The sequence below is a fragment of the Xenopus laevis genome, chromosome 2L (genome assembly GCF_017654675.1).
Source record: "Xenopus laevis strain J_2021 chromosome 2L, Xenopus_laevis_v10.1, whole genome shotgun sequence".
In the NCBI taxonomy this organism is placed as follows: Eukaryota; Metazoa; Chordata; class Amphibia; order Anura; family Pipidae; genus Xenopus; species Xenopus laevis.
The window spans coordinates 60974557-61118735 of record NC_054373.1 but is presented as its reverse complement, the minus strand read 5'-3'; the positions used below and the strand labels follow the sequence as shown (position 1 = coordinate 61118735).

General features: G+C 40.5%; 4 protein-coding genes, 1 long non-coding RNA gene and 1 other non-coding gene across 12 annotated transcripts; 3 read left to right on the top strand and 3 right to left on the bottom strand.

The window, feature by feature from the left end:
* Positions 1-3622: 3622 nt before the first annotated feature.
* Positions 3623-40543, top strand: LOC108707477 (AT-rich interactive domain-containing protein 1A). The gene is made up of 20 exons (XM_018245481.2): positions 3623-5884; positions 18604-18804; positions 25426-25830; positions 25953-26066; positions 26391-26631; positions 26749-26838; positions 26920-27087; positions 31198-31483; positions 31649-31788; positions 32013-32122; positions 32671-32880; positions 32967-33171; positions 33842-33974; positions 34456-34610; positions 34724-34859; positions 34995-35111; positions 35204-35294; positions 35779-36673; positions 36862-36992; positions 37564-40543. Exons 1-20 carry the CDS (start codon positions 5219-5221, stop codon positions 39226-39228), a joined length of 6159 nt encoding a protein of 2052 aa, XP_018100970.2. The 5' UTR covers positions 3623-5218; the 3' UTR covers positions 39229-40543.
* A 13963-nt stretch (positions 40544-54506) lies between these two features.
* pigv.S lies at positions 54507-60619 on the top strand. The gene is made up of 3 exons (XR_005965353.1): positions 54507-54568; positions 58195-58305; positions 59090-60619. It is a non-coding gene; the product is annotated as a phosphatidylinositol glycan anchor biosynthesis class V S homeolog (transcript).
* Positions 60620-63779: 3160 nt separating this feature from the next.
* Positions 63780-75759, bottom strand: gpatch3.L (G-patch domain containing 3 L homeolog). Of its 2 annotated transcripts, none has more exon segments than NM_001093138.1 (6): positions 63780-64208; positions 64292-64419; positions 67328-67506; positions 68922-69096; positions 72538-72944; positions 75355-75759. In NM_001093138.1, coding segments are annotated over 6 exon segments (1359 nt in total). In that variant the 5' UTR covers positions 75665-75759; the 3' UTR covers positions 63780-64048.
* Positions 75760-76084: 325 nt separating this feature from the next.
* Positions 76085-95030, top strand: nudc.L (nudC nuclear distribution protein L homeolog). The gene is made up of 9 exons (NM_001091492.1): positions 76085-76171; positions 78544-78621; positions 79544-79738; positions 86564-86620; positions 86733-86861; positions 90391-90585; positions 90670-90753; positions 93614-93732; positions 94831-95030. The coding sequence occupies exons 1-9, from the start codon at positions 76091-76093 to the stop codon at positions 94880-94882; spliced, it is 990 nt and encodes a 329-aa protein (NP_001084961.1). The 5' UTR covers positions 76085-76090; the 3' UTR covers positions 94883-95030.
* On the bottom strand, positions 94892-106982 carry kdf1.L (keratinocyte differentiation factor 1 L homeolog). Of its 5 annotated transcripts, XM_018244683.2 has the most exons (5): positions 101320-101509; positions 99819-100766; positions 98212-98286; positions 97437-97495; positions 95572-95706 (listed from the first exon to the last, which is right to left on the bottom strand). In XM_018244683.2, the coding sequence occupies exons 2-4, from the start codon at positions 100747-100749 to the stop codon at positions 97458-97460; spliced, it is 1044 nt and encodes a 347-aa protein (XP_018100172.1). In that variant the 5' UTR covers positions 100750-100766; positions 101320-101509; the 3' UTR covers positions 95572-95706; positions 97437-97457. The 5 variants fall into 5 exon arrangements, with proteins under 5 accessions (NP_001108297.1, XP_041436716.1, XP_018100170.1 ...); NM_001114825.1 differs by lacking the exon at positions 97437-97495 and having other exon boundaries at positions 94892-95706; positions 101320-101360; XM_041580782.1 differs by lacking the exons at positions 97437-97495; positions 101320-101509 and adding an exon at positions 106947-106982 and having other exon boundaries at positions 94943-95706.
* A 3-nt stretch (positions 106983-106985) lies between these two features.
* LOC121399940 lies at positions 106986-111965 on the bottom strand. 2 transcript variants are annotated; one of them, XR_005965355.1, is made up of 4 exons: positions 110106-111965; positions 108576-108650; positions 108302-108378; positions 106986-107180 (listed from the first exon to the last, which is right to left on the bottom strand). It is a non-coding gene; the product is annotated as an uncharacterized LOC121399940 (long non-coding RNA). The 2 variants fall into 2 exon arrangements; XR_005965354.1 differs by lacking the exon at positions 110106-111965 and having other exon boundaries at positions 108576-109519.
* Positions 111966-144179: the final 32214 nt, after the last annotated feature.

The following is a 144179-nucleotide window of genomic DNA, read 5'->3' as shown; positions in this document are numbered from 1 at the left end:
AACTGTTCAGTGGACTCCTGGCAATCATATTTAGGGTGTTTTACATTGGTACGTAATGATGTGTGGGAGATATGATGCTGTAGATTGGAAGCTTTGAGGCCTTTTTTTTAAAAAATCTGCAATTTCTATAAAAATCTATGGGGCAAATTCACTAAGCAACGAAAATGCGCTAGCAACGACTTCGCCACACTTCGCTAGGGCGCCGCTAATTCACTAAAATATGAAGTTGCACTCGGTGAGGCGAAAGGTAGCGAAGTTGCGCTAGTGTTAATTCTTCAAGCAAAGCGAAGTTACGCTAGCGATGCCTAATTTGCATACGGTGCCAAGTTAAAGTACAATGGACGTGTATGCTGCAGCAAATACATTACACTACACAAGCCTGGGAAAGCTTCATAAAATAAAATAGAGTTGTTATTTTGCTCTATACATGTGCCCACTGTATAGTTTAGGTGCCATATGTTAGGAAATGTAGGGGGGGAAGGAGGGTACCCCCAAAAAAATTTACGATCTTTTTCACGATGGGTGACGATCCCATCACCCTTAAAAAAGGAAAAGACGCCAGCGTTTTTTGGAGCAATCCCTATCTACTCTATTGCACTTTGCCTAGTCTGAGGTGGCGAAGGCAAGTCTGGCGCAAGAGGTAACATTCAGTAAAATGCACAAGTTAGTGAATTAGCGCAGTTACGTCCCTTCGCCATAGCGCAACTTCGTCTGGCATAAGGGTGCGAACTAGCACTAAAGTAGGTCCACTTCGCTATCGAATTTACGCCAGCGCCAGTTAGTAAATTGGCAAAGTAACAAAATTATGTCACGCTGGCGAATTTGCGCTAGCGTTAGCCGTTTGGCGCTTTAGTGAATTTGCCCCTATAACTTTATGAAAAAATTGCAACTTGGTAGTTTAGAGTACATAAATATACTTACCCATTTTTGATTCTCCATAATCAATTCTTTCTAATTATGGGTAGTTTTCTATGGTAAACCTGTTGATGGACTGTTTGGCCTTGAAATCAGAAGTATGTCGTTTTGTGGAGTGGTGCTTTGGAAATTATGTAGTGTCCTGCTTGGAGATATTGATCTATACAAGAGAGAATTCTCTATAAAACTATATATAAATTTGGTATTGGCATGTTCAGGAGACATAGAACTTTCCAAATCTGCTGTGTTCTTGTACATAAAATACATGATGTTTCTGATATATGTGATTGTGCTTTGTGAAACATGATTTACTAACATGATTAAACACTTACGGGGGAATGTAATTAGTTGCAAAGAGCAAAACAATTTGCATCAATAAGACTAAAAATCCACATCTCGCAATGCAATATTGTTCCTTAAAGTGGACCTGTCACCCAGAAACAAAAATCTGTATAATAAAAGTCCTTTTCAAATTAAACATGAAATCCAATTTCTATTTTTTATTAAAGCATTCATTGCTGTTGTAAGCTCATTTAAAAATCTCAGCTGTCAATCAAATATTGTCTGCCACTCCTCTATGCTAGTGGCATAGAGGCAGGGCAGACAATTACTTTCACTTTCCATTCAGCACTTCCTAGATGTCACTGCTCTCCACACATTCCCCTGTTCTCTTTACCATTTAATTGTGTAGCCAGGGCATGGGGTTGGACATCAGCATACCTCCCAACATTTTGGAAGTAAAAAAAGGGACAAAATTTTTTTTCCCGTGCCTAGTGCAGCAATTTCTTGACCACACCCCTTTCTGTGGCCACACCCCCTAATTACCATGTTTGTTTTACAAAATTTGGCAGGTTATGAAAGTTTGAAATTATTTCTCCTTATCTAAACTGTGTTTTTGTGTCTCAAAATTGTTACAAAGTATCTTATTTGCACCCGTTAGCTGTTCTGGGCTCTCTGCTAAAAGCCAATTAAGTGAGAAACTTTGTTTCTTTTTCTGGCTATTTAGTGCAGAGAAAAGAGGGACTTTCCAGTACAAATGAGGGACTGCGGGTTGAGCTGTCAAAAGAGGGACTGTCCCTCCGAAAAAGGGACAGTTGGGAGGTATGCATCAGGTCCCCAATTCTGGTGCACAAACAAGATTCTGAGATGATACAAGGCTTGTCTTAATAAAAGTGTCCACAAAATGGCTGCTGCCTGCTTGCTATAATTTTGAAATCCCAGACTGAAGGAAGCAAGATTCAAATAAATTATATAGTGTAATTAAAGTTGATTTTGCTTGACTAATGTGATAAAATAGGATTTTGAATATTTTTTTGGGTGACGGGTCCCCTTTAAACTGTTATTACATTGCGAATTTTAATTGCGCTCTCTTAAGAAGTGCTTGAAGGTGTCGTAATCTTTTAGAGCAAACATAACGACCAGGGCCGGAACTAGGGGTAGGCAAAGTAGGCACGTGCCTAGGGCGCCCAGGCACGTACCGCCTCTGTCACCTACCCCGTGTCCGGTCCCGTCTCTGCCCGACTATCTGTGGTATTTTTTCAGTGCATGCGCACGTGAACGGCAATTCGCACATGCGCACGCGGTCGCCAATTCGCGCATGCGCACACTAAGCCGGCGCCGCGACTGGCCGGCTTGCCTAGGGCGCCTGGCCAGCGCAGCCCGGCTCTGATAACGACTTTTTCATTACGAAGTTTTATTACATTGACGCAAACTATAAAATTCGCAGTCGAGCGTGGTCGCTAAAGTTTCTGGGTTTGCAAAAGCTATATTAAATTTGCGCAAAGCAAAATTTGTTCGTGCAAAAGCATAACTTTTCGCATTGCAAATAGTTTTTCCGTTACCGACTTTTATTACATTCCCCCTTTAGAAGCCTGTCTTTTTTTTACAGAAGTGGAATTACACTAAAATTCTAGCATATTTTGAAATCTCAGGTTGTCCTGAGAAAAAATAAACAATATATTGTTCTCCTGTGTAAACTAAAAGACACCCCCAGGAAAGGCCCTTAGGGTCAGGCCACACGGGCAGATCTGCCTTCCGCCGGCTAAAATGTAAATCGCCTGGGGGCAGGCAGACGGAGCACTTCATTTTCCGAAGTCGCCTGAAGTTTCCTTGTGAGGCAATTACTGGCGTCTTCAAAAAACGAAGCATTCCGTGTGCCTGCCCACAGGCAATTTTTTTTTAGCCGGCGGAAGGCGGATTGGGGAGATTAGTCGCCGCGATTAATCTCCCCAAATCTGCCATTGTAGCCAGACCCTTAAAGTGAAAGAGTACAAAATGTCTAAAAACTGCTTGGCAGTAGATGTTCTTATTTAGGACAAAACGGCTGGCAGGGAGAGGGTTAATCTGTAGGCGGCGCTATGTCCACTGATTATGTTACATGTACTTAGTGAGACACATTCTGCTGGGTATATGTAAACACACACAAAGTGCACGTGTATGGAGACACAATGGGTAAATATTTAATAGGGACACGATATGAATAAATTGACATTCACTAAGGTACGTGATGTGACTATTTCACATAAGGTTACAGCAGAACAATTGTCTATTTGCAACGCGCAAGACTGTGAAGCTTGTACATAACTTCCCCAATCCACGTTCTGGTTACCTCCCTCCTTTGTCTCCAGCCCCATACCACCACCCCCACCATTTTACTTGGCCCATCATCCATTGCGCGCGTCCCCTCCCTCCCCTTTCAAACCGCAAAGAATTATGGGCTGCCATGGTCACAACAGGATCCTGAGTGTGGAGCTTGGATCCGGACTGAGGCTAGAAAACAAGCTGATAATGAGCCCCCTCCCCCATTCCAGCGCTCCAGACTATCCTTTTGTGCCGCTTGTATGAGCATACGTGCTGGGAGGGAGGGGGAAACCAGAGCACTGATGCCGCGGGACATGTACACAGATAAATGTGACAGAAATATATATATAGCCCGCAATTGTACAGATACAAATGACTTTGAGCGGTGTATAGTAAAAACATATAGTAACATACAAATATAGGCGATTAATACGTTTTGTTTGTAGAATGACATTTTGTACGTCCTAATTGTAATTAAATTCTAATGGCAGGAATGTTAGAATTCAAAACTCCATGTACAGCCTATCGCAAACTGACTAAGTATAAAATTAGAACAGTAAATCGCTGTAACATGCAAAGTGCGGCACCAACTCATGTTTACATGTATGCTTAGTGTGTGACTAAATACATATGGGCGCACACTCGACACACGTGACCAGCACGTTGCTTCGCAGCACAATGAGCTCAGTACCGGACGCACACACACCACATGACGTAGAATAGCTGCGGAGACGCCTTTCGGCATCACGTGATGCTTAGTGTTCAGCTTCCCGCGCACCGCCCTGGGTCTTACTGCCTGACCTCTCCTTGCGCTCAAGCCTATGGAAGACAAATGAAGAGCTCCGGGTCTTTTTCCCAGATCCAGGTCTTATTGTCCTGACTGTCATCTCGTTCTTTGTAAGCCTATGAAAGATAAAGGGACCAGTCTCTGAGATCCTGGTCTGGCCCTTGGTTTTATATTCGTTTACTTTCCCATAGTCCGGGCTTTACTGTACCCATGGAACTGGTGTTCCAGTCCATAATTCACTTCTGGTTTTACTAGCTCGCCCTACCCATATGCGTGATTTCCAGCTCCTGATTTTACTTTCTTCGGTGGTTCAGCTCTGTGAGAAAAAAAAAATCCAATCTCCTGGTCTTGCAACCTACCTCTCCCTGTTTGAATGATTTAACTCCGGGCTTTGCTCCCCTTGTCCTTATGCCTAGGATCTATTTCCGATCTAGTATATGCTTTGATCCAGTCCCGGGATTTTGATGCTACTAAATGTGAGTGAGCCACCCAGCTCCGGGTTGTACTCCAGTGCCCTAGCTTTATTTCCCCTTGTGCCCGGTCAATGTGATCCAGTTCCTGTCTGTATTCCAGTTCTGGGTTTTGCCGCTTGGATCACGGTGTGAGTGATCCAGTACCCAGGCTTTACCTCCCGGTCCATGTGATTCGACCCAGTCCACGATTTTTTTCTGTGCCTGAGCCGAGTGCAGGAAGCAGCTAGTCCGGTTCCTAACGTGTGCTCCAGTGCCCGTGTCTTGCGGCCTGTACCACCCCAGTCCTGGACTCCAGCTCCGCGCTTTGCGGCCTGTCCCTCCTCCTCCTCCTCTCTCGGTAAAATGGCCTCTCCTCCTACTTTCTACCGCCTCGTGTCCGACTAAGCGGATCCCCCCTGCCCGAACCAAACCCGGTACCCCGGAGGGGAGGCCTCCTTTATCCCCGTCCTTTTTTCTCTCCTCCATGGCTGCTCAGGTGGCCCCGGCCTCCGGCCCTAGTTTGGGGACCCCGCCCGCTGCCGGCCCCGACCTAAAAAAGAGTCCCGGGGATCCCCCTCCTCCCCCTAACGAGACACAGCAAGAGGCTCCGGTTACGGCTTCAAACGAAACAGACTCAACGGAGGCGGCGAACGGGACACGAGCAGTGCCGGCCTCTTCACATCAGGAGCCTGGGGATCCGCCTGCGGCCTCCTCCGCCTCATCGCACCCGCCCGGCGGGTTTGGCTTCTCTCCGTACCCGAGAGGGGTATTTCAGCCCGGCCCTGGCTTGGACTATACTCCTCCAACAGATTCCTATAACTCGTACCCGGCCTATCCTAACCGGGCCTACCCGCCGGGCTACCCCCCGCCTCGTCCGCCCGTCTCCACAGGCAAGCCCCCGGCTCCGGCCTACGCGCCCCCTCCACCGCGATTCGGACCACCGCAACCAGCAGCTGCAACCCCTACACTCAACCAGCTGCTGACAGCGCCCAGCCCCGGGCGGGGATACCCGGCCTACCCGGGGGGAGAATACCCGGATCAACACAAAGGAGCCGAAGGTTACACCACCGGCTGGGCCGCGGGTCAGAGGGGAGTGCATGCCCCTGGCAGTCCGGGGAGCAGCGGTCAAGGTCTGCCCAGAACACCGCAGGTAACATTCTGACGAGGGTATAAGCACATTGGGATATTGGCAGGGGTGGTAGGAATAGAACACAAGTGGGAAAGTAGGGCAGCGAGAACAGAACTGGAAGAAAGGGGCGGGAGGGTTAATTATGGACCCGAAATCGGTATCCATCATGCGGCTGTCCAACTCTTGGGAAACTGCAACTCCCATTTTACCTGGCGACGGTCTGGCAGTTGAACAGCAGTAGGAGGGCCGCATAATGAATATTGTCACGTTTCCAAAAAAAAGTTTTAATCTTATATTTTTATTGTAAGGCGACTGAATAGCAGTAACAACGTTAGATATATTTGGGGTGCAGCGGTGGGCGTTCGGGGGGTGACCGATTGTGCGGAGGCAAATGTGCCGTGGCTGCAAAATCTCCACATTGTTTTGCTGACGCGGTGGCCCATCTCTGCTCATGCTGCTGGTGTGCCATTGTGTGAGCACGTTGTACCTCCTCTGATAAATACAGCAACGCACTTCCTTAGAAATACTGCTGCTGGGGTGAGAGCTTTGTTACAGGCTAGCCAGTATCTTTGTGCAAAGGCTTTGGGCTGAGGGAGCTGATGACTGACACTTAATGTTCCTAGAATTAGATTTGGCCATTGTATGTTAGGAAAGTGTTAACATACCTAAATATGTTGAGGAATTGCCATTATATTCTTGGAGGAGTTGGGAGAAGTAGGTCTTGGGTGCAGGGTGTACATTAATCAGATTTTTAGCAACTGTATGTCTGTCTCTGTTGTGCCCTTTTGGAGAAAAAAACCTCTCCATATATTTTCTTCCATGATGTTTTTGTACCTTGTCAAAGAGGTTTTGGTTAACCTCACACACAAAGCATCACCTTTTATGTCAAGCTTTTGCATACCCTTAGATTAAAAAACAAAACAAAACACATTTTATTTTAAAAGTAGGTCTTCACAAACAGAATTATTCGATATCAGTGTTTAGTACTTGCCAGTATCCAGTGTTATAGCTAAAGCCCCTGCTTGTAATTGCCCTTTGATTCTCATACTTTTTTTAAGTGTTTACTTAATTGCTAAAGTTGTTCCAAAAATGAAGTGTTCAAGACACCTTTCTACAAATGTCTATTTTAACCTTCATATAATTGTGAAATTGGCAGTGATTTTTTTTCCATTCCAAGATATATGTATTGTGCGCATGTATTTGTGAATAAATATATATATATGCTATATCGATATAGTCTAAACTATAGCAGTCACCTGTTTTGTCTGTTCTTTTAATTCATAAATGGTACATTTTTTTTCCAATCTGGTATTTCAATTTGCATTTAGTATTAGGACAAATACCAGATCTTCCACAAAATTTTTGACCAAGTATACCAGTTGATGGATTTTGTTCAACCCTAGTTTGTTTGTACAATGCTACTAGCTGACATATACAGGAACAGCAGACTTGATGTTTTCACCTGTTTATCAGTATTATACAAATTGCTTTTACCCTTTCATACTATGTATGTAAATTGCCCACAAGGGCTAAAAAAACAAAAAAAACAAATGCATGTAATGTGCAATTGTTTGTTCTCACTTTCAAAGGCAGACCTAAAGCTAGGACTTCAGTCCACCAGACTCATAAACACCAATAAGTTGTAACATTTCTATGGCAAGCTTTTTTTTTTTTTTTCTTGTATAGAATTAACTTTTGATGGTAAAACTTGAATGTGGAAGCCTGGTTGTTTTTTCTTGGAGTATATGAAATTCAAGATTGATGAGTCAAGATTGCATTATTGTCCATGAGCACATGGACAGGTGTCCAAATGCCTTTGTTGTACATTTGCCCTTATTCTGCATCCAGGAACTGAGTGAAGAACTGACTGCCAGCTCAGTAAAAGAAAAGCATTTTTTAACTTTTCTGCATGACTTCGGTAAACAAAGCGTTCAGAGTGCCATCTCGACTGCAATTTAGATTCTAGCCAGGGATTAGTCGCCCTGAAGAAGAGGTGATTTATTACCGTGCGACTAAATCTCCCCAAATCTGAGCGTGTCTCTGCTCTTAAGGTGGCCATAGACACACAGATCCGATCGTACGAATCGAGGATTCGTACGATTTTCGGATCGTGTGTGGAGAGTACCGACATCTTTCGTCCGGCGGAGACCGGTCGTTTGGTCGGTCAGGTTTGATTTGACCCGACCGATCCCGCCGGAACCCACGGCACATCGTAATCGGATCGTTCGGCCATACGGCTGAACAATCAGATTACCCCCGATATAGCCATGCCTGTTAATGGCATATCTGGGAAAGATCCGCTCGTTTGGCAACATCGCCAAACGAGTGGGATCTTTGCATCTATGGCCACCTTTAGTGGTAGATTTTATTAAAGTAAGACATTGGAGCTCACCAAAGAGACTTGTCTACCTCCTATTCATTCTTATGGGATTTTTAGAAGTGTATTTATCAATAGGTGAAATATAGTTCACCGTTTGATAAATGCTCTTCTACAAATTCCATATCCATGAATAAAAAAAGGGTGAGTTTTTACGTTTTAACAGAAAAGTCCCTTGTTTAAATAGGTGCTCTGTAATAGCATGTCCAGTATTATCCAGGATATCTGTCATAGTGACCATAACAGAGAACAGACTAGAAATGTAGAAGCCACAATTGCATGAAATTCTGTAAAGCAGAAGTTCGTAAAAACAGAGAACTAGGAATTTCCAAATAATGTAAGGAGCATTAAAACGTTTTTAAAGTCTATTAGTTGTAAAATATTGAGTGGCATATGACTGTTAGTGTTTGTATTGTGTATTCTATCCCACAAAACCAGTCTTTGGCTAATCCAAAACAGAAAATACCTAAAATTAGCATTAATGCAGTGTGTTGTTTAATGGCCACCTGAGGTAGCCAACCTCACTTTTCACCAGGGGGTTGCTTCTTGAACTCCCTGTTGTCTAACACTGTACAAAGTTGCTTCTTGTAATACAGGTATGCGGTTCGTTATCCAGAAAGCTCCAGAATTGGTTGTCTCCGATAGACTCCATTATAATCAAATAATGATTTCTCTTTTCTCTAATAATAAAACAGTACATTGTACTTGATCCAAACTGAGATATAATGAATCCTTATTTGAAGCAAAATTAGCTTATTGGGTTTATTTAATGTTTACCTGATTTTCTAGTAGACTTAAGGTATGAAGATCCAAATTACGGAAAGATCCTTTATCTGTAAAAATTTCCAGGACCCGAGCATTCTGGATAATAGATCCCATACCTGTACCAATGTTTTTTTCAGTTCATGATAGTGGTCTAGGATAAAGTTCTGAAATAACCGGGTCAACCCTTCTGTAATTGCCCGAATAGTAGATTAGCTGCTGTGTCTGAAGGCAAGTTCCTCTACTAGAAATTGGAACTATAGTTGTATGTTATGTATTGCAAATTATCTAATTTTTATACTGATAGATTATATTGCCTTGTTAATTGTGAACCCATAAATCTGAAATCCTGTATGGTGGAACTAGTTAGAAATTTAATGAATGACGTTCAGGCAACTGCTAAAACCATAACATGAGGATAAATGCATATCTTTATTCCAATTGACTTATAAGGATTTAAGTTCAAAGCTGAAACTTGTATTAAACTGTCCACAAACTAGCAGGTTTGCCATTCTAGTCATCTTCCAGATAAGAGAAGTGCAATGTAGTTTCACATGTTGCACAAATTGACTGATAACCTGCCATCATGGCTTTTAGCAGTATCCCAAATGTTTATCTGTTTTGGTAGTATGCAGCTCATTTCTCTGATAATAGTTTATACATTATCATCAGCTGAATTTACCAATATATCTCCTTGATGTTTTCTTCATTCCAGTTGTTTCTAGCCACTTGAGCCGATGTTAGACCATTTTGGTTAAAATAAGGTGACCTTATTTGCCAGTGTGGCCTGTTAACATACATTCTTTAGAAAATATGGAGAATATTTTTTGATTCATCATTATATGTGGTTCTAAGTTTTTTTTTTTTTTTTTGTTTTTGTTTTTTTTTTTTAATGATTTACTACTTACTTATCCATTGAAGATTGGGACTGGCACATAGAAAAGAGACTTAGGGGGGCCCATTTACTAACAATCTAATTTGCATTTTTTTTTCAGTTTCATATTTTTTAGCGCCTCATTCAGCATAATTTTCCATTCATACTTTAATTTTATTTATTTTTTTAATTTTGATTTTTAAATGTCATGACATTCGTGATTTTAGTTTGTGAGTTTAGTTTCAGGAACCTTTAAAATCTGACAATTAGGTCCTCACGCATAGTGCGGTAGAGCAGTATTTAATTTCAGTAAAAAGTGATGGTCCAGATATGGATTTTATTATCTGGAATCTTGGGACTTGTGGTTAGATCCCATGCATGTAGTTAGGATAATAGGTTGACAAAATTGGGTTGGTGTTACTGGAGAACATGCTTCATCAGGATATATGTAATTATGAGTTTCAACATATTCTGCTGCATTTTGCAGTTGTTAAAACTTATTTGTCCTATCCTATTCAGAATGCAACAGTTCTGACTTTTCAAGCTCATGGATTGCCTTATGCAGGGACGTAGAGACTGATTTACTTTTGAGTCTGTTGGAGAGGTAAATCCATCTATGCATGTTCAATTTGGTCTGTTGTTAAGTTTGAATGATTGATTCCTATAAGGCTGTGCACACAAGTCCACCCCTCCCCATGCACAATTCAGGTACATGTCTGCCCTGGTTGACATTTAGGTTAATGAAATTGTCACTTTTATTTTCCTTTCTACGTGTACACGTGAGAAAAAAAATCCGGACGGTTTGCCAATGATTAAAATGAGTAGATGCTGCCCTAAAGTGTTTTTTTTTTTTTATTCTGTACTTTTCCTCATTAGACTCTCATTAAATTAAGTTTAGCAGTGGAGGGACATATAGCTTTGCTGTTTTCTTTCTTGCTATCTAAAATATGGTACTGATCAGTAACATAAGTATACAGACCCGATGCTTGAGGATGTTAAACAATGGCAGATTTTTTACCAGTTTATTGTGGGCAAGAGCTGGGCCCCCAGTGGTTATTGGCTAAGAAGAAAGTTGGTCCTAAAGCACTACATATGTCACCATACTTCTGAGTTGTGGCCCATATACATCATTATATAGCTTTAATTTGCCACTGGATTTTACACCACTTTTCTGGCATTGATTTTTTACCACATTTTACACATTTTGTGTTTTTTGTAACGAAACAGTGAATAGTTGAGGATCAGCTGTATCTTGGTCTGCGTTTGAATACAGGCTGTGGAACAGCCATGTTTAGCACTGTATCCTGCACATGCCGAGTCTTTCCTACAGATTTTCTCATGGCGTGATAGGGGTCATGCGACAAGGTAACCATTGTTTTCATGGACACTTGGGGGGCTAGTCATGTGCGCCGCCTGCGGGCAGATTTGGCCATTTCCACACAAGATTTCCCAGTCAAGGGCAGGTTTGAGTGGCCTTAATCTGCCTGCTTCTACCTCCTGCAGCCTCTAGACATACCAGTCCTGCCCCTTTCAGGAAATCAGAGGTGTGACGGACATAGTTCTATAGAGGGGCTGCATCACTACTGGGGGGGGGGGGCTGTGTAAACTACAGGGGACATCAATGGTGATGCTACTCATTGCAACCAATCACATCTTTGCTTTTGTTTTCTAACTAGTCTGGTTGCTATGGGCAACATCAACGGTGAAACTTTTTCCCCTCTGTTTTACACAGCATGAAAAATAGTCACCCTGATGTCCTTGCTAACCCACTACTAGAGCATAATTTAGAAAACAGGAGTGTGTGTTTTATGATGTGATTGGGTCAAGTGGGTGCTATTACATATGGTTGTGCACATTCATCTGCTAACTTTAATGAACAGTTTGTGTGTGCTATGCAGGTGTGCTGAGGGTAAATGATGTTTCAGGGTGACAATTTGGCATTTAATTGTTAATTCCTATTCAGGCCTATGCCTGTATTACTACCAGACATAAGCAGGTTGTTTAATATAGGGTGCAAAGTTTGCGGTTTTTAGCAACCAATTAGTAGGTAGTATTTCCTAGTCACTTGTGTTAAATCAAGCTTCTTATTGGTTGCTATGGGTTACTGCTTCTGGGCAAACTTTGTGCATTTTATTGTGTGTGGAGTAGCTTGTTTGCTCAAGATGTACCTAGTCTGGAATAGTTTATTCTTTGTTATATGATTATCTAAGTCTTCCCTTTGGACAAATGTAAGAGTACTGTTTTGTCTATGAATTGCTTTAGATCTGTGTCAGTGACCTTCTTTAGCAAAGGCACTTTAGGTTTCTTGTGAGATGGTACATAGGGGACCGTCTTGGGGCTTGTATAATGAAAACTTATAGCAATGGTGTTTGAATCATTCCATGTAGGGAAAGTATTCTACTAATGCTATTAACTGTTTAAAATACATGTTGTGAGAGAGTGTGATGGGTAAAGAGGGTTTACATTTTACACAATTATCAATCAGACTGACCCCCCCCCCCCCATCCTTTTAAAAGCTGGAAAGAGTCAGAAGAAAAAACTAAATAATTAAAAAAAACAATTGAAAGGTTGCTTAGAATTGGCCATTCTATAACATAGTAAAAGTTAACTTAAAAGGCAAACCACCCCTTTAATACTTTTTAAAGTAGTGTTCTCTGTTTTATTCTTCTTTTGCTTGTTGAAGATAGAATGCTGTTTGACTTGGCACTGCATTGCAGGCCTCTGCAGTTGTACGTCCACTAACCCTAAACACGTGCCTGTTTGCACTTTCTGCCTTTATGGGCTCACCTTGAACTAAAGCACTTCTACATATTTATCCATGCTTTTATAAAATTTTGGTCAGTAAGTATTTGTATCTGAATGACACATACAACAACAGATATTGATAAGGATTATATCATATGATACATACAGCTGGAAGAAGCCAACATTTGTTTACATTTTCTTGAAACCCTAGTAGGAAACCATGTACTCTATTGGCTGGTATTTATTTTCCGGTTATTTATATAGTGTTGATACATTTCTGCAGCACTTTACAAGATTATTCGTCATTCACATTGGTCCCTGCTCAAGAGAGCTTACAATTAAAAGAAGGAAAGGCTAAATTAAGTAAGCTTTATCAGAAAGGTTTATTTAAATACACCAATAAACCCTCAAAGTAATGCTGCTCTTAGTCAAAAGAAACACTGCATTTCTGTCCTTCTATTGTGTATACATGGGCTTCTGTATCAGACTTCCAAACCTCCAGGGCTTGGGCTTGAGCATGCCCAGCTTGCCACCTCTCTATTTTCCCCTCCATGCTGTAATCTGAGCTCAGTGCTATGAGCAAGTAGGGAGATACTTGGGCAGGAAGTAGTCACACCAAGCTAATATGGAAGCTGCTATCCTAAAACAGAGAAAGCTTGTAGAGCTGTTAACTCCAGTACGGTAAATCATTCTGCAGAGTAAAGATATATTGTGGCTAATCAATTATAATTTTATTATACTGCTTCGGTATCTTTCAGTCTCCTTTAAATCACATTCACACGCGAATATCCTGCTTGTATGATTTTTGGAGTGTGGAGGAAACCTGTGCATACATGCGGAGAACATTAAAACTTGTTGTAGGTAGTACCCTCAGGACCCCCGCACTGTTAGAGTTGCAACCCACTTCCCATATTCAAAGACTATTTGTAACATTCATACATATTTTATATTTGAGCAATATTTACTTATTTACATGTGCTTTATTATAATATACTTGGTTAATGCATTCTGGATAACATGTCCCATACCTGTATAATAAAATATGCAGCTTTAGGGGGGGGGTAAACCTTGATTGCCCATGTGGAGGGGGAAACGTGCTTGCCAAATATCAAAATTGCCTCACGGCCAGCATTTGGTCACTTCTCCATGCTAGGGGATTTAATTTGACATAGTTGATACAAATTTCTGTTGAATGTAACCAATCCCTTAATGGCTCCTTTGCTTTCTTCTGCTGATAACATTAGACATTTTATATATAGATAGATAGATAGAACACGTCAACGATTTTCTCAGTAAATATATACTGTATCTAATGGGGCTATTGGCAGGAAATTTACACCACATGTCGGTAACAACCCAAGTAATCCACACACACATAAAATCAAAATAAAGTCCATGTGTGATAAAGTGGAATGACACACAAAATAAGTATTGAACACACTTACTGAAATGTATTTAATTCTTGAGTAAATTAGGACAGGAGTAAAAATAGTGGAGCAGATGAAAGAAGCTGAAAAGCTGTGAATTGTTAATTCAATAAGATTGGATGAAAGCAGTGAAAAATGGAGATATGAAAAAAACTGATGTATTGCCTAAATATTTTTGTTTTATTTTAAGTTAACTTGGAGTGAAGCATTAAAAACTTTTTGTATAGAAAATGTTGAACAAAACTGGTCTATATTGTTACTGCACCTTTACACCAGTGAGTATCGTGTATAAAAGCACTCTGCCTTTTAACTGTGTATTCGGGTCTTTGGTAGCATCATTTCTCTGACATTTTAACCTGTTGTTACTGTTAAGACATCCCCCAAACTCAATCTAATTGGTGGCCATTGTCCATAGACTTGTGCTTCCCTTTTCGCAGTGCTATGTTTTATTACAAGAGAGACCATAGAAACCTGATTTTATGTATCTCGATTTTGCTTTCCTGTAATTGATGCCTTTGTTTTTACCATCCCATAAAGGTAAGTGGTGGGTGTTTTGCTTTTTTGTTTTTTATCCCTCAGGTTTCCCAGAATTTGCTGTATTTTGCCGCCATTCCCTGAGAAATGTAAAATGTGGCTCTACTATACAATGTGCGTACAGGTGAATCTGTGTGTGCCAACTCCCCCCATCTCCATCTGAAGGGTGTTGGTCCTGGCACTTCAAGTTATGCCATTGATAAATACCCTTTAAAAAAAAATGTTCTGGTAGTACCAGGTGTCATTCACCAGGCACTTCAGTTTGACTGCTATTTAGTCATTCTTCCCCAAGTAATGTATAGGTCGCTGTGAATTTTCTCTATTTTTCTATATGTTCATGCTATGATGAAACTGTGCTAGTAGTAAAGTGTAATACTGGCATTGATGTGCATTTGGATACAGATCTCCTCCTCTGTCCTTAGTATTGTTTTTCACACTCCAGTATTCTGGGATTATACTCCACCCCCTCTCCAGTTTTGCAGTCATGCAAATTAGCCATGTGGCCAATTCCCAAGGCCAGAGTCCGCTGCCCCTCCTGTTTTATCTGCCGTGACTGTGAGGGTGGGTTGATTAGGTGTGGCAAACTCAGGAGGGAAAATCTAGGCTGTTACAGTTTGCCTCCTCTTCCCCCCCCCCATAATGTCCCCAGAGCACAGATCTTGTCATTCATTGCCTGCCAGCACTCCACACCAGACAGCCGGCTTTTGGCTGCACTTCAGATGGGTGTACAGCTGGGACCTGTTACACTTCGGCTGCTTGCCTTTCCAGATATAAATAGCTCTTACCAACAGCCTTCATGAGCCTAATCCCAGAGGTAACAAGCAGGTTAATTACTGTGGGAACAGGTTATGTCTGATTATTCCTAACACCTTGACCTTAACCTTCTACCTTGCGAAGAAACGCTACACTTCTCGTGTTTGCCTTTCAGCAAAATATCTGCTTATGTATATTTTTATTTATATGGCACTGTTACCGCAGAACAAGAAACAAACAACGGGGACCATTCATCCAAAAAATTATTCCAAATCCTATTTTATCATGTTCGTCAAGCAAAAAGAACTTTAATAACACTTTAAAAATTATATGAATCTTGTTTCCTTCTGTCTGGGAACTCCATTATAGCAAGCAGGCAGGAGCCATTTTGTGGACATTTTTATTAAGGCAAGCTTTGCATCATCTCAGAATCTTGTTTGTGCACCAGAATGGGGACCTGATGTCCATCTCCATGCACTGGTTACACAATTAAATGGTTAAGAGATGCACTGAATGGAAAGTGAAAGTAATTGCTTGCCCCGCCTCTATGCCTTAGGCATAGAGGAGGGGCAGGCAGTATTTGATTGACAGCTGAGATTTTTAAAGGAGTTTACAACAGCTATGAATGCTATGAATTTGGATTTCTTGCTTAAAGGGATACTGTCGTGGAAAAACATGTTTTTTACAAAATGTATCAGTTAATAGTGCTACTACAGCAGAATCCTGCATTGAAATACGTTTTTCAAAACAAGAAATGGATTTTTTTTATATCTAATTTTAAAATTTGCTATGGGGCTAGACATTTTGACATTTCCCAGCTGCCCTGAGGTCATGTGACTTGTGCTGTGATAAACTTCAGTCACACTTTACTGCTGCACTGCAAGTTGGAGTGATGTCATTACCCCTCCCTCCTACAAGCTGCTGTAATGTAAATAGAGCCTTGTCTGCTGAGCCTGTCAATTGAACAATAGGCAGGTATCAAGATAAGTTCTCACTGACACCATTTCAGAAGGACTGAAATAATATAGATAGTTTATTATATTTGTTTACACAAAAATGGCAGAAACACAGGAGTACACTCCCAGGACTGATGACAGGGAATAGAAAAAAAGGATAAAATAAGGAGGACATACTTGAAAATCAGAGGAAGTCTAGGAAGGGTTAAAATAGCTCAGGAGAAAGGAGGCAGTAAGTAGTTAATGAAAAAAGTAGTATTGCAGGAAAGGAGCAAGGTGTGTGTGAGGTGGATAGCAGAGGGAACTCGCAGCTCCTTTACCTCATCTAGTAACCAGTAAAACTAACTAGGAAGGCAGCAAGGAGAGAAAGTTCCCCCCTCCAAAGGAAAGCAGAGATCAAACTTACAGAACGGCAGGAGCTTTGATAGTGTCTGTGGGAGGAGGGGCTGCTAGTGCAGCTGTAGAGCAGGCAGAACGTAGGAAAGTGAAAGTTATTGGTTCCCTGCAAACCATGTGACCTCTCTCCTCCAAACATCACAGGCATGGGCAGAGAGGGGAGGGGGAGTGTATAGCTAGATTCTCATGTCGTAGCGCGACCTGGCTTTTCATTACAGAGTGGCTGCCTCCAAGCACACAGGTAATGCTGTGCCTGATGTTAGAGCAGCACAGGATGAATGTGTAATGAGCAGAAATGGAAGCCCCCATGACAAAATACAAACTAAAATAACTTATGCATGGATTTGTGGATTAACATTTTATTTGCCAGACAGTGTTTATGCATGTGTGTTTTTTTATAAAAATGCAAAAAAAAATTTTTTTTTAAAATGACGACAGATTCCCTTTAATTTAAAAAGGACTTTTTTATTATGCAGATTTGTATCTCTGGGTGACAGGTGAACTTCAATAGAACAAACTGATCATTACAATAAATACAAAATACAGTTGCATTAAAGATTGAGTTAAGTGCTAGAGGCGAGTAAGAGAGAGTAAACTTGGCCTAAAATAGGATATGTATATAAGTGCTGTATAATATACATATTACAATATTGTATGTGTGCTGTAGGGTACAGTGTCTGTCCATTGTGTGCCATTTGTAGAGGAGCTCTATGTGTGAGTGTTGTCACCTCAACCTGTCCACTATAATGTATACCATGAATGTCACTAAGGCTTTTGAGAGATGCTAAAGGTGGCCATAGATGTAACCATCTATCTGAAAAAGATAAGTTGGTTTCAATACACAAACCCCTATATGTAATAAAAGGCACTAAGTTTGCCCAGGAGCTGTAACCCATAGCAACCAATAAGATATTTGCTTTTAAACAGGTGACCAGTAAATACTACCTGCTGATTGGTTGCTATGGGTTACTGCCCCTGGGCAAACTTAGCGCCTTTTATTGCATATCCCCAAAAGTGTACAGTTGAATCTTCAGATATACAGGTAGAAACAATAGAATTATAACTGTATTTGACGATTCAGCACGAACAATGCCCGATGTTAGTTATCAAAAATTTCCGGCCAGCCTGATCGACGTGCCCAACGATATCCACGTCTTCTGCCGATATCTGACATCGAAATTTTTTTTGTACATTACCGGTGCGTCTATGGCCATCTTAAATTTGGGCTCTTTTAACAAACCCTTGCTAGCTGTTGATCATACTCCCCATCGCAGTATATGTGATGGGGATAAATTCAGAGCACATTTTTGTAAGCAAGTAATCTAAAAACACAGGTTAACTCCACTTGTTGCTGAGGTTCTAAATGTTCTAAATTCAGCAGTAATCTGCTTTGTTGGTTAAAGCGAACGGTATTTCACATTTAAGTGACCTAATGCAGTTCTCATCTGATGGGATTGGGAATGTCTGATATTTGGTTAATTGTTTTGTTCCTCCCCAAATACATAGGTAGGTAGAGAGCCAGTGTGGTCAGGCGTTTCCAAATAAGCAGTTAATGTCAACCCATGTGCAGCCACTTTAACTTAAAAAGGGCAATGCTATTTTACCGTAACTAGCTTTGAGGTTGTCTGCCTTTCCTTGGGGTTTTTGCAGAGGAGCAAAAACTGGAGAATATGCCCAGACTTTGCATTAGGAAAGCCCCATTAATTAACAACAAGATTTGCTAGTTTTTCTGTCAAGGCAGTATAGCCACTACCATTTGTTTTTTCTACAATGAGGAAATTAATTCAGATTATGCCTTATACTGCACTCTGAGGGAAGCAGTATGATACTTTTCCTGTAAAGTGTTTGCCATTTATAGAACATTTAAACTATTTTTGGATATTAAGATTAATTCTACCATTTTTCTATACCCACAGCCTGCTACCCCCATGGATCAGATGGGAAAAATGCGACCCCAGCCATATGGGTCCACTAATCCATACAGCCAGCAGCAGGGAGCTCAACAGGCACACTCTGGGTACTCAGTGCAGCCTTACTCTTCCCAGAGTCCACAGAGATATCCTATATCCATGCAAGGAAGACCACAAGGTGGCATGAGCATGCAGTATGGGCAACAGGTACAGTGAAGTCTTATTAGAGACCGTTAAAAGGGATACTGTCATGGGAAAACATATTTTCCCCCAAAAACACATCAGTTAATAGTGCTGCTCCAGTAGGATTCTGCACTGGAATCCATTTTTCAAAAGAGCAAATTGGTTTTTATAATTAATTTTGAAATCTGACATGGGTCTAGAAATATTGTCAGTTTCACAGGAGCCCCCAGTCATGTGACTTCTGCTCTAATAAACTTCAGTCACTCTTTATTTCTGTACCGTAAGTTGGAGTAATATCACCCCCCCCCCCATAACCAAATAGCAGCTCCCTAACACAAGATAACGGCTTCCTGGTAGATCTAAGAACAGCACTGCGCTGACTCTTTCTGAAAGCACGTACCAGGCAAAATGACCTGAGACGCCGGCCTGTGAAATTTATAAATGAAAACTAAACCATAAAAATCATGACCGCATCACATTAAGTTAAAGGTGACCTACCATTTCAAGGCTTACTTTTAGTTTGAGCTACACCGTGATATTTTAAGACAATTTGAAGTTCGTCTTCATCTTTGTAGTAGGAGTTATTTACATTTTAATTCAGCAGCTCTCCAGTTTGGATTTTCAGCAGCTGTCTGGTTTCTATGGGTCAGTTACCCTAGTAACCAGACAGAGGCTTGGATAAGATACTGGAAAAGTAAATTGTGCTCTCAAATAGCTATCGTTTTTTGACGGCCAAGGCCAGTGACCCTCATCTGAAAGCTCAGCAGAGGAAGAAAAATTTGAAAAATGAAAAGTTGCTAAAAAGTCCACATACAGAAAAATCATGATTTTTATGGTATAATACTAAATCACACTTGTGTACATTGCATGGGATTAATTCTACCATTTAAAATGGTTTTCTTGAACCAATACGTGGGTTGTTGGTTTTTTTTTTTTTTTTTTTTTTTTTTAATATCAGCCGGGGCTTCAATGGAACTGCTTACAGACAAGCTATTGTTTCTCCTACTCAATGTTACTGAAGGAATTGCAGTAAACTTGTATTTTTATACTCTACCAGGGAGCTGTTATCTGGTTACCCTCCCATTGTTCTGTTGGTGTGCTGCTGGGGGGGAAGCTATGGGGTTATATCACGCAACTTGCAGTGCAGCAGTAAAGAGTGACGGAAGTTTATCAACACGAGTCACATGACTGAGAGCGCCTGGAAAACGTACATGTCTAGCCCCATGTTAGATTTAAAAATTTAAATGTTAAAAAATTAAAAAAAAAAAGATTTAAAAATTTAATGTTAAAAAATCTCTCTCTCTTAATAAAAACTGGTTTCTGCTCAGGATTCTGCTGGAGGGGCACTTAAATGATAGATACTGTCATGGGAAAAATGTTTTTTTTTCTTCTTGAAACACATCAGTTAACAGTGCTGCTCCAACAGAATTCTGCACTGAAATCAGTTTCTCAAAAGATCAAACAGATTTTTTAATTTTTAATCTGACATGGTGCTAGACATATTGTCAGTTTCCCAGCTGCCCAGACATGTGACTTGTGCTCTGATAAACTTCAGTCACTCTTTACTGCTGTACTGCAAGTTGGAGAGCTATTTCCAAACCCTTTAAAGAGATACTGTCGTGGAAAACCCCTTTGTATTGTTTTTTGAAAAGGCATCCTTTTACCCAAGATTTAATTATGAAATTTGGTTTGGGGCTAGACATATTGTCTGTTTCCCAGGTGCCCTCGGGTCATGTGACTTGTGCTCTATCAGCAGAACAATGGGGCTCATTTCTAAACACTGGACATTTTTGCACCTGGGCAGTTACCCATAGCAACCAGCCAGTGAATGGCTTTTTACAGACAGCTGGCTGTTGAACAATGAAAGCAAACATTTGATTGGTTGCCATAGGTTACTGTTCGGGTGCAAATTTGCCCAGTGTTTATAAATGAACCACAATGAGTGGCTAACCAGATAGCAGCTACCCGACACCTCTGCTGAAGAATTTGTTTGCATTGCTTAAAGTCCCTAGCCCCACCTAGTGGTAGACGTGAGAATAGCACCAACGTAGGAAAACCCTTACTTGGGTGCTAGGTACAGGGCTAGGGAGCACTTTTAGCAATGTAAACACAAACTAGGGTCATGGTTTAGAGGAGAACTAAACCCCCTTTAGCCAAAAGTCCTCACTGGTCCCCCTCCCTGCCTCCCTCTGCACAGTCTTATCTCTGAATTGTATCCCCTCTAGAAATACTGACTGTATATGCAGAGTCAGCGGAGCTCACTGGTGCCATCCTCCGGCACTTCTGTTACTTACGGCACATGCACAGTTTTGTCGTTGCTCCGACTGCGCATGTGCCAATATGGCACTCACATTATGAAGAATGCAGAAGATAGTGTCTGTGAGCTCCACTGCGCCAACTCTGCATGTGTGGTCAGTATTTCTAGAGGGGGCACAATTCAGAGTGAAGACTGTGCAGGGAGGGGGGCCAGTGTGGACTTCTGGCTAAAGGGGAGTTTAGTTCTCCTTTAATACGATGGGAAGGAGAGAAACAATAGCTGTCTCAAGGCAGTTCCATCCTGAAGTGCTGGTTCCTTCTCAAAGCTCAGGATCAGGCAGAAAGCATTGACATGGCTGCCTCCACACCAGTATTACAGGTAAAAAAAAAAAAATTCTATTCGTCTGCTTGGGGGTCACTGGAAAAGTGGGGTATAGCTGGTACCACTAGAAGGCAGAACACCATCAAAAAAGAGAGAATTGGCTCCTCTGCTGGCTATACCCACCCCCCAGTGGGCCCAGCTCAGTTTTTGTGTCCTTAGGAGGTTAGGGCGTTTTACAGCTACTTCAATTTCAGATATATTTTCTGACAGACCGGGATACGCAGTCACCTACACCAAGTAGTGTGCCTGAGTTGTTATCCTCTATGGTATTTCGGGTGCTTCTAGCAATGACTACTCTGCCTCACCGTACTCTCTTCCTCACAGAGAGAAAGTTGGCTGAACAGAAGACAGGTGAGATGGGAGCCTCCTTCCCCCTATGGCTGGGGACTTGGTGTTTTTTTTCCCCTCATGCAGAGTCCCACTCTTGTGATAGGAAACCTGGACTGAGCTGTTTGTGTGTCATGCTGAGTTCCGGGGCATGCCAGGTTTTTCTTTTGGATGTGCGTCCAGCTCACGTCAAACCTCGCTAGAGTTGGAATGATTTCTCCGGAAGATCCTGAGAACGCATCCTTGTGCAGTGCACCTCACACCGCACAGCTGCCCATACTTCTATCATCAGGGCACAAGGCAACAGTGCACCTGTTGGCTACTTCATTTTGGTCTGTTTTTTGGGTACAGGCCAGTGCACAGTTCATTTAGGTAAACTATCCCCATTATTTTGGGGTAGCCTTACCAACCCCTCACCATGTCTGAGGGACCTAGTGATGGCCTTTTTTTTCCAAATGTAAACCAATTGATCAAAATTCTGAGCCCCCAGGACTCCATTCTACCCAGATGGACCAAGCCACCCAGGTAGAACCAGCCGGCCCCAATAAAGAAAAACAATTAACAGAACTACCAATTTTTTCAAGGGATACATCCTCAGCAGATCAGCAGTCCATTTTGGAATGGGCAGCCCATGTAGCCCCTTGATACCAAAACTAGCCCTCTCCCTAGACTTGTTTCTGTCAAGGCTAGAGAACCCGAAGGCAAAAGCCCCTAAAAGTAGGGAACTCTCACAACTCCTCTATGTCCTCCAGAATCAGAAGATGACCTTTTCCTTTCAGAGGGTGAAATATCTCATGACGCAGACAAACAAGACGAAGATTCTCCTAAATTTTCTTCAGAGGCAGTGGATTCACTGATTTACTCAGTGCTAGAAACCCTTCACTGGCAGGAACCAGAGGTTAACCCTCACGCTTCCAACGCGCTCTTCAAATGCAATGGCAGATCCTCTCCGGTCTTCCCCCTACCATTCCCAACTTGATCAGATAATTCAACAAGAATGGGACAATCCTGAGGCAGTTCCAAACCAACCGTAGGTTTCTAAAGCTTTACCCTTTTGCCACACAACTCCATAATAAATGGGCTTCTCCACCTTCAGTGGATGCCCCAGTATCTCGACTGGCCAAGAACACAACCCTGACGCCTCTCCATTCTCGCATCATCAGGCACCTCCCTAGCCCAATTCTGGCCACGGGCCTGGGTTAGTAGGGCTACCTAATCCTGGTCCGACTCGCTGCTCCAGTAAAATGGCTTCAGGGGCCCCACACCATGAACTATCTCACAATGGGTTTCCCAAATCAAGGAAGTAAATGAAAGCAAGTCTGTGATGCTTCCCTGGACGCTTTTCAAGTACTTGCAGTCGCTGCCCACATTTCTCTCTGGATGAAGTTGTGGTCTGCAGATTTTTCTTCGAAAAAATCATTGACTTCCCTCCTTCCAGGGCAAGCTTCGTTTTGAGCCCAACCCAGACAAAATGATTAGCCAAGCCACTGGGAGCAAAAGTACCTCCCACAACCGGAAGCAAGATTGTCCTTTCGTAGGGGAAAGTTCTTTGCACCCCTCAACACAAAATTGGCAGAACATTCCCCTCTGCATCAGACATCCTCGAACAGAGGTGCGTTGGGAGCAAACCAAGGCCTGGCAGAACTGTTAGCCTGCCTCAAGATCCACAGACAAACCCACCTCTGCATGACTGCGGACCACATGACAATAGGGTGAAGGCTTCACCACTTCGCGGATGCCTGGATCACGCTTACTCAAGGGTACGAGGTGGTAACACTAGGTTATCACCTAGAATTTTCCTCTACTTCCTCCTTGCCGCTTTCTTATGTCCAGGTTGCCTCAAGAACTATACACACAGAAGGCCTTCAAAGATGTAATATCCAACCTTCTCAGGACAGAGGTAATCCTACCCGTTCCACCAGCAGAATGCTTCAAGGGCTACTACTCCATCATTTACGTAGTTCCCAAAAAAGACAGCTCTGTCCGACTGATCCTTAAAGGAACTCAACAAGTTCATTCAACCACGAAAATTCAATATGGAGTCTCTAAGATCCAGTGGCGTAACTATGGGGGGAGTAGGGGGTGCGATCATTACCACATGAGTACAGGCCAATTTCTGGCTTCTATCGACATAAAAGTCGCATATTTACATGAACCAATTTTCTCATCCTCATCAGAAGTACTTAAGCTTTCCCTTCTCAAATCCGTTCACAGCACTCCCATTCAGTCTGACATTAGCCCCACGGGTCTTCATCAAATTTATGGCAGTAGCTACAGTTGTGATCCGCAATGCAGAGTTCTCGATAACCCTGTACCTAGACAACCTGTTAATCAAAACAATTAATCACCGTGACCATCTCGAAACATCAATTTGAAAAAGTCTCCCCCCCCCCCCAGTCAATCGATGGTGTTTCTGGGAATGCAGTTCAACACACTAACTCAATAGATCTCTCTCACAGGAGAAGATTCTGCACCTACAGTCGCTGGTCCACTCTAGTGAGACGGAATCACATAGTCAAATTCTGTATAAAGGTGCTGGGCGTTATGGTCTCACATAGAAGCAATCCCCTTCGCCTAACACCACCTCAGGGAACTCCAGTGGGACATATAGGAGTTCCTTCAGGAGGGCCTTGTCATGGGTCTGTCCCTCGGTTCACTCGAGTCACAGATCTCAGCGACCCGTCCAAAACGGCTCGCACTCATTCCAGACGTCAAGACCCCTATACAAGGGCTGGCCCCCCATTCCAAGCTCCATTGCCCACATGGGATCTCTCACTAGTTCTGAGAGCACTACAACGTCCCCCCTTTGAACCCATGACCTCAGTCTCCCACAGGTGGATTACTTGGAAGACCGTATTCCTATTGCCAATTGCATCAACAAGGACTCCGCCACTCAGACTCAAGGCTCACTCCACCAGGAGCACATCCAGGGCGCTCCGAAACCAAACTATGCAAGGCCGCCACGTGGACTTCAATCCACTCTATCAAATCCTACCTATTTTACACTTTTGCAGCGTCCAACACGTGCTTTGGCAGAAAGGTACTTCAAGCTACAGTGTTTTATTCCAAATAGGGCCTCTTTTCCCACCCTACTGTAAATCCGGGGACCGCTTCGGTACGTCCCAACTATTCCTGTGTCCCCAAGCAGACAAATGAAGAAAAGGAGATTTTGTGTACTCCCCGTTAAATCTTTGTCTCCAGTTGCTTGGGGAACACATGACTTCCCTCCCTGGACGGAGGCCCTCATGCTCTCATCAGACATGGTCTGGCTAGGACCGACCGTTCTCTTATCTGGAAGTTTTTTCCTGTTTGAAAGGTATATTTTTATAGTTACGGTTTCTCCTGTTCCTCTTTGGTACTAACTGAGCTGGGCTCCACCCACTGGGGGGTTTAGCCAGCAGAGGAGCCAATACTCCTTTCTTTTTTGATTATGTCCTGCCTCCTAGTGGTACCAGCTATACCCCACTGTTCCTGTGTCCCCCCAAAGAGATTTAACAGTTAGTACACAGAATCTCCTTTTGTTGGTTCAAGAATAACATTTTAAATGGTAGAGTAAATTATTTGCAGTGTAAAACAGTGTAATTTAGAAATGGAAAGTAGACCATGACGAAATCCTTTTAAAGAGATAAATGCTATTATTCTTGTTAAGCTATCATTTCCTGCTCCTGTTTTCCCCACAGATGTCTCCATATACTCAGCAAGCTCCTGGGTCCTACTCTCAACAGAGCCAGTCTCCTTACTACAACCAGCAGAGCCTCCACCCTCCACAGCAACAACAAACAACTCCCCCACAAACCCAGTATTCTCAGCAGCAATCAGGTCCTCAGTCGTATTCGCAGCAACAAGCTCCATCGTCTCAGCCTCCCCCTACTCAATCGGGTCAGCCCACATTTACACAACAGCAGTCCCCGTCCCCTTCACCATACACACAGCAGCAGGGTGCCCCCACCAGCTCACAGAGCCAGTCACCATATTCCCAACAAACTGCCCAGTACACCTCTACACAGCAGCAGGTTTCATCGTATCCCTCAACAGGAGCACAACAATCGGGAACATACTCTCAACAGCGGTTTCCTCCACCACAGGTAAAAGAAGATTAGCTCTAGAACAGCATTATCATTTCTTGTGGTTGAGCACTGCCTTCCACTTCTTGTATTTGTGCTCCAGACATTTCTATTACTTGAAGTGCATTTAATGTTTCTCTCAGGAGCTCTCTCAGGATTCCTTCACATCACAAGCATCATCCACACCTTCTCTGGGCTCCAGCAAAGGCCAGGATGACTTGAGTATGGGAATGCAGCCACGGCCTTCTAGTCTACCTGTAAGTCCTTCTGTGAATTTCATTCCTGTTGCAAATTTACAATGAACTTATATTTACAATATTTTAATTTACATATGAAACCAAATATATTCTCAAACTTCAGAGCTGCTGAACTAATAATTTAAAAATCAACTTCAGAATGGTCCTAGGAAGGAAATGTTGCTTTAGACATTGCCCAGTGCACAATGTTTCCAACTTTCCACCAGTTATACTTGTATCTGTAATTAGGATTGAGCTTGACTAAGGACTTAAATTCATGGTTTGGGATCTGTTTACTAAATGCAAGTCCGAAAAGAGAAACATTGGTTTGTATTTTTTTTTAAGGATCTTTCTGGTTCCATTGATGATCTCCCAATGGGTGCAGAAGGCGCACTGAGTCCAGGAGTCAGCACATCTGGAATCTCCAGCAGCCAAGGCGAACAGAGCAATCCTGCCCAGTCTCCTTTCTCACCTCACACTTCCCCACACCTCCCTGGCATTAGGGGTCCATCCCCTTCTCCTGTAGGTTCCCCAGCAAGTGTGGCACCATCTCGCTCTGGACCCCTCTCTCCAACTGCTGTTCCCGGTGAGTTGAAGAATGTCCAAGATTAAGCAGGGGGTCACAATATAAATAGTCCGGTTATAAATTTTGTTATGGAGTTGTACATATAACTTTACTATTAAATTTATTTTGTCTCTTCAGGAACTCAGATGCCTCCGCGGCCCCCTAGTGGGCAGTCAGATGGCCTGATCCACCCTACAATGAACCAGGCTAGCCTTGGGCAGGAGCGAGGTTTGTGAAGGTCTATGAAAGAAACAAAGGACTGAACTGAGTTAACGCTGCATTTATAACCATTTTGTTGTCCTGCAACAGGATACATGCAGAGGAATGCACAGATACCTCAATACGGATCCCCTCAGCCTGGTCCAGCACTTTCCCCCCGCCAGTCAACTGCGGCACAAATGCATTCTGGGTTGGGGCCCTATCAACAAAATTCCATGGGTAGCTACGGTCCTCAGGGAGGACAGTATGGACCTCAAGGTTAGTATTTTGCGGCTCAGTAGCTCCTACTAGTATATGTAGAGTTGGCTAGTGTATATGTTTTTTGAACTTTAAAGGAGAACTAAAGCCTAACTAAAGAAATAGGGCATAACTGTACCCCACAGCATCTTGATTCCTGCCTGAAATGCAGAACTTCAGTTAGGACATTCTTTCACTTGTTCTGCGAGTGCACAATACAGCAGTTCTGGAATGAGGTTATACAACACATGGCAGCAGAACTTAACCTGTCTGATGCATACTCCCCCCCTGATCTGCCTTCTGGGTGTCACAAAGGACTCCACCATGGACTCGTACACAAGACTGATATCTGAGATGTATTATGGCAAAAAAAGAAAAAAGCTTATCAATGATTATCTTCCTAAACAGAAACTAACATGTAGCCAGAGCCTGCCCTACAAAGTTTGATGTAGTGTGGGGTACCTGGGTAGCAGCACAAAGATAGCAATGTGTAATACAGGTACTCAAACATAGATGAGTAAGCCACTCAACCCCACCTCTTATGGCCCTTGAGAATTTCTCTTTTCTTTACTCCTTCTTTCTTCCCTAAGTTTGTATAACTTGTAATTGTTGTGTTTATTATGAAAACTCAAAAATAAAATCTGATAATTTACAACGACCCCTAAGCTTAACTTCTCAACAGCTGCTTAGAGCCGACTGAGTATGTGAGTTTCTCAGACACTGTGACAAGTTTGAAGTCCTGGATCATTGCTGCCATTGAGAAGCTGAAACTTGAGGCTGCTCTAAAAAGTTTGGTATATAAAATGTCATTTTTAGCTATATCCATGTTTAGTTCTCCTTTAAGGTCTTCCACAAAAATCAATTTACCAGTAATTCTTTGCCAGTCTGTTTTATTATATGGTCTCCACTTGTGCAGTCATCCATGTTTTGTTTTTTTCTCTCCCCACATTTTTTTCCTATTTCTCACAGACTTAAAATGTCAACTGCTTTCTGGTGACTAGGTATTCCAAGCAGCAGTTTCATAGTCAAAATGAAAATTAGTAGAGCACCTAAAAGAGAAGCGCCAAAAAAATTATTGATCCAATAACCTGTTGCATTTTCAGTATCCTACTGGAAAAATGTAGCATAGGAATCATAATCTAAATGCGTTACTAACTTCCGGTTTTGGTCATGGCCATGATATCATTGATATAAAGGGGAAGGGTATAGCCTAGAATTTAGGATGCACCAACTAGGCAAATAAATGCAAAATACGCATCTTATTATCTGATTGTTGCTGTCATTAGTGAGGCTTTGGAATGGATGTCTGGGTAACCAGTGTAGCAAATATAGTTGTCACATTGTTCTGTAAGTATATGCACTAAAGCTGTTTTATGCCATTTTACAGACACTGTGAGCACTTGAATTAAAATTTGCTATATGAACTTTGTTTTGTACCTTTCTTAGTCATTATTTTTCATGTGAACTAATTATATTTGTAATGAAGTACGTTTACTTACAGCACAGTAGTATATTATATTGTAAATGATGTGTGGTATTAAATGTTTTTGCATATTCTTTAGCCATCTATTTAAACAGTTTTATTTTCACACTGAACTCAAATTCTGGGTATTTGATTGTTGCCTTCACTGGGTGTGCCCATGTATAATAGTTTTATTTTTAGTTCATCAAATGAAGCAATTGCTTGAGCCAGTTTTGTTGGGAGTTGTGAAAAGGTAACAACCAATAGCAACTGAGGTACTTTAGAGCAGCATACAATGTTACATAGTTACATAGTTACATAGTTAAATTGGGTTGAAAAAAGACAAAGTCCATCAAGTTCAACCCCTCCAAATGAAAACCCAGCATCCCTACACACACCCCTCCCTACTTTTAATTAAAATTCTATATACCCATACCTATATTAACTATATGTTGCCAATGAAGCAGCCACAAAACACCAAGAACACACACTGTGTGTTAAAATGTAACCTTTATTGGAAATAGATTAAAAATACGCTGCCCTATAACAAAGATTCACTACAAACAGCCCTTGTCCATAGTGCTGGACCATGTCCATAAAAATACACTTAATCAAAAACACAGAGTGGACTGTGGTGTGGTTACATTTCACTTTCCAAACAACCAATCTTTAACTACTACAATAGATAGAAATTTCATAAGTGTTGATCATTTAACCCTCCATTCAATGTGCTCCGTAGTGCTCATATGACTATGAAGATTTTCATTCATCCAGGTCATGGTAACTACACAGAATCTACACCTCTGTGAATTTCTTCAGATGTCACCTCTTTGAAGAGTTACAATGTGCCATTGTGATTGGATTAGTGGAAGAGTTTATATGCCGAGAACTTCCCACACCAGTCAGTTGAACTGAAGAAGCTGCTCGGATGAGTAGTGAAACGTCTTCATTGATTACTCAGCAAGTCCAGTTGTTTTTAGATTTACCTATACTAGATATCCGTAGTGCACATGCTCAGTGTGGTCTGGGCTGCTAAGCTTAAGGATAATCATGAATTATCAAATCGGCACTAGTCAAATAATATCTTCCATAGAAGCTGATACAGCAAGACTGATAGATAATCAGAATATGCAGACTGCACTGGATCCTCTGTTGTGATGTAATGTAATGTGGATTTTATAGTGAGAAATACAAACTTTCTCCAACTCTCCGGAACCAGTGGCTGCAGCAAACAAAATCCTCCAGATAGAATCCCAGTATATCTGTTTAATTCTGGCTGCACGATCTTTGTCCCTGCAGCTGGAGTTGGAAACATTAAAAAGGATGTAAAGGCCAAAATAAAATCCCATTTTTACTTTAAAGGGGTGGCTCACCTTTAAGGTAGTTTTTGGTATGTAATAGAATGACCAATTTTAAGTAACTTTTTAATTGGTCTTTATCTATTTTTTATAGTTATTTGCCTTTTTCTTCTGACTCTTTGCAGCTTTCAAATGGGCGTCGCTGACCCCATCTAAAAAAACAAATGCTCTGTAAGACTACAAATGTATTGTTATTGCTACTTTTTATTCCTCCTCTTTCTATTCAGGCCTCCCCTATTCATATTCCAGCCTCTTATTCAAATCAGTGCATGGTTGCTAGGGTAATTTCGTACCTAACTGCTAGAATGCTTACTATGCAAATTGGAAGAGCTGCTGAATATAAAGCTAAATAGCTCAAAAACCTTAAAAAATAATAAATGAAAACCGATTACAAATTGTCTCAGAATATCACTCTCCACATCATACTAAAAGTTAATTTAAAGGTGAACAACCCCTTTAAAGGAAAACTATACCCCCCAAACAATGTAGGTCTCTATAAAAAGATATTGCATAAAACAGCTCATATGTAAAATCCTGCTTCATGTAAATAAGCCATATACTTTTCTAGTAGTATGTGCCATTGGGTAATCATAAATAGAAAATTGCCATTTTAAAAAATAAGGGCCGCCCCCTGGGATCGTAGGATTCACTGTACTCACAAACATACCAACAAACCATACATGTTAGGTCACATGAGCCAATTAACAGACAGAGTTCTATCTTTTGCTTCCACACTTCTTCCTGTTACAGTTAGTTGTAGTAGTTGTAGAGTCAGGTGATCTCTGAGACAGCACACAGACCATCACGAAATGGTGGCTCAAGGCAAGAGATGTAAAAGGGCAATATTTACTTAAATATATATTCCAGTTTGGCAAGATTCTTTAATATGCCACTAAATATGATATGAACTATCTGTTGCTTAAATGTTCATTTTGGGAGTGTAGTTTTCCTTTAACTGAAAAAAAACCTATCCCCAATATACTTCAATTAAAAAATCTGTACAGTTTTATTGGAAACCTGACTGTAACATAGTAAGTTAGGTTGAAAAAAGCCACACATCCATCAAGTTTTTAACTTTTTTTTTACCTGCCTAACTGCTGGTTATGTATGGATGGATGCCAGACTGTATATAGTGAAATCCTGCCTTCATTTACTTGCTCTGACTGCTGCAGATATGAATAGGTTTCTTTTTTTTTATTATTATTATTATTATTAAAGAAAGTAAAAATGTGATTTTCTATTTTTGCCTTGAGATCCCATTTAAGGACTTTTCTTTCAAAATTATTAAAACATCTTGTGTATTCTGTGTAGGTGGTTATCCACGGCAGCCTAACTATAATACTATACCCAACGCTGGATACTCTGCAGGAGGAATGGCCCCACTTGTTGCAGGTGGGCAGATGCACGGGCAGGGAGGAATGCCTCAGTACGCAGGGCGCATAGGTCACTCTGGCATGGGCAGCCGTCCATATGGGCCTAACATGGGCAGTATGCCGCCACAGGTGGGCTCTGGGATGTGCCCACCTCCTGCAGGCATGAACCGCAAAGCACAAGAAGCTGCTGGTATGCATGCCACCCCCAACTCCTTACAGAGCAGGTGAGCAAGGCAGGGCTGTTTCTTGGCCAAGTTTTACTTTTTGGTATTTTTGCTATAAAAAAATGATTTGTGATAAAATAAATGGTTATGTTTGTGGGGTTTTTTTTGATTTTCCAGAGCTATACTTATGCAGAAATTTGCTAAATTGTTACTCTTTTCCCATAGGTCTCCAGGATACCCAAACATGAACCAGGGTGGAATGATGGGATCTGGCACACCTTATGGTCAAGGCATGAATAGCATGGCTGCTATAATGAACACACAGGGAAATCCCTACATGAGTGGCAACATGGTTAACAACTCAGGTATGGGGAAGTTATAGAAAGGTTGATATGACATTTGATTGGATAGTAGGTATGCATGTGCTCCTTTTGTGGTCATGTTCCTCTTGACAGCACTTCTATACTTTCAGAAATATGGAAACAATTCTTTATTGCAAAAAAAGAATGCGATTCAGTGTTGGTTGGACAAAACTGATCTGATGTTAATATATTTAACCTTATATATTTAACCGGTTCATCTGCTTCAGGCATGGCTGGCAGTCCAGATCTAATGGGGCTTCCTGATGTCAAGTTGACACCAACCCCAAAAATGAACAACAAGGCAGATGGGACACCAAAATCAGAGACCAAATCTAAGGTACAAAGAGATTTATAGATTTAACGTTTCTATTTTAACATGAGACGTGTGGGGGCCGCTGTAACAAAGAAAATTTGACTTTCCAGTTCATGTTCAACATGTAAAATATAAAGTATTCCCTCTACAGCTTTCAGTAAAAGACTAAAACTTGCAAAATCAAATTGTATTGCAATGCCTTATTTACTTGTGTGAACCTTTCCACACCCTCCAGTGAAACATTACCAAATGGTTATGTTTTAGTAGAAAGCTTGCATTGTCTGAGCTTATGGTTCTAACAATAGCCATGTTTTATTTAAATCTGAAAAATCCCCAATTTTCCAAGTGTAATATACTTGTTTGCACCCTGCAACTAGAATGAATATTAATTTTACTGCTATTTATCTAACATGGCTGTGGCAACTGAATAATTTTGGTAGCTCATCCCCTCTTGATTATTTTTTGCATACAGATTTTATTTTCCCTGTCATTTGCAAAAGTGAATATGTACTTATTTGAACTTTTCGTATTTTGGGGGGTATGTCTTTAAGCATTTGTTTATTGCAATGCAGAAGTCCAGCTCCTCCACGACTACAAATGAAAAGATTACAAAGCTGTATGAGCTGGGAGCAGAGCCTGACAGGAAGATGTGGGTAGATCGTTACCTGTCCTTCACAGAAGAGAAGGCCATGGGCATGACCAACCTACCAGCAGTGGGCAGAAAGCCTCTTGATTTGTACCGCCTCTATGTGTCTGTCAAGGATATCGGAGGGCTCACCCAGGTAAGTTTGTTGCCTGTTTGTGTGAGATGCTTCTGTCTTGACCCAACTTTACTGTTTTCATTTATATATTGGATAATACCCTCCAGGTAAACAAAAACAAGAAGTGGCGAGAGCTGTCAACAAACCTGAATGTGGGCACTTCAAGCAGTGCTGCAAGCTCACTGAAAAAGCAGTACATACAGTGTCTGTATGCCTTTGAGTGCAAAATTGAGAGAGGAGAAGATCCACCACCAGATATCTTTGCCTCTGCTGAATCCAAGAAACAAGCCAAGATCCAGCCCCCGTCACCGGGTAGGCATGCAATGGTTTATTGTTGCATATCTTTACTTTGTACAAAGCTCACAAATACCATGATAAGAGCAGGTATTAAAGTGAGACTGGCTGTATAATATGTAATGGTATGGTAACTGTATGCTTTTAGGAACTGAAAACACTTCCAGCTCAATTTTTTTTTTTAATGCAAAATTAAGCATTCCCATACATGTGAGTTCCCTCCTGGTGTAGGTGGTATAGTGTTGAAAGAGGAGTTTTCTTGACAAAATACTATTGCTATGGAAGATATATTTGCATGACATGCAATATGTGCATATGCCTCTCACACATTGAGTGCTACTGCATCTTACACTTTATTCAAATGTTTTATTTAGCATTTTTCTGATGGTAAAGGTGCCATCACCAATAGATTAACAAAAATTAATCTACCTTAGACATTTTTGGTTGATTTGCATTTTGCTTCTCCTTTGTTAATTCTGTTCTGTTTGTACAAAGTAATAGTGACAAAGGTGGCCAACACAAAATAAAAAAAAACTGGATTTTTTTTGTCAGGTGTATGCTTTTCAGCGAAATTTGATGCCTTCCATAATACTATATAAATTCCTTGTCCGCTTTATGGATAAAATGTGTAGGTTGTGGTAATCTAAGCCTGTCAAACTGATTTATATTTATTTTTTAAATTCTGCAGCTGGCTCTGGCTCTATGCAGGGGCCACAGACCCCTCAGTCTACAAGCAGTTCAATGGCTGAAGGAGGAGACCTTAAACCCCCAACGCCAGCATCAACTCCACATAGCCATATGCCACCTATGCCTGGTATGAGGTAGGTAACTGTGACAGCTGCCACTGATCTTTTTGAGAAGAGCTTGAAACAACCAATATCCTCTTTCTCCCAGTCTCTCATGAAAGAATGCCTGTTGCTGGTTAGAGAGGTTGGCACTTCTTCTATTTGTTTGGCAACGCAATATACCAAGCACGTGAAGGCAATTATATCGGGATGAGACTCGTGCACATTTATTAGGTCAAATGTAACATTTCAGGGCCATTCCCCGAAACATTACATTTGATGAAATAAACGTTCAGGGGTCTCGTCCCGCTTTAATTGACTTCGTGTTCTTTGTATATTGTGTTGCCTTTTTGAGAAAAGATCATGTTTTGAATTAGAAAGCCAGGGGTTTTTCCCTATTCTGTCTATACATTTTTTTTTTAACTTTACACAATCTGCTTTACTATTGCCACCTACGAATTTTCTTCGCTCTTTTCTTTTTGCCCATTTATGTGAATGTCTGTCTTGCTTTCTGCAGAAATAACTCTGTGGGTCTTCAGGAGACATATGATGGTTCAGATCCATCCTACCAGAAAAGAAATTCCATGACCCCAAATCCTGGGTACCAGGCAGACATGATGGGCAGAATGCCTTATGAGACAGGCAAGGATCCTTATGGGAACATGAGAAAAGGTTGGTGTGGTAAAGTAATTCTGTCAGCGTTCTTGTTTGGGTCCTGTTGTGTTTTCTTTCACTGTTATTTATTGATGCAGTTGGTATAAGTGTGATGTCCCTTCTCTCTTAAGGAGCAGATCCTTTCATGCCCTCAGGACAAGGTCCAAGTGGGACAATGGGGGATCCTTATAGTCGTGGTACAGGTCCTGCTATGCCCAACCTTGGACAACGTCAGCACTACCCTTACGGTGGTTATGACAGAGTGAGGTGAGTTCCAACATTTTGTAAAGCAATATAATTGTAGTAATGTTATATAATATAATGAAGAGGTTTTTACAGTCCCTTTTTGTAAAAAAAAAGAAAAAACAAAACATTTTGTATTTCATCGATGTTAAATTTCAGGGGTGAGCCTGGTCTAGGTCCAGAAGGAGGAATGGGAAGTGGAGGGAATCCGCAAAATATGATGCCTTCCAATGCAGACAGTGGCATGTACTCTCCTGGACGCTATCCACAGCAGAGGTAAGATGGTAAAGCGAAATGCTCTTAGTGGTGGGATATGCTCTCTGGCAATGGAGATTGTTTTTGAGTTAACTGAAATATGTTCTTTCCAGGCATGACTCCTATGGGAACCAGTATCCCACACAGGGCACAGCTGCAGGCAGCCCCTATCCTAGCCAACAGAATCCTCTGTACCAGCAACAGGTGAGTAATGACCACAATCTCTGGATAGGTATACTATGACTCTTCCATCTTACAGTCTATGAATATATACATTTTATTGCTAGCATGAAAGTGACTAAAATGAATGTCACCTTGATAGTGTGGACCTTATTTTAATTATCTTATGTCTGCTAAATGAGAAACTGCTTATAAGGTAACTTATTTGTTCTATTATTTGTGTGGTTTAACCTATACTATTGTTGTTCCCTTCCATTGCCTCACTGCATAAGCATTTTATGTCTTTCCTCTGCTCATAATCTGCATTCTTCTGTTTGCTTATTTTACTTTGTATTTCGCATCTTTGCAATAATCACAGGAGCTCAGTCATGTTTCATACTATAGCACTAAAGGAGTTTTAATTTTTGTTTCTGCTTTTCCTTCCATTTTGCATCCATGTCTCCCTTTTTCTCCTTTTTTTTTGCAACAAAGTGTTCGTTAATTGTTTGCACTTCATTAACTTCCATAGAACTACAAAAGGCCCATGGATGGTAGTTATGGACCACCTTCAAAGCGTCATGAAGGTGAAATGTATGGTGGCCCATTCAGTGGAGGGCAAGCTGGGCAGAACCAACAGCAACCCCAGCCTCCACCTCCGCAACAGCAGCCCCCAGCGTCTGGAGTACCACCACCCCCTGGACAGCCTCCTGCAGCCACAAACACTCAGCAGCCACAGGACCCTTATGGGCAGTATGGAGGCAGCTATGCCCAGGGATCTGAACGTCGCCCAGTTGCCAGTGGGCAGAACCAATTTCCTTTCCAATTTGGGCGTGAAAGAGTGTCTGCTGCGCCTGGGAGTAACTCCCAATCACCTCTACCATCAAGTGTAATGAGCAACTCAGGGGAGGGGAACCAACAAGGAGCCATGTGGCAAGGCAGAAATGATATGAGCTATAACTACCAAGGCAGGCCTGGACCCCCTCCAGCTAACACACAGGGGCAAGGCTACCATTCTGTCCCCCCACGTGGGGAAGACCTGCTGCACTCAGATCAGAGGCTCAGTCATGAAGGTCAGTGGCAACCTCATGTTAACAGGCAGCAGCCACCTTATGTGCCTGCTCCTGGACCCCCTATGACACGAGCGCCCCCACAGTCTGGGTATCAAGCCTCTCCCAGCATGCCCAACCATTTGCCTCAGGTTCCTAGTCCAGCAACTCCTCGGCCCTTGGAAGCCCATACTTCACCCAGTAAGTCTCCATTCTTAAAGATGCAGAAGGCTGGACCACCTGTGCCTGCCTCTCACATTGTGCCCGCACCGACTCAGCCACCACTTATCCGCAGGGACATTACTTTTCCTCCAGGGTCCGTAGAAGCCACACAGCCTATTCTCAAGCCAAGACGAAGGCTTACAGCCAAGGATATAGGTAAAAATAATCTTTTTGATCTATGACCCTTTTTGATAGTATGAACTTTAACACAAGGTGTAAAAGTTCCTTAGGACAATGTAAGTTAAACATTATGCTAGAACACAGATGCTCTACATATGGCACTTATTGTATGTGTATTGTAAAATTGGCATTCAACTACTTCACAATTTACTCCTTGGTTTTAGGGACTCCTGAAGCTTGGCGTGTGATGATGTCATTAAAGTCTGGTCTCCTGGCTGAAAGCACCTGGGCTCTGGACACCATTAACATTCTGCTTTATGATGACAACAGCATCATGACTTTCAACCTCAGTCAAGTAAGAATACCTCTGCATGAAACTTGCTATTTTGCCTTGGGCCGTGGTCCTGTTTTTTTTTTTGGGGGGGGGGGGGACGACGCTTAGATTGGATGAATGGCCCAGTAACAAACAACAACTTAGTTTTTGACATATATTCATGCATAATGGACCCTAACATGGCTGTAACCCTATAGCAAGCCAGTAAGCAACAGCTATAATTATGTTTATTGCATTTCACCAGTGACTACTTTTTTTATGCTAGGAAACGTGTCCTTGTTCCTACATAACCCCCTGTTCTGCATTTCTAAAAATGTTGCATGCTAGGGCACAGGCTATGTATACCTTTAATGCTTAACTTAAACTAGCTATTTAGACTAATTACATGACTTTTGTGTAGTAAAGAACAATATAAACACAATGGGGAATTAAAAGCAGTCCTTGCCTGGATTTCTTCCCTGGAAAAGATGGATTTAATAGGTTACTCTTTTTTTTTTTTTTCTGTTGTGCTGGATATTTTTTAACCTTGCTTTTTGTCAATTCACACTTAATGTTTACAACTTTCTCCCCCCCCCTCTCTCTTCCTAAATAGCTCCCTGGATTATTAGAGCTGTTAGTGGAATATTTCAGACGGTGCCTGATTGAAATCTTTGGGATCCTCAGAGAGTATGAAGTTGGAGAACATGCTCAAAAAACATTGCTTCAACCTTTCCCATCTGATTCTTCAAGCCTTCTCTCAGATGATACTGAATTAGGTGATGGGGATGATCGGAAGTCTGTGACAGATAGTGACCCCCAAAGTGAGGATGAAGAGGGCCGAGAGGAGAGAAAGGCTTATAATACTCCATTTTCTGGTACTGAGGATGCTCAACAACAAAGCAGCAAGTTTGACAGGCTCCCTATAAAAGTGGTTCCAAAGGAAGATCCCTTTGTGTTAGACTGCTCTCATCAGTTGGGCCGCTTACAAGAATTTGAAAGTGGCCTATTTCACTGGCGAATTGGAGGGGGGGACACCACTGAACACATCCAGACACATTTTGAAAAACGTCCTGAACCCCCTTCACGCAGGCGGTCCCCAGTTAAACGCCGCTCCCGGGAGCAAACGATTCTAGCAGCAGAGGACACAACTCCTACCATTGATGATGTTCTGTGTGCCCAGCCAAGCTCATTATCACAGAAGATTGGTGAAACCACTGGAGAAGATTGTGAATTTTCATTAGGTCGGAGCCCTCCACCAAGAAACAGGCATGGTATAAAAATATTAGAGGATGAGCCTCACAGCAAAGATGAAACCCCATTGTGCACACTGGAGGACTGGCAGGATGCTCTGTCCAGGCGTTGTGTGTGCATATCTAATATCTTGCGTAGCTTGTCTTTTGTGCCAGGCAATGACTTGGAAATGTCCAAACACCCTGGGCTGTTGTTGCTACTGGGAAAATTGGTGCTACTCCACCATAAGCATCCAGAACGCAAGCAAGCACCACTCACTTATGAGAAAGAGGAAGAGAGGGATCAGGGAGTAAGCTGTAACAAGGCAGAGTGGTGGTGGGACTGCCTAGAGATGTTGCGTGAGAATACCTTGGTTACACTTGCAAACATCTCAGGGCAGCTGGATCTTTCTCCCTATCCCGAAAGCATATGTCTGCCTATTCTGGATGGCCTCCTACACTGGGCGGTGTGTCCTTCAGCTGAGGCACAGGACCCCTTTGTAACACTGGGCCCCAATGCGGTGCTGTCCCCCCAGAGACTGGTGCTCGAAGCCCTTAGCAAGTTAAGTATCCAGGACAGCAACGTGGACCTCATACTGGCCACACCACCCTTCAGTCGATTGGAAAAGTTGTACGGGACCTTGATACGGTTCTTAAGTGACAGAAAAAACCATGTGTGCAGGGAAATGGCAGTTGTGCTTTTAGCCAATCTGGCTCAAGGTGACACTTTAGCAGCAAGGGCTATTGCCCTCCAGAAAGGCAGTATTGGAAACCTTCTGGGCTTTTTAGAGGACAGTCTGGCTGCCACCCAGTTTCAGCAGAGTCAGGCTGCCCACCTGCATGGTTCCTCTGCATCATTTGAGCCTACCAGCACAGACATGATGCGGCGGGCATCACGTGCCCTGCTGGCATTTGCAAAAGTTGAGGAGAACCACCCAGAATTCACCCTGTATGAGTCTCGCTTGCTGGACATCTCTGTCTCTCCACTCATGAACTGCTCTGTGTCACAGGTAATCTGTGATGTTCTCTTCTTGATTGGCCAGTCATGACGGCTGCAGGGAGACACCTTCCCAGAATACTTTGTCTCCCACCACCGTAGAACGGAATCCTGTTGACACCACCCCTTCTCTTCTCCCCACCTTTTTATTTATGCAAAAAACTACGTCTCAATCCACTGTCTGCCCCAGAGAGGAGAATTGGCCACCATTGTGGACCTTTCCCCGCCCTCCTTCCTCCTCTCTGTGTTTTGGTGTTAACCAAAGCTACTGTATTTCAGTGAATTATTATTATTATTATATATATATATAATTTTTTTTTTTTTTACTGGGGGTGGAAAGGGGCTCCACTGTACTTAACTTCTCCCCCTCCTCTTTACTGCCCTTTCTCCTAAGCCTTCAGCCAAGGGGTTGGCTCATCTTTTTAAGGAGACACAGACTTCTGAACCATCAAATAGGGAGAATGCACCCCCCCCCATACCCAAGTCACCATAAAATAATTTGCAGGATTTCCTTCCTCACTTGCAATCTTTAGACTAGAAATTGTGTGCCCTTAATCTTTAAAGAGAAGAAAACTGAAAAAAAAAACCTTAAGACTTTACCTTTTTAACTGTGCTGAGAAACCCTGCAGAATCCGACCGGAGCTGGAAAAACCCCACAACCTCAGAGACATGATGTAGGTTTTTAAACAGAGAGCGACATGGATCGCTTTTAGTTTTCCGGAGGAGACAGACACAGAAAAGTCGCTTTCCCCCAAAGTTTCATGTGAAGCAACACCCTTACCTCTTAAACTTAGATTGTAATAATCGGAGATCGCCTCTTATAACTGGTTTTAACCTTTAGCTTGTAGGTTGCAAGCTGCGATGTCTGTATATATATGATGATGTACATTAAAGGCACACCTCTTGTATCCAACCTCAACCCACTTCCTTCCCAAACACAAGCTCTTTCCCCATTCATCTGTAGAATATGGGGGATACGGTTCAGCCTATTAAAAACTCCCTTTCTCCAGGTATATGGAGGGAGGGACCTGTATGGACTGTTTGCCTACAGAGAACACTCTCCACTTCCTCACCTTTGTATATCCAGCAATCCTATCAACTTTTAGAAGGTTTTTTTCCCCATTACCGATCAAGGTGTGAGTTTTTTTTCGTTCTTGTTTTTTGTTTTGTTTCAGTTCCCCAGACAAATTGAGAATTTTTTTCCAGCGATTTCTGCATATTTGTAGCTCCAAAAAATGTAAATTTCAGCCTATTCCTTTTTTTGTTTTATTTTTATTTTTGCTTAATGAATATATCATTTATTCAGTATGAAATCTTTATACTCTATGTTCCCGTGTTAAGAATAAATGTACATTAAATCTTGTTAACAGAGTTGTGAGGAGCATTATTTAAATTGTATCATTGCAACACCAAAACATCTCCAGGGACTTACCGGAAATTGAGGTGTATAACAAAATATGTTCTAAGGATCTGTCCATTTGGTTTGAGCATGAATCACACTGTTCTGCTGCAGTTCGGAGTTGGAGTGGATGCCTTTAAATATAGGAGTCCTTCTAATGTATTATACTTGCATTATTTTTTTCTCATGATGTTTCTGCTTTGGCCATTTGACAATCCCTCTGCTTTTGGGGGGGGGGGTGAGTAATAGATAATGGTTTTCAGCAAGGAGACAACGGTGTAGTTGTGCTAGACCCAATAAAGAACCACCTAGGTGTGGTACTATCGTAAGGCCTAATCTCCTCAGTCTTTGATCATTTTTATTCTTTAAATGGTCAAATCTCTAAAATGGATTTCACCTTTATATGAAAAGACTACACTACTATTTATACAGAAATAAGTATCTTTGTGCATAAATTTGGGCAACTTAACAGAGATATTACATCAATATTTAGTTGAGCCTCCTTTTGCAAATGTAACACCCTCTAGACGACACCTATAGCCTTTGATGAGTGTCTGGATTCTGGATGGTGGTATTTTTGACCATTCGTTCATACAAATCTCTCCAGTTCAGTTAAATTTGATGGCTGCCAACCATGGACAGCCTGCTTCAAATCATCCCATACATTTTCGATGATATTCAAGTTGGGGGACTGTGACGGCCATTCCAGAATATTGTACTTCTCCCTCTGCATAAATGCCTTTGTAGATTTCCAAGTGTGTTTAGGGTCATTGTCTTGTTGGAATATCCAACCCCTGTATAATTTTAACTTTGTGACTGATGCTTGAACAATATCCTGAAGAATTTGTTGATATTGGGTTGAATTCATTCGACCCTCGACTTTAACAAGGGCCCCAGTCACTGAACTAGCCACAGAACCCCACAGCATGATGGATTCTCCACCAAATTTGACAGATCAGTCCAAAATGACTGTGGCTTGTCTAAATGAGCTTCTGCATACAATAAGCAACTCTGTTTGTGTTGTGAGTGCAGAAAGGGCTTCTTTCACCCTGCCATACAGATGTTTTGTGCAAAAATGCCCTGAATTGTAGAACGATATACAGATACACCATCTGCAGCAAGATGTTCTTGCAGGTCTATGGAGGTGATCTTTGGGTTGTCTGTAACCATTTTCACAATCCTCCGCATGTACTGCTCCTGTATTTTTCTTGGCCTGCTAGACCTGGGTTTTACAGCAACTGTGCCTGTGGCCTCCCATTTCCTGATTACATTCATTACAATTGAAACTGACCGTTTAAACTTTTGAGATAGCTTTTTGTAGCCTCCCCTAAACCATGATACTGAACAATCTTTGTTTTCAGGTCTTTTGAGAGTTGCTTTGAGGATCTTATGCTGTCACTCTTCAGAGGAGAGTCAAACAGAAGCGCAACTTGCAATTGGCCACTTTAAATACCTTTTCTCATGATTGGACACACCTGCCTATGAAGTTCAAGGATTAACAAACTAATCCAACCAATTTGGTGTTGCCAGTAATCAGTATTGAGCAGTTACATGCATTCAAATTAGCAGACAGTTTTTCACATTTGATTTAATACCATACAACTGAATACTGCTTCACTAACAATCTTTGTTCAGAAACCACCCCAGTACTCAGATGGTTCTGGGAAATGAAAGACATACTCCTGTTATCCTTTGTTGAAAGGAGTAAATTATTCTGTAGGCCGAGAGGGCTTCCCAAACTTTTCCATATGACTATATAAAAAAAAAAAACATGCATTTTGGCAAAAATAATATAAATGCAAGTTATACACTAAATGGCAGTGTGTTGGGAGTTTCCTTAAATGAGAAGGATCTAGGGGTTTTTGTAGATAACAAGTTGTCTAATTCTGGGCAGTGTCATTCTGTGGCTACTAAAGCAAATAAAAGTTCTGTCTTGCATAAAAAAGGGCATTAACTCAAGGGACGAAAACATAATTATGCCTCTTTATAGGTCCCTGGTAAGGACTCATCTGGAGTATGCAGTGCAGTTTTGGAAAATTGGTTAGAGGGATGGAAGACTTAAATTATGAGGGTAGACTGTCAAGGTTGGGGTTGTTTTCTCTGGGGAAAAAAGGCGCTTGCGAGGGGACATGATTACACTTTACAAGTACATTAGAGGACATTATAGGAGGGGACTTTTTTTTACCCATAAAGTGGATCACCGTATCAGAGGCCACCCCTTTAGACTAGAAGAAAATAACTTTCCTTTGAAGCAACGTAGGGGGTTCTTCACAGTCAGGACAGTGAGGTTGTGGAATGCACTGCCGGGTGATGTTGTGATGGCTGATTCAGTTAATGCCTTTAAGAATGGCTTGGATGATTTTTTGGACAGACATAATATCAAAGGCTGTTGTGATACTAAGCTCTATAGTTAGTATAGGTATGGGTATATAGAATTTAATTAAAATTAGAGAGGGGTGTGTGTATGGATGCTGGGTTTTCATTTTGAGGGGTTGAACTTGAAGAACTGTCTTTTTTCAACCCAATTTAACTATGTAACTTAATGGTGAACAATAGATATTTGTGAATTCATTAAATTATTGCTCCTACTTACCCTCTAACAAATGATGACTTATTGGCTCTTTAAAGGGATATTGTCATTTTTTTTTCAAAATTAATCGGTTAATAGTGCTGCTCCAGCAGAATTCTGCACTGAAATCCATTTCTCAAAAGAGCAAACAGATTTTTTTTATATTCAATTTTGAAATCTGACATGGGGCGAGACATATTGTCGATTTCCCAGCTGCCACAAGTCATGTGCCTTGTGCACTGATAAACTTCAATAACTCTTTACTGCTGTACTGCAAGTTGAAGTGATATCACCCCCTCCCTTCCCCCCCCCAGCCAAACAACAGTACAATGGGAAGGTAACCAGATAGCAGCTCCCTAACACAAGACAACAGCTCCCTGGTAGATCTAAGAACAACACTCAATAGTAAAAACCCATGTCTCACTGAGACACATTCAGTTATATTGAGAAGGAAAAACAGCAGCCTGCCAGAAAGCATTTCTCTCCTAAAGTGCAGGCACAAGTTACATGACCAGGGGCAGCTTGGAAATTGACAAAATGTCTAGCCCCATGTCAGATTTCAAAATTGAATATAAAAAAAATCTGCTCTTTTGAGATGGATTTCAGTGCTGAATTCTGCTGGAGCAGCACTATTAACTGATTCATTTTGAAAAAAGTATCCCTTTAAAAATGGCCTGTTTACCCTTGTGTAGCTTAAATAGCTTAATAGTATTCACCTTCATCAAGATTAAATCATCGGGTGGTGTCAACTGTTTGGCACCCCCCCCCCCCCCCCAGTGATAATAATCACTTAAATGGTACCCAAAGCCAGTCCTTTTTGCAGAAAACTGCCCGGCCTGGAGTACTTATAATCGAGCGCCACATCTTTTTCCTTTTTCTTTGTACCTGGTGCTCATGTGAAGTAGAGTGAACTACCAAACTTTAAGCAGAAAAGCCAACTTTACCCCACAGGTCAGGACCAAAAGAAGAAGCGGAAGACTAGTGCTTTGTGTTGCTAGTGAAAAAGTACTCCTGAGCCGGAGCAGCTTCTGCACCTAAGTTAATTCTAATCACTGGGGGGACCCTATCATTGCACCCCCTCCCCAGAGATTTTGCCTTTCCTTCTTTGAGCAGCTTTTTAAACCAATATTATGAAATATATTTTGCTTCATTGCCATTTTGTGACCCAAAAACTTTGAATTCCATTAAAAAATCGCTTTAGTGCAGTTTTCTCATGAATGTTGCAGTTTGGGGGAAAAACATTTTCTTTACAAAGATGTTTGCGCCATGGACACTTACCCTACACCTAGGAAACATACATATGTGCTGAATTAGGCCACTTGATAGGCTGCAGGAGTAATTTCAGGGACAAAAATCTGCAATAATTGATGGGTGGTTTTGAATTTTCACCTATATATCAATGTGGAAGATAAGTTGCTCTAAATAGGCTGATTTGTTGTAGATAGGAAATACCACCCGGAGGTTTTTTTTTTTCTCCATTGCAATGTGAAGCTGCCTAAAAGTGCTGCCGTTTTTAGTATTGTATCTCAATATGATGGGTTAAAAGCCAGCACAGTGATTATGAATATTACTAAATTTGTATTCTGATTGAGTGCCACAATTTAATCCTCGCCTTAAAGCTTGCTTGATGGCCTAAATTGGAATCTTGCCCAAGAAAGGCTTCCAAATTAAAGTAAAAAACTAATATGGCAAAATATTTACCCCCATATGTAATATAAGACACCAAGTTTGCCCAGGAACAGTAACCCATGGCAACCAATAAAATGGTTGCATTTAAACAGGTGACTGGTACCTTCTACCTGCTGATTGGTTGCTATGGGTTACTGCCCCAGGGCAAACTTTGTACCATTTATTACATAACCCAATTAGTATTTCATATGTTGAACTTACTGCCCCAGCCTGGATGTTCAGCATCCCTATACAAGTAATGATCTAGACCTTCAAAGTTGTGCACAGGAGCTTGCCATCTTGGATTTAATTATGCCATTTTGTGAGTAAGGCTGCACATCATTGGTATGCTCTGGGCAGCGATTGAGAAGCTAGGCTCAGCGGTTATTGGAAATCGTCAAGCAGGAAAAAGGGAAAATTCTTTCATACTTACCGTAATTTTCTTTTCCTGGACTGAAGCATGGCAGTAGTCACTAATAGGTTAATCCCTCACGCTGCGGAAGGACAGGAAACACAATTAAAACCCCTTACCCCATCTTTTAACCCTGTCCAAGCTCAGGTACTGGGGGGGGGTCGCGCCTACTGCAATGCTTCAGTCCAGGAAAAGAAAACTACGGTAAGTATGAAAGAATTTTTCCTGTCCTTCTGCATGGCAGTAGTCCCTAATGGGAATTAACCTAGCAGTAACCAGACTATGGGTGGGATGAATTATTTATTTTGCTGAACTGAGGAAAGGAATTTATGTCCAAAAGAAGCTTATTTTGCCGAGAAAACTCCCAACTTATAACAACAAACAAACGTAGACAATGAAGACCAGACTGCTGCATTGTAGATTTCTTCTGGAGTAGCTTAAGCTTCAAAAGCCCAAGAAGCTGCTACAGCTCTAGTGGAGTGCGCCTTAAATTAGGGAGCCTGCATAGACTTAATTGAATATGCTTTCCTGATACATCCTTTTATCCAGCTCACAATCACACGTTTGAAGCTTGCTGCCCCATAGAAGGGCCCTTGAATAACCGAAGGAGGTTATCACACTTCTTGAATGAGTTGGTCCTATGCAAATACACAGACAAACACTCCACCAGATTCAGATTATGCCACTTCTTTTCCTCCTCTGTATCAGGAGTGGGAAAGAAAACCGGCAATACCATCTCTTTACTGGCATGATACACCAAGACTACCTTTGGGAGAAATTTCTCTGGCAATCTTAAGACAACTCTATCTTGCAACATCTTCAGATATGGTTCTTTCCTAAGCAACGCTTGGATTTCAACCACTCTCCGAGCTGAAGTTATCGCTATTAAAAAAGCTGTCTTTATAGACAAGAGATCCAGACTAATGGAATCCAAAGGCTCGAATGGTTCTTCCGTGAGAGCCTGAAGGGCCAAATTTCGGTCCCACGATGGCAAGATAGGTCTCACTTGCGGCCCCAGATGTCTGACCCCTTGAATAAACCGGGCCACCAAAGGGCACTTTGCCCATTTGACCTTTGTCAATGCCGACAGCTGCACCTTCAGGGTGGCTAGGCTGAGGCCTTTTTCCAAGCCCAACTGGAGAAAATTCACTACCGCTGACTCACTCGGTGATGAAAAATATTTCTCTGTTTCAGAACACCACTCCTTGAACCTTTCCCAGATTCTGTGATAGGTGCCATTCGTTGATGGCTTTCTTGCTACCAAGAGCGTGTCAATGGTATTACTTTCAAGACCTTGCTCTGTCAACTCCTGGCGCTCAAAAGCCACCCCGTCAAAGCCCATTTCTGTGGGTTTGGGTGGAACATTTTTCCCTGGACCAAATTCTGCTGACAGGGTAGCCTGTAAGGATTGTCCATTTTCATTGTAAACAATTGGGCCAACCAGGGCCTCCTTGGCCACCACAGCAAAACTGCTATGATTGTTGCCTGATCCGAATTTTGTTTAACGCTCTCGAAATTAGAGGGGTTGGTGGAAAAATGTAGGCCAGTCTGAATTTCCATTTCAGACTGAAAGCATCCTGACAAAACTCTTGCTTCTCCTGGTACCAGGAACAGTATGTTTTCACTTTCCTGTTCCTGGACGTAGCCATGAGATCTACCTGGGGAAGCCCCCAACGACCACTCCCCTGGGTGAAATGTCTCCCGACTCAACAGATCCGCTAAAATATTCTGATGGCCTGGAATATAGGTAGCTGACAAATCCAGGAGATTGCACTCTGCCTAGGCAAAGATTTCCAAAGTCAACTTCAACAACTTCTTGCTGCGAGTCCCTCCTTGTTTCTTGATATATTTTACTGTTGTTATGTTGTCGGACTGAATGAGAACTGCCTAATTCCGAAGGTGATTCTGGAACCTCACCAGTGCTTGAAACACAGCTTTCAATTCTCTGAAATTCGAGGACCATTTCACTGCTTCCGGCGGCCAGAGACCCTGGGCTGACAAGTGTAGGGTATGAGCCCCCCACCTATGCTGCTGGCATCTGTAGTCACTATTTGCCAAGATGGGCACCCTATTGGCTTGCCCTGGGAAAGATTGATGGGATTGGACCACCACTTCAGACTTTTTAACGTCGGTTGAGATAGAAGTATAACTTTTTTTTTGTTTGCTCCTTTCCCATTGTTGCAACAACTCGAATTGAAGCTGTCAAAGATGAATCATCGCCCACTTGACCGCATCCTTTGTTGCCACCAGTTTTCCCAGGATTTCCAGACAGACCTGAGCTATGGTACACGGAAATTTCCTCAGAGTTTGGACCCTGCAAACAATATCTTTCACTTTGCCCAAAGGAAGGTACAACCGTAACTGGCAGGTATCTACCAATACCCCAAGGAACACCATTTGTTGTGAAGGAGTCAGCTGCTATTTCTGAAAAAATGTATTAACCATCCGTGTTCTTCCAGAACTGTCAGGGTAACTTGCACTTGCTGCTTCAGCACTTGTTCGCTCAATGCCTTTATCATCAAATCGTCTAAATAACTGAAAATCTGTATGCCCTGCAGGCTTAAAAATGCTACAACTGAAGCCAAAACCTTTGAAAAAGTCCTCTGTGCCATTTTGAAAGACCTCACCTTCAAAAATGAGTTTAGAGGTCTTAGGTCTAAGATAGCTCGGAATTCTTTCCCAGATGATTTTTTCCTGTGGAAAATAGGAGAATACGTGCCTTGACCTTTCTGATTTCCAGAGACCCTTAGAATTACTCTTTTCTCCACAAGCTTGGATAGAATGCCTGCCATAGCCTCTTGAGCCTGCAATGTTTTTTTGGAAGTCTTGATTCCAGAAAAACTTTCTTGAATGGCTTCTCTAAAAACTTCAAATGGGTATCCTTGTGACAACACTTCTAGAACCCAATTGTCCGAGGCAGGGCCGGACTGGGAGTAAAAAGCAGCCCCGGCAAAAAAATCAAAGCAGCCCACACATAAATGCATGCTTGTGTTTAACTTATATGCACGCATATTTTATACAGTATATGTATATGTTGATATCCTTATCATTTACAGTAGGGGGTACATTATCCCTTATAATACATGAGTGATACTCAGAGTTCCCTGTATAACTCAGCCTGCAGCCTTGTGCCTTTATATTGTCACAGAACCCCTCAGTGACTTCTAATATGCTTATCATTTACAGTAGGGGGTACATTATCCCTTATAATACATGAATTCCCTGTATAACTCAGCCTGCAGCCCTATGCTTTTATATGGCCACAGAACCCCTCAGTGACTTCTAATATACTTATCATTTACAGTAGGGGGTACATTATCCCTTATAATACATGAGTAATAGAGTTCCCTGTATAACTCAGCCTGCAGCCTTGTGCCTTTATATGGTCACAGAACAACTCCTCAGTGACTTCTAATATCCTTATCATTTACAGTAGGGGGTACATTATCCCTTATAATACATGAGTGATACTCAGAGTTCCCTGTATAACTCAGCCTGCAGCCTTGTGCCTTTATATGGTCACAGAACAACCCCTCAGTGACTTCTAATATCCTTATCATTTACAGTAGGGGGGTACATTATCCCTTATAATACATGAGTGATACTCAGAGTTCCCTGTATAACTCAGCCTGCAGCCTTGTGTATTTATATGGTCACAGAACAACCCCTCAGTGACTTCTAATATCCTTATCATTTACAGTAGGGGGTACATTATCCCTTATAATAAACGAGTGATACTCAGAGTTCCCTGCAGCCTTGTGTCTTTATATGGTACACTGTAGTGACATTTTTAATTAATGTAATTAAGTGCAAATTCTCAGTCTTCTAAACCAGTATGTGGTGAGGTGATAAAAATTCCCACCGACAAATTCAAAGTTTGTGCAGCCCTGTCCTTCTCTCTCTCTCTCTCTGCTCGAACTTTACATTAGTGAGTGTCATGCCAGAGAGTGGGGGAGGATGACAGGTTTATGTGAAGCACGTCAAGGGTCAGGGATTCTTTTAAAGATAGTATAATTAGGTGACCCCACAGTGTATGCTGGTGTCAGTGATTAAAGGAGAAGAAAGAAAGAAAAAAAATCTCTAATTATTGCCCATATAATGTAAATATATTTACATAATTTTTTCCTGCAATTTGTGAGTTATTTCTGCCAAGTGTACCTTTGCTGCAGGCCATAAAATCTTCTTAGGGCACACGCATGCGCACTTCTTTTCTGTGGAGCACTGTGCATGCGCACTACTGCTTAAGCTTTCCACGGTGTAGCGCGGATGTTTGGGTCATGTGACTGACAAGCGTCATCGCTGACCTTTCTGCTCCTGCCTGCTGTAGCTCATGCTGTTCCGTTGTTATGGAGATGCCCCAGGAGAAGGGAAGCTTTGAAGCTCCTATACTTGCTCGCTTCATTAGCAATGTAGGAGCTGGTGGACACTGCTAGCACACAACTTTCTCAGCAGCGTTCTGGTCTGTCTGTCTGACTGAGGTCTGTATTAATAAAGCATTTATTTTTACAGAAAAAAACGCTTGCTTTTTTTTACTTGTACGTGCGCCTGATTTATTACATCCCAGGGTCTTAGGGAGGCTCATGTGCAGTATCGATAAGGCGCTGGGGGGGGGAAGTGACACAGCGAGTTTAAAATGGCGGCGGTGGCAAAGTCTCAGATGTGGCCAAAGTTGCTAACAATAGTGTGCGAAAACAATAATTATATCACTTTTAAATGCAGCGTTTCAAGAGGGGAGTAATGGTGAAGTGTTTGAGTAAGTTTCTTTATTTAAAATTTCACGCAGGCAAGAGCACCTAGCACCGGATCTAATTAGGCAGGGGCGGCCCACTTGAAAGCAGGGTAGAGCGGCCCCTCGGGCAATTGCCCGAACTGACAGATTACCAGTCCGGGCCTGGTCCGAGGTTGTCTTTGCCCAAACTGCCTGAAATTGGAGTAGCCTTGCCCCCACAGACGGCAACTGAGCGTCGACACCATCAGTAAGACTTGGACTTGTCCTTTGACTCTTTCTTAGGTTTAAATTGTCTCCAATTCTTCCAAAGGGTTGCTTAAATTGCCTACCCTGCCTATAACCTTTAGCCTCCTTGTAGGCCATCCTGTCTGCACGCACTGGTTGTCGTCTCTCCTGAGGCAGAAAATAACTTTTGCCTGCAGACGCCTTCGCTTCTCCTGTTCTGGATCCTCCAGTTCTAAGACCTTCCTGACTGCTTTAATCAGTGGTTGAACTAGATCAGCGTCGAACGCTGAATCTTCATCAAGAACAATCAGCTCATCATCATCTTCTGAAATAGCCAATTGTAGCCGAGATTTGCTGACGGCTACCCTCCTCTGTGGGCGCCTTGGGATCCCCTACGCCCAACTGAGCGGGTCCTACTTTCTGCAGTATACTTTCCGTGACTGTTCCAACTAGGTCTTTCAAAGATTTAGACATCGACTCCTTGAACCAGTCCTTCAAGCACTCCCATTCCACGGACTTCCTGGAGTGAAGACTGCGTCTCCTTGGTGACCTATAAAGGACACTATTAGTACTCCTGAAAAGACCACCAACAAACCCCCTCTGCGAACTTACCCCCTAGAAGTTGACCGACATCTGTGGCTCCTTGAAGTGATACTCTGCAAGAGAGGAGTCAAAATAAGTAGCCATAGGATAAAAACCCTTTAGTAAGACTTGAACTACTTACATATACTGTAGGTTTCCCAAATAGATTAATTGGCTCAAGCTGTAATCCCATATGTGGCAGAACCAACAGCACATTCTCTGTTCCGGCTCTTTAATAAGCCTGATGATGACGTCATTGCATTGCCTCTCCACTTGCTCTTTATGGTGTCTTTCCGTGGACCCGACTTACTGCGCCCGGAGCGTGCCACCATGTGCCGTACCGTGCTCCCATGCCTGGCTACAAGGCATAGGGATGTACCGAATCCAGGATCAGTTCGGGATTAGACCTTTTTCAGCAGGATTTGGCTGAATCTTGTGCCCGCCCAAACCGAATACTAATTTTCATATGCAAATTAGGGATGGGAAAGGAAATTGTGTGACTTGTCATCACAAAACAAGGAAGTGAATTTTTTTTCACTTTTTCCTTTCCCGCCCCTAATTTGCGTATACAAATTTGAATATTTGACAAAGGATTCAGTAGCAGTAGTTGATTTGGTGCATTTCTAGAAAAGACACTGTATATGCCCACCTTGAGGTGGGCGATGTTGGGCTGATCTGATAGAACCCACCTATCAGATCATTACAAGGAGAAAACGGGTGGTCATATTGGGGACCATACCGATGTGGCCCTCAATCAGACGTGATTTTTAAGATTGGCTGGTCGACATCTGGCCAACTTTCAGCCAGATATCGATCTGGGAAGCCCGTTGGAGGGCGCCATTCATTTGGCAATAAGCTACTGACTTAGTATGTCCGTTGCTTATATCTGCCCATGTATGGGGGCCTTAAAGGAGAAGGAAACCCCCTAGACGCAAAAGCCCTCCCCTGTGTTGCCCCCCCTCCGTCCTCCCCTCTGGCCTACCTGTCCCTCTGGGCAAATGCCCCTAACTTGTTACTCACCCCCAGGCCCGGATTTGCAGCAAGGCCGCATAGGCCCGGGCCTAGGGCGGCAAAGAAATAGGGGCGGCATGCCGCCCAGCCGCCGTTCAACTGCACCAGCTGCGCCGGTGTTTTTTCGCCGGCGCGCTGGGAAGGCGGGCGCTAGGACCGCGCGGCCGCCTGGTCGGGCCGCGCGGCCTAGGGGCGCCCAGAAGTGAAATCCGGCGCTGCTCACCCCTCTGCGCAGGTCCTGTCCAAAGAGTTCACAGGTGCCATCTTCTCCCGAGTGGTCTTCTTTCTGCTTTGACCGGCGTTTTTGGCGCAGTAGGAGTGTTTACTAGCACAGATCTACTGCGCATGCGCCGAAAGTCGCAAAGTTTTCCAGAAGATGACGATTAATCCAGGAAAAAGACCGCTGGGGAGAAGATGGCATCTGTGAACTCCGGGGACAGGACCTGCGCAGATGTGTGAGTAATAAGTTAGGGGCATTTGCCCGGGGGGACAGGTAGGCCAGGGGGGAGGAGGGAGGGCTTTTGCGCCTAGGGGGTTTCCTTCTCCTTTAAGGCACATCTCCTGTGTAGTCCTACCATAACCCAAGAAAAGTAGCCCAGACAATCTTCATTCCACCAAACTTGACAATCAATATTAGGCATTCAGACTCCTGCCATATAACCAAACCAGGTTGGTCACATACATAGTAACATAGTAACATAGTAAGTAAGGTTGAAAAAAGACACATGTCCATCAAGTTCAACCTTTTTTTTATTTTTTTATTAACTACCTATCTGCCAGTTGATCCAGAGGAAGGCAAAAAAAAAACAAAATGGCAATCGGACTAGTCCCTGGATCAACTTGGACTATGAGCTATTTCCCATAACCCTGTATTCCCTTACTTGCTAAAAAGCTATCCAACCCCTTCTTAAAGCTATCTAATGTATCAGCCTGTACAACTGATTCAGGGAGAGAATTCCACATCTTCACAGCTCTCACTGTAAAAAACCCCTTCCGAATATTTAGGCGGAACCTCTTTTCTTCTAATCGGAATGGGTGACCTCGTGTCAGATGGAAAGACCTACTGGTAAATAAAGCATTAGAGAGATTATTATATGATCCCCTTATATATTTATACATAGTCATCATATCACCTCTTAAGCGCCTCTTCTCCAGCATGAACATCCCCAATTTGGCCAGTCTTTCCTCATAGCTTAGATTTTCAATACCTTTTACCAGCTTAGTTGCCCTCCTCTGTACCCTCTCTAATACAATAATGTCCTGTTTGCATGATGGAGACCAAAATTGTACGGCATATTCTAGATGGGGCCTTACAAGTGCTCTATACAGTGGAAGAATGACCCCCTCCTCCCTTGACTCTATGCCCCTTTTAATACAGCTCAAGACCTTATTTGCCCTTGGTGTTGCCGACTGGCATTGCTTGCTACAGCCAAGTTTATCATCTACAAGCACTCCAAGGTCCTTTTCCATAATGGATTTGCCTAGTACAGTCCCATTAAGGATATAAGTGGCTTGGATATTTTTACATCCCAGGTGCATGACTTTACATTTATCAACATTGAATCTCATTTGCCACTTAGCTGCCCAGATTGCCAGTTTGTCAAGATCATGTTGCAAGGATGCCACATCATGGATGGAATTAATTGGGCTGGATAATTTTGTGTCATCTGCAAACACTGATACATTACTTACAACACCCTCCCCTAAGTCATTAATGAACAAGTTAAATAAAAGTGGACCCAATACTGAGCCCTGGGGGACCCCACTAAGAACCTTACTCCATGTAGAGAATGTCCCATTAACAACCACCCTCTGTCATTCATTTGTCATTCCCCGGGGCCTGTACACCAGAAATATGTTTACTGGGAATAGTTGATGGTGTGCTCCACTTGATTAAAACAAGAATTCTTATAAAAACTCTCTTGTTGCCCCCCAACCCCCCATAACGCAACACTGGTTGTCATTGGTAGAGAGGGCCTTGGTAAATATAAAGCTGACATGAAGCAAGAGGATGCCCACAAAATTTGAGTATGGTGCCCCTGGTTAGAAATCCACCCAGAACAAGAACCGTAAATATGTAATGTTTGTGTGACCTGTGAGATATCTTTCTGAGCTGTAATTGCTAAGCATATCTTATGCTACCTTTTGACAACAGACACTTCATGCAAATCTTTATATTGTATGTATATAATTTGTTTGTCTCTTAACCTCTTATTCCCTCCCTTTTCCCTCCCTTCCCTGTTGAAAACAAAATAAACACATACTTTAAAAAAAAAAAAAACACTTGGGACATTTGCCAACTCCTATATCCACTTAGCCGCTTCCACAGTCTGCCCTCACCATGCCCATTGTCTGTACAAATTTGGGATAATGGGGAGATTTCAGTCTCAGCTCAGGGGGATGTGTATTTTGTTTAAATACCTCCTAAATAGAGGTTCTTCTACTGCAGACTTTAAATGCGGCCCATGAGATGCAAGCAGGGATATGTGTGTTTTCAGGGACATATAGGTGAATGCAGAGCAGATATGATATATTTTATGTATATAATCACTGTCTATGTAACAGTATAACTATGGGCCCCACTACTGTAAGATACACACTATTGTGCAACTGCACATATCACTCTACTTTGTTTTTAATTACAACACCTGACTTCTACTTTGCTAAAATGGGCGTTGGTTAAGGCAGTCTCTCCCTCTTAAAAGCCGCTTAGCAGTTGGCGGGGGAAGATTTAGCACAGAGTTTGAAACCAAAGCACTGGAGATGTTTACATAAAGAATTGTTACTACACAGAGAGGTAATGTTCCTTTTTTACTATGACTAAAGATAAATAAGTTAGGGACCACCATGTGGGGTTTTACCTTGACGTGGTATGGTGGCTTATCAAAATTATGATCATAACTTTGTAACAAAAAAACCGTTTCAAAATTACATGCACTTGCATATTTACTTGAATCATTTAGACAGGGCTTTAAACTTTTTGAAATTGGCCTTAGGTGTGCATCAACAATCTCCCCTAGTCTTGTATTTGCCAGGAGCTTTGGCTAAGCTCATGTGGTTATTGCACCCTCATACCCGCCCCTTTTTACTTTTGGTGGTCCCCCTCACTTGTTGTGCCTTGGTTTGTGCAATCTGTCTCCCTTAAAAGCCATAGGTGCTAGCGGCATGGGAGGATCTAGCCGTGAAAAAACCAACGTCCCATTAGACACTTTTCTATGTACACACACACACTTATTGTGTCTTTCATTTATTTCTCTTCTACACCCTTTCATTCTATGCTTACTTTCATACATACTCCCAAATACACATACACTTTCCCTTACCACTACCATACACACCTTCACATTTCACTTACACATGGATACACACTATTGTGCAACTGCACATATCACTCTACTTTGTTTTTAATTACAACACCTGACTTCTACTTTTCTAAAATGGGCGTTGGTTAAGGCAGTCTCTCCCTCTTAAAAGCCGCTTAGCAGTTGGCGGGGGAAGATTTAGCACAGAGTTTGAAACCAAAGCAATGGAGATGTTTACATAAAGAATTGTTACTACACAGAGAGGTAATGTTCCTTTTTTACTATGACTTAAGATAAATAAGTTAGGGACCACCATGTGGGGTTTTACCTTGACGTGGTATGGTGGCTTATCAATATTATGATCATAACTTTGTAACAAAAAAACCCTGTTTCAAAATTACATGCACTTGCATATTTACTTGAATCATTTAGACAGGGCTTTAAACTTTTTGAAATTGGCCTTAGGTGTGCATCCACAATCTCCCCTAGAAATCCACCCAGAACAAGAACCGTAATTATGTAATGTATTGACTTGTTTGTGTGACCTGTGAGATATCTTTCTGAGCTGTAATTGCTAAGCATATCTTATGCTACCTTTTGACAACAGACACTTCATGCAAATCTTTATATTGTATGTATATAATTTGTTTGTCTCTTAACCTCTTATTCCCTCCCTTTTCCCTCCCTTCCCTGTTGAAAACAAAATAAACACATACTTTAAAAAAAAAAAAAAACACTTGGGACATTTGCCAACTCCTATATCCACTTAGCCGCTTCCACAGTCTGCCCTCACCATGCCCATTGTCTGTACAAATTTGGGATAATGGGGAGATTTCAGTCTCAGCTCAGGGGGATGTGTATTTTGTTTAAATACCTCCTAAATAGAGGTTTTTCTACTGCAGACTTTAAATGCGGCCCATGAGATGCAAGCAGGGATATGTGTGTTTTCAGGGACATATAGGTGGATGCAGAGCAGATATGATATATTTTATGTATATAATCACTGTCTATGTAACAGTATAACTATGGGCCCCACTACTGTAAGATTACAGGCCATGTGCACTATGGTGCAGTCAGGAGAGGGTGTGGGAAAATCACAGGACCATACCTTGTCCCTCATAGCCTTATAGACATCAAGATTTGCCACTGATATCCTTTGTTATACCCTTGTTGACCAGTTTGGGATAGTGGTGGGGAATCTTGGGTTGGGGAACACTTGTATGTATTTATATATGTATAACTTTATTTGTAAAGCGCTGTTAAGGAGCCACAGCGCTTTACAGTACATAAAAGTACAATATATATAAAAGTATACATGGGTAGACAAATCACATAAGAAATATATAATACACAAAAGCCATGAATATCTTGTAAATTATATCCTTTTAAACAGTGAGTTCTGATGTCATCAGTTATAAACGGTGAGTTCTGATGTAATTTCTGTCACATGACTCACTGAAACGTGTGTATTATAATAAATCAAGTACCCCCAGTTGCAAAATATGAGGATATTAGAAGTTAGAAGTAAATATACTGTAGATACGTGTGATACAGGATTAAATCTATTATGTGGGTAACACTGTATGATTTCCTTCTTATATCACTGGTTAGAAACTGGCGGCCAATGAAGAACATTTACAGGCTTCCTGGCTACTAATTCCTTGTTCATAATGTATGTGAGCAAATGTGAGAACCAGGGCTGTTATTATTAGCTGTCATCTACTGGGGTTTATTATTTCAAGGGCTAGTTCACCTTTCAATGGACTATTAGTAGGATGCATGACCATGATATGTAAGAAATTTCAATTGGTCTTACATTTCTATTGTTTTTTTTTTTTGTTTTCCTTTTTTAAACAGTTTCGCTTTATTTTCAACATCTCTCCCAGTTTGGCATTTTATCAGCTCAGTGGTGACTATGGTACAAATTACCCTTGCAACTAAGCTTAAAGGGATACTGTCATGGGAAAACGTGTTTTTATTTTTTAAAAACACGTTAATAGTGCTGTTTCAGAAGACTTCTGCACTGAAATCCGTTTTAAAAAAGAGCAAACAGATTTTTTTTCTATATTTGATTTTAAAATCTGACATAGGGCTAGACGTGTCAGTCAGTATCCCAGGTGCCCCCAGTCATGTGACTTGTGCTCTGATAAACTTCAGTCACTCTTTACTGCAGCTCTGCAAGTTGGAATGATGTCACCTCCCCTCCTCCTTTTTCTACCAGCAGCCCATTAGCAGAACAATGGGAAGGTAACCAGATAACAGCTCCCTGACAAAGGATAGCAGCTCCCTAAGAACAGCACTCAATAGTAAAAATCTAGGTCCCAGTGAGACTGATTGTAATTTAGAAATAAAAACTACACCATAAAAATCATGACCGCATCCCTTTAAATGAGAAGCTGAAAGAGGATGGCCTGAACACACAAAGTGATACGAAACTCGAAGCAGGTTTAGTTTTCCTTTAAACATGTATTTTATTAAAAATACTTTAACCCCCTGTTGGTAAATATGAGGATATTAGATGACACTGTATTAGATGACATGGCCTGTATACAAGCACTTGACCTGTGGCCTTGGACATTTATATGGTGATGGAAATCCTCTGTAACTTCTGATATCCTTATATTTTGCAGTAAGGATTATGGTATTCCTTGTGTATGGCACTACTAATAATACAACACTAGGAAGTTTCAGGCACAGCAGCATCCTCACAATCTAATTTTGATGCCTAGAGTGTCAGAGTATTAAAAGGGCTGTTCAAAGAAGTCAGAAGAAGAAGAAGACAAATCATTAAAAACACTATAAAAAAATGAAGACTGATTAAAAAGTTGCTTGGCCACTCTATAACATACTAAAAGGTAACTTAAAGAAAAACTAAAACTCAATAAAGAATTGATGTACCTTGTGGGTTTTTGTGGCAGCCCAAAGCCACCATAGCCCTTCAGTAGTGCAAATCGGTGCCTTCTGAGATGCTGTCAGTACATGATTTAAGCTAATGTCATTTGCCAGAGCCTAGTAACCGACATATAATATACAGTATAAAAACTAATTTATTGTGCAGTAAGGAAGCATTCATAACAATTGTATAAAGAATTCATATGTTTGTATTATTATCCTTTAACAGGTTAGTTAATGTCTTGGAGCAGCTATGAAATGTTGGGGGTCAAAGGATCCATCCCTACGAGAGATAATATGTTTTTCCCTGTGTTGCTGTGGAGCAACATTTGCATTGCAGGTAAGAAATGCTCCTACGCTGTCCTGAACAGATCATTTTAACTCTTTACATGCTGAAATACACATTCTATGGCACTGACTCAAGCATACCAGTGTGCCAGCCCCAAAGATTTTATGTGCTGAGGTTTCTTTTGCAGAAGGAGGTGTTTTCCTGTGATTTACATTGGATAGCTGCATGTTCAGCATTTAACATTCAGCAATCCCTATACTTGCAAATATAAAGGTATTTCACGGATAGAAAAAATTCTTGTGGGCAACAGAGTGAGGCTTGTGCTGTGTGTGTGCAATGCCCTAAAAAGACATCTTTGCTTTTGAAAGGTGTGAAAACAAGTTTCATGAGTCGGGCTATAAGTGTTCCCATACTTATATGTTAGCTGGTCCCTCCTTTAAGGGGGCCCCATTGATTGGCCCACCAGTTACCTGAGCCCCCTAGGTGTTGGGTTCTGCGAACAAGTAGAATGGGGCAGCAAAGAAAAAATACTCCTCACACGCATGCACACAACCCAACTCGGCCTGGACATGACCAAATTATGCCAAACCCTGCCCTGATCTGCCCAAACCTCACCCTCTCCAGGGGCCCCTTTTGCCACAGGACCCCAGACTGGCCCTGGTCTTGAGAACTCTTTTACACAGCAGCCCACTGTAATGGATTATTTCTGTAATTGAGATGCATGTTATACATTCTTGGGTAAGGAGAGAGACATTTATTTTAACATTTTCTGGTGTTATAAATTATAAACGTGTCTAAATGTAATATGTCTTGTGTTCTCTCTTCTTATCACCAGGTTGTGTTCAACCTCCTTATCCCAGACCACATTGCTGATGCCTTCTCCCCACCACGAGTCCCACCTTCAGGATAAGGAAATCAACTAACAGAACTGCTCCTGGGGGGTGTCTTGGAAGATGGGATGCGGAACATTTTCTCTTCATAGCAGAGCATGGCTACATTTTTGAGCACAATATGGCTATCTTTATGACTGCAGCCTATTCAGAGAGTCTGTTTGCACTGGCCACCTTTGCTGGAGTCTGGCAATTAGAAAAGTGTAGCACTTTCCGAGGCTGCTCTCTGTTTTTACTTGCTACTGCTGCTCGTGACAATGGACTAGTCAATGCTGGTTTCTTGCTGTACTTTGGGGCCCAATCTGTCATACAAGGAACAATGAGTTGTCAGAAAATGTATAAAATTCGGATAGCAACTGCTGTAATAATTCTACCTCTTGCTTTATTCCAGTATTATAGTTTCCATCATTTCTGCCTGGTATCTGCTATAGCTGGAACTGTGACCCCAGAGCTGATGCAGCTTGCAATAGAGAAAGGATATCGTGTGCGTGGCCCACCAGTCCCAGCATGGTGTGTGGCCAGCCTACCAATGGCTTAATTCAAACATACAAAGTGATTACTGGGATGTTGGATTTTTTTGCTATTTTCAACTGCGTCAGCTACCAAATTTTCTTTTGGCATTACCAGTGATCTTGCTAGCTACTCGGGTAATATGGGAGTATGTCTGTGCAAATGTAAATCTATGCATGACTCTGGGGCTCTTGGGAAAGCGACAAATGTCCTCCAGTGGATATTATGGACCTCGGATATTTGTTTACGTGGCACATCTTACTGCTCTAATGATGTTAGTAGTATTCTGTATGCATGTGCAGGTAATGGAGTGCAATTTACTGCTGCAATATGTCAGAGTAATACGATACCTAAAATGTATAGACGTTGAAATGTGTTAATGGGGGGGTTTGGAGAGATTTGTTTTTATTGTACAGGCTTGTACATAATATGGTAGATTAAATGGGCAACCACCAATGAATCCTTTATGAGTTAAAAATTTATTCATTTCGAATTTCAACTTTTTTTTTTTATAAAATTTTTAAATATCTTACTTTTTTGGGGTTTTTTTTCTTCTTCTTTTTAAATGCATCATTTTTGGTCTGCCTCTTTCGAAAAATGTGTCTTTTTATGTTCACTTTTCTAAGAAACCATAACATATTTAAAAAAACAGGCTGGATTTCTTATTTTTAGTCTAAAGCAGCTAGACTTATCCAATTGGCTCATTTATTTTAAAGGGGTTGTTCACATTTAAATGACCTTTGAGTCTGATGTAGAGCACTAGCACAATGCAGTGAGATGGGCCTCAAAACGATGCTGATGTTGCTAGCTGTATGCAGGGCTCAGTATTAAACCTTACATATACTCAATGTTCCCTTTAATTCTTTCTTGGCAATGTTTGGAATAAGATGTACTTACATTTTACACGTGTGCATTTTAAAACACTGTGTGCTCAGGTCAGAATAAATAGATGTTCTATTTCCTAACAATGTTCTTTGTGCGGCCTCAAAATTTGTCTGTATGTGCGCAAGAGCCTTAGAGGGAACATTGACAGACTAATATATTTTTTTTTTAATTTTTTATCGGTTTTCCTTTGTCAAGCAAAATAATATATGCAACATAGTAATGGCTTTGATACATAAGCAATACAAAGAAGTATCGAGGCAGTTCAACGGCCTATATCTTATGAAATATTTCAATGAATGCTCTGTCGCTGTGCTGGAGAGAATCTCCAGTTACCATGTTTTTGCTAAGCCATTCTACTTTTAAGGTGGATTCTACACTAGGTTAAATAAGGAGGAGAAATAAGATGGGGGGGGAAAGAGGGAAAAGAAAAATACATTTTCAGGTCTTGTCTAACAGAGGAGTCAGGACACCTCAGGTTCTGCAGGTGTTTATCAGTTCTGCTTTGCAGGTTCTGCAGGTGTTGGGCCCACGGGTACCACTCCAGCTCCCCGTCGAGGCTTCTTTCATTGAGTTTGTCCCTTATAGATTCCATTGCTCTGATCCAGTTCACCTTTGTTATTAGAGATTTCAATGGTGGAAGATGAGATTGTTTTCAATTTGCTGCTAATCGAGATCTTGCTGCTGTGAGAATATGTAAGGCTAGTTTTTGGGATTGTTAATATACATTTTTTAATATGATATAGCCTAAGACTGCATATAAAATACAGTGTAAGAGAAAAGTACCTCAAATATTTCAGGATGTTGTCTGTTAACCCCACTGAGCTACTCTACCTTTCATAACAAGGTACAATAAACTGCTACATTTAGATGGTTTCCAGGAGTGTAGTTCAAGAGGAAGGGTCCCGAGGAAAATCAAACAGCTGAAATCCACAGGCCTTCTTTATTTCCTGTCCGGAACCATTATGTCAGCTCCTGTGTGAAAACACTCCGTGGAATTTGGCACTAAATGCAAAGTCTTGCGTATCTTCGTCAAAATTCACCGTGTTCACGCTAGAGCCAAAACAATGGTTCCAGATGCTAAAGAAGAAGGAGGAGGATACGGTAAGGGCTGAAATTGCACTGTGGATTTCAGCAGGCTGATTTCAGCCCTGTATGGACCTAACCTCAGTTCTTCCTTGGGTCTAATTTAGGCAAATCCTTGATGGAGATAGACCAAAAACTACTTGTGCCCATTTATTTAACTAAGCTCTAGCAAACAGTTCAAGAAAGGTTAAGATTACTTTGTAGCAAGGGAGAAAATAAAGATCATATGAACCAATATTGTCAGTAAATGTATGCCAGCTTTCATTTACACAAGGTTGAACTTGATAGAGGTCTTTTTTTCAGCCTAAATTAGTTACCTGGGGCAATAAATTTGGAATCTGTCTGTTTCCAACTAATTCAGTCCTAATGTAACTCATTATTACATGGTTTTCTTTCATGATTTGGTTTCCACCAGACCCCTCATTTCAAATATTTATTTTTGAAGAATTAGTGTGTAAAATCCTGAGGTTATAGCACTCCCTAAAATTTTATACTTCTGATTTTGGGGAAAAAATGAATAGTGCTGTGAATAAATGAAACAAGCAGAACATAGGAAAAAATAAAAGAGAGTCAATGTGTGCTCTAAGACTAGGCCCACCCAGAACAGGACCCACCAGTGGATTTCCCTGCTACACAAACAGGCCAGTTCATTCTTGTTTGGACATTTAAGAGCCCTGTTTAAAATAGTATACGCCTTTAAAAATAGCAAAACCCGATAGGAGGTCAATATGCAATCTGGGGATTATTAACTGGCACTGCATACTAAAAATAAGAAGCACAACAGACAGACAACATGGATGATAGTAATATGTACAGGAAAATGTTTGGATGGTGTAAGCAACACCATTAAAGGAGAATAAAAGTATTTAACTTGGGGGTGCCAAAAGTTTTTCACCCCCAAGTGATTATACTTACCGGATACCCCAGGCCAGTTCTCCTGTTAGCAGAAAACTGTCTCAGCCCAGGGTTCTCACAGTCAGCACCACGAATTGATCCTCTTTTTTCATTTTGTTTTCAAAGGCATGTGCAACAGAGTGATATAAGAGCTTTTCCTGGATACCTTGTTAAATAATTCAGCTTTGGTGATATTGGCATATTCAGCAAGTCCCATTGCAGGTTTAGTCAGTCCTGGTCCCAGGCTGAGAGGGGAAGATACTAGTTTTTGCACATACTTTACCAAATATTCACCACTGCATGTTCTTTCGAAGTTCTGATTAAAATAGTAGCAATAAATGTATACCTGCTTATAGCGCAAAAAAAAAAAAACAGCAGTGGGAGGGGGGGGAAAAACAGTGGAGAAATGAGAGCGAAAAGGAAAGGTACAATGAATGTGCAAAATGGTTGCACCAGTGAATGGAAAGCCAACTAAGGCCATTAGACCATTGTAAAATGGTGTCAAAGTCAGATGTAGTTGCATGAGTTAATAAATAATGGGGACTGACAGAGAAATCTGATGTGTAAACTGCATGAACATTTGCCATCCAACACTGTCGGATGTGTATACAGCATACACAAGATAAAAACTGATGGTTTTGAAAAGACGTTTTTCTCATTGAAATATTGACTGTCAGATGTAAATGCATGAACAAAGGACTCCATCCTACTTTATCTGATCCAACATTACATTACAGCTCTGGGGGGGCTCAGATTTCATGGAATCCTACAAATTTTGTACTATTGCGTGGTGTTGTGCTTAGAGTTGCCACCTGGCCGGTAAAAATGATGGCTGATCCCAATGTTATTAATATGGAAAAAAAGATAAATATATAGGAAGGCCGGTATTTTTTTCCAGAAAAGGTGGCAACCCTAGTTGCGCTGCATTGCACGAGAAAATCAGATAAAATCTGACCCTCAAAATTGGGTCAGTTTAGTCCTTAAAGGGCACCTGTTGGCCAAAAATAATTTCCCCCACCAAAAAGCACGCACTCTGGTTGGGGGTAATACTTAAAAAAAAAATACTGGCCTGCTACTATGCAGGACAGGAGCAGATCATGCAGTTCAAAGCACAGCTCTGCAGGTTAAGTGTTTCTTTGATTTTTTCTTGCCAGTGCTAAATATCCTGAATTGTTTCTTCAGATTCCTAGATGAGCAACATAACTTGAAAGCTTAACCTCAGTTAATCATGACAAAGCAGTTCAAATTATGAACACCATGTACTTTCAAGATTCACAATAAATATTTGTTTATAGAAAATTACAGTCAAAAATTAAAAACAACATAGCAGCACTTGTAAACTGGTTATTAAAAAAAACAAAACAATACAAAGTATTGGTAGGATAGAACAGATTTTTTAAAAAAGTGTAATAATTGCTTCCAGTAATTCCTTCGTTGAGTCCAAAGCACCACCACATTATACAGGTTTATGTTAAGTTGCATAGATGTTTGTTGTGCACTTCCAGCTGTAAGCTCAGGCAAGGTGTTGGTTTCTATCTTTTACCCTCCCTGTATTTCATTGCAGTGTGAGGTTGTCGTCTTAACAGTGTGTCCCCCATATCTTCATCACGTGGCTGGTCATATACCGTGGAGATAAAGTGTGTTTGTTTCTTCTTTGGTGGACCAAATGTTTGCAACTTTTCGCCATGGTAACTGTAAGAGCAAATGTTGTAATTAACAATGTACCTATTCAGCCATACCCTACAGTTTCTTAATGGAAACTTTTCCTTACTTACCCCAGGCCTCTCTTGCATTTAGGGTTTTGTCCCTCATTTTCTAAGGCTTCTGGCATCCCTACTCCATTAGCTCCAAGTCCACTGCCCTCTGTCCAACCTTGACGCTTCATTACCTTGCGTCCAAAGCCCTGGATAAAGGATAGAATGCTTTGATGAATTTTACATACACTCTGGAGGCAGGACATGGTAATGTTGAGAAAATAACCAGCAAGTGATTTTTTAATTATTTATTTTTTTCTTTTAAGACAGGTCATGAAGTTAACCCTGGGAAGAATACTGCTCCGGGGTTGTTTCAGTCTTTACTGCAGTCACAATAATAACAAGAAAAGTCTAACAGGCACTCATGTGAGTAAATGTATAACAGCATACTTTTATTTAATGCATAAAATTGTATTAGCATACATCTTTCAAGTACAAGAAAGAACAACAGATTAAGGGGCAGATTTATCAAGGGTCAAATTGAAAACTGAATTCGAAATCCACATTTTTTTTAATGGTCAAACCCCACTAAAGAGTTATTCAAATTTGATTTGATTTTTAAAAAAATTAGATTTGAGATTTACCATACTCTGGCCCTTTAAGAACTTGATTTTGACTATTCGCCACCTTAAACTTGCCGAATTGCTGTTTATGTCAATGGGAGAGGTCCAGGGATCAATTTTGAGTTTTTTGCAGCCTTCAGAGAAAAAATTTTATTTTTTTTTAAAACTTGAATCAAATTCGATTCGAGTTTTCAGGTCTATTCCATTCATCGTGGTTTAAAATGTTTTAATACATCTTCGATTGGTCGAAATTATGGGAGTTTAGGGGAGTTTTTAAAAACTCACATGAATTCGAAATATGACCTTTGATAAATGTGCCTCCCCGAGAATAGAACCAACATTGTGTTCCTCCATATGTCTCTTCAGGCTACTCCTACCACCATGCTGTACGCAGTACATACCACTTGGAGTGTTTTTAATCTGACACAACAAAAACATACAGCATCCTTTTTTTTAGATAAATTATTAAGAGTCCAAAGTCCATCCTTATAATTCCTGTGTGCATCCATTTGCTGATAGTATATAAGATGCCCAACCTAATGTAACTAAGATATATTTTATTTTGCACCTCTAAGATTGTTTGCATACCATCACTTGTTTTATGTCATTTAAAATTAAGGCATTTCAACTGCTGAATGCTCCCATTATAATGATGGACTTTTAGACTATACAAACCCCCTTTTTGGCATGAGCTCATTCAGTTGGGCTCATGTAGAAAAGGTGCATAAACACTGTCTGAACAGACAGACTATCAAGGCTTCCTTTTAATCTTTGAAAACGGGTATGTCTGTGTAAAAAAAAAAAAAAAAATTATATATATATATATATATATATATATATATATATATATAATTTTTTTTTTTTTTTTTACACAGACATACCCGTTTTCAAAGATTAAAAGGAAGCCTTGATAGTCTGTCTGTGTTCTCATTGAGACCAGTTCTCCACTCGCTTAGGCTCAGAGTGTAATGCACCTGTTTCATTGTGTAATAATGGACTTGAATCTGTGCACCACCCACTATGGAAAGGTTAGAGATTTCAAGTCCTAGAATCCATTACTTCCCACAGAACAAGGTGAGGTACTAGTCAGGAAGGGTGGGTAACTGGTCTCAGTGAGCAGACAGATTATAATCCTTTCAATATGTGGAATCAGGCACATCTGTGTAAAAATAACAATACACAATATTAATCTATACAATAACAATTGGCAGCTGCAGAAAGGCTCTTTTGAAAGAAGAGTATTGCTTCAGAAAGTAAAACCTTCCACTGTTATTCACTGGTTACTGTAGGAGGGAGGTGTATGGCTCCAATCAAGGCACAACATGGAGGTTTTATTATTTTGATCTGCAGTCCTTTAAAGACAAGAGTGACACAAAAATGTATGCACCTACACTTTTCTGTTTTAAATAAAAGCAGGCTTCTGCCACCTGTTCATGGTAGTTCCTAGCAGGCTTTCCCATTGTATTCCTGAAACAAAAGTTATCACTAGGTTATTAATGGCCTCAGGCATGTGTTTTTCTAAAATGCCAGTATGGCCATTACTCTCTGATGTGTTTGTGTAGTAACAGATATGAATGGGATACGCCTGTGATTTAGGCCAGAAACCACTGTTCATTTTCCGTTTGTACAGCTATGATCTGTCTCTCTATTTTGTATTTAAATATAAGGGACATATTAACTAGAGCAGGGGTCTCCAAACCTTCTACACAGTGAGACACAAATGTAAAATTTGTTGGGGTGGGGCACACAAACATAAAAAAAAAACATTTTTGGGGTTTACCACATAAGGGCTATTGTTGGCTATTTGGTAGACCTGAGTGGAATGTCAGCCTACAGAAGACTACATTTTGCCTACAAAACCTCTCTTCAAACGAGAAATTTAACAATGAGCAACTACTTTGAGGCTATTGGGAGCAGCATTAAAGAGGATGGTGAGCAATATGTTGCTTGTGAGCTACTGGTTGTAAAGTGTCATAACTGAGCCTATACAGTGAATATGATTATGTTATTCCTGCTCTTGAAACAGTTTTGGTAAAAACAGACTTCTAGATTGATAGAGACAGACATTTTAGAAGTTTATAAAGGTGATAGAGTGGCATTGTTGATATGTGAGATTTATACTACAGTAAACCCTGCTTTTAATGTTTCCCCTGGGCACTGTGAAAAATCAACATAAATTCCATGAAAATGTAAAATGCGGGAACAAAAGGCATTTACCTGCACTGGACCACAAATAAATCGTCATAGTTTCCAGGAAACAGTAATTTCCAGGGTAAATAAAAGCAGAGTTCTACTATATACCCTGGACTTGAAGAGTTCAAAGCTTTAGATGATACAGAACGTGGTGCTGGTGGATTTGGATCTATTGGTCAGAATTCAATTGTCATTTAATGTATGTGCATTTAATTATGTGCATAGTTAAGGATATGGAAAGGAAGTTAGAAATCACCAGGCAGTTTCATGTACATGACATAAGCCAGTACAAATCTCTAACCTTGGTATGCTTTTCAAATCCTCCAACACTGTACTCCGCATCTGCAGTCCCCAAGCCATCACGCCTCCTAGCCTCGAGACGCATCTTCAGAGAGTCCCTGGCATCTTTATCTCCACCGTCTGCCTCATAATAGGCACTCATATCTACATCCCAATCATCAGCAGTCTGCTCATCAAAATCTAAATAATTTTAAAAAACACAATATGAAAAGCAGAGAACTGCAAGTCAATAAAACGAAGACCATGAACATTTTAATAAATGTACCCCAGGTGACTTTATAGTCTCAAACACAAACCCTACATACAATTATACCAAAAAGTACACTCCATGTAAAGATTTCTCTTTTTTAAATAAATGTGGACATATAAATATTTGATCGTCATTCAAACAGTATTAAAAAAGGTTATGTAAAAAGAAAAAAAATAGAAAAACAACATTTCCTCCTGTGTAAAAAAAAAAGTAAATACACCCCTGGTCCTAACAGCAAGTAGACATTTCTTATAACTGTCTCCCAGTCTATAACGTTGACTAGGAGAATTTTTTTTCCACTCCCCCATGCAGATTTTTTCAGCCGTGTAATGTTTTTGGGATCACTTTCATGCATTTCTGCTAATTTCTAATTTCACCAAAGCTTTTAAGCAAGATCCAGGCTTTGATTCATTACTTGGTGGATCTATTGCAATGGTCTTACGTTCACCTCAAGCACCCACTGGTAAAAGGGCAAGTCAACTCCAAAACTAAAATTTGTCTAATAAAATAAAATATAATTCTAAGCAAATTTGCAATATACATTACTTATATTTTTTTATATGTATAAGTTATTTGTATATGTATTGCTACTGATGGCAGTTTGTCCCTGTCTATTCTCTTCCCTGTTGGCTCACACTGTTGATTCAATGTAAGTAGGGATGCACCGAACCCACTAATTTGAATTCGGCCAAACCCCGGAATCATTTGCAAAAGATTCGGCACAATACCGAAACAAATCCGAAGAAAAAAAGTCATGTGATTCCCCTCCCCACCCCTAATTTGCATATGAAAATTAGAATTCAGATTCAGTCCAGCCTGGCAGAAGGATTCGGCCGAATCCTGGATTCGGTGCATCCCAAATTGTAAGACAAGCTCAGCTGATTAACAGACCTGTCTTTGCAGGGAAACTCAGACTTTTGCAACATTGTTGAAAACATTTAGCAAATGCTGCTTTCTATATCAAATGTTTTAACAAATAACTTTCTAAGTACTGAACCTTGTAATAAATGTATATTGGAAAGTTGCTTAGAACTGTTTTCTTTTATTAGGCACATTTATTTTGGGGTTGACTTGCCCTTTAAATTTATCAACAATATTTCAGATTATTTCACAGACTATAGAACAATAAAGACTTGATTGTGTTCCAATATCCAATATTTTGCATTGGCAAAAAATCAGGTTCTATATTTTGTGCACCTTTCCTGGAATATTCCAAACAATTTAAAAAAATGTAAGATGTATTAACACGAACAAATAAAATGAAGAGAGATGAAGAGAACTGTAGGAGGGAAATGCAAAAGCCAAAAAAAAAAATAAAAAAAATAAATGAAGCTCAAGTTCTCACCTCCTTCCTGTCCCTGCCACACCTGGGCATCAGTATAAAACACAAGACCAGAACCACCTTTTTCCCACTTCAGTTCAATATGCTCTTCATATAGACGTTCTTTAATGCGATCTTGTGTGGTTACGTCTTCATGCAAAGCTTCATGCCGTTCCCATTCCTCACAGGTGTCATTATCCTAGAATCAAATGACAAATGTCACTCTGTAATGGTTAATGTCTATAGACTCTGGGTCCCATAGTTCATTTAGTAAGGGAGGAGGGGGGAAAAAAACTTCATTCTTTATGTTATTAATTTCAGCAGTAAGGCTGCTTTAAAGGACTATCTATATTACATTGAACAATTCTGTCACTCTTTGTTTAAAGGGGTGGTTCATCTTCAGGTTAACTTTTAGTATGTTATAGAACGGCCAATTCTAAGCAACTTTTCAATTGGTCTTCTATTTATTTTTTAATAGTTTTTGAATTAATTGCCCTTTTCTACTGACTCGCTCCAGCTTTCAAATGGGGGTCAAAATGCTTTGTTAGGCTCCAAATGTATAGTTATTGTTAATATTCCTTGTCTTTCTATTCAGGTTGTCTCCCATTCATATTCAGGTCCTATAATTCAAATGGTTGCTAGGATAATTTGGACCTTAGCGCCCAGATTGCTGAAATTGCAAACTGGAGAGCTGCTGAATAAAAAGATCAATAACTAAATAGCTACAAATAATAAAAAATGAAATCAATTGCACATTGTCTCAGATTGTCATTCTCTACATCACACTCAAAGTTAATTTAAAGTTGAACAAACCCTTTAAAGGGGTGGTTCTACTTTACGTTAACTTTTAGTATGTTACAGAATGGCTTTTAAATTGGCCTTTACTTTATATTATTTAAAGTTTTTGAATGATTGACTTCGGACTCTTTCCAGCTTTCAAATGGGGGTCACTGGTCCCATCTAAAAACAAATGCTCTGTAAAAGCTACAAATTTAATGTTACTGCTACTTTTTATTACTCATTTTTCTAATCAGGCCTTTTCCATATTCCAGTCTTTCATTCAAATCAATGCATGGTTGTTATGGTAATTTGGTAGTCTGTTGAAATTGCAAACTGGAGAGCTGCTGAATAAAAAGCAATAACTCAAAATACACAAATAATAAAAAATGAAAACCAATTGCAAATTGTATCACTCTCTACATCATTCAAAGTTAAATTAAAGGTGAACAACCTCTTTAAACTGACTTATAAGCACCAACAGGTACTATAATGGAAGCTCTGCACATTAAACTGAGAGTTGCATATATTGATAAGACCCTTCAGCTGGCTGAGGAGGTGGAAACTGTCTGCAGCACCAAGTAAAGTCATGGTTTTTGACTAGAGAAAACACAATGTGAAAAGTCTGCTGACTGGCAGAATTTACTTAATGGTGATGCATTTTTTTCAGCAATTTCAGGCACTGTTGAGTATATTATTTCATATGTGTGTATTAGAGAGTTCCAAGCAAATAGAATTTTCATAAAAATATAGATTCTGAATGACTGGATGGTATAACTTTAGCTAAACAGGAAGCAACAGGTTGAGGTGGAAAGGGGGCAAATACAGATTCCCAGTATCACAGAAGCTTATTTGGGACTTGTCAGTCATATAGCAACTAAATATATGCCTTGTAAATGGCAGTGTCATAACTTGAAGCCACATAGGACTGGTTACATTTATTCATAGAGAACTTGAGGCTTACTCAAAACTGGCATTAATGTCCATGGCTGAATACCTGACGGCATTTTTTTGTGTGCTTCAGTCATTGAGAGAAGACAAAACAATTTCAGCACGCCCTCCTTTGTCTTTAATCATTAAAGAGTCACACAAGGTAACATTTGTCAAGGTTATAGAGGTTTTAGTCCTGCTATGATCTTTTGTACAGATGCACACTTAGGGCCGTATTTATTAACGTGGCAGACAAACATCAATGAGATTTGAACAGCCACCTACAAGTTATAAAATAAAAGCAAAGACCTGATTGGTTGCTATGGGTGACATATGTTAATAAATTTGCCCCTTAATGTTTGTTATGATGCTTTTATGTGGATGGAAAAGAAGCATTCCTGTCTCTTCAGTGTCACTGTACAGTGGTGTGAAAAACTATTTGCCCCCTTCCTGATTTCTTATTCTTTTGCATGTTTGTCACACTTAAATGTTTCTGCTCATCAAAAACCGTTAACTATTAGTCAAAGATAACATAATTGAACACAAAATGCAGTTTTTAAATGAAGGTTTACGTTATTAAGGGAGAAAAAAAACTCCAAATCTACATGGGCCTGTGTGAAAAAGTGATTGCTCGCCTTGTTAAAAAATAACTTAACTGTGGTTTTTATCACACCTGAGTTCAATTTCAAAGGTTATAAAGCCATTTCTAAAGCTTTGGGACTCCAGCAAACCACAGTGAGAGCCATTATCCACAAATGGCAAAAACATGGAACAGTGGTGAACCTTCCCAGGAGTGGCCGGCCGTCCAAATTTACCCCAAGAGCGCAGAGACAACTCATCCGAGAGGCCACAAAAGACCCCAGGACAACATCTAAAGAACTGCAGGCCTCACTTGCCTCAATTAAGGTCAGTGTTCACGACTCCACCATAAGAAAGAGACTGGGCAAAAACGGCCTGCATGGCAGATTTCCAAGGCGCAAACCACTTTTAAGCAAAAAGAACATTAAGGCTCGTCTCAATTTTGCTAAAAAACATCTCAATGATTGCCAAGACTTTTGGGAAAATACCTTGTGGACCGACGAGACAAAAGTTGAACTTTTTGGAAGGTGCGCGTCCCGTTACATCTGGTGTAAAAGTAACACAGCATTTCAGAAAAAGAACATCATACCAACAGTAAAATATGGTGGTGGTAGTGTGATGGTCTGGGGTTGTTTTGCTGCTTCAGGACCTGGAAGACTTGCTGTGATAGATGGAACCATGAATTCTACTGTCTACCAAAAAATCCTGAAGGAGAATGTCCGGCCATCTGTTCGTCAACTCAAGCTGAAGCGATCTTGGGTGCTGCAGCAGGACAATGACCCAAAACACACCAGCAAATCCACCTCTGAATGGCTGAAGAAAAACAAAATGAAGACTTTGGAGTGGCCTAGTCAAAGTCCTGACCTGAATCCTATTGAGATGTTGTGGCATGACCTTAAAAAGGCGGTTCATGCTAGAAAACCCTCAAATAAAGCTGAATTACAACAATTCTGCAAAGATGAGTGGGCCAAAATTCCTCCAGAGCGCTGTAAAAGACTCGTTGCAAGTTATCGCAAACGCTTGATTGCAGTTATTGCTGCTAAGGGTGGCCCAACCAGTTATTAGGTTCAGGGGGCAATTACTTTTTCACACAGGTTTGGATTTCTTTTCTCCCTAAATAATAAAAACCCATTTAAAACACTCATTTAAAAACTGCATTTTGTGTTTACTTGTGTTATCTTTGACTAATAGTTAAATGTGTTTGATGATCAGAAACATTTTGTGTGACAAACATGCAAAAGAATAAGAAATCAGGAAGGGGGCAAATAGTTTTTCACACCACTGTATGTGTACACATGAATAAAAAGACATTATTTGTTATAGAGCAGGTTATGTAAAATTTATTCCAACTCACATCATCTGAATGGGACAGCTCCTCCTGTTCCTTTCCAGGTCTTTTCTCACTTTCTTTGCCGATGACACATTCAGTAATTTCCTGTCCACTGGCAGTATAAACTCCTCCTTGGCACTCTATTGTCTCTGTTCCTAAATAGCTGAAGGGAACCTTGGCATAATGTCTGCCATTGCTAGGAAAACACAATCCCAACTTGGTGATGACCTTAGGAGGAAGTCGACAGGAACGGATCAGTTGCAGGAAGACTTTGAGTGGTGTACCCACATTCCCCTGAGGCATCATTGCAGGAGGATTCATCTCAGACATCCTGTTTAGTTCTGCAGCAGTCACAAGTTGTTCTTCTTTTTCTCCTGGCTCACGAGCTACAAGTAGCTCTTTACGTTTTTTGTAGGGGAAGTCCCTAGTGTCTGTGGAGATTTTAAAACATTTTTAGTTTATGAATTACTAGATACAAAACAAACAAGTGGCTAAGTTTACACATGCATTTACAGCCTACATCCAATGTTCCCTCTAATTCCTTCTTGGATACATACCTCCCAACATTTTGGAAATTAAAAAAAGGACAAAAGGATTTGCAACGCAGGGTGCGGTGAAATTTGTTTTGACCACACCCATTTTATGACCACATCCCCTAATTACCATGTCCATTTTACAAAATTTGGCAGGTTATGAAAGTTTGAACAGATTTCTCTGTTTTTTATATGTTATTACAGTTTGGTAATGAATTGCCCTTTAAAGCGGACCTGTCATCTACACATAAAAAGCTGCATAATGAAAGTCATTTGCAAATTAAACATGGAACCCAAATTATTTTTTTCATTAAAACATCCATACCTGATATAAAGGTGTTTAAATATCTGAGCTGCCAATCATATATTGCCTTCCCCGCCTCTATGCCTGAGGCATAGAGGTGGGGCAGTCAATTACTTTCACTTTCCATTCAGCAATTCCTACATGTCACTGCTCTTCTTACATTTCCCCTTCCCTCCTCAGGCTCAATACTTGCGTAGGGCATTAAACATGGGCTTAGGTACCCCATTCTGGTGTATACACAAGATTTTGGGGTGATACACAATTTGTCTTAATAACATCGTTCACTGTGATTGTGTAATTCCAAGGCAACAAAATTCAAATAAATATAGTGTAAGTTAAGTTTATTTTGCTCAACTAACATGATAGAGAAGAATTGGGAAATATTTCTTGGGGTGACAGGTCCCTTTTAAGCTGCAAATCAGTTTCCCCAAGAGACCTTCTTATTTTATATTGTTACAAAAGCATCTAAGAATCTATTCTGGACTCTCTGCCAATAGCCAATTAAGTTAGAAACGGTGATCTTTTTCTGGCTGCTCAGTGCAGGAGATCAAAGAGAAAGGCAGTAGATTTTAGTAACAAACCTGTGACTGTGGGTTGAGCTGTCAAAATTGTGTGCTCCGTTTTTAAAAACTGTGTGTTCAGGTCAGCATTAATACAAAATGTATGGTCAATGCCTTGCACCTCTTCATAATGCACTCTGTCGTCTTCTGTTTTAATCATGTTTAATCATGAACTCAAACTCAACAACCTAAGAGAAAAATGTACTCTTTCTCAACTTTAAAACTAGTTTGCCAACATAAGGAGGATCAACATTGTAAACTAAAGAGTAATGGTTGCCAAACTGTGGGGCTGGCTTGGAGCAATGGGAGAAGTAGTCAGCTTGAAGGCTAAGGTGAGATTTAAAGGAACAGTTCAGTGTGAAAATAAAAACTCTGTAAATAGATAGGCTGTGCAAAATAAATGTTTCTAATATAGTTAGTTAGGCAAAAATGTAATATATAAAGGCTGCAGTGACTGGAAGTGTAACATAATAGCCAGAACATTACTTCCTGCTTTTCAGCTCTCTAAGTAAGCGACTTGAAGGGGGGCCACATGGTACATATCTATTCACTGAGTTTGCAATTGATCCTCAGCATTCAGCTCAGATTCAAAAGCAACAGATATGACCCATGTGGCCTCCCCTAAAGTCTCTGATTGGTTACTGACTGGTAGCCAGGGTTACCAGTCAGTGTAAACCAAGAGAGCTGAAAAGCAGGAAGTAGTGTTCTGGCTATTATATTAGACATCCAGTCACTCCAGCCTTTATAAATTACATTTTTTTTACAGCCTATTTACCCAGTTTTTATTTTTACACTGAACAATTCCTTTAAAGACAATATCCCTTTGCTCTCTTAGAGACACTTGAACGCCCAGCTTGAAAGTCAATTAGGGAAAGTTTTGAAAATGTATTTGTGGTTCTTAATATTCTTGAAACTGTGGTTGAAATATTGATTCAGAGATATTTTTCTATAACTTGGTCCCTAACCAACAGTTAGCCATCCAAAAGGCCATTAACCGGAAATAATCTGACAACATCTGCTCTAGAATCTGTGCTTGGCTCTAAAACCACCATTCTGAAACTTGAACACAAATGACAAAATATAAATACATACAAGAATCAAAAAGTTCAACAAGAAATTAAGACATATAGAAACGAGTGGACTTAAAGCTACAATGTGCCACAATCACCACCACAACATATATTCCAATGGCCACAATCAACAATAAGTACAGTATTATTATTTTTTTTCAGAAAACAGCAAGTGACCTGGTAAAAAAGGACTGTCACTCAGTGGAAAGTTAGGACACTGGACACAGTTCCACAAGAGTAAATTTTAAACCTTAATAAGTGCAAGTTATTGCAATAATAGTTTAGGTGAACACAATGTCGTAAAAACTGATTTCCAATGTTCCGAAATCACCCAATCACTCAGTGCACCAAATCAATCACTTGTTTCATTATACCTTCCATCGGGCCAACGCGTACTTTGCGAACCAAGCATGTCCCTGGAATTTGATTCCCATCCTTTTCCAGCCAGGGCTTCATATTGTACATTTGCAGAAAACTCTGGGCACGCTCCGGTTTGACGGTAACCGGACAACAGCAAGTAGCCGAGCTCTCTCCCCGCCGCTCTGGGCGGTGCCTAAAGTGAAAACACACAAACCCATCGCTTTCTGTAAACTGACTGAAGTAGTGGCGAAGCTGAGCTGAGCGGAACGAACGAGGAATTCCACACACCACAAACACAACTGGAGAGCCACTTAGATCCGCCATCTTGGTATTGGGGTAATTCCGGTTTTACTAGCCGCCATCTTGCTACAGGAAATGACAGTCCGTGACCTACAGCCATCTTAGAAGAGGAAAACTACACCTAGTTTACCGGCACGCCACCACGTGGAATGGTTTAAACAACAATGGACATGATACCTCATTGCCGAAAAGGTAAATTTTACAATAAATTATTACAGTTCCAGTTCGCAGTATGCCTCTAGTAATCGCTACATTCTGCCTTCTGCGCATGCTCGCCTGGAGCACTGTCTATAGAACGCTTAAGTTCCAGAACCATCCGTAGCTTGGTCTGCGTCGCTATAGTAACCATAGCAGTTTAGTTGTCCTTTCGCCGATTGGCTACAAACTCCTGGAAGGGGCGTAGATAGCGTAAGACCCGGTAGCACTGCAGCATCTGGTGGACTGAGCAGCATGGCGGCCTCGATGGAGGATGAACGATTTGACGGCATGTTGTTGTCCATGGCCCAGCAGCATGAAGGGGGTGTGCAAGAGGTGAGAAACCATTTTTAGCTGATGGTAATTACAGTATTTCAATATATTTTCTGCCACATCAGACATCACAGTCGTTCCCGAGGTCAGAACGTATCCAAGTTCCTTAGTTAAAAATGCAACAAAGTTGTTCGAGGCTTAGCTTTTTTGAGTGTTTTTTTTTTCTTTAAGGCACATCCTTCACGTTTCTCAAGTATTTCCATTTAGACAGAGAAATATCTGGAAAATTAAATTGTATTGACATGAATGTGCCATGGCCCATTATTGTACATTTGATATCCATTACCTCTATATTGTACAGATATGGCTCATATCAGGCCTGAAGATAAACTGGATCATGTCTCTTATCTTCCCAATATATAAACAAACAGCACTGGGCCAGCCCCAAATGGCCATGAGTTCAATATTTACAGTATATTTGTAGATTCAACAGAATTTGTTAGAAATAACTGAGATCATAGAATGGCTACATTGTCCTCAGTTGTACATATCTGGATGAAACTGCCCAAGTTTTTTATACCATATCCACAATGATCCAGTTAGTATCCCCAAAGCAATTTGAATAAAATAAAATGGAACCATAAAGTTCTGAGGATTGCCTGGGAAAGCTGGGATGGCAGATATTCACTACCTAATCTATTTACCATTATTACCTCACCTCTCAAATTCCTCTTCTAGTAGTACCACCCAAACCTCTACAACTTGAATGCTAGTTGGCAAGGCCTGTTTGTGGGGGGGCTACTCCACTGTGTAACCTTGCCCATCATACACTGACAGATATTTGTGTCCTCTCCCCAACCATGTTGACACCCCACAAAGGTTTTACCCAGGTGTCGAGGTCCTTAAAGAAGAAGCTGTCCATCCTCACTCATAAGCTGCCAGTAGGGGGCAATTGCAATCTCGCCCATCTCTGCACAATTAATTATTTCTGGCCTCTCCAAGGAAATAATACCTAGAAGATCTTATGCAAAACTTTACTTTTATATTCAAATACGTCATGTTCAAGGTGCCATTTTGTACACTCTTACCCACTTTGTCTATCCAGAATATAGACAATACATTCACTTTGTATGTCCCCCAAAAACTGGTATCCAGGTCATAGTGTAACTTGGTGTAATTTCCCTACTTGGGCTATGGGGAAACATGCAAATGATAACTGTCTCTTACTTAATGTAACAAAGAAAGAAGGATACATAGTATCCAAATGTAGAAACAATCACTCAGGAAAGTGGTCCAGGTGCACCAGCCCAAAACCCTCCGCACAGGGAGTGGCAAACGGTAAGTATAAAAAATGGGCATACAGGCACTTAAAGATTGCACAAGGGTCACAAAAGTAAAAAAAAACAAAAAACCTTCTTAAACTACATCAGCATCTGATATGCGTTTTGTGCCTATCACTAAGTGCCTGTAGGGCAAATGGCGATGCTGATTTTTAATGTAGCTTAAATAAAGTTTTAACTTTTGTGACCCTTGCGGAATCCTTTAGTGCCTGTATGCACATTTTTGAAACTGTGGGTCACTCTCAGCCAAATGTTACCATGTGATATAGGCTTGCCATGCAGTGCTGAGCTCCTAGTCACAGGTGATTGCCTCAGTGCTTGAACTCCCACAGGTAGTTACCCCTACCACGTCGCCTGGGCATACCTGACCTTGTTACCGCCAACTACGGTAAAATAACGTTCCGGGATTGTTATTATATGCAACTGTACTGGACTGCTCTGGATGGCTAGACTGCACTGCATGGGTCCATTGCCTCCCACCAAGACACCTGAATTAGGCTAGTGAATAATCTACTTCCCCTTGGGGGAAGTTTGTCAAAAACAAACTTCACTTTGTTAAAAAAATATATATAATATATATATATCTCTTTAGAGATTAATGTGTTGCTTAGGGAGCACCGGCATTCTGAATAGAATGCCCTTGGTCACTAATTCATTCTAAACAATTAGGTGGGGTGCAATGAGGCTGTGACCAGCATTAGCAGTTCACTGTGCTGGTGTCTGGAGTAAAAGACAGGACAGGATGCCTAAAGCAACAATGATATTAGCATTTATTTTTTTCATTCCCCTTCTGGTGCCATGGGGACCAGATTAAATCTTTCACTTTAGGGGTGTATCAACTTCAGACATGTGCCAAATATTTTCGACATATGCCCTATGCTTAAATACCCCTTAACCTAATTTTTTCTATTTATTATTTGTTGTTTCCTGCATTGTTTTTCCGCACAGCTGGGTATTTTTCACCTCTCTTTACATGGTTCATGAGTATGGTGTGAAAATCCATATATTGAATTACATGCCAGTTGTATTTCCAAATGCAGTGCCATCATCTTGCTTTATTGCAGATATAATTTCTTTTTTTGTCTCTTTCTGAAGCTGATAAACACATTCTTCAGTTTTCTGAGGCGCAAGACTGACTTCTTTGTTGGAGCAGAGGGTGGTGCAGCTGAAAAGGTGAGGAAGCATGTTATGTGTTGAACAGTTGTTCATCACATACTGCATTCTGTTTATTTAGAAAGCAAGTTTAAATAAGTATTTAAGCCAGCTAACATGCTCTATCAATATACAACATGTTAGGGTAAGGTCACATTGGCATTTCGGGGAGATTTAGTCACCTGGTGACTAATCGCCTAGTTTTTGCGGCATTAATCTCCCCGAATTCCTTCCCTCACCCTGCGCTGGCTAAAATGAAAAATCGCCGGTACTAAGCACAAGCGGCAATTAGTTTTCCGCACTCGCCCGAAGTTTCCTAACTTTGGGCAACTTCGGAAAACGAAGTGCTCAGCACCGGTAATTTTTTCATTTTAGCTAGCGCAGAGTGAGGGAGGGCATTCGGGGAGATTGTCTTAATCTGCTAATTCATTTTCTTATTTGGCTTCAAATCTGTGACAGGGAATATATGTATCAATGGTGTCTAAACTGCGATGTGTGTGTTGCAGACCCGCAAGTTTGAAAGCCCTACTTGATACTCATGTCATTTGTTTGGAATGTGATATGACCAGTTAGTTGCCCATGTTTTTTTTTTTTTTTTTAGTTATAACAATTTTTTCATAGGGGCAGTGTTACATTATGGTGTATGGATAAGTGTGGCCCTGCCTATCGGCAAAATAATTTTGTGAGAAAAAAATAAAATAAATAAATAAACAGACTGATATGAGCCGCCCACTGAGTTGAAGGCTTAATGGTCCATGTATGGGGCCACAACAATTGGATCAACACAGTTTGACCCATCTCATCAGTGGGTCAGCAAAGGTTTTATAAATGGGTGGATTTTTTCATGTATACCCAGCCTTACATATACATTTATGGTTTTCCTACATAACTCTACTTATAATATAATGCAGAGATTTACTTGAGTACATTTTTTTCCCTATAGCTCATCACCCAGGCCTTCAATCACCACAATAAACTAGCTTTAGCAACTCAGGAGCAAAAGGATGCTGATAATCGGGAGAGAGAGGCTGCAAGGCGAGAACGGGAAGTCAAGAAAAAAGCAGCAGAAGCTGGAGAGTCCAGAATCACAGAGCTTACTGACGAGGAAGCAGAGAGACTACAAAAAGAGATTGACAAGGTTAGACACTAGAAAATTAGCATGTGCCATCACTTTTATCATACTTTTAAATTTTAAAACACAATTAGAAAATAGAAAACCGCTCTCCATTGGCAGAATAACAAAGCACAAAACTGGAGTAATTTTAACGCAATCCCACTGGCATTTATATGATTTTATAGAGTTATGCAATATTGTCTCCCTATTTCACAAGGGGATAAGCAAAAAATCCAGATAAAAAATAGAGGCTTGTATAAAAACAGCCCACTTAAATTATTACTAAGAATAACTAAAATCCAGACTGATGGCTTCCATTAGCATAATGTAATGGAATGTTAGAGGTATGGGGGATGGGATAAAACGTAGACTGGTTTTCGATTTTATTAGAAGTTACAAACCCCAGATAATTTTTCTTCAGGAAACCCATTTAGTGGGTACAAAACTGTTATCCTTAAAAAAACCCTGGATAGGATCATTGAACCACTCATCTTTTTCCAGTTACTCTAGGGGAGTATCTATTTTATTAGCCAAATCTTGCCCACTAACGGTAGAAAAAGTAATTTCTGATAAATATGGTAGATTTATCCTCCTACATGGAAATGTATATGGCAAAAAATTTAACCTAGCGAATATATATGTCCCCCCTCCACCCACGGAGGAATTTTTTAACGAAGTGACAGAGAAAATGCTAAGTCTGCCCATAGCGCCATTTCTCCTTATCGGTGATTTTAATGCAGCGTCCGATGCTGAAATGGACAAACTACACCCCCCCCCCCCGAGTATCCTCTGGGCATTTCAACAAATGGGTCTCCACCATTAATCTAGTGGACCTACGGAGAGTGCGTAATCCTGGGATCAAGCAATTTACGTGCTACTCCCCTGGCTACAACAGCATGTCGAGAATAGATCTCGCTCTGGGTTGTCCAGAGATGAATAAATGGTTAAAAAAGGTTGAGGCGCTTACAAGAGGCATCTCAGATCATTCCCCACTGCTACTTCCTTTCATATACTCACAAGCACAAGAGTGTGGAGGCTGAGTCCTTACTGGGCGAAAACATACCCATTTAAACGAAATCATCAATACCAGTATAACAAACTTTTTGGCTGTGAATGGTGACGAAACTCCCTCAAATGTAAAATGGGATGCATTCAAAGCCTATATCAGGGGTGAATTTATTAGCAATATTACAGCACTAACAAAATTAGCACAAGCAGACATAGCTCAAAAAACGGTAACAGCCCAGGTAGAGGAAGAGGCATATATAAACTGTCCAACAAACCAATTGTATCATAGATGGCAGGCTAGCCAGAACGCCTTGAAACTTGCCCAAGTAGAGCTCACCAAAAAGCATATATCAGAAAGGTAATATATTTGAGCATGGGGATAAAAACGGGAAGTTACTATCAATGCTAGCAAAGGAGGAAACCACTAACATGGCAATTCCTGCTGTATCAGGTTATCAGATGGAACAGTAGTATCCTCATTAGAAGAAATAAATAAGAGATTTTCTATGCTGACTTATATAGCCCCAAACTATGCACCACCCCAGAAGAAATAAGAGAGTATCTAAGAGACATAAATATACCAAAACTGACAGCACAACCCTCCATGGAGCTAGCTGAGAATATCACACAAACAGAAGTTGAAACAGCCATAGCTTCATTCCCAACCGGGAAAACTCCAGGTACTTATGGATTACCAACATGTTAAGTTAATTGCACCTATCCTGACAGAAATATATAATGGGGTACAAAATGGGACACCGTTGCCAACCTTGATGAGAGAATCTTTAATAATTTTAATATTAAAACCAGGTAAAGACCCGCTAGAATGTACTTCATACAGGCCCATTGCACTCATTAATGCTGATGCAAAAATTTTATCGAAAGTCCTGGCAACACGCCTAGCGCCCTTACTCTCTAACTTAATTTCCCCAGATCAGACAGGTTTTATGTCTGGCCGATCCACGGATATAAACATCAGGAGACTGTTCACAAACATTTCCATTACACATGATAACCCAGGTAGTAGACTGATTGCCTCTTTGGATAACGAAAAGGCTTTTGATTCAGTAGAATGGGAATATATGGGCCACGTTGAGCAGAGTAGGAATACCCCCATCGTACATTAACTGTATAAGAGCATTATATCAGCTGCCTGTAGCAAAAATCCGTACAAACAACAAATTGTCCAATCCATTTCCACTCCTCAGGGGCACCAGGCAGGGCTGCCCCCTTTCTCCGTTATTGTTTGCACTAGCCATGGAACCTATGCCTGCCGCATCAGGGCCTCCCAGGAAATTGAAGGGATTAGGATTGGGGATCTAACTGAGGTCATTTCAATGTACGCTGATGACACTCTACTATATTTACCCAACCCACACCTGGAACTAGCACAAGCTCTAAACATTATAATATTATCACACTAACTATTCAGGACTCAAGATAAACTGGTCCAAGTCAGTGCTCTTTCCCATAGACGCTCTCCCACCAGATAAGCCCCAAAGGACTCTGGGACTTAATTGGGTGACCACCTTTAAATATCTAGGGATTTGGATACATGCTGATTTAACCAAATATACAGAACTTAATATTTTGCCTCAAATAAGATACATAGAACAAAAAAGCAATGCATGGGCAAATCTACCACTATCTCTAATTGGTAGAATAAACCTATTTAAAATGGTAATACTATAAAAAAGTTTTTATTTTTGCAATTTTAACAACAATAAGCAGAGAAAGAAATAGAAAAGAGAAGAAAATACGTGAGGCAGAGGCAGTCCTTACGGCTATACAGAATTACAATCATTTCAACAGACTACTGTAAATTCAACCAGGTACCCCAAATGGCTTCAAATTTCTCTGGGCACCCTCTGGCTAAGTATGTCAATTTCTGACTTGGAAGAGTGTCATTTACCAGCTTTTGCCAATATTGCAACAAAGGGGGGTCCAAGGACTTCCAGTGCATAAGAATGGCTTTCTTGGCATAATAGAGAAGTTGCAGATAACCGAGTCTGGAGTAGGAGCAAAGTGGAACATCACCAGACAGGCCTAGTAAGCAGAGTTCCGGGGAACAAATATGTGGGAGTGCTAATTTTCATTCAAGAATTGTAGCACCTGACCCCAGAATTCCTGTATCACCTTGCATGACCAAAATACATTGAACAGGGTACCTATCTCATCTCTGCACTTAGGGCACATATCTGATACATTACTGTATATTTTCACTAATCGGTACGGAGTCAGGTACACTCTGTTTAAAAACTTAACCTGGATGTATCCATCTCTCATTGAGATGGAAATATTTGGGACCATTTTGAGAGCATCAGACCGCTTCTCATCATCCAACTCAGGAATGTCTCTCTGCCATTTGGTCTTAGATTTTTCCAGGGGTGAAGGGCCAGCCGTCGACAAAATAGTATAGAACCAAGAGAGTGGTTTAGTCAGGTCTTGTCTATGGAGGTAAGTCTCCAGGGTAGTTTCAACTACCCTTATGGGTCTAGCAGGAAATTGCATGTTAAAGGCATGACGCAACTGCAGATACCTGAAAAACATATTAAGGGGAGGGTGTATCTCTTGTCTCAGTACTTCATAGGTTTTACATTCACCACCATTAACAATGTCACTTAAGGTTTTTACTCCCCACTGAGCCCATCTAGCTATGAAAAGTGGGGAAGATGATTGTTGCCCCATATTGGGGTCCTAGGAGGCCAAACGTCAGAAGGACCCTGTACCACCTTCAGAGCTTTCTGGAAAGCTTGTACCACAGTGACCATAGAGAGTGTGGTGGTACAGTAAGAGGCACCTTGGTATGGAAGTTTGGATAGGGCTTCAAGTGAACCAACTATGGCGGCATCTAGTATAACAGCAGGGTTACTAAACTCCATCTTTGAGGGAGTGATTAGCAGTAAAGACAGTGACAAAAATTAACTACCTGCATAGAGTGTACTTTACCCCACAACGACTGCATAAAATGAATTCAGCCATTAGCTCAGAGTACCCCAGATGTCAACACTCCCCAGAGGAATTTTTCCATGTGGTGTGGGATTGCCCTGTGATTAAAACATATTGAAGGGCTATTGTGCAACTCATTGAAGCTAAAATTGACCTCTTCGTGCCATTGGAGCCCAGTCAGGTAGAAGACGTGTCCCCGAGGAGGGCACATCGTACATTGCTATCCATACTCTGTATGTATGCTAAAAAATCGATTGCAATACACTGGAAGTCTAGTGGTGGACCTAATGTTCGAGACTGGGAACAGTTAGTGGAAAAATCCTTACCATTATACAAACTTACATATATGAAAAGGGGCTGCCCTGAGAAATTTAATAAGATATGGGGCTTGTGGATTGACGAGGACACTGAACTGGACCCACCTTGACTCACTAACTGAATACATTGGGTTCATGACATCCTTTACCTGTACACAATAATTTAGTGAGATGTGGGAATGTCATGGGACTAACTATTGGTTTACTACCTCTTTAAAGAAATAAATAAATATAGCATGAATAGAAAATAATAGTATGTGAGAAACGGTAGGAATAGAACTACATCTTTATATTGACAAGTTGTGGAACAATGGCAGTAATCTGTAATGTAGTAGATACACTGTGGTTAACTGGATATACTGAGATAGAACTGTATTGTAATAATTATCAATGATATGACAAGGAAAACACACAAAAAGAAGAAAAAAACAAGAATCTAAAAAACAACAAAGACACCATGTTATTGTTTTTTGTTTGTTTAATTACAAAACTACAATGCTTACATGAAACATAGAAAAAGGAAAAAAAAATGTATCTGTAACAGTTGTGTTAACTGAATGTACGATTGTTTCAATAAAAGAATTGTTAAAAAAAAAGAATAACTAAAATCCAGGATCTCAACCTGTATTAAATAAATAAAAGACGTAGAGTGCAATTTTGTTTTATACGGAGTGACTCTGTGACCACTGCTGTATGAATGCCCTATTTTTACTAAAAGGCATTTATATCCTGGCCAGGGTATATCTTTTATGCATTTAATATGATCAGATTGAATGATCAGATCTTTTGAATGCCTAGATCAGGAGTGCCCACACTTTACTAATGTGAGGTCTACTTATAGTGATGTCCCGATATGATCTACATCCATAAAAGCATTGTTAGCATTCTGTTCCACAGAGAATATTATTTAAATATTGATTTATGAGAAAATGTACATTGTTATATTTAAACATCTATTTTTTATGTAACCTTAACATAAAAAATATCTGAATGAAAAGCATGAAATAGAACCATGATTTAGACAAGCTGTTTGTTGACCGTGTCTTGATCTACTGATCACCAGCTAAACGTCTTCTGGTAGAGCCCGATCTTCCTTTTAGGCACCCATGGGCTAGATTCTCTATAATGAAATGGAAAAAAAATGCATTGCTAGCTAACCTGACACTTAGGTTTATTAAACCTCAATATTTTTTCTGGTCAAGAGGGGAGTAATCCCCAAAAGATGCTAAAAATCCAAATCTGAAAATATACCATTTTAAACCTGACAAGGTCATGTAGATGTCCCTGAAGTTGTTTCTTTACAGTGTGATCTGCACTGGATGATCTTGTTTTGTTGCTCCTTTTTTTTTTTTTTTTTTTTCAAGAAAAATTATTGATAAATGAGTTCAATTTGTGGAAGGGAGTTTGGTTGACTTTGTTTTCCTAAAAAAAAATTAATTAATTTGAATTTTAGTAAATTTGCCCATAATCTGTTATACCAATTGGCAGTTAAATAATCATGGGCATTATAGTATACAGTATACTGGGGACCAGAACAAAACTGTGTGAAATCCAGGTAAATGGAAAATCAGGGAAATGCATTATATATTAGTGGGACCACAAAAAATAGTATAAAATGAGGAAAAACTTAAAATCATGGTATGTAAAATTGAGTTTTCTCTGTAATGTATCTCCTATAGTTCTCAAGCACATTTATGTATATTATTATTATTATTATTATTGTAAAAAAAAAAATATATATATTTATATATATATATATATATATATATATTTTTTTTCTTCCAAATAGAGCTGTAGATTTTTTTATTAAGAGAATGCATCCACCTTTAGTTTATAATTATATATGATTTTTATGTAGCAGTGTTTCAGGAGATAGAAAACTTGGGGTTTCAGTGGGAAACTCCATGGATATGGCAGGGGAGTGGTATACAAGTATGGGACCTATTATCCAGAATGTTTGGGACCTGGGGTTTTCCAGATAAGGATCTTTCTGTAATTTGGATCTTACCACCTTAAGTCTACTAGAAAATCAAGTAAACATTAAATAAACCCAATGGGCTGGTTTTGCTTCCAATAAGGATTCATTATATCGTAGTGTGGACCAAGTACAAGGTACTGTTTTATTAATACACAGGAAAAGGAAATCATTTTTAAATATTTGGATAAAATGGAGTCTATGAGAGATGAACTTTCTGAATTACGGGTTTTCGGATAACTAAACCCATACCTGTACTACAAATCTTGCTGGGTTTTTTTTTTCTACTGTGTCCTTTCTAGAGGATAAGTCAGTGTACCAAGATGCTAATTGCTGTGGCTGACCCACTGGAAATCTCCCCACTGGCCATATCCCTTGGGTTGCTTACCACTCTCATGGTTATACCAGTGGTATCAGGTGATTTTGCATTATAATTAATGAATGCTGCAAAGTAAGGGTATGTTGGCCATTTATACACTGGCAGAGAATATCTTGTCCCACCAGCCGTAAAAGTGCAAATAACATTTGGAAGATTACTTTTTTTTTTTTTATCCAAAAATCACTGCATAGTTTCATTGTAGGCTTTTTTTTATATTGCAGAACAAAGCGAGAGAGAAGGCAACAAGTGAGACAGAGGAGAAGCTAGAGCCTGAGAAGGTAAGATCACAGACGGTCATCAAATAGCTGTAAGGAGAAATACAGAAATGTTCACGGAGTATAGCGAGGGAAGAGAATATTGGGCTGTAATTGTTGCATTTGTATTCTGTAGAATGGAGAGGAAAAAGAAGAGGAGGGGGGGGAAGAAGATGAGAAAGATAAAGGAAAGCTCAAACCAAATTCAGGAAACGGAGCTGATCTTCCTCATTACCGCTGGACACAAACCCTTTCAGAGGTTGATGTAAGTGAAACATTTTCTGAATTTTGTTGCATGTAATGCCCATTTATCTAATCCCCATAAAAATTTTACCCTAACAGTTTTTTAATGGCTTCAGGTGATCGTGCTGATTTCCCAGACAATTACAGGCTGGCATCCTAAGTCTGTGTGCATATTCTGTACACAAAGTCACTGGCACTGAGTAAACGATAGAGCAATTACAACACATGATTGGCTCTCCTAGCTAACTACAAAGTATTTATTCAGTTACTGAACTGATACAGTTTGGCATTCATTGTAAATGAATAACCCCCTGCTAATGTTGAAGCTGTTTAAAATGCATCTGTGCCATAAACCTTTTTTTCTGGAATTTTGTCGCTTATATCCATCTGTTTTGGATATGTCAGATTTGTAAACATATTCTGGAGATTGCAAATCCATTTTTATTCTAGTATGTAAAAGAATGTGCCATTTTTGGTCCTTGTAATTCAACGCTGACCAGGCATATGCATTCCATGCCAAAATCTGTTCCATCACTATGTCAGCCTGAGTGTAGACACACCAAAGAGCAGATTGGAGTGGAGGGGCATTCTCCGCACAGACTGAAAAACTGCCCCATGTGGCAGTAGCCTAATGCAGCTTTAAAGGAACATTAACACCAATAAATTAAAATGTTTTAAAGTAATGAAAATACCAAGTACTGTTGCCCTGCACTGGTAAAACAGGTCTGTTTGCTTTAGAAACACAACTATAGTTTATATAAATAAACTGCTGTGTAGCAATGGCGGAAAATGAAAAAAGCTCCATGGGACAGGTTAAATAGTGGATAACAGATACCACCATTATGTTCTACAGAGCTTATCTGTTATCTTCTCTGTAAACGGATCTTATTCTCCTTTGAATGGCTGCCCCCATTGCTTATTTATATAAACAATAGTAGTGTTTCTGAAGCAAACACAGCAGTTGTACCAGTGCAGGACAACAGTACATTAAATTTTTATAACTTTAAAACACTTTCATTTTTTGATGTTACTGTTCCTTTAAGGGCAATGACAAATCTCCTCTTCTGTGGGTGACTCATCGCCTCTAAAGTATTTCCCACTGGTGGTAAAACATATACAGCTCTTTCTTTTTCCAAAGTTACCTCATGAGAAAATTTATGAAAAATTAAGTGACGTATATGTTTTACCACCAGTGGGAAAAAATTGAGAGGAGATTAGTAACCCACAGAAGAAGAGACTTGGCATGGATGACTATCATCTCGCATGTCATTGCTCTTATATTTCACTCATTTTACTTTTTTGTAAGTAGTTCGTTTTTTTTTTTTGTTTTTTTTTTTGTAAGTAGTGTTTTGTTTTTTTAATTACAAAATGTGAAGCCAAAATGATTTGAAATCTTGGTTAATTGCATATGATCCCTATACATCTGAGGTTTTTTTTGTAGATTTGTTGGGATGAATAATTGCTTTTGGTGTTTTTGTTACTATCAAAAACTGTACAGATTTTTATTTTACATGTGAAGAAAGCCTGAAATTTATAGTGTGACAATAGATCTTATTAACAAGAGATTGAAAGTCTTGTATTCATCCAGGTATATCTTTACAGCAGTCAAGAGTACACACACTGTGGCATACCCGCTTATGGTCTCCGAAGCACCAATATTTAATACAGTTTCATTATTTTTCAACCAAGCTGCATTATAATTAGCTTGTATGTGGGTCCCTATATCGCTGTTAATGATCCAGCACTTTTAGACAATCAAACCACAGAAAAAATGGGAAAATAGGACTAATTTTAGGACTTATTAAAATATCTGTTTGTGAACACATGCAAGCTGATATGCCAAACCATATTATTAGGCTAGCACTTCTTTGAACAAAACTGTCCTGCAGGCTGTTCCATTGGATCAGAGCAACAGTCATCTCTGTCACTAACATCCATACCATGTTATATACATACTCATACCATGGTAACCATTGGATATCCTGCTACTCGGCCCATGTGAGATCAGCTTTACTGTAAGCTTCAAAGAGTTGTTAATCAAACAGGAAAAATAGTTCATGGCCAGAAAATGTGGTAATTGCAGGCAACTGTTTAGGCTAGGCAATATAATTTGCTTACAATGCAATTTTAGTAAAAAAAAAAAATAACTTTTATACTGCTCAGTCTTTGAGAAAAATGGCACAAGAAAATCAAATGTAGAGAAGTTTACGAAAACCAAAGGGTGGTCAAGGTGTACTAGCCACAGACCCTCGGCATTTTAATAAAAAAAGCAGTGTAAAAACTTATACTGCCCTCTTTATGGAGAAGAGTAGTTAACCACTTTACATCAATTTCTTTCTGACATCTATTTGAAGTGTGACACATAAAATGGCTTTTGTGCTGCTGCACATGCTTTTATCATGAGTTTATCTTGTTGCAATGTGCAAGCTAGCATTTTCAACAGCAGTTAAACAGCCAATTGCCTTTGTCCTGTTCCTTTTTATAGGTCTGAGAAAGCCAAGAATGGGAAGTATTCTATTTTCTAAATGCAATAATTTCATAGCTTTTTACATTTATTAGAAATTTCACTGCTGATTAAAATGAGGGAACGTTACCATCATGGTTAAGCTTTTTCATAAGTGATTGCAATCCTGTTGCTTTTTATGAAATAAGTTTGTTGACAACATTAGTGAAAAGTAGTAATACAAGTCACAAAGTGACCTTACATTTACAATACCCTTTAAGCAACTTAAACGTTTTTGTTACTGTAATAGAGTCCTTAAATTATAAGCTCTACAGAGGCAGGGACTGAAGTGAATAATTTATAATATCTGTAAACAGCCCATATACAGTAATATCCACACTATATACATAAATAATTCTTAGACCCTGTTTTGGAAGACTTTAGTTTTAAAGGAGAACTAAAACTTAATGAAAGATGTAAGCTAGAAATGGTGTACATTATGTTAGGGGCTTCTGTACCAGCCCAAAGCAACCACAGTCCTTGGTCCTTAGCAGGGAAGAGTTGTGCCTCTAAAGATACCCAAGTAGCTCCCCATATTCTTTACTGCTGATTCACTGCACATACTCTGTGCTGTTACTGAGTTTAAGGACCGACTCAAAATATACAGTACACAGGATATAAATGTCATAATATAAGGCTGATTAGTAACTAATACAGATAATTACTACATGGCATCACAGAAATCAGTTCAACTAGCATGAGAATTCAATAATCGGCCTTGTAGCATCAGCTTCTATCACAGGCCAACCTCATTTTCTGCTTGATAATTTGAGACAACCCCTCAGCTTAGCTTCTCAACAGCTGCTCAGAGCCCACTGAGCATGTGAGTGTCGCAGACACTTTCCAAGATGGTGACCCCCTGTGACAAGTTTGTCCTGGCTCATTGCGGCTATTGAAAAGCTGAAACTTTAGGCTGACACAATAAGTTAACTATATAAAATATGGCAATTTTTAGGCATATTTCTTTTTTAGGGTTTAGTTCTCCATATTTCTAGTTTAGGGCTTAGTTGGCAATCCTATCTGAATTATCTGATTTCTCCATCTTTAGCTGATTGTGCCATTCCCAGTTTCTTTTCGGCTCAAGGGGAAGGATGTGCAAGTGGATATCAGACGGCGTAGATTAACGGTTGGGCTTCGGGGACAAAAGCCAGTGCTAGATGGTGAACTCTTTAATGACATTAAAGTTGAGGAGTGCTCATGGCTAATAGAGGATGGAAAAGTTGTAACTGTGCACCTGGAAAAGGTGAGTGGGTCTGTCTGGTGCCTGTGTTACCTGCATTCCATTTACTTTTCTGCTCCAGCTCATGCATTATGTATACCCCTGCAGATCAATACAATGGAGTGGTGGAGCCGCATTGTCTTAACAGATCCTGAAATTAGCACCAGGAAAATCAATCCAGAAAACTCTAAGGTATGTTTTGTATTCTTTCAAATAAATCTAGATATAGACCGACAAATAACGTAATGGCTATTGTAATAAACCTGTGGGCAAAGAGCTATCTGGGGTTGCCATTTGTATCATAATGTGCTAAAATTTTAAAGGAGACTTATAAGATATGCAAAAAAAACCCTAAAAAATAATGAATATAATACACAGTGCTGGTTTCAATTGGGGCTAAAAATTATTCTCTTCAAAAATGCTCCCATTATTGGAGCTCCCCATAGATCTGTAACAATCTGTGTTTCAAATGAGGGCTAAACGTGTCTTAACGGTCCATGCCAGAAGCTCAATAGGAGGGGGATAGCCAATCACAACCCTGCAGTCACACAAGCACAGGCAGGCTTCAGTTCCCTATTAGGTCAGCCTAGCTGCTGATTGGTTTCTATCCTGCAGTGCAGTGTGCTGCCGGCTCTCCTGCACAACCAGAGAATTCAGTGGGCAAGAAAGTGAACAGATGGGCAGGGCAGATGAGCAGGGTTTTGGGAGAATTTTTCAATAAACCAGCCCGAAACCCATTTTTTATGTACATTACTTCTATACTTTATAATGCACTGGCAGATTTATATTTTTACACTATGGGGCAGATTTATCAAGGGTCGAACTTCGAGGGTTAAAAAACCCTCAAATTGGATCCTCGAAGTAAAATCCTTCGAATTCGAATATCATTTGAAGGATTTTAGCGCAAAACGTTCGATCGAACGATAAAATCCTTCGAATGGAACGATTTTAATCGATCGATCGGATTTTTATTCGACCCAAGAAAAGTGCTGGGGAAGGTCCCCATAGGCTAACGTTGGACTTCGGTAGGTTTAAAGTGGCGAAGTATGAAGTTGAAGTTATTTTTAAAGAGATAGTACTTTGATTATCAAATGGTCGAACGATTTTTCCTTCGAATCATTCAATCGAATTTGACCAATTCGATGGTCGAAGTACCCAAAAAAATACTTAGAAATTCGAATCTTTTTTTTATTCGAATTATAAAATCTGTTCTGTGAATTAGTAAATCTGCCCTTATGTCTCCTTTAAGAGAATTCATTAAATGTCTCCATGCTTAAATACAATCTATGCTTTATATTATGCATAGTAAATTTTGACTTTTTTTTTTTTTTCCTTTTTTGAAATCTACTGTAAATGTTCACTATTCCCCTGCCTTCGTGGTTTATAAACGTCATTGTTTGGTTTTAGTTGGGAGTCCCAATTTTAAAAACAGTAGGACCTGTGGTTCAGGATGCCTTGACTTGTTCTTCCTGTATTTACCCAGCAGGGAGAATATAACATGCAATAATTTAGTGTTTTATCTGTATAAATCATTCACCTGGAGGCTGACACTTTGTTCCTGTTAAACCCAAAAGTCTCTTACACTAGTAGCATTTCACATAACACTGGGTAAGGGAGCAGACAATGTTCAAGTGATTAATACAAAATAAATTCTTGGAAATGTAATATTCAGCCTGTGTCTGTCCGTTCCGATGCCGAGATTCGCCTGCTTTTATCTTGTGATAAAATTGTCAGCAGGGTTTTTTTTTTTGTGTACAGCTCGACTAATTCTGTACCTATATGTTATTACGTATAGGAAGCATTCTAAGTTAGAGCATGTGTCCAAACATCACAGATCATTTGTTTGGCTGCTTTTAAAGCTCTCCGAACCTCATAATGGTTTAACGTTTGGATTACCTGTTTGTAACTCTTTTTTTTAACTGAGGCAAAGGCCTAGTTATTTTGTGCTAATAAGACTGGTGCTGAATTGCATTGGTGCAGTTACTGGTACTGGATAATTACTGTTATCCAGAATGCTCGGGACCCAGGGTTTTCCAGATATGGTTTTTTATCGTAATTTGGATCTCCATACCTGAAGTCTGCTAAAAATCATTTAAATTTTAATTAAACCCAATAGGATTGTTTTGCCTCGTATAAAGAATAAACATCCCATTGGCTTGTATGATCCGCCAGTATAATAACATGAAGATTGTATGTAGGCAAGTGATTTGATATAAGGGCTCCCACGATGTAGGTGTCCCCACCTGTTGCTTGCTTATTTGAGTACTTTATTCAAACTTTTCTGAATATTTGTACTTCTCTATCAAAGGAAGTCTTTTAGTATTGTATAGTAGTTTTTCCCCCCTTTTTGCATTTGTTCCTGTACTCTTTTAATGGCTGAATATTACTTTACAGGGGACATAAGCCTAATTTTTAAAATTCAATATTGGCTTCTAAATGTCAAACAAGTCATCCACATAAACGAATTAAAAATAAAACTATTAAAACGTTGTATCCTTTCAAGGAAAAAAATAAATTTTAACCTAACAACTTCTGCAGTAGCTTCATCTGCGAAACACCGACTGCTGAAACTTTTTTTTTTAACCTAATTACATTTTTAGTGGAAAGAAAGTTGCGATAAGACAAAGTCTAAAAAAAGCTTGTACAGATATTGGGTCGGTTATCCGGAAACCCGTTATCCATAAAGTTTTGAATTATGGAATGAACGTCTCCCATAGACTTCATTGTAATCAAATAATCCTGATTTTTAAAAATGATTTTCTTTCTCTTTAATAATAAAACAGTACCTTGTACTTGTTCCAAACTTAACATATAATTAATCCTTATTAGAAGTAAAACCAGCCTAAGTGGGTTTATTTAATGATTACATGATTTTCTAGTAGACTGAAGGTATGAAGATCCAAATTACAGAAAGATCTGTTTTCCTGAAAACCCCAGGTCCCGTGCATTCTGGATAACTGGTCCCATACCTGTAGTTATAATTGAGATAAGAATTTCTGCCATGTGATTTTTCTTACATAGTTTATCTCCCATATTGTTATTGCTTCTCCAGCTCTCTGATCTAGATGGTGAGACCCGCAGTATGGTGGAAAAGATGATGTATGATCAAAGGCAAAAATCAATGGGGCTTCCAACTTCAGATGAGCAGAAAAAACAAGATATACTGAAAAAGTAAGTGAAAATGAAAGGAGTAGAGTAGATCTAGGTGAAAAAGAAGTGGTGTGCTCTGTGAGCTATATCCTTATAGGTGGTTAATTATTAAGGTTTGCGTTGTTTTCCACAAAAAAAAGTTGAGTTTTCAAGGTTTTTTTTTTTTTTTGGTCAAAACTTGCATTTTTGGGTTAATAGAAAAAACGTAAATTTTTTCAAGATTTATTCTAACTAGTGATGGAGGAATTTATTCGGCAGGTGCAAATTTGCGGCAAATTCCTGCGTTTCGCTGCCGGGGAATAAATTTGTGTAAATTCGCTGGTATCCGCTTTCTGGGTGCCGGCGCACTTCTGCCAGTGATTGTGCAAAAACGAGACGCTGGCGGCGTTTCACAAATTTTCCGCCGTTTTGCAAATTTCACTGGAAATTCTGCCATTTTTCACCAAAACAGGACATATTCGCCCATTACTAATTATAAAGCAACCCTGGAAATAGCTAGAATCTGAAAATACACCATCTAAAACCTGTTGGTCTAGAAGGAGTCAATGGAAAGGTCCCTTGAACCATTTGAAGATGTTAATAGCCTTCATTATGTTAGGTTTTTTTTTTCTGAAGGTTTTACATGAAAACTCTAGCGATTAGTTTTTATTTTTTGCCGAGAGATCGATTAATGCTAGTTTTCAGGAGTTCGGGAATTCGTTGAATTGCGTTTTTTCCCCATTTCAGTTTTATCTTAAATAAGAAACCATTCCAGTTGTGAGTTCATTTGAGTTATAAAAATAAATTCAACTTTTGATTGAAATAACCCCCATAGTGTCAATATAAAGCAATAAGTAGACCGTGGTTATTGTCTTAAAGGGCAACTTTCTTTTGTTTAAATCTATGGAAAAAAAAATAATGTGTAGTCTTTCATTTTAAGCTCAGAGACTCTGCTGTGTCCTGCCACTTTGTTTCCTGAGATGAGACCGAATTCTTTCATGTTGCCACCTTTCTGATAGGATAGCTTGTTTATAGGTTTGTGTGTACAAAATATGTAAATATCTGCAGCTTCAATATATATTTAACTTGCCTTTTCAATGTATGTGTCCTTATTTAGTCTATAATTATGTTTTATTGCAGGTTCATGGAACAGCACCCAGAAATGGACTTCTCCAAAGCAAAGTTTAGTTGAAACTATACGCAAAGGCTAGGTGTTTTTTTAATTCTTCTCCAAAAGTATGAAAATACATGGTTTTATTACAAGTATCTATTTAATGATTCTGCTTCACCCACTGTAATGTTTCCTGAATGCATTGTATTAAAACTTTACATATTCCACATACCATTTTCTCTGTACTTGCGTGAAATACCAAAACCTATAATAGGTGGGATGTACAAAAAGAGAACTGTAATAACCCTAGTATGTCTCCTTTCCACAGGCCATGTAGGAACCTGGCCCTTGCTTTTCCTACTTACAGGCATCTTCTTTTCTTGCAGCATCACTACTAACAAGGCTATCATTTTCAAGTTCCCACTTTTGAAGTGTACAGTCAAAATATTCTGCCAACAGGTGAAAGTGATATGAAAAATTAGATCCATCTGAAAGTTCTATAAAGTGTCTATATATGAAAGAAAAAAAAAATCCACGTGAGCATGGCATTAAAAATCCCATTTAAACGTTCATACAGCAAACATTATTTCAGTCCTGTTGTCTAAAATATTCTAAAAGATAGGTTTCCCCCTTAATCAGTACTAAGGGTAAATCAGAATCCGGGCAGCAGGATAACCGTAGCATGCGACAATAGGCTGTGTCCTTCGCCTTTTGAAAGGAATGCTAATCCTGTGTTTGATATTGCACTTTACCAAGAGACCCATTATGTACTTCAGAGTGGCACCTTCGCTTAGAAGATTTTGCTCTATAGTCTTTAAGTAGTTAACAATATACTTTTAGCAGAGGTGTTCCTGAAGAATCTGTCTCTGTGTCTTGTAGAGAATCATCTTTCAACAAAGGTGTTCCTGTAATGAGTCACAAATGAAAAACCAGTTAAAGTGCGTTCGTAATGTAGACTTTTATGATCACTCAGCCGCAAAAAAAAAAAAACTAACGGGAGTCACGCATGACTTCACACCTTTCAGTTATACCAATGTTGAACCAAATATTTTCTGTTTACTATCCATTCTGAAGAGAAACAAGGTGACGTTTTAGTTTCTGACACAGGCATAAAAACGTGACTTATTTCCTACAAATAGTGTAGTACTGGACAGAAATCATTTGACAATGAACTGCTTTGTTACCTTATATTTCTTAATTTCTCTATCTTTCTCTATCTCCCAAGTGTCAAAGCACTGCACAAGCTAAGAAAGCTCTGGGCTACTGCCAAATTACTTGACCAGTAGGAGGCCAGACTGAAAAGCCTAAAGATAACACAGAAGGCGTGGATCTTCACTTTTTAAAAGGGGTTGTCCACTTTAAAAGGGGTTGTCCACCTTCAAACACCTAGTTGTTTTCAGATAGGTGAACAACCCCTTCCAAACACTTTTTTCAATTCAGTTGTTTTCAGATTGTTTCCCCCAACAATGTTCAGATTGTGACTTTTTTCAATTACTTTCCATTATTTATTTTTTTACTGTTTTTCCAAAATCTAAGTTTAAAGTTGAATGTTCCTGTCTCTGGTGTTTGAGTCTGGCAGCTCAATAATTCAGGTGCAGACTCTGAACTGATACAATTTTGCAACATTGGTTGATACATTTCTCAGTAGCATCTTTGGAGTATTAGCTACTATTGTATCAATACTAACAGCTGCCTGTAATGAAACCCAGAGATTCTGCTCAGCAGGGACAAAGATAAGAAATGTATCACTAAATGTATCAATTTAGAACAATTTACAGGGTTGGTGATCCCCCCCCGGCTGCTTCAGAAGGTGAAACATTACACTTTACACTTCAATATTAGGAAATGGTTACACATAGAAAATAGAGTCATAGGAAAAAGTTATTTTTGGTGATTAATCTGAAAACAACTAGTTGTTTGAAGGTGAACCACCCATTTAAGACAAGTGCCACGCGGGGCCGATTCTTGGCCTGTTGAGGGGGGCGGGGAAATACTGCAACTATGATCAACCTTCTTCCTTGCATGCACCCGAAACTATTGAATCAACCCGAGTGCAGGCACACGTGATGGATTTTAGAGTCGCAATCAGCCATGTGTGCCTGCACCTAGGCTGACAAAATTTCACATGCTCTGTGCTGCTGTCGGTTACTGTGTAGACATTAAGACAACCTGAGGGGTCAACTCCCAATACTCTGTATATATAGACTATAAGAGTCTTGATACAAGGCTAATCTGTCACAGATTACATGTAGTTTGGAAACCAGTGCAATTTGAGTCAAAATTACATAAACCGCTTCAATGACAGGCAAATTTCATTTTGTATTTCATTTGCAATGACCCCTAAGCTAAACATAACCAGTCATCCAGAGCAAACGGAATTCACACACTCCTGTGCAGAAATTTGAAGATAGACATGCTAATATCAGTTATACAGATGCTGAACCTTTAGGCGTGTGCAGTAAATTCAGTATATAAAATACAGCAAAATGTGCCATAACCCTTATTGATATTTCTCACAATGTTTGTCTAAGACATTAATGTGCAAAAGTCACTCCCATCACCCTGTGCTCAATGGAATATGTGACCCTATCCACAATCCATGTGACAGAAGAGTGTGCACAAACAGCTGCGTCACCTGTTTCTTTATACAGCATATTCACTGAGGACGGTCAGGGGACAAATGCCTAACCTTTTCTTTTGGAAAGAACAAGAAATGCCACAATCAAAAGGGACAGACAAGTATTTGCACATTGAACAAACTTCTACTCATGCACAAAGTTATATGACCAGATAGGTGACTGTTGTGGCATTTTTCCTACTGCAATGCAAAAATGTCAGCCAATATACTGGTACACTGCTGCTGCCTGCATTCTACAAGCAGAACATTAAAGGAAAACTATAACCCCAAAATGAAAACTTAAGCAACAGATAGTTTATATCATATTAAGTGGCATATTAAAGAATCTTACCAAACTGGTCTATATATTTAAGTAAATCTTGCCCTTTTACATCTCTTGCCTTGAGCCACCATTTCGTGATAGTCTGTGTGCTGCCTCAGATCACCTGACCAGAAATACTACAACTAACTGTAACAGGAAGAAGTGTTGAAGTGCAAAAGACAGAACTCTGTCTGTTAATTGGCTCATGTGACCGAACAAGTATGGTTTGTTGGTATGTTTGGGAGTACAGTGAATCGAACAATCCCAAGGGGCGGCCTTTTTTTTTTTTTTTTTTTTTTAAATGGCAATTTTCTATTCATGATTACCCAATTCAGAGGCACCTAAATAGATTTGGCCTATTCCCTATCACTAGTTATATTGCAACACCTTGTATTGGAAAGGAGCAATTGCCCATGTGAGGAGTCTGCATAATAGTCAATCAGTAATCAAAAACAGAGAATTTCTATATACCTGGTGTGCTGTATCTCCTCATGTTTCTTGCTTTGAGGTCTGATGTTGTCTCTTCTGATATCTGGACGTCCAGATCTGCAAGTGAAATTAAGTGAAGTTTATAAAAATAATTATTAGATAAATTATAGGTAGACATTGGTTTAACTAGAGGCTAAGGGACTAAAGCAGAATCTGCTTCAATGCCCCTCATATTCATGCCCGCCTTCTTAAAATACTAGTTCCAAAAAATAAAGATGTCTGCCTATATGCTCATCTGTTGTGGAAATAAACAACTGCCCTTTCAGCCAGAAACATGAATTTTTTTTTAATTCAAACTATGCTTTCGTGACCTTTAACAGAGATTTAGATGATGCATACTTTGGCAGGCAAGCGATAAGTGAAAATTAAGCTACTTTTTAAATAAAAACAAAGTTATGTGCATGACATAAAACAGCAGGAATTATATATATTATATATGAAACCTTTATTTTAGTTACTGATTTTTAATCCCACCCTTCTTGTGGAATTGGATTACGGTCCTTTCACATAGTATGTGCCCCATGTCAGGTCTCCTGGGTGGTGGTAATTCCTTTACTTCAAAGAGTTAACCCTTGAAATAAATGCCTAAAATTTAAAACCCAAAAACCTAAACAGTCCACAAATTAAATTGATTTTGGCGCACAAATGCAGTAATTCGTTTTGGTGATACATCCTGACTCACTTGAACCTGAAATAGTGCCTGCTGGTCCCTTGTTGACTGAAACCTCTTAGTAGTTAAGAAACAAACATCAGCACCTACTGTATGGAAGTACCGTACATATGAAGTGTTATCAAACAACAAAAAAAAGCTATAACTTGTGATTTGCAGCTACTGCTTCCCTGCTAACAAAAGTGCAGATCCTCAGTGTGTGTAATTTTTTGTGTTTGAGTGTTTTAAACTTATAACTTTGAGGACTGTATGCCAGACTGCTGCTTATATATATATCCATCAGAAACAGGATTAACCCTTAGAGCTTCTATTATAATTGAAATTCTGTGATCCATTTAGCAATGGGGCAATATTCTTATTTGTATAAAGTTCAGTATATAAACACTGTATGGGGCAGATTTAGCAAGGGTTGAATTTTGAAGTTAAAAATACTTCGAAATTCGACCATCAAATTGAAATACTTTGACTATCAAAGTCAAAGTTTTTTTCATCGAATTTGGGTATCCTGCAGTCGAAGTAAAATCATTCAATCGAATGATTAAATCCTTCCAATCGAATGAAGGTCTCCATAGGCTAACATAGCTCTTCGGCAGGTTTGATTTGGCCAAGTATTGAAATTGAAGTTTTTTTTAAAGAGACAGTACTTAGATTATCGAATGGTCGAATATTCAAACGATTTTACTTCGAGTCGAAGTCGTAGTATCCTATTCGATGGTCGAAGTATCCAAAAAATTACTTCGAATTTAGATTTTTTTTTACTTCGAAAATTCCCTCTAATTCACTTCGACCCTTGATAAATCTGCCCCTAAATGTTGGTACTTAAATATAAAATAAGTGTCTAGCCTAAAAACACATCTTCAATCTAGGTCATTGTATGCTAAAGATTATGGGCAAACAGCAAAAGAACAATTTTACACACCGTCCTGGCTTGTAAGTACAGACTCGTGCATGGTGTCATTGCCACTGTCGGGTGCCTTGCCTCCATTTCGGCTATTATTCTGCTGCCCTCCGTATACCTTTTCTCCCCCACGTGGACGAACTTTACGAGTGCTGATACGAATAATGCCCCGCACCAGCCGGCATTCTGCATCCTGCTCTTCCAACTGGTAATCCTGTGTCAGACTGTTAATCAAATCTGTTATCATGCCGCTCTTCTCCAAGAAAACAGTTTCTGAGGTACACCTTGCTAGTTCATCAATTTGATGTAGACTGAACAGCTCAGTCAGCTTTTGCCATATCAACACATCTATTTCTGCACTGGACATGGAGCTGCTCCACCTTGAAAGTTCAGGATCAGACTCCTGCAAGGAATAGTAGTCACCTGCAGAGCTGCGAGGGGCAAGCTGTGAAACAGGAGTGGTGTAGTCTTTTGTAGCCTCTGTGTCTATATTAACTGAACATGGCTGCTTATTGTAAACAGGAACTCCCAATAGTTTAACATCTGGATAACTAAAGCTGTTCCCAAGCCCAGCCTTCTTGCCCCTTTCAATAGCACGAGGAGGATGAGGGCTGCCAGCAGGCTGACCATTGTGGGGTCCAATATCTCTGACTTCCAATGGGTATGCGATATATATATCAGGGTCTTTTTGAAGGCAGCGACTGCAAGACACCACATAACACAAAACAGCTTTATAGGCAGCCCATGCTCGGCAGACTGAAGGGCAGCAGGGTGGCTCCTCGGGAGGTGTTTCAGCTGAACCGGAAATGAATGTTATGTCTTCTGGGGGGCTCCTTTGCCTGGAGGTAGACTTGTTTGCCGGTGGCGTTGCTGAGGTTCTTAGGGCTGAAGCATGGTTATTAAGGGGTGATGTCCGGCCACGTGGGGCAGCCACCGGGCTGGGTCGAGGCATTGCTTCACATGCAAGATCTGCCAGTGACACAAAATATATTCTGCATTATTTTATAATGGATACCCCCACAAAATTATGTAAAGTGTCTGCATATATTCAAATTTTTAACACATTAGGCTTTCACTTAAAAGACCCACAAATAAGAACTGTACATACTGGTTTAATATGTATGGTTCATTGGTTCTTACAAACAACCAAACTTCCATTATGTCCCCTAATGTTTCTCACGGTAGTTTTCCATTTAGTCTGTCACTACTTTTCCTTTAGAACCAAAAACACTCATTTTACATTGCCACTGGGGGTAGCACCGACAAGATGTACAGCTCACAAGCCAATTCGTTGATGTTCTAATGCATATTGGTGAACGATTTGGTGTTTTATTGTAATATTTAATAGAGATGCGGAAACCTTGTTTCTGGGTCGTAATTGGAATAGTTATTTAAAAGAAAACCACTCAACTTGTACCCCCTCTCGCTACTGTTTACCGTTCCCATCATCCCTACAGAGCCGACGCCTGGTTAAAGAACAACCTGGAGTCAAGGGGAGGGGGGAGTGGCCCAGGTCACTCACGCTGAATCGATATAATCGTATCGCCTATGGCACACTGCTCGACCGTCCCGCTTTTCTTAACACAGGCCTCAGTCCCGAATCGCTGCTTAAACGTCCTGCATAGCCCCGAATACCCCGCTCCTTGGTTCCTGCCGGACAGGTAACCCCCGACGTCACAAGTCTCGTCTCGCTTCTCGCAAGACTGTGATGTCGCGACGACTACAGGTATATAAGCGCAGTGAGACACTTGTGGGGAGTGACGCGAAGTACTTCATTGTTGCACAATATTAAGCTGCAGATAAGACACGGTGGTTTGTGTATCCACAATGGTTTTCCTCTGCTCTCAGCTCACTATTTAGTCAGGGGGGAAAACTTAGTATTTGTTGTGTTGCTTTGCTAGTCATGCCTGCTGCCTCCACTACACATTATTTATGTACTTATTATACCTTATTCTCAGAGCTCCGACTTTTACCATCAGAGATTTTTTTCCAGAGTTTTTGGGCAAACTAGGGCTGGTGACGTTAAAGGGGTGGTTCACTTTCAGGTTAACATTTAGTATGTTATAGAATGCCCAATGCTAAGCAACTTTTCAATTGGCCTTCATTATTTATTTTTTAATATTCCATAATCATGTTTAAATCAATGCTTGGTTGCTAGGGTAATTCGGGCCATAGCAACCAGATTGTTGACATTGTCAACTGGAGAGCTGCTGAATAAAAAGCTAAAGAACTCAAAAACCACAAATAATAAAAAATGAAAACCAATTGCAAATCGTCTCAGAATATCACTCTCTACACCAGTGATCCCCAACCAGTAGCTCGTGAGCAACATGTTGCTCCCCAACCCCTTGGATGTTGCTCTCAGTGGCCTCAGAGCAGGTGGAGGCAAATTTTGGTTGAATTAAAACCAGATGTACTGCCAAACAAAGGCTCATGTAGACTGTCAGTCCACATAGGGGCTACCAATAGACAATCACAATCCTTATTTGGCACCACCCAGGAACATTTTTCATGCTTGTGTTGCTCCCCAACTCTTTTTACATCTGAATGTTGCTCACGGGTTGGAAAAAAGGTTGGGAACCCCTGCTCCACACCATACTAAAAGTTAACTCAAAGGTGAACAACCCCTTTAAGCATGTTTTAGTTTCGGGCCGGTGAAATGTGCGAGTATTTTGAGGATCTTGGTATTTGTGTAAACAAGGGACAGAGTTTTCACAGAAGGCAATGGATGGAATATGCCAAATAAATGAATTCTTAATTTTAGGGTCTTTTTTTTTGTTCAAGGTTACATTAGTGCCAGTTATGCAAACAAACAAGAGCCAGATTTTTTATAGTTCAGGGACAGAACATGGGTTAATTTAAGAGAAGTACAGAATGGAGACAGCATACATGTAGAATTTTAGCTGGGGAGTTTACCCCATTTATTCTGCCTGTGAATCGCACAAACTCTCCCAAGGGAGGGAGTGCCCCCCCCCCCAAACATCGAGTTTGTGTGTTTCACAGGCAGAATACATGGGGTAAACTCCCCAGCTAAAATTCTACATGTATGCTGTCTCCATTCTCTACTTTTTGCATTCATTTTGGGTTTTCCTTAAGTCTAGGGAACCAAACACCACAAGAAAATATATAAGGGACAGTGCAGTTGTATAGCTCACTTTGTTACTCTAATTTAAGACAATAGGTGAATTGACCAAGAGTAATATTTTACGCTTTGTTTCCTCTGGTCCTAACTCTGCAGGTTCAACTCTGAAGTGTGCAGGTTCACATGTCCGTTCTGCAGCAGTACGTTCTGGGGCCCTTTTTGGAAAGACTGGGGTAGGGTTGCCACCTGTCCGGTTTTGACCTGGACAACCCAGAGATTGACTCAGCCACGTCATAGCCGCACCCCTAATGACATTGGACCTCCCCCGGCACGTTATTGGCTTATCCCCGGGGGGGTAACGACAGAGGAAGCTGACCCTGATGCAGGTGGCTTAGGAGGTATAGGGGGCCCATAAGGCCCTAATTGATGAGCAGTTTCAATATATATTAGTTAAATAGGTCAAACTCTCAATATGTTAAATGAATTTTCTATGGCGCTTAGTAATATCTAGTTACGCCCACCACATAATCGGTTTGTCCCTGTTTAGAAGAAAATAATTGTGCTGTCCCAGTAACAACTATGGCCATATTTTTCTCAATCTAGGGACAAAAGGAGAAAACAATGGGTGAATTGGACCAAAAGTAATATTGATGGGTTTTTTTTGTTTGTTTTTTCTAAGAAACCAAAAGAGAGAGACTCTAGCTGTAATTCGCTCCCTTACGCCTGGTGAAGTTGCGCTCTGGTGAAGGGATGTCACTACGCAAATTCACTAAGATGCGGATTTTACTGAACGTTACCTCTTGCACCAGACTTGCCTTCACCCACCTCAGACCAGGTGAAGTGAAATAGAGTAGATAGGACTTCCTCAAAATTTAGTTGAAAAAAAGGATAAGGCCACATGAGGAGAATCGGGGAGATTTTGTCACCTGGCGATTAATCGCCTTGTCTTTTGAGCGACTATCTCCCCGAACTGCCTCAGCGTTTTTCCCCATAGGCTACAATGAAAAGTCGCCTGCGCTAATGCACACGCGGTGATGCGTTTTCAATAGTCGCCAGAAGTTGCCTGAGGCAACTTCGGGTGACTATAGAAAAGCATTGCCTGAGGCAACTTCGGGCGACTATAGAAAACGCATCGCCGCGTGTGCATTAGCGCAGGCGACTTTTCATTGTAGCCTATGGGGGAAAAACACTGAGGCAGTTCGGGGAGATCGTAGCTCAAAAGACGAGGCAATTAGTCACCAGGCGACAAAATCTCCCCGAATCTCCTCCTTTTGATAGGCTGCAAAAGATCATACATTTTTTTTCTGGGGTACCCGCTTTCCCCCCTACATTTCCTAACGTATGGCACATAAACTATACACTTGGCTCATGTGTAGGGCAATATAACAACTCTTTTATTTTATTAAAGGAGAAGGAAAGGTTAAAACTAAGTAAGCTTCATCAGAAAGGTCTATGTAAATACACATGAAGCTAAAATGGCATCTAATATCCTAAACAAACAGAGAGCTTCTAGAGCTGTTTACTTGGGTATGGTAAAACATTCTACAGAATAAATATAGCATTCTAGCTTCCACTATTGTGATTAATCTATTGGCAATAAACTGCCTCTGTAGCTTTCCTTCTCCTTTAAAGGGATACAGTCATGGGAAAAAAAAATGTTTTCAAAATGAATCGGTTAATAGTGCTGCTCCAGCAGAATTCTGCACTGAAATCCATTTCTCAAAAGAGCAAACAGATTTTTTTTATATTCAATTTTGAAATCTGACATGGGGCTAGACATTTTGTCAATTTCCCAGCTGCCCCAAGTCATGTGACTTGTGCTCTGATAAACTTCAATCACTCTTTACTGCTGTACTGCAAGTTGTAGTGATATAACCCCCCCCTTCCCCCCCCCAGCAGCCAAACAAAAGAACAATGGGAAGGTAACCAGATAGCAGCTCCCTAACACAAGATAACAGCTGCCTGGTAGATCTAAGAACAACACTCAATAGTAAAAACCCATGTCTCACTGAGACACATTCAGTTACATTGAGAAGGAAAAACAGCGGCCTGCCAGAAAGTATTTCTCTCCTAAAGTTCAGGCACAAGTCACATGACCAGGGGCAGCTGGGAAATTGACAAAATGTCTAGCCCCATGTCAGATTTCAAAATTGAATATAAAAAAATCTGTTTACTCTTTTGAGAAATGGATTTCAGTGCAGAATTCTGCTGGAGCAGCACTATTAACTGATTCAGTTTGAAAATTTTTTTTTCCCATGACAGTATCCCTTTAAGGTTTCCTGGGCTTGTGTAATGTATTTGCTGCAACATGTACGTCCATTCGACTTTAACTTCCCGCCGTATGCAAATTAGGCAACGCTGGCGCAACTTCGCTTAGCTTGCCGCAGTAATGCTAGCTCAACTTCGCCAGCGTTCGGTGCCCTGGACGCAACTTCGGATTTTTGTGAATTAGCGTTGTCCTGGCGTATCTACGCCTGGCGAAGTGTTGCGATGTGAGCGAAGCGGATGCTGGCGCAAATTCAGCGCTTAGTGAATTTGCCCCAAGGAGATGAATAGGAGAAGGCCTGTACAGAAAGATGAGTAATAGAAAAGTAACCATGAATTGTAGCTTTGCAGAGCAATTGTATTTTGGCTTCCAAAATCAGACAGGAAAGAAGCAGAAAAGGCAGGCAAATAAATAATAAGCTATAAAAAATGAAGACTGAAGGGTTGCTAAGAACAGAGCATTGTATAGGATACTGCATTATACTACCAAAAAATGAATGTGTTTTAAAGGAATGACAATATAATGTGTTGCCCTGCTAAAAACAGGTGTGCTTGCTTCAGCACTAAATACTAATATGGTTTATATTAACAAGCTGCTGTGTAGCCATGGGGGCAGCCATTCATTCTGGAAGAAAGGAGAAAAGGCACAGGTGACAGAACAGAATGGTCTTTATACAGTAGATAACAGATACGTTCTGAAGAATCCCTTTATATACTAATAGAGCTTATCTGTTGAGTATCCTCCACCTTTTCTCCTTTTTCAACTTTGAATGGATGCCCCCATGGCTAAACAGCAGTATATAAACTATAGTAGAGTTTCTGAAGCAAACACAACTTTTCCAGTGCAGCGCAACAGTACAAAAAATTTTCATTGCTTTAAAACAATTTAATATTTTGGTGTTACTGTTCCTTTAAAGGTGAACTGCCCCTCTACGCAATTCAATTTACAAACTTAAAGAAAATACTTCATTGATATTTTATATTGATTCGATTGATTCTCAAGCTGACAGGCTGCTCCTAAAGAAGTTAAAGAGTGTGAAATCAAAAGGGAAAATAAGGGGGGAATGCTCTTGTACATTCCTGCATTTTACATGTTCCTGCATTTTACAGTTAGTTCACAGTTTGTGGTCGTCAAAAGGTCATTTGGTGAGGCAGTTATCAAAATTTGGATTTTTGAATTGAAAAGTCAACAATCCGAAATGTGTGAAAACTCGACTGCTCAAAAACTCTAACATTCTTCCTTTCATTTTCAATGATACTGGCAAATTTCAAATTTAAAAATATCTTCAATTTTAAAAATACTACTCCCATTGACTTCTACATGAACTTGAATTAATTGCACTTTAAAAATCATGAATAATTGAGTTTTGGAAACTTGAATTCATGATTTTTGCCCCAAAACCCCCCCTCTTACCTGGTCAGACTTGGTAACTGCCCAGTCACCTGATATCAGCAATATGCACCTAAACCCTTTGCTTACCCCTCAACTGTAGCTTAAGGGACTGCCTTTATAGGTTAATTCTGTGACACGGATAAAGGAACAGACTAAAGCTGGCCATATATGTAAATATTTTTAGAAGATCTTTTCGTTATCGTAAGACCAGGATTATCTCGAAACGATTGTTTAAATGTACGATTTGTCTAAACTAAAAAGACTATTTCAAGCGATATTACCAGGAAAACTGAGGGTAGCTGCCTGATTGGCCCTGCAAACAAAGATAGAGTGCACTGGGGCCGATCAATTTTCTGACAGATGGCGGACGAAAACTCGTAAAATGCACGATCATTAGATTCCCACTAACCTCGCAATAATTTGACGGATTGGTTGGATTGCACTGAAATTCATCGTTCACCATGAAAGATCTTTGCATCTATGGGGACCTTTGGGGTATAGAAGCTCCTTAAAACATGCTGAGATGGAAATTTGGACCTGGGTTTAGATGCCAATGGGTGTACATTAATGTGCTCATCAATACAAACACTCATTATCTGATCCTGGTGTAACACATCTTCCTTAGGAAAATGATGAGGAAACTCTGCAATGAAAATATTTTAGTGACATTGTTAACCAAGAGCCTAATAGCAACACATTTATAGACTCCACACCACACCCCTTAAACCAGTTGTCCTGTTTTTGCTGGGAGATTCCTGCATTTTGGCCCCTAGCCAGATAGCCCTTAAGGGCACACAGAATGTTGGCTCCGCTGCTCTCAGACTGTGGTTTTTCTACAATCCGAGAGAAGCAGATCCACTCTCATCAGCATCTAGGTATATATGCACTGAAAAGTACAGATTCCACCTAAATACAAGTGTTCAGTGTGCCCTTGTCAAAACCAAGTCTTGCAATTAAATTGTTCTTACAACTTCAAAACGCCACATGTTGTTCACCTCCACATTCCAGTTAATGTGCTCTCTCTCCAAATCGGTCACACCAGCAGACCAGATTCAGTCCATAAGCAATATGGTAGGATGTAGTCACAAGATGAGACTGCACATCACTTCCCATACTATATAAAGCATGGCTGCATGAAGAGGAAGGGGAGTGTAGTTTGAAGTGTGGAATGCTTCAGAGGCCACCACTGTTTCTGTCATTGGGAGCCACAGTGTGTCTGTTGTTCCAACATATAAAAAGGGGTGTGTTTCTGTAAACTGGGCATGGTATTTTCAGAGTGTAGCTACTTGCTGGACAGAGTCAATAGTACAGTCAGGGGGAGATGTATCATATCTTTGCAGGGCCACGCATTAGGCAGAGTTGCCAGGTCAGTCAGTTTCTGCCAAATTGGGAGCCAGTGTTCAGATTTGGCATAGTTTTTGGAGCTTCATAATCTGAATGGTTCAAAATGGCTTTTGGAAAACACATCAGTCTTGTAATGTTTTATAAAAGTATTAATTGAAGACTGCTGCCACCTTACAGATTTCCTCTAAATTAAAGAAACTTGAGCCTGTTGAAAGTTCCTTGATACAAAAAGGTAACTCTTGTTATACTTTCTCTTCTTCTGACCACACAATCTGGTTAGATACGGCCCATACTCTCTCCTTTCTCCCTTTTCGTTCTTTCCCTATGGACATCAGATATTTGCCAAGTTATTGTTTTCTTTTGATGTCTACCCAATATTTGTTTAAAAAGCAAATAAAAGCTATTGCAAAGAAAAGGTACCTGTTCTGACTTGTGTAAATAAGATAGCTGCATGCAATCCTTAATCAAGTTAGATGATTTTGGCCCTGACTTCGGACCTAAAATGATAGAAATGAAAAATGATGAACAGCAAATTCGATTTCCTCAGTTGAGATATTTATTAAAACACCTTGCAACATCCAAATTGTGCAACCTCTTTTCTTTCTCTATAAGTACGTTTTTGAAGAATGTTAGTCTGACAACGGCTTGTGCCATGTGGAAAGCTGATTCCTATAACCCTTGTTGGGAAAATTACCTGCCTCTTTTGTCTGCAGTCCAGCTTTGTTTCCCTGGTCGGGTCGATGCTTTCAAGAAACATGAAGACTTGTTTCTGCCCAAGCAAGAATAGTTATGATCAATGGCAGTAGATTGTTGTACATTGCTCCCCCTTGTTTTGTACCACACTGTGTCAAGTACCACTTAACATCACTACAGGTATGGAATCCCTATGGAAAACTGTTCTCCAAAAAGTTCTAAATTATAGGTATGTCCTCTCCCGTAAAGTACATTTTTAGCAAATTAAATTTTTTAAATACATGCTAAAAATGCCATAGGCATGAATAGGAAGTGAGTTTTTCTGTGGTGTTCGCTAATTTCACATTTTGATAAATCTGCCCCATAGTGTAGAAAAGCAAGTTGGACTAGCTACACTGCCTTTAGATTACTCCAGTGCCGCCTACTTGCACCAATACAACACTGACTGACTAATGCACTGTATTTAGGGGGGGGGTGCTGGTCTCTGTGCTGCATAAAAGAGCACTGAGGCCTGCACAATTCGGACACAGGACCATTGGTCTATAATTATATATACAACTTTGTTTTTTCATATTCCTATAGCTGCCCGGTGAAAATGTATTCTAAATATCATTTATATCTCTCTAAAACAAATCTTTACCTCCTTATCTCCCCTCATGAAAAATGTATTATACCGCCCACCCTACTATAATTACAGTATAAGAAGATCAGACAATAGGAAAGAAATGTGAAAGCCAAAATCAGTGTATCCTATTTTTGACATCATCATCACTTCTGCATCTATTTATGCTATGTGATAGAGAGTATTTGTTTGAATTTATGGGCATTTATGTCAATCACTTTTTGTCTGTCACTTTATTATGAAGTCAGTATTGGTATTCTGTCCTCAGAAGCAATGATGCAACATTTAAACCTTTTTTTCAAGCTGCATTGCCATGCCATATAAATAAATATATGGTGTATATATTGAACTCCTACAGCTCCACACCAATGGAATAATTTAACATCTTGTTTTGTGCTGCTATTTTCTAATTACATCCTCCAATCCATGTAATAAAAATAACTAGACATTTACACTTTGCTTTTTTTTTTTTACTTTGTACTATGTAAGGCTAGTTCGGAGAGCATGCTCACCAATAGCTCAAGGGAGAAGAGAAATGTGCAACAGCACTAAGAGGAGTAGTCATGCACACGTTACACAATTTTATAATCTTTTTAAGATTTTAGATCTCAGAAATACTAACCAATTGTAATCATTCTCCAGTTGCCTCAATGTTTTTCAATACACAGTTGCAGTATGTCTTGAATTATACAAATGCAATCTTTTATAAAATGCTGTTGTAACTTTTCCACTTCTTGACCGCACCATTGGCTCTGGGTTGCGGTTAAGCAGCATGCTGTATTTCCAAGCCTAGGATGTTGGCGTTCTTCCATCATTATTTGTTTTACATATGTGCCTGTCCTGACCACCCACTCCTCACCAATACAGTTACAGTAACAATATTTCTATAAAGGAAAATGTTATACTCACCAATATGTCTGTGAATGGATATTGATTCAGAATAAATACTTTCTGACTCTGATTCTTATTCGCAATGTCTAAAAAAATACATTTATTTATACATTAATTTATATAAATACACTAACCTGAGATTTGGTAAATCTTTTCTCCAATTGCTGATATCTGGGGGGTGGGGGAGGGTCTGCTGACTGCAAATAACTACGTCTGCTTACAAGGGATAGACATTTTGTTTTGTAGCATGCATGCACATAATGAGCTTCTGACATAGGTGCCTTACAACCTGATGTCACGCTCATAAGCATAATGAATGGGTTGCTGTGCTCGCTTATTGTGTGCACTTGTGTGCCCCAACATTGCTGCCTGCACCTGGCGTGGGTGGCCTAGCGCTGGTAGGGGCGTTAAAAAAAAAAAATTCCCCCCCCCCCAACCAAAGTACGGGCTCTATTAGCATGCACCTCTGGTGAGGGGAAACTATTTCAGGTGCTCTTTAATTTTGTCGCTGACAGCAAGAGGCACATCAAGAGGCACATCTCGTGTGAACATCTGTGGAGGTGGTCTTGCCACACATCAGCAATAAATAATAATTCAGAAACATTAGAAAGTGCAGTCTTTTGCAGACAGCAGGAGGAACATCACCTAATACGTAGCATATGAAAATTATAAGGAGAGCGAGCATTAACTATTGGATGGCAGCTGTTAAAATATGCTTGCTGACATCTAGCGGGACAAATATTCAAATGTGGGATTTCTGTTGAAAAAATATGTATCTGGAGTTAGCCCTCATGCTGTGTCTGATTTAAAAATTGAATCCATATAAACATAACATTACAATCTATTCAATATATTGTGATTTAATAAGGAAAATAAAGCTGTTTTGGATGAAATGGTTAAAAAAAAAAGGAAAAGTTTATTCCTTTGTAAGTAATCACCAGCATAAGACAGCAATGTTCAGGCTGGGAACAGACAGAGACACATGCAGGAACATGGGAGGGGGTTTCTCTGCTAATGCATAGTTCAGCCTGTAAGTCAGTGCTGTGACCATTTCCTGCGGGAGAAAGAGGAGAAAAATCCCACCCCCTCGTTTCAGTTTATACTGGGAAAGTACCGTATATACTTGAATATAAGCCGAGTTTTTCAGCACTCAAAATTTGCTGAAAAACTCTACCTCGGCTTATACTCGAGTCAGTACGCAAAAGGCTGCAAAACAGGCTGTGCTTCAGGAGCTCCTCCGTGGCCCCTGCACCCCTGATGGGGCCCCGCATCTGTGGGGTCGGCAAGACTGCCCTGATCCAACGCTTCCTACCGTAACTTTTGAGGAGAGATACCGGCTCACAGTAGAGGAGATGCACTATTCAGGGGTGTCCAGCCCGCAGTCTTTGCTGCAGGATCAAATTACTTCGGCTGTGACAAGGAGAAGGAGAGAGCGCTACCAGCAGCTGTGGAGCATTTGATTGGCCAGCAGCACTCAAACGGATTTCAGCCTCGGGAGAAAAGGAAGCAAGGGAGGAGCTGCTGCTATCACATTAGCACTGCAGTCTGCAGCCTTCTCACCACCTTCCCACCCACATGGTCAGTCAGTGCCTCTGTTAAGTTGTCCCTGGATGATTGTGCTGGCTACTGGTCCACTTTCTAGTTAAAGCCAGAGAGCAGTGCAGGCATTAAATCTGTGCCATTCTGTTATGATATCTGGGGGTGGCACAGCTGATGTACTTGCTGCTGTGCCATCTTTGTTTGAGCTCTGGGGTATTTATACATGAACTTGGCACTTCGCCATCTTTATGTGAGCTCTGGGGTTTTTATACATGAACTTGCCACTTTGCCATCTTTATGTGAGCTCTGGGGTATTTATACATGAAATTGCCACTTTGCCATCTTTATGTGAGCTCTGGTGTATTTATACATGAACTTGCCACTTTGCCATCTTTATGTGAGCTCTGGGGTAATTATACATGTACTTGCCGCTGTGCCATCTTTTTGTGAGCTCTGGGGGTATTTAGTGATAGAGTGCCAAGTCTCCCAGTCCATCATTTCTCACCTTAGGCTTATACTCGAGTCAATACGTTTTCCCAGTTTTTGTAGATAAAATTAGGTACCTCGGGTCGGGCTTATACTCGAGTATATACGGTATCTCGCTGCAGCTCTGATATAATGACATTTGTAGCAGGTAAAATGGGTTCAAAAGGATTTTTGGCTTTTTTTTGCATCATTTCATATTTTGAGGAATTATATAACTGAAGATGAATATCATATAAAATGTCTCCTTTAAATCCTACAGCAAGAAAGCATGGAACTATAACATCATCATTCCACCTGCCTGGCTGGGTAAGGAGTATTGGAGAATATATCTTAATGTCCATTCTGGTACAGGAAGACACTTCCTCAGTGTGCTACAGATAACGTCACCCCGTGACATTTGTACAACCGCTCTCTGGAGGTTGTGATGGAGATACTCTGCCAGACAGTGTGCAAGTGAATGTCTTCCACATTCTCCTCTTACTATTCCACTCTCTCTCTAGCTGATATCTAACTATTCCACTCTCTCTCTAGCACCACGAGCAGAGAATGGCGCACACAAGCCGCACTGGGCAAGCAGAGAATGGCACACACAAGCAGCACTGGGCGAGCAGAGAATGGCACACACAAGCAGCACTGGGAGAGCAGAGAATGGCACACACAAGCAGCACTGGGCAAGCAAAGAATGGCACACACAAGCACCACTGGGCGAGCTGAGAATGGCGCACACAAGCCGCACTGGGCGAGCAGAGAATGGCACACACAAGCAGCACTGGGAGAGCAGAGAATGGCACACACAAGCAGCACTGGGCAAGCAGAGAATGGCACACACAAGCAGCACTGGGTGAGCAGAGAATGGCACACACAAGCAGCACTGGGCAAGCAGACAATGGCACACACAAAGCAGCACTGAGTAAGCAGAGAATGGCACACACAGGGAGGGAAGGCAGAACAGAGCAGGAGACAGGGAAAGCTAATCATTCTAATATGTACTACATACAGTGACATAGTGTTGGTGCTCCATTAGCATTTTGAATAAGGTGTGAACAATGTAGGCAGTTTCAGTCTGGGTCTCAGGTGTGAACAGTACATGCCTTTATGAAATAAACAATAGAGGTGTCACAAGTGTGAACAATGCAGGGGGATCACAGGTGTGAACAATACAGGGGATAAAGCTGGCCATAGATGCACAGATCCGATCGTACGAATCATCGTACGATCGGACTTTCCCATCTCCTGACCCACCACTAACCATTCAGATCAAAGTCTTACCAGTCAGATTAGTTAAAGAACAGATCAGCAATGTTCTGCCCCTGACAGCAATCGTACGATATCTATGTCCAACCAAAGCTAGTGACAGTCTCCCACTGAAAATCGTACGATCGGCAATACACGCAGAGATATTATCGGCAGCCGACAGAAATTTTCTAACCTGTCCGATCGACCAAACGACCGATCTCCGTCGGACGAAAAATGTCGGGACTCTCCACACATGGTTCGAAAATCGTACGAATCCTCGATGGGCAGAGGTGAAAACAGCAGTTCATGTACAACGCATATGCAGAACCATGCGTCGGCACAAACCACGACTACTAGCTTGTGCCCTCTGTGTTCAATGGTCTTACAGAGTTGACATCCGTGTAGTTCAACACCCTTGCCGTACGTGTTGTGCTATTTTTCATGGCAGATGCCAGGTGCTAAGGGGCTGTGTGGGTTGTGAGAATTTAGTTGCCTGCAACGAAACAAAGACATTCGCAGAAAATCAGATCACTTTCCAAAAAACCTGGAGGTATAAGGCTGTTGGGGCCCTGCCCTGCAACATCTGAATAATACCCTGATGGTGATCGTGGCTTAATACATAAAGTTCATTTAGCATATCTGTTACTTACCTGAGCTCAGCAAAGCTATCCTTTAAGGGAATATTATTGTCAATAATTAAAATAGGAGAGCTTCAACCATGTTCTGTGGTTACTCAGCAACATACGTAATGTATCTTGCTTCTCTGCAAGACAAGTAATTTGAGAGCCCTTTCCCAAACTGCCTGTCAGAAAGACAGCCTGGGTAGTGTGTTACATGGAATTTACCAATATAGCTAAAATACTGGTTTTGAAGTACACTGTTTTTTTTTTAATTATTTGTTAATTTAAAACCAAACAACACTTAACTTGGGAGCTATATAATGGGTCCAAAAAATAAGTGAGTTTTACCACTCCTTCAAAATGGGGTTTAGTGTAAGGTGCTTAATGGCACTGTTTGGTTCTGGTTTGCTCAGCCTTCGAGCCAGAACTAGATATCATGAGATCCCTATACAACTAATGGGTGGGGTCCACCAGCCAGGACCCACGGCAGGTAGACTTGAAAGGGCCCTGATGGCGTGTAATGGACTGTTGCGCTGCACTGGTAAAACTAGTGTATTTGCTTCAGAAACACAACTGTACTTTATATAAAGAAGCTGCTGTGTAGCCATGGGGCAGCCATGCAAAGCTGAAAAAGGAGAAAAAGGCATAGGATGCACAACAAATAACAGATAATTTCTGTGTATCCTGTGCAGCGCCAGATTTCACTGGTGGGCGCTCCTAAGCCGCGCGGTCGTAGTGCCGGGCAGCGCGGTCCTAGCACCCGCCTCCGGCACCACTCTATGGATCGCAGGTGCACTGGGGAGCTGCGCATCCCCAGTGCTCTTCAGCAAGCGGCTGGGCGGCATGCCGTCCCTAACAACTTGCCGCCCTAGGCCCGGGCCTTTGTGGCCTCGACACAAATTCAGGGCCTGATCCTGTGCTTAAATGGCTGCCCCCATGGCTACACAGGAACTTGTTTATATCAACTGTATATATTGTAGCGATTCTGAAGCAAACACACTAGTTCTACAAGTGCAGGGCAACAGTACATTATATTGTCATCCATTTAAAATACTTTCATTTTTTGGTGTACCATTCCCAGAGGTGGGTCAGGCTGGCTGGCAGCCCTAGGCAGACCAGCTAGCCAGATCGTCCTCCATTCCTGTCTCGCTGGTAGATGCGTTTGCAACTTTGCACGTATGCAGAGTAGCGGCATTCGGGCGCACTAGTTGGTAGTGGTTTGCACACACATGCACGTAGAGGCGTTTGTGCGAGCATGCGCATAGAGGCACAGTACCGGCGTTCGCTCACAGGTCTAGTGCCAGGTCCAGTCTAGGGGTAGGCAGAAGAGGTAGCTGCCCAGCGCCCCCCAATCATTGCGCCATAGGCAGCTGCCTCTTCTGCCTACCCCTAGTTCCGGCCCTGACCATTCCTGTACCTGATTGTCCGAGAATAACCCAGAGTGAAAGATACAGTGGAATATGGAAATAAATAAAGGTATGGGACATGTTATCCAGAATGCTTGGGACCTGGGGTTTTCCAGATAATGGATCTTTCCGTAATTTGGATCTCCATACATATCATATATATCACATCTATTAAGTGTAGTCATGTAAACATTAAATAAATCGGCTTCCTTTGCCTCCAATAAGGATTATTTATTGTTTAGTTTGGATTAAGTATAAGGTACTGTTTTATTATTACAGAGAAAAGGTAAATCTTTTAAAAGATTTGTTTTATTTGCATAAAATGGAGTTTATGGGACATGACCTTTTTAAGCTTGTTAGGCTAAAATATGTCAGCATATCACCATATTCGACATTCTCCGCTACATGTCCCATTTTATTGTGCTGATTGTTTCTATAATGATTGATACATTTGGTATTATACAAATCTGGATCTCGTATCGGAGTCCTAAGGGCAGATTTATCAAGGTGTCACGGTCTGCACCCTACACCAGAACAGATGCCAAGCACCCTGGTCTCGGCTCGACTTCACCAGTTAAGTGACCGCCTTTGGCCTCGGGAGGAGCCCTCGGCGTACTCAGATGCCAGCTGGACTTAACGAGAGGTGCAAGGCATAAGTTCTGGCAGGCAATGGGGCACGACTGTTTTACAAGGATGCTGGAAGATAGGAAGCCACAGAAACAGGCAGGCAACAGCGAAACGCGTTAGGTACGCTTGGGGTACGCTTTGGACCCAGGAGAAGCACCACAGGGGAACCCGAAAGAATTGGCAGGACCGCCCCGAGGGAGCACACTCAAACTTTGTTGGGACTGAATGCGTATTACTCAAGGAGGGTAAATGTGAGTGTATATGTTACTTGTTTTTAATTATGTTTTAATAAAAGCGGTATTACACTATCCTCGGTTCCTATTTCTAATCCGGAGTCTGGCAGGAGCAGTGAGCTGGAGGGACCAGAAAGAAATCTTTTGATATGCACGACGTCACAGTAGTGGTTTGTAAGTAGGCATTTTATACACAGGGTGGAGGCGCTCCACTATCGCATTGCACCTTCTTTATACAAGGAAGGTCACTTTTTGTTCTTACATTCACTTGGATCCAATTTTCTTTCTCCTTCTCTAACTAATAGCTGCTCAAAGAAAAGGGGAGCACACTTTTTAAAAAAACCTTTTAAAAACCTTTTTTGTATATGCACAGGGTGTAATTCCCTTTATTTGAAACGTATTACGCTATATTTGTTTCTAATTTCTGTTGCCACAGGCGCTGATCTCCTTATATATATTCCCTAGGGAATACGTATATATTTGCTCTAGCCACAGAAACAGGCAGGCCGGGCCAGCCCAAGCAGTAGAATAGTCAAACAGGTCAGACTCAGGATTGAGAGCGAAGAATAGTCGATGGCCAGGCAAAGGTCAGGTTGGAGAGGTCAGAATAGTCACAGACAGGCAGGATCAGGATTGGAGAGCTCAGAGTAGAAATTCAGGCAGGCAAGGGTCAAAACACAATAGATCAGTCAGAAGAGGTAGTATACAACACCCAGGAACAAGACAAATTGAACCTAACAACGGGCAATTACCTGAAAGCCAAATTCCCCTTTTATACATTTGAAATTCGCGCCAATTGCGCGCTGGCGTCATCACGCCAGCGCGACTGCGCCTTTAAATAATGTGCGCGGCGCGCACGCCCTAGAGGAACCGGCATAGGAGGAAGAGGGAGCTGCGCAGTGGGCGTACACGCCGAAGGATCGGCGGTGGACCCCGCTGCCCACTAGACCACCAGGGTAAGTCCTGACATTACCCCCCCTCTAGGAGGGGCCCTCAAGCTTACCAGGAGACCTGGGATGGATCTGTCTCCTAAGGTGGTCTACCTTGGCATCAGATTTGACCAGACTTTTCACCAACACTGGAGTAGGACATGATTGTTGTTGGACCTGAATGGCTGGTTTTAACACAGAAACATGAAACAGGTTAGATAACAGAAATAGCTCAGGTAACTCAAGGCGGACAGAGGTTGGGTTCACGATCTCTACAATAGGGTATGGACCTATAACTTTGGGCCCCTGCTTAAGTGCTGGAATTTTAAGCTTAATATTTCCTGTGGATAACCAAACCAAGTCCCCAACCTGAAATTTGGGTACCTTCCTATGGGACTTAACTACTGCTCTTCTTTGAGCGGATGGAAGTGCCGATAGGGAACTACGTACCCCAGAATGAAACTTAGAGCTATGCTCAACAGAAGGGAGTTTCTCTAAGGAAGTAACTGCTACCATTAGAGTGGAAGCTAAACATGAATCTTGGCATTTGGAACCCCACTCAATAACCTCCCCAGTTACCCAATCAATGTGGGGGTTGTGTACCTGTAGCCATGGTAGCCCCAGAATTAACGGAGACGAGGAACCATCGAGAACGTGAAAAGCTAATTTTTCACAATGCATATTGTTCACACACATAGATAATGCCTTGGATTTTTGGGTTACCAAACCTGACCCCAATGGGCTTTTATCAATAGCAGAAATCCTCATAGGAGGTGTGAGGGGATTAAGGGGAATATTATACCTTTCTGCGAAGGCAGCATCTAAAAAATTTCCCCCAGCCCCAGAATCCACTAAGGCCGAAACTGTAACTGAACCCCCAGGCCAGGATAAAACTACAGGTACTAAGTTTTTTGAGGCGAATTGGGGAGAGGATATCTCTCTACCCAAATGGAGCTTCCCTTCTCCACAAAGGATTTGAAAATTTCCAGGCCTCTTGGGACAGTTTTTAAGGAAATGCCCCTTATCCCCACAATACATGCATAGAACCAGGGATCGCCTACGGGCCCTTTCCTCGGAAGACAGGCGTGTAGCCCCCAATTGCATGGGTTCCCCCTGAGGGTTAGGAAACGAGGGAGTTGGTGATTCGTCATTACATGTAGTAGGGAAATCTATATCCCCCTCAGCTCGTCTTTCCCTTTGCCTCCTATCAATTTGGATGGCTAACCTCATGAGGTCATCCAAAGTGGATGAAGGAGGGTAATTAACCAGGCTATTTTTGACAGAGCTAGAAAGACCCACCCGGAATTGACTACGAAGAGCTGTATCATTCCACCCCGTCTCAACTGACCAGCGGCGGAATTCGGTACAATACTCCTCAATAACTCTTCTCCCTTGACGGAGTTTACGAATAGCGGAATCGGCAGAACTAGCACGATCCGGGTCATCGTATAACATGGCCATGGTAGCAAAAAATGCTTCTAGGGATAAATGGGCAGGGCCAGAGGGGGGTAATCTTAGTGCCCAAACTTGTGGGTCACCTTGTAGTAAGGTCATAACGAACCTTACTTCATCCTCACCAGTAGGGAAGTTGTGAGGGAAAAAACTGAGGTATAACTTACATGCCTCTTGAAAAACAAAAAATTGACTCCTATCCCCACTAAACTTAGGAAAGGGGATTTTTGGGTCATGGGAAAAACCTCTATTACCCGGAGTAACTGACGAAACAGACCCCTCAGGAATCTCAGATTGCTGTGCATCCAACCTCTCGGAAAGAGACCGCAGACCTTGAATGATAAAATTCTGCTTCCCCTCTTGTTCATCAAGGCGCTGGAGGAGGGTTGAATACAACAGTTCAGTGGTTTGCGGAATCACGGGAGCTTCTTCCATTTTCTTCCGTCTCATGGGCCCGTTGTACCGTCACGGTCGGCACCCTACACCAGAACAGATGCCAAGCACCCTGGTCTCGGCTCGACTTCACCAGTTAAGTGACCGCCTTTGGCCTCGGGAGGAGCCCTCGGCGTACTCGGATGCCATCTGGACTTAACGAGAGCTGCAAGGCATAAGTTCTGGCAGGCAATGGGGCACGACTGTTTTACAAGGATGCTGGAAGATAGGAAGCCACAGAAACAGGCAGGCCGGGCCAGCCCAAGCAGTAGAATAGTCAAACAGGTCAGACTCAGGATTGAGAGCGAAGAATAGTCGATGGCCAGGCAAAGGTCAGGTTGGAGAGGTCAGAATAGTCACAGACAGGCAGGATCAGGATTGGAGAGATCAGAGTAGAAATTCAAGCAGGCAAGGGTCAAAACACAATAGATCAGTCAGAAGAGGTAGTATACAACACCGAGGAACAAGGCAAATTGAACCTAACAACGGGCAATTACCTGAAAGCCAAATTCCCCTTTTATACATTTGAAATTCGCGCCAATTGACGCCAGCGCGACTGCGCCTTTAAATGATGCGCGCGCCCTAGAGGAACCGGCATAGGAGGAAGAGGGAGCTGCGCAGCGGGCGTCCACGCCGAAGGAGCAGCGGTGGACCCCGCTGCCCACTAGACCACCAGGGTAAGTCCTGACACAAGGGTTGAATTTCGAATTTGAAAAACTTCAAAATTCAAAAAGACCAACCAAAGTTAAATCGAAGTTTTTTTTTGTCCGAATAGGTCCGTTTTCAATCAAATACGAATCATATGAATCAAAGTAATAGCGCATTCGATCGAATCTGATTCAAAGTTTTTCCAAAAATAAACCTTTTATTTTCCAAAGTCCACTAATTGACTCCAAATAGGTTCTAGGAGGTCCCCCATAGGCTAAAATTGGCAGGTTTTAGATGGCGAATGTTTGAAGTAGAATTTTTAAAGAGACCTTACATGATAAATTTTGAATTTTCAAAAATTAGCTTGAAATTCGAAATTTTTAAACTCGAATTTTCACTTCGACCTTTGATAAATCTGCCCCCTAATGTTCAGAAAGCTCAAAATAATCAGATCTTTTCCCTATGTAATAACAAAAAAGTACCTTGTATTTGATGGTAGCTAACTTACCGGTACATAAACCTATATTGGTGGCAAAACAGTCCTGTTGGGTTTATTTCATGACGAATGGTTTTAGGTATGTTGATCTTAATTAAAAATAACCCCTTATCTGGAAAACCTAAAGCCCTTACCATTTAGGATATGGATTCCATACATGTATTGGATACTATATTGAAGGGTTCACCTTTATATAAACTTTTGGTATGATGTAGGGTAGGCAGTGGCATATTGAAACAATTTGCAGTTGTTTTTTTTTTTTTAATTATTAGATTTTTGTTTACCAGATCTTCAGTTATTATAAATCATTTATAATATAACAAATTATTTTCCATTTTATTTTAACGTAAAATGCTGTGCTAAAATAGAAGGATATGCTAGAAATGATAGAACAGTATCTGATAAACTTAAGTCCATGCATGGGTGTAACAATATGGGAAAGGGATCATGTGGCTAGTCTATGGAATGTAGAGGGTCCCGTGGGGCAGTTTCAATATTTAATTGCAAATCCATTCATGTTTCATGAATTTGGGGGCCCTAAAAAGGTTTTGGTTAGGTCCCAATTATTTCTATTTACAGTAATGTTAAAAATGATTTGCACCTTTGCTAATTTCCTTTATTATTGTGCTCAACATTTTCCAAAAATATATGGTGTTTGAGGGTCTTTGTACTATTAGGTTCAGATTCCGATTGGTACTTCTCTGTGTATGACCTTGGCCTGTGACCCAACCTTGCTTCTGTTATCCGTTTGGTACCGTGTTGCCTGTTTGTTTACGCTTCGCTGACTCCTCCTACGTCCTTTCTGCTTACGCTCGATTCCAGTGCTTACCCAGAACTCTTTCCCTGGTTCTTCCACAATAAACCTGGAAGCATTTGAGTAGCAGAGGGCTCCACCTGAAGCCAAAGGCGGCTGTTATAGTCAGAGGAGTGGGCAGTGACAAGAAACCTTGGAGTTAACTCTGGGTTTGGGATATTGTACGTTACAGTACGTTGGGCCCAAACATAGATGCCGCTGGAGCAGCTGCTTCTACTACAACTGAGGCCATTCTGGCCAGTCTCCACCAGAGGCTCAGAGAACAAGAGGATAAGCAGGATCAGACAGTCCGGTGTCTCCAGGGACTCTCTGCAAGGTTAGACACTATTTAGCAACAACTTGTTGCCCCTGCTCCTGCTCCAACTCTGGAAAGCAGGCCACTACCCTCTTCTCCAGGTAGTGCCATAATAGAACCTAAGATCCCATTTCCATAAAAATTTACTGGGGATCGGAGCACATTTTTTGCCTTTCAAGAGGTGTCTAAGCTCCATTTTGGGCTTTTACCCTATTCCTTCCCTACGGAGGAATCTTTGTACAAGGGGATCCCCAGCTTTGGGCATTTAGCTTGTCCCCTAGTGATCCAGCCCGTCTTTCCTTAGAAGCCTTTTTTAAAGGGCATGTAAAGGCAAAAAAATAAAATCCCATTTTTACTTTCTTCAATGAAAAAGAAACCTATCACCAATATACTTTAATTAAAAAATGTGTACCGTTTTTATAAGAAACCTGACTGTATGCAGTGAAATTCTCCCTTCATTTACTGCTGTGGATAGGAATTGTCCGATGGTCCCTAACTGCTGAGCAGGGAAACAATTATACTTATGAACAGCAGGGGGAGCCCCCACCTTACTTCCCAGCCATGCAGAACTCAAGTAGCTTTGTTTATGACGATCCCTAAGCAACCCAGACCACACTGAGCATGTGCACAGTCTTAGTCTTGCAAAGATGTTTAACAAAGTTACAAGATGGTGACCCCCTGTAGCCAACGTTGAAATCATAAATTATTTGTTTGATTAGGCTTGTGGTGTTTATGTTTGTTTATATTTAGTATACAAAATACAGCATTTCTAGCCTTATTCTATTTTAGACTTTACATGCCCTTTAAGGCAATGGCCATTATTTATGATGATACAGACCTCGCTGCCTCTGCCGACGCAGCCAATCATAATCTTAGGCAAGGGGCGGGTTGAGGACAATTTTACAGAATTCCGTACGCTGGGCTGGACAACACCGTTCTGAAGAGTTAGTTTAGGGTGGGATTGTCTGTGATATCAAAGATAGCTTAGTTAATTTTCAAATTCTGTCCTCACTTGACTCCCTAATGCACCTGACTTTACAAATTGATAGGAAGCATAGGGAGAGATGCCAGGAAGAAACCCTAGAGCTGCCCTCTCAAGTGCTTTTCCAGACTCGGCACCTAAGCCTCTCCTTTCTGCCCCTATACCCCTTGAGGAACCCATGCAACTGTGCTCTACTCAATTAACGAAGAAAGTGCTCATAGATGGGTCATGCCATTTCAACTACCCTCTCTCCAGGAAAACCTGGAGAGAGGGTTCATTAGGCCCTCCTTATCTCCTGCAGGTGCCAGCTTCTTCTTTGTAGAGAAAAAAAGATGGGGCTTAAGGTCATGTATAGATTACAGGGGTCTTAACAAGATCACGGTCAAGAATCATTATCCTTGATCTCTGAACTATTCGATTGAGTTAAAGGTGCCACAATCTTCTCCAAGCTCGATCTGAAGGGTGCATACAATTTAATTTGTGTCACGGAAGGGGACGAATCGAAGACGGTCTTTAATACTCGGGATGGGCATTATGAGTACCTAGTAATGCCTTTCGTTCTCTGTAACACCCCAGCCATCTTCTAAGAATTTGTAAACAACGTCTTCCGTCATTTCCTGGGTCGGTATATAGCGGTATACATAGATGACATCCTCATCTTTTTCTCTAACCTAAATGGTAATCATGATAAGGCTAAGTGCCAGTGGGCATTGCTTTTTGCTTGATTAATTTTTGTTATAACATACAGGCCTGGAGAAAATAATGCTACAGCAGATGCCCTTTCTAGAAGTTTTGTCTCCAGTTCTAGGGAAGAATCTGAACCTGTACCAATTGTGCCTAAGGAGGTGATTGTGGCAGCCCTGAGCCCAGATCTGTCTTCCTCTTTGTCTAAAGCTGTCAAGGACTAGGTAGGGGGCGCTGTGGAGACTGATGGGGAAAGGGCGAGTCCTTGAGGCAGGAGCTGTATATGCCTAAAGGGAAGGCAGGAACACGTGGATGAGGGCGAAGAGTCAGACTGGATCAGGTGCAGAGCGGGACGGAGAGGGCAAAGATCACGACTGGACTAGGCAGGATGAAGAGGGCGACGACTCAGGACAGGAACAGACTGAATGGAGCAGGAGTGGAACAGGGACAGACTGGATGGGACAGGACGGTGCGGGAGTAGATCAGATCAAACTGGGGATAGATTGCAGACTAGATCAGAAGGAGACTGGAGCAGGATAGCGAGAGAGGACTGGAGAGCAGGATAGTGAGAGAGGACTGGAAAAGGCAAGACAAGATGCAGAGCAAGACGAGGGGGTACAAGGTACAAGGCAGGGTCAGGAAGCAAGAATTAGGAACAGGCAAGGCAAGATCAGTACAAGGTGAAGTCAGGGGTCAGGGAAAGGTACAACGGGAAGCAGAAATCAGGAACAAGCAAGGCTGGGGTCAGGTCAAGGCAGAATAAAGTTAAGGCAAGATCAGGTTTGGAGTGAGGAACAGAGCAAGATTCGGAATAGCAAGGAAAGCTGGGCAGGGCAAAATCAAGACAAGGTTAAAGCAAGGAGAGATCAAGGTTTAAAGCTGGACCGGAGCAGAACTAGAAAGGGAAGGTAAAGCAGAACAAGACAAGGTTCAGAGCCAGGCAGGACAAGACAAGGAAGAGTGAAGGGTGAGATAAATGTGGCTATATTTTTAGGTGATCTAGGTGATTAGGGTCTTGAGGCACATAATACGCAGTTGGGGCTTTGTTCACAGAAGGCAGATTGGCTGCCAAGAAAAGTCATATACACTATTTTCATTTGGGATCCGCACCCAGGGCGGCAAGTTATTAGGGGCGGCATGCCACCCATCCGCTTGCTAAGGAGCACTAGGGATGCACAGCTCTCCAGTGCTCCGATGCGCCTGCGCTCGGTAGAACGAGTGGCCTAGGGGTGTCTGTCGCTGAAATCCAGCCCTGTCCGCACATGGCACCTGCTTTGGTATATCTATATTTCACACTGTTCAGTAGACCCATGGCATTCATAGATTGTTTTCCAATTGTATGTAAGACATTTTGTGAGCTAAATGCTGCAAATTGCAATATTTTTAGGCAATTTTCATAAAAACCACTGCTTTTAGCGTAACTTTGCAGTTTGGTAGTTTGGAGTAAAAAGACATAATTACCCATTTTAGATTCGTCAGAATGTGTACTTTCTTAAAATATGTGGTTTTTGGGGAGTCTTGTGCCTTGTCTTGTGGCACATAGTCAGGGGGCACTGTTTGCAGATGCTTGGAAGGAGAGAAAATTCATATGTATACTTTTCATTTGGGGTCTGTACATGCCACCTGCTTTGGTATATCTATGCATATTGGGCATCAAACTGTTAAGCAGACCCTTGGCGTTCATATTTATGGTGTTTTACCACTGTATGTCAGAAATTGGGTGAGATAAATATTTTTAGACGATTTTCAGAAACGTTGCTGCTTTAGCGTAGTTTTACAGTTGGGTAGTTTGGAGTAGAATTACATAAATAAGCTAATTTTGGCAATCCCTCATTGATTTCATATACATTAAAAATAGCAGCTTATGTCAAACACCAAATTTAACCCATAGGGTTGTCTAGTCTGTAATTTTATATCCATTTAACTTTTGCACATAATAATTAAGATTGCAAATCACCTCCCCTTGGACCCAAAGTTACACATTCTATACCCTGTACTTTTACCATCCCTACATTACTTTTATTATACTCTTTGAAATGTCTTGACACCGTTGTACTTTTACTTCCAGATCATATTAAATTTAGGTGCTATCTCACCTTCTCCTTAAGGGGTCTAATGGTACAGCCTACATACTGCTTATAACATTTAGCACATGTTAACAGATAAACCGCCGTTTTTGTAATGCAATTTATATATTCATTAATTTTGTAAACTTTGTGTGTCACACTGCACCCAAAACAGTCTGACCATTGAACCACAAAACACGTGACACGTCTTGTTGACCCACATTTATAAATTTCAAGGCTCTGCAACCATGTTTCTGATTTCAATTCCCTAGTATAAAAGCTGGGGGCTAAAATCGAGCCTAGTGTGGGAGCTCTTCTAGCCACAATTCAATATCCGGACTCAAGTATCCCCTTAAACTACAGGTAAATATCTGTTAATAATACCATTTATCCTATCAAACTGCATACCATACTTCAAATTAAAAGTCACCAGTTGTATTAATGGATTTTTTTGAGTGCAGTGTAACACACAAAGTCTACAAAATTAATGAATATATAAATTGCAATATAAGATCGGTGGTTTATCTGTTAACATGTGCTAAATGTTATAAGAAGTATGTAGGCTGTAACATTAGACCCCTTAAAGGGGTGGTTCACCTTCAAGCAACTAGTTATAGATAGATCACAAGAAATAATGACTTTTTCCAATGACTTTCTATTTTCTATGTGTGACCGTTTTTCTAATATTGAAGTGTCAAGTGTCTTATATTCACCTTCTGAAGCAGGGGGTCGCCGACCCTGTTAACTGTTCTTGATACATTTATTTGATACATTTCTTATCTTTGTCCCTGCTGAGCAGAATCTCTGGGTTTCATTACAGGCAGCTGTATTTTTGAGAATTGATACAATATTTGCTAATACTCCAGCGATGGTGCTGAGAATATGTATCAACTAAATGTTGCAAAATTGTAACAGTTTAGCGTCTGCATTAGAATTACCGAGCTTTCAGACTCAAACACCAGAGACATGAACATTCAACTTTAAACTTAGATTTTGGAAAAACAGTAAAAAATGAATAATGGAAAGTAATTGAAAAAAGTCTTTATTTCTAGGGAACAATCTAAAAACAACTGGATTGGAAAAAGTGTTTAGAAGGTGAACAACCCCTTTAAGGAGAGGGTGAGAGAGCACATAGTTACATAGAGTACGTAGTTACAAAACGCGTCAGCCCATCGAACGATGTTTTAATCAGATTTAATAATAAAGATTGATGATTTTAAATGTACATGTTGATTCAACATATATATTTATCTTTTTTCCCTTTTAATAACATTGGGATCAACCATCATTTTTACTGGTAAGGCTGGCCAGGTAGCAACGCTAGCAGCAGCACACAGGTCACACCATGAATCCAGTAAGTGAATTGAAGCATTCTATCTTTAAATAGAAGCTCTACTCTGAAGCTTTTGAGGAAGTGGCCGGAGGCGTAATGGTTCTTTGTATTACAAGCAATTTTTTGTACTGATTTTAATGGATGAATAAAGAATTGGACTTTTTATTTTTGACTCTATGTGGTGTTCCATGCTACATACAAGAACATTTGGTTTTGATCCGATCCGGAGCAGCTTTACATGTGTAACACACATTGAGTCTATTATCGGGGTGCTCCCTAGAGACAATTCTGTTTTGTGAGATTCATAATAAGCCCTGGCATTTAAAAAATTCACAGCCCCCCCCCCCAAAAGGCCCTTTGGCATTTGTCACAATCTACAGATTTGCAGTCTGGGCCTGGGGAAAAGTCGAGACAGATTGGAACAGTCTCTTTGGGGGGGGGAGGAACAAATGAACTGAGCAAATGAGCTTGAGTAGGAGATGGCTTGGGGTGGCTTACAGCAGCCCCTCTGGCATTTGCCAGAACCCACGGTAAAAAAGCAGGTTGCGGGTCCAAGTTGGGTCTGGGTGTCAAAAATTGTTTCAGCACAGGACTTTAGCTGCTGGTGTTCTTCCATATAGGAAGGATATTTGGGGGCATACTAGAGTGCATACTATATATACTGGATAGAGCAACCAGATATTTTTGATGACCACAGTCCTGTACTTTTATAATACACTGTTCTGAGGATTATCACCTAGCTTTATTTCATCAGCCTAGCAGGTAAAATATCAACTGGGCTGGTTTTACAAATTTACAAGTACAGTGGCTGATAAATTTGTAATCCCTAGTGGTTCTGCCCCTAGCCCTTCTTCAATATGCCGCAAGCCTCCTCTCCGCTCCCCAAATCCCTGCATATTCACCAGTGTGAAGTCCCTTCATGGCCTAACCAACCCCAAACCATCACAACTCCATCTTTGAAATATAACACCTCTGTCCCTGAAATGTCACCTGTTAGCGCAGCGAATGCAAAGATGCAAAATTTTATCAAGCATAAAAACACCATATAGCACATGATCTTTTATACCCCAGGGAATACTGCCCCCTTGTGTCATCAGATAATATATTACATGAAATATTTACTAAAGTCCAAATGTTTCCAATCGTATCCATATAGCAACATAAAGTCGCCACTTATCTGGATATCCAAATGTCCAAAGAGAAAATGCAGCATGGTCCTGACAATTTGTTCCTGTGAAAACCTATAAAACATAAGATCAATGTACAATTGACATTTATTTAAAATAAACATGGATTTAAATCATATTTATGATTGAGACCATGATGGGACATAGTTACTAATCTACATATCCATTGTGCTTCTCTATGCTACAATTTCTTATCTCGGTCTCCCTCATGTCTCTTTCTTGATATAGAATTCAAAATCTGAAAATGCAGTTGAGTGTGACCACTTTCATTAAAATGCTTGGCAATTGGTTGATTTAATTTATTTCTAATGGCTGACTTATGTTCTGTATACCCGTCCTATGCACTTCGAATGGCTTTCCCACATACATTTTGCAACATGGGCATTTGATTCTATAAATTTCTTAGGTGAACATGCATGTGTAAAAGCCATTAATTGGGTTATACACTCTTTCACCCCACTCAACACATTGAATTTGCTTACAAATGGGATCCTTTTTTCTTTTTGTTTCTTAGTTCTCTATGTCCCCTTTTTCACAGTATCACTACCTGCCCTTTCTAACACCTTAGCGGCATATCCCCTATCCTTAAATTTCTCCTTCATTTCTTCTATTCTTTAAACCCATTGTTCTTCATCTTTCACTAAACGCTTTGCCCTTAAAGGAAAACTATACCCCCAAAATGAATACTTAAGCAACAGATAGTTTATATCAAATTGAATGACATATTAAAGAATCTTACCAAACTGGAATATATATTTACATAAATATTGCCCTTTTACATCTCTTGCCTTGAACCACCATTTTGTGACTCTATCTGTGCTGCCTCAGAGATCACCTGACCAGAAATACTACAACACTAACTGTAACAGGAAGAAGTGAGGAAGCAAAAGGCAGAACTCTGTCTGTTAATTGGCTCATGTGACCTTACATGTGGTTTTTTGTGTGTGCACAGTGAATCTTGATCTCAGGGGGCGGCCCTTATTTTTTAAAATGGCAATTTTCTATTTATGATTACCCAATGGCACATACTAATAAAAAAGTATATTATTATGATAATGGTTCATTTACATGAAGCAGGGTTTTACACATGAGCTGTTTTACTCAGTATCTTTTAATAGAGACCTACATTGTTTGGGGGTATAGTTTTCCTTTAATAACTGTGACACTGGTAAAGATCTTTTTGTATGAGGTGGGTGGAAGGAATCATACCACAAAAGTGTATTTCTATCCGTTTTTTTTACATATAAATCAGTCACCAAATGTCCTCCCAGTATTTTCTTCACCATCACATCCAAAAATGGAATACTCTGTCACAATGCATTGTAAATCTGATGTATGGGGTACATTTATTCAATTTATCTACAAATTTCATTAGGTAAGAATGTCGTCCTGTCAAAATTGCAAAGATATCATCAATATAGCAATACCAGCACTTACAAAACCATTGGAATTCACAGTCCATATAAACGAACCTAGTTTCAAAATTATCCATAAAAATATTTGCATAGGATGGGGCAACATTCTAACCCTGCAAATAAAAATCTGCAAATAAAAATCATCCTGAAACAAAAAAAAAATGTTCTTTAACACAATTGGTAACAGTGTCATCAAAAATTTATTTTGCGCGCCATCCAATGAGTTATTAAGTGAACCATGACAGCCTCTACACCACCATCATGTGGGATGGAAGTGTAGAGGCTCTCAACGTCAAGCATAACAAGCAAAGTATCAGCAGGAAGATTTTCAATCACATTGATCTTGTTAAGGAAATCATTAGTGTCTCTGATATAGGATTTGATGTAAAATACATACGAAGAACTCTGTCTAAAAACTTAGCCAAATGGGAGAAAACCAAATTGACCCCAGCCACAATTGGACTACCTGGGGGTTTCTCTAAATTCTTATGGATCTTTGAGATCATGTACAACACTGGAGCAATGGGGTTTGCCTGTATCAAGAAAGATGCCAATTTATTGTCAATTACCTCTAGCATTAATGCCTGATTGACACACTCTTTTATAGCCCTCTGTGTGAAAAGATGGGATTGGTGTTCAATTTCTGATATGAGTCAGTATCTTCCAAAAACTTTTTAATTGTATCTACATAAAAAAAATGTATCCATTATAACTACCACTCCCCCCTTGTCCACTGATTTAATTATCAGATCATTAAGTTTTTGTAGAGACATTACAGCTTTTCGCTTACCCACAGTAAAGTTTTCCCTAGGCAAATAAATATCAGCCCTTTTATATTTATCCTCCAGTTTTGTTAGCTCATCTTTGACACCCTGGATATAATTTTCTACAACATAATTATTTTTAGGGGGCATATACGTGTTTGAATTATATAACTGCCAATCCTGTAAAGAAAAAGTGTTATAATATTTATTTTTTCACTTTTAGAGTAGAGACAGGTATTCCATGAGAGGCCAGCGGAGGGAAGTCTGGATATCAGGTCCCCAACCGGAAGTGACATGGTGAAAGCCACATGAAATCAGAGGCATCCAGCACTTCCCCTACTTGCACAAACGATAGAGGCGAGAAAAGAAACACTGCCACAAGAAGACAGACACGCCACAGGAAAAATATGCGCTGGTGAATATCTCCTCAAAACAGCTTTCGGAGAATGAAATAAAGGTACTGTTTTGCTGTAACCACCTTTCCTGACTTTTTCCAAATTGATGTAGACTAGAAGCTTTCTTTAGGAGAATTTGTTTTTCAGCCACACTGAGTAATGGAGAAGACTCCAATAATAAATAAAAAAATAAATATTATAACACTTTTTTTTCTGCCTAAGGAAAACATTACTGTGGGTGAGCGAAAAGCTCTAATGTCTCTACAAAAACGTAATGATCTGGTAATAAAATGAGCGGACAAGGAGGGAGCGGTGGTTATAATGGATAAAATATCTTATGTAGTTACAATTGAAAACTTTTTGAAGTTACTGAGACATATCAGAAATTGACCACTAATCCCATCTTTTCCACACAGAGGACCATTAAAGAGTGTTGCGATCAGGCATTAAAGCTAGAGGTAGTTGACAATAAATTGGCATCTTTTTTTTTTTATACAGGCAAACCCCATTACAACAGTGTTGTACATGCTCCCGAAGATCCATAAGAAATTGGGGTAGGCCAATTGTGGCTGGGGTCAATTCGGTTTTCTCCGACAGAGTTCTTCGTGAGTATGTATTTTACACCAAATCGTATATCAGAGACACTAGTGATTGAAAGTCTTCCTACATGATGGTGGTGTAGAGGCTGTCATGGTTCACTTGAATAGAGATAGCTTATTGAAAGGAGTGCAAAAATTTTTTTGATGACACTGTTACAGACTAATTATTTTTTGTTTCAGGATGATTTTTATTTGCAGGTTAAAGGAACAGCGATGCATTTTAATGTCGCCCCGTGCTATGCCAATATTTTTATGGATATTTTTTTAAACTAGGTTCGTTTATACAAACTGTGAATTCAAATGGTTTTGTAAGTGCTAGTATCACTATATTGATGATATCTTTGCAATTTGGTTGGGGTGACATTGAAGTTTGCAGATAAATTAAATAAATAGACCCCATACATCAGATTTACAATGAATTGTGAGAGTGTGAGCATTCTGTTTTTGGATATGATGGAATACTGGGAAGACATCTGGTGGCAGATTTATATGTCAAAAAACTGCTAGAAATACGCTTTTATGATATAATTCCTCCCACCCACCACATACAAAAAGATCTTCACCAGTGTCACAGTTATTGATGGTTTAGTACAGGGATCCCCAACCTTTTGAACCCGTGAGCAACATTCAGAAGTAAAAGAAGTTGGGGAGCAACACAAGCATGAAAAATGTTCTTGGGGTGCCAAATAAGTGCTGTGATTGGCCATTTGGTAGCCTCTATGTGGATTGTCAACCTACACTGAGACTCTGTTTGGCAGTACATCTGTTTTTTATACAACCAAAACTTGCCTCCAAGCCTGGAATTCAAAAATAATCACCTGCTTTGAGGCCACTGGGAGCAACATCCAAGGGGTTGGATAGCAACATGTTGCTCACGAGCTACTGGTTGGGGATCCCTGGTTTAGTATATAGTGAAAGATGAATAACAGTGAGTTGAAATAAAAGAAATGAAGGAGAAATTTAAGGATAGGGGATATTCAGCTAAGGTGTTAGAAAGGGAAGGTAGTAGTAGTAATGGTCAACTGTGTTTTCAGATTTTGGATTCTGTATAAAGAAAAAGACAAGGGGGAGACCGAGATAAGGAATTGTTGCGTAGGGAAGCACAATGGATATGGAGATTAGGAACTATGTCCCCTCATGGTCTCAATCATGAATATGATTTAAATCCATTTTTATTTTAAATCCATTTTAATTGTACATTCTTACATTCCTCGTGAGGCAACTTCACCACGCGGCCATGACGCATGTGCTTTATCGCTGGCGACTTTTCATATTAGCGGATGGGGCAGTTCTGGGAGATTATAGGTTGTCACAGGAACAAATTGTCAGGACTATGTTACAGTTTGTGTATGGACATTTGGATATCCAGATAAGTGGCTACTTTATGTTGCTATATGGATACAATTTGAAACATTTGGACTTTAGTAAATATGTCATGTGACATATTATCTTATGACACAAGGGGGCAGTGTTCCCCAGGATCATGTGATATATGGTGTTTTTATGCTTGATAAAGAGTGGGGAGCCACTTGAAAAGTTGTATCATTGCATTCGCTACCCTAACATGTAACTATTAAAGGAAAACTATACCCCCAAAATGAATACTTAAGCAACAGATAGTTTATATCAAATTGAATGACATATTAAAGAATCTTACCAAACTGGAATATATATTTACATAAATATTGCCCTTTTACATCTCTTGCCTTGAGCCACCATTTCGTGACTCTATCTGTGCTGCCTCAGAGATCACCTGACCAGAAATACTACAACACTAACTGTAACAGGAAGAAGTGAGGAAGCAAAAGGCAGAACTCTGTCTGTTAATTGGCTCATGTGACCTTACATGTGGTTTGTATGTATGCACAGTGAATCTTACGATCTCAGGGGGCGGCCCTTCTTTTTTAAAATGGCAATTTTCTATTTATGATTACCCAATGGCACATACTACTAAAAAAGTATATTATTATGATAATGGTTCATTTACATGAAGCAGGGTTTTACACATGAGCTGTTTTACTTAGTATCTTTTAATAGAGACCTACATTGTTTGGGGGGTATAGTTTTCCTTTAAAGGCATTTTAAACAAGGAAAGAAACCTGGAGCACTGTTATTGACAAGATTTACATCTGCTTTTAAGTAGCTTTGGTGAATAAGCCCTGTGACGTGCACCCATCTAAAAAGCTAAGTACAGAGTAAGTGCGGTTTACTTGGAACTACCTGAAATGTTACCACTCAGCCCCCTCTCTGTTCCGCTCTCTTTACATCATCAGATGTTAAGCCAGAAAAAAAAGGCAACCCTATGGCCAGATGTAGTCCTCCATTGTATTTATATTGTCCTCAGCCTCTCCTTTGGTTTTATATACAAGTGTGGGATCCATTATCTGGAAACCCTTTATCCAGAAAGCTGTAAATTACGGAAAGGCCATCTCCTATAGACTCCATTTTATCCAAATAATCCAAATTCTGGACAACATGCCCCATACCTGTACTTCCCGTTTGTCATTGTAAGTTCAATATATAATAGGCATTAAGGGTATGTACCAATGGGTATTTGACGGTATGATATATTTTTTCAGAGTTTGTGTCCATCCCCATGGGTACAGAACCTGCTTAATGGGGTGAAAAATGGCTTAGCACTCAGTAATATACAACACCTCTGAATACCATGAGTGTATCCCCTAAACCTAGTATAGCTTACTGTCACACACCACTTTTGTCCATGACAAATTAAATTTTGCACTCTACCCAAAAACTGACCTTGCCAGGGGCTGTTACAGTGGCATAGAATATGTACAGTATATTATGTTTAGGGCAAATAGGCTGCTCAAAAGCATTTTGAAGTTTGCAAACTTGTATCGCCCTTATTCAGTACTTGTTCATCTTTACAGATGTCCCCTAGCTATATGTCTCCTGCAGAACAATCCAGCTAGTAAATCTGGATGAATTTAGGCTTGTCACAATAACGCATGTAAGTAGAGCATCAGGCATGCCCATATGAGTAATGTATAGTGATGTACATAAATCGTCTAGAGGAACAGGTTTTGACAAGCCATAAAAGGGTGTTGGCGGCTTTGCTGAACTAGTGTTACTGAAACAGTCTTGGCAATATCTCAGTTTTCCAGGGGAACGTAGTTGCAGAGCTACAGGTCAGGTTATGTTATGGAGTGGGCTGAAGATAAAACAAATCCAGTTGCTTTGTGCATTTCTCTTCATTTTCTTCCCAGAGTGAGAAGCACATTATAACCATCTAGCTGCTGTCACTTACCTTTGCCTGGTTTTTCTCTGCCCCATAAGCAGCCATATAAGGATGAGTCTCCATAATATAAACACGCTCTCTTTGACTGTTATTTTGAGTTACTCACTAATATGCTACGCATGGAATCTTAAGAAGGGGGGAGGACTGAGGACTTCCCTCTCCTGGGTTGTGTTTGTTATGGACAAGCTCAGAGTGAGGCTCTTACATCAACTCTTTAAACTGCCACTGTCCCTTTCCTCTGAATATACTGCAGTGACAGAATGGGGTTTTCCTTCTCTGTGGAATAAGAATATCCTCATGTGTCCTTATGTGGATTCACACACACATAAACTACATAACTAAAGTATCTGGATACTCGGGCCCAAACTGGCAATCAGGGGAGCCTGGCAAATGCCAAAGAAGCTGCTGTAAGAAACCACAGACTCACTATTTATGGGGCTGGTGGGGGGCTGTTTGGGCCTCTTTTTTCACTCCCAGTCAAGACCTGCGGACACTTGCCTGTCTAATACCTTATTCCAAAAACATGGGTATTGATATGAAGTTGGTCTTCCTTTTGCTGGTATCTGGCAAAAATGTTTTTACCATGCCTATTTTACAAAATTTGGTAGGTTATATAAAGTTTGAACACATTTCTGGGGGTTTAGGGTCATGTTTTATGTTATGAAAGTTTTGCTAATGAAGGTGAATTGCCCTTTAAACCTTTAAGTGCTAGCAGAGATTCGCATTTCATTTGAACATTTTGTGCTCTCTCATTTTAGGGACTTTTCCTGGGGGGGGGGATTTGTTTACCTAGGAAAACCATACATTGTTTTTTTTTCGAGAGAGCCTGAGCTTTCTAAATCTACATCTAAAAACTATTCTGTAAGGCTACATAATTATTGTTACTTTTTATTACTCTTATTATGTTTCTATTCAGGCCACACCTATTCATATTCCAGTTGCTTATTTAAATCAGTGCATGGTTGCTAGGGTAATTTGGAATTTGGACCCTAGCAATTGCAAAGTGGAGAGCTGCTGAATAAAAAGTTTAAGTGATGCTGACACCAGAAATTAAACCTTTTTTTTTACATCTATCATAACATTGTGTTTGCATGTTATCTCTAATTTTGCCATGAAGGTATTTGCAGATGCTTTTCAATTACCTATCTGATCCCCCGTGTTCCTCTATGAGGGGGCTGCCATATTTGAGCTTCCGTCGTTTGTTAGCATTAGAAACTCTTACTTACATGTTGAGAAGGGACAGTCAGGTTGGAAAAACAATCAGGTTTAGGAACTTCAAGTAAAAATTAGACCTATCAGTGAAAAACGATCAACATGACCTATAGGTAACTTTTAATGTACATTAATGTTTTGAAGAATTCTTTTTTAGTGTCAGTATCACTTTTAACTCAGAAAACACAAATAAAACATGAAAACCAATTGCAAATTGTCACTCTCTACATCAGTGATCCCCAACCAGTAGCTCGTGAGCAACATGTTGCTCTCCAACCCCTTAGATGTTGCTCTCTGGGTCCTCAGAGCAGGTGCTTATTTTTGAATTCCAGACTTGGAAGCAAGTTTTAATTGCATAAAAACTAAGTAAAGTGCCAAGTAGAGCCTCTTGTAGGCTGCCAGTCCACATAGGGGCAACCAAATAGCCAATCACAGCCCTTATTTTGGCACCCAAGGGACTATTTTATGCTTGTGTTGCTCCCCAACTCTTTTTACATTTGAATGTGGCTCCCAGGTAAAAAAAGGTTGGGGACCCCTGCTCTACATCTTACTAAATGTTAACTCAAAGGTGAACAACCCCTTTAAAAAGAGGATCAGTACAATGCTTGTAAATCAACTTCTGTCTGGCGATGTCAAATCTTCATTGCAAACTTCAAATGATGATGCAGACAATGATATTGCAAAGCAGGGGAATTTAACTTTTTTCTGTGTAGGGGCAATTACAGTATATGATTTACTACTTCTTCATGGGTCAGTTAATATAAAAATGATGCATTAATGCAAAGAAGCATGTAAACCTACTGCATATGTGTTAGTAGAAGGGTATCGGGCCCATAGATGGACACTAGTCCTGTTTTCTTCAATTAAAGGAACAGTAACACCAAAAAATGAAAGTTTTATAAAGAAATGACAATATACCGTAATGTATTGTTGCCCTGCACTGGTAAAACTGGTGTGTTTGCTTCAGGAACTAGTCTAAATCCTAACCTGGCCACAAGTGAATTGCCAGGCTTATTAAGTCAGGGACTTATTTGTCTCAAGGAACAGGAGAGGGAATGAGAATCCATTTGTCTCAAAATGAGTCTGGTTTCTGGAGTCACTAACCCTTCCCTAAAAGGTGCGCATTTGATTGTGAACATATTAGACAGGAATCATTCTTTAGAAGTATGAATCTGATTGTGTCTGACCAAGCCAGTCATTTACATCAACAGATTTTGAGTGGTTTCTGGACTAAATTTGTCTGCAAGCTCTAGTGGCAGGTAGATTCTTGAAATAAATGACAAGCTGAATAGCTACAACCATGCCACACCACTACATCTTGTACTACTTTACATTTCCAGTTTCTGTGCAGCTTTTTGCTTATCAATAACCTATAATCATCAGTTTGACATACTCCCCAAACCTGGACTCAGAACTGAAAGTGCTGAAATCCCACTTATTAGTCTGTTTAAATTACAACGCCTTTATTCCTTTAAATATCCCACAACATAGAAAAAAAAGGACAGAACAGTTACTCACTATTAAAAAAATAATAAATTCATTGTGGTCTTCATTTTATTTCATTTCACAGATGCTCAAACCCCTACAAGCTGCTTGAGTTGCCACTATTTCAAGTGAAAATTGCCAAATTGAGGGGCTGGGTTGGATTGGGGGAGGTACTTTGACAAACTGGATGGGTCAGGAATGTTAAGGTGGCCATAGACGTTACAATTACAAACTTGTACAGCTGCTGACAGGTTTAAAGCAACTTAAAGCAAACAAATCATCTGAAAAGGATAAGTATTTAACTGCTTTTTTATATTAAGGTTTATATTTAACTACTGTGGTTTAATTTTTTTTTAAAAGGTTTTTTTTTTTTTTTTTTTTTTCTGTCTTGGGTGCTAAACAGCAAAGTTTGGTGTGCTAGTGTGCTTACAGCAAGTTTGTCACAACCTGCTTTACTTTGCAGTTTTCCCTCCGTTTGAGGGGGTGGGGTTTGATTAGTTGCACCTGAACAGACTGTATAAATAGAACCCCTGGGACTCCAGTGAGTCTGTTTGAATCAGGCTGCTGACAGGTTTAAAGCAACTTAAAGCAAACAAATCATCTGAAAAGGATAAGTATTTAACTGCTTTTTTATATTAAGGTTTATATTTAACTACTGTGGTTTAATTTTTTTTTAAAAGGTTTTTTTTTTTTTTTTCTGTCTTGGGTGCTAAACAGCAAAGTTTGGTGTGCTAGTGTGCTTACAGCAAGTTTGTCACAACCTGCTTTACTTTGCAGTTTTCCCTCCGTTTGAGGGGGTGGGGTTTGATTAGTTGCACCTGAACAGACTGTATAAATAGAACCCCTGGGACTCCAGTGAGTCTGTTTGAATCAGGCTGCTGACAGGTTTAAAGCAACTTAAAGCAAACAAATCATCTGAAAAGGATAAGTATTTAACTGCTTTTTTATATTAAGGTTTATATTTAACTACTGTGGTTTAATTTTTTTTTAAAAGGTTTTTTGTTTTTTTTTTTTTTCTGTCTTGGGTGCTAAACAGCAAAGTTTGGTGTGCTAGTGTGCTTACAGCAAGTTTGTCACAACCTGCTTTACTTTGCAGTTTTCCCTCCGTTTGAGGGGGTGGGGTTTGATTAGTTGCACCTGAACAGACTGTATAAATAGAACCCCTGGGACTCCAGTGGAGCTTGCTCTAGTGTTAGCTTCTCTTAAGTGTTTGCTCGTTAAGTGGGGGATCTGTAAGTGGAGTTACAAACACCGGAGTTAAGTGGGGGATCTGTAAGTGGAGTTACAAACACCGGAGTTAAGTGGGGGATCTGTAAGTGGAGTTACAAACACCGGAGTTGAAAACTAAAGGAGGTTCAAACTACTGTAGGTCAAAAGTTTGTTCTAAACCCTCATTTTTTCTATATATTTATTTATATTTTTTCCTGTTTTGATCTGTAACTGGGATAATGAGTGCTAGCAAGATTGAAGGTCTGACTCAGTGCACAGTCTGTCATATGTATGCAGATTTGGAACAAGAGATCCAAAATGCTTACCTCTGTGGTGGATGTGAGCAAATTGCCACTTTGGAGGCTCAAGTTAGAGCACTAGAGCAACAAATTGCAACACTGCGGTCGATTGACAATCTTGAAAGGAGTCTTTTGCTCACTGAGCAGGACCTAGCGGGGTCAGATAGTTTGGGGGGAACAGAACAGCAGCAGGATGTTGAGGCAGCTAGCTGGGTGACAGTTAGAAAATCTAAGGTGGGCAAAAGGAAAATGGAGGCTGATCCGGAGATTATACATCGCAACAAATTTGCCAGATTGTGTGAAGATGATGGGAGTATGAACTCTGGATTGGCAATTCTAGATGGGGCTGATCTCTCTAACAGCCGGGAGACCAGTTTCTCTAGTAGTGGTGGGGGGAGAGTAGAGTCAGGCCTAAGCAGATTGTGGTTGTAGGGGACTCAATTATTAGGAAAGTGGATAGGGTAATTTGTCGTCCGGATCGCTACAAACCGAACAGTTTGCTGTCTACCTGGTGCCAGGGTTCGGCATGTGGTTGATCGGATAGACAAATTATTGGGTGGGGGCTGGGCACGACCCAGCTGTCTTAGTGCATATCGGTACTAATGACAAAATAAATGGTAGATGGAAGACCTTAAAGAATGATTTCAGGGATCTAGGCTCTAAGATCAAGGAAAGGTCTTCCAATGTAATCTTTTCTGAAATTTTGCCTGTGCCACGTGCAAGTTTAGGAAAACAGCGGGAGATTAGGGAGCTTAATGCGTGGCTCAAGTCTTGGTGCAGGAAGGAAGGGTTTGGGTTCCTAGAGCACTGGGCTGACTTTTCGTTGGGGTACAACCTATATAGCCGTGACGGTTTGCACCTCAATGGAAGGGGGTCCGCGGTGCTAGGGGAAAGAATGGCTAAGAGGTTGGAGGAGTGTTTTAAACTAGGCAAGAGGGGGGTGGGTGAGATAAAGGATTATGGGGAAGCTAGTGTAGACGGGGTAGTGGGGTTAGTAAGGGGTCATGGGGGAGGAGTGAGGGGGGCATACAGTTTACCAGCTAAGGAGGTCCCTCTGTTACAAGGAAAACAGAATAATACTAACTTAACGTATAATTCTTCACTAAGTAATGCACATTTCAAAAGTAAAAGTAGTAACCTCCGCTGTATGCTGGCAAATGCACGGAGTTTGTCAGGTAAAATGGGAGACCTAGAATTAATTGCATGCTCTAAAAATTATGATATAATTGGTATCACTGAGACCTGGTGGGATGAAACATGTGACTGGATTGTGAATTTAAATGGTTACACCCTTTTTAGGAGGGACAGAGGGATTAAAAAGGGTGGAGGAGTGGGTTTGTATGTAAAGCCTGAATTAAAGCCATGCGCTAAAGAAATAAAAATAGCTGGCACTGGTGAGGGTGTAGAATCACTCTGGTAGAGATTTCGACTGGGCAAAAGGTATCAAAAGAATTATCATTGGTGTATGCTATAAACCACCTCGTATAAGTGTCGAGTATGAAGCCCAGCTACTCTTGCAGATACAAGCGGCTTCACAGCTGGGTCAAGTTGTTGCTATGGGTGACTTCAATTATCCAGACATTGACTGGGGTAATGGGGTTGCTAAGACAGAAAAAGCTAGTAGGTTTGTAAATATGCTGAATGACAACTTTTTATTCCAGCTCGTTCAAGAACCTACTAGGAATAACTCTCTTTTGGACCTTGTAATAACTAACAATACTGAACTCATCTCTAACATTTGTGTGGGTGAGCATTTAGGGAATAGTGATCATAACATGGTCTCCTTTGAGATTCTGTTGCAGAAGCAATTCTATAAGGGAGTAACTAAAACACTAAATTTCAGACGTGCAAACTTTGACAGTATAAGGGCATCTCTGCAACATATTAAGTGGGAAATGCTTTTCACAGGGTTAAACACAGAACAAAAATGGGAAGTCTTTAAAATGCTGCTTAATAAATATACTTGTCAGTATATTCCACTTGTAAGCAAGGAACGTCGTTGCAAAGCAAAACCTTTTTGGTTCAATAGAAGCGTTGGTGTTGAGGTGGGTAAGAAAAGACGTGCTTTTAAGGCTTTCAAGTTAGCTGGTACAGCCGAAACATTTATAAGGTACAAGGAGGCCAATAAATCATGCAAAGAAGCTATAAGGCAAGCTAAAATTGCTATAGAAAAGGATATTGCAGCAAGCAGTAAAAAAAATCCCAAATTATTTTTTAAATATGTCAATAGTAAAAAAATGAAGCAGGAAGGGGTGGGACCCTTACTATCAGAGGGGGATCAGCTGGTTGATGAAAACAAAATAAAAGCGCAGATTCTGAACTCGTATTTTTCATCTGTTTACACAAATGAAGAACCAGTAAGTGAAGGTTTCCTTCTTAACACTCCCAATTCTAGTAATACAACTAATGATGCATGGTTCACACAAGAAGAAATTCAAAAGAGACTTGAACAGGTTAAGATTAACAAAGGTCCAGGGCCAGATGGTATTCATCCCAGGGTAATTAGCGAGCTTAGCTCTGTGATTGCCAAACCTCTTTACTTAATTTTTCAGGATTCATTGAGATCTGGTATTGTACCAAGAGACTGGCGAATTGCTAATGTGGTGCCTCTATTCAAAAAAGGATCCCGTTCTCAGCCTCAAAACTATAGGCCAGTTAGTCTGACGTCAGTATTAGGAAAGCTTTTCGAAGGGTTAATAAAGGATAAGATACTGGACTTCATAGCAAATCATAATACTATGAGTTTGTGCCAGCATGGTTTTATGCGTAATAGATCTTGCCAGACTAACTTAATTTCTTTTTACGAGAATGTAAGTAGAGACCTCGATTCTGGGATGGCAGTGGATGTGATTTACTTAGACTTTGCTAAAGCATTTGATACAGTGCCACACAAAAGGTTACTGGTTAAATTAAGGAATGTTGGCCTGGAACATAGTATTTGTACCTGGATAGCGAACTGGCTAAAAGATAGACTACAAAGAGTGGTGGTAAATGGAACATTTTCTAATTGGACCAGTGTTGTTAGTGGAGTACCGCAGGGCTCTGTACTAGGTCCCTTGCTTTTCAACTTGTTTATTAATGACCTGGAGGTGGGCATTGAAAGTACTGTTTCTATTTTTGCAGATGATACTAAATTGTGCAGAACTATAGGTTCCATGCAGGATGCTGCCACTTTGCAAAGTGATCTGTCTAAACTGGAAAACTGGGCAGCAAACTGGAAAATGAGGTTCAATGTTGATAAATGCAAGGTTATGCACTTTGGCAAAAATAATATAAATGCAAGTTATACACTAAATGGCAATGTGTTGGGAGTTTCCTTAAATGAAAAGGATCTAGGGGTCTTTGTAGATAACACGTTGTCTAATTCTGGGCAGTGTCATTCTGTGGCTACTAAAGCAAATAAAGTTCTGTCTTGCATAAAAAAGGGCATTAACTCAAGGGATGAAAACATAATTATGCCTCTTTATAGGTCCCTGGTAAGGCCTCATCTGGAGTATGCAGTTCAGTTTTGGACTCCAGTCCTTAAGAGGGATATAAATGAGCTGGAGAGAGTGCAGAGACGTGCAACTAAATTGGTTAGAGGGACGGAAGACTTAAATTATGAGGGTAGACTGTCAAGGTTGGGGTTGTTTTCTCTGGAAAAAAGGCGCTTGCGAGGGGACATGATTACACTTTACAAGTACATTAGAGGACATTATAGACAAATGGCAGGGGACCTTTTTACCCATAAAGTGGATCACCGTACCAGAGGCCACCCCTTTAGACTAGAAGAAAAGAACTTTCATTTGAAGCAACGTAGAGGGTTCTTCACAGTCAGGACAGTGAGGTTGTGGAATGCACTGCCGGGTGATGTTGTGATGGCTGATTCAGTTAATGCCTTTAAGAATGGCTTGGATGATTTTTTGGACAGACATAATATTAAAGGCTATTGTGATACTAAACTCTATAGTTAATATAGGTATGGGTATATAGAATTTTAATTAAAAGTAGGGAGGGGTGTGTGTAGGGATGCTGGGTTTTCATTTGGAGGGGTTGAACTTGATGGACTTTGTCTTTTTTCAACCCAATTTAACTATGTAACTATGTAACTATGTAACTATTGTCAGATATACAGGTAGAAACAATAGAATTCTAACTGTATTTGATGATTCAGCACTAACAATGGCTGATTTTTTGGTGCCTTTAAAGCCGCCCAATCAAAATTTTCCGGCCAGCCCAATCAACAAGCCGACTTATATCCAATTTTTTTTATGATATTATCGGTGCATCTATGGCCACCTTAAGTGGTACCAGAAATTACTACTAATACAGCAGACTGAAAATATTTTAATTCCAACTAGGCTGGCAAAACATCAGACAGTCTGGCACTGGTTTTTGCTTGGGAGAGGAAATCGGCTTGTAAAACCACACCTCCGCTCCCCTGCTCCTTCCCCCCCCTCTGCTACAGGTACCTCTTCCCACTGGATTGTCCCTCCAACGGACCCCCTCCCTGATGCTACAGATCCTCTTGCTCCAGTGGTTCTCCTGTACCTCCAGCCTGCCTACCTGCCTTTTTCAACTGCCACTACACACTCACAAAGACACACATTTTACACTAATGCACACTTACATTTACACTTGCATACTTTTTTTAGGGAATTGGGGGGCTTTTTCACATTCACAGCACTCCCATATACTTGCACACATATAACATGCAATTTGCCAAGTGTACACACACATATACACACTTACACAATTTTGTAGCTTTTTTTTTTTACTGTATCGTGTTACTGTATCGTATCTGAAAAAAGTTTTATTTCTATTGCGAATAGCGCATTCACTAACCGCACTGCACAATACCTTTAAGTTATTATATTCCAATTTTGGTGATTTGGTGCCTTTTTAGCCATTTTATTGCTGTGTAGGTGTTGTTCACTTGTTTCTTTCCATAAACATGATTTGGCCAGACTGAGATTCTGACTGCTGATTACACTAGGCAAGAAAAAAAAAAAGTGTTGATTTTAGTGGTTTTATTGTATTTTATTGATTTTCTCCTTGTTCTTTGTTACTTGTTTTTTCCCATGGAAATTTTGTCTGCTATATATCCATTTGTGGGCATCAAAGTGTTCAGTAGACTCCTGGGGCAGATTTATCAAAGGTCGAGGTAAATTTTCAGATGCAAAATTTTGAATTTCGAGCTATTTTTTGTGTACTTCGAGTAGGAAATAGTCCAAATTCGATTTAAAAAGAATTCAGAAATTCGAATATTGAAATGTATTATATACTGTCTCTTTAAAAATTTGCCTTCGACCATTCACCATCTAAACCTTCTGAATTGCTGTTTTAGCCTATGGCGGACCTCTTAAAACCTATTTGGAGTCAATTGGTGGTCTTAGTTTTTTTCGGGAAAAACATTGAATCCAATTCGATCGAATGCTTTATTTCTTTGATTCGTACGTTTCGAACTCGGCAGAATACGGACCTATTCGACCAAAAAAAAACAAAAAAAAACTTCAACTTAACTTTGGTTGGTCTTTATGAATTCGAATTTCGAAGTTTTTTTCAATTCGAAATTCGACCATTGATAAATATGCCCCCTGATGTTCATATTTAGAATGTTTTTGTTGTCGGTATCTCATGAAATCTGGGGTATATAATGTGATAAAATACAAGCTTCATAAAAACTGCTACATTTGGCATGGCCTTGCAGTTTGGTAGTTTGCCGTAGACAGACTTATTTACCCATTTTGGCAGAGTAGTTTTGGAAAATATATAGTTTTCTAGGGTCTCCCTACATGTAGGGGGTCTTTAAGGCACATAATACACATACTGGGTGTTTATACACTGTTTACATTTGGGGGGGTCTCTGTACTCCTCATAGTATGGTAAATCTATGGATATTGGGCCTCAAAGTGTTTAATAGACCCCTGGCATGCTTATTTAGGATGTTTTATGTTGGTATCTTACAAAATCTAGGGTATATAATGGGGTAAATTTCAAGCTTTGTGTAG

Excerpts from the sequence above, each read along its gene's own strand:
- gpatch3.L (XM_018245112.2), bottom strand. The coding sequence starts at position 74,070 with ATGATTAAAACAGAAGACGACAGAGTGCATTATGAAGAGGTGCAAGGC. Across the intron at positions 72,945-73,931 it reads AGCTCAACCCACAGTCACAG|ACACTAGGGACTTCCCCTAC; the intron begins GTTTGTTACTAA and ends AAATCTCCACAG. Across the intron at positions 64,209-64,291 it reads AAATGCAAGAGAGGCCTGGG|TTACCATGGCGAAAAGTTGC; the intron begins GTAAGTAAGGAA and ends TTGCTCTTACAG.
- LOC108707477 (XM_018245481.2), top strand. The coding sequence starts at position 5,219 with ATGGCTGCTCAGGTGGCCCCGGCCTCCGGCCCTAGTTTGGGGACCCCG. Across the intron at positions 26,839-26,919 it reads TAGCCTTGGGCAGGAGCGAG|GATACATGCAGAGGAATGCA; the intron begins GTTTGTGAAGGT and ends GTCCTGCAACAG. Across the intron at positions 34,860-34,994 it reads GGTGGTTATGACAGAGTGAG|GGGTGAGCCTGGTCTAGGTC; the intron begins GTGAGTTCCAAC and ends GTTAAATTTCAG.
- nudc.L (NM_001091492.1), top strand. The coding sequence starts at position 76,091 with ATGGCGGCCTCGATGGAGGATGAACGATTTGACGGCATGTTGTTGTCC. Across the intron at positions 78,622-79,543 it reads AGGGTGGTGCAGCTGAAAAG|CTCATCACCCAGGCCTTCAA; the intron begins GTGAGGAAGCAT and ends TTTTCCCTATAG. Across the intron at positions 93,733-94,830 it reads AAACAAGATATACTGAAAAA|GTTCATGGAACAGCACCCAG; the intron begins GTAAGTGAAAAT and ends GTTTTATTGCAG.
- kdf1.L (XM_041580782.1), bottom strand. The coding sequence starts at position 100,749 with ATGCCTCGACCCAGCCCGGTGGCTGCCCCACGTGGCCGGACATCACCC. Across the intron at positions 98,287-99,818 it reads TGTACTTACAAGCCAGGACG|ATCTGGACGTCCAGATATCA; the intron begins GTGTGTAAAATT and ends TTTCACTTGCAG. Across the intron at positions 95,707-98,211 it reads GAGGAGATACAGCACACCAG|GAACACCTTTGTTGAAAGAT; the intron begins GTATATAGAAAT and ends GACTCATTACAG.